At 54.7% G+C, this 144,179-nt stretch overlaps 4 protein-coding genes across 8 annotated transcripts in view; 1 reads left to right on the top strand and 3 right to left on the bottom strand.

Annotated features, from left to right (window-relative positions):
• LOC116956042 (uncharacterized) overlaps nucleotides 1-44,603 on the bottom strand; it is a 119,736-nt gene extending 75,133 nt beyond the window's left edge. Inside the window, exons 1-2 of one of the 2 annotated variants that reach the window (XM_076053940.1) lie at nucleotides 41,220-44,603; nucleotides 38,652-39,453 (exon numbers count right to left, since the gene is read on the bottom strand). In XM_076053940.1, the coding sequence (XP_075910055.1) occupies nucleotides 38,652-39,453; nucleotides 41,220-42,433 (2,016 nt within the window). In that variant the 5' untranslated portion in view covers nucleotides 42,434-44,603. Of the gene's footprint in view, nucleotides 1-2,099; nucleotides 2,616-38,651; nucleotides 39,454-41,219 lie in introns of those variants that run through there. The other variant, XM_076053942.1, reaches the window with a different exon arrangement.
• A 14,551-nt stretch (nucleotides 44,604-59,154) lies between these two features.
• Nucleotides 59,155-81,217, bottom strand: LOC116955977 (palmitoyltransferase ZDHHC7-like). 3 transcript variants are annotated; one of them, XM_032977363.2, is made up of 7 exons: nucleotides 80,406-81,217; nucleotides 70,357-71,902; nucleotides 68,499-68,623; nucleotides 64,550-64,646; nucleotides 63,436-63,517; nucleotides 61,883-62,013; nucleotides 59,155-59,477 (listed from the first exon to the last, which is right to left on the bottom strand). In XM_032977363.2, exons 2-7 carry the CDS (start codon nucleotides 70,564-70,566, stop codon nucleotides 59,247-59,249), a joined length of 876 nt encoding a protein of 291 aa, XP_032833254.2. In that variant the 5' UTR covers nucleotides 70,567-71,902; nucleotides 80,406-81,217; the 3' UTR covers nucleotides 59,155-59,246. The 3 variants fall into 3 exon arrangements, with proteins under 3 accessions (XP_032833254.2, XP_075910053.1, XP_075910054.1); XM_076053938.1 differs by having other exon boundaries at nucleotides 80,703-81,217; XM_076053939.1 differs by having other exon boundaries at nucleotides 80,846-81,217.
• A 14,820-nt stretch (nucleotides 81,218-96,037) lies between these two features.
• On the bottom strand, nucleotides 96,038-112,699 carry ASTE1 (asteroid structure-specific endonuclease 1). 2 transcript variants are annotated; one of them, XM_032977458.2, is made up of 11 exons: nucleotides 112,497-112,699; nucleotides 108,753-108,932; nucleotides 108,468-108,632; nucleotides 107,022-107,652; nucleotides 103,432-103,555; nucleotides 102,130-102,278; nucleotides 100,733-101,017; nucleotides 100,031-100,294; nucleotides 99,276-99,492; nucleotides 98,720-98,885; nucleotides 96,038-96,981 (listed from the first exon to the last, which is right to left on the bottom strand). In XM_032977458.2, exons 2-11 carry the CDS (start codon nucleotides 108,911-108,913, stop codon nucleotides 96,684-96,686), a joined length of 2,460 nt encoding a protein of 819 aa, XP_032833349.2. In that variant the 5' UTR covers nucleotides 108,914-108,932; nucleotides 112,497-112,699; the 3' UTR covers nucleotides 96,038-96,683. The 2 variants fall into 2 exon arrangements, with proteins under 2 accessions (XP_032833349.2, XP_075910052.1); XM_076053937.1 differs by having other exon boundaries at nucleotides 108,753-108,928.
• Nucleotides 112,700-113,684: 985 nt separating this feature from the next.
• On the top strand, nucleotides 113,685-133,084 carry MVD (mevalonate diphosphate decarboxylase). Its single transcript, XM_032977524.2, is given in 12 exon segments — nucleotides 113,685-114,137; nucleotides 114,445-114,569; nucleotides 118,416-118,486; nucleotides 119,502-119,616; nucleotides 120,081-120,308; nucleotides 120,892-121,109; nucleotides 122,011-122,085; nucleotides 123,548-123,677; nucleotides 123,680-123,765; nucleotides 125,492-125,616; nucleotides 126,819-126,927; nucleotides 129,014-133,084. Coding segments are annotated over 11 exon segments (1,326 nt in total). The 5' UTR covers nucleotides 113,685-114,137; nucleotides 114,445-114,478; the 3' UTR covers nucleotides 129,092-133,084.
• The last annotated feature ends 11,095 nt before the right edge of the window (nucleotides 133,085-144,179 follow it).

Raw genomic sequence — 144,179 nt, 5'->3', positions numbered from 1 at the left:
GTACCGCTCATCGGCAAGTCCACTCAGCTCAACATCCTCCACATCAGCTCCATCTCGTCTCTAGCCCGTGTCGTGCCCGTTTAGCATCGCCTCTATCCGGCCAAAAACAGAAGCTGATTGGGCAAACGGAGGCTGGGCACGCGAGCTACACAGCGCAGCCTCGCCTGCCCGAGGCGCTCACCGATGGGACCGTGTCCAGATCTTCCCAGGATCTCTGAGCTCCTCGCACAATCGAGCCTTGCTTAGATCGCCGGGACGAATCGTAGGCAGGCCAACCTGAATATTTGTCACCGACAAAAGATGTTTCAATTGGAGAGAGAGAGAGGGGGGTGTGTGGGGTGTGCCACGTTTCGCAAGCGTAGAGAAGGTGGATCAGGGCAGCTTCCACACACACACAGCAGCAGCAGCGTCCACGGCAGCTGATGAAAAGGCAGCGCCGCTTGACTGAGACCTCCGCTGCCAAACACCGCAGTCGGTGAGGAGCGCGCACGGCCCGGTACGGCAACGCCTCCACTCGCTACCAACAACAACTGCCCAGGGCTCTCGGTTCAGTGACAACGCGACACGCATGTACACCCCATGCCAAGGAGTTGAGGACAAAGATCCCCCGTGTAGCCTTCACAGACTGTAGGGGCAAGTGCTGTTGGCGAGCAGCACCTATGAAGGCCGGCACGGCGCACGAGGGGGTGGGTGGCCGGCACCACGCCCGGCCGCCTTTGTCTCCCCGGTGGCGATGTTTACTACGCACCGCACCAGGTACTCAGTTGTGGCTGAGTCAACCCAGGGGGAGGTCCGGGACGGGTTCAGATAATCGTCACTGGCGGTGTTGGCCGTGAGTGGGAATCGAACCCGGCTTGCCGGGTTCGTAGCGCAGCGTGGCGCTAACCGCTGCACCACCGCTCCCCATTACGCACACGCGCATACACAAGATTGTGACGCATGATACTGCACAACAACAGGCTGTCGGGGCAAGTGCTGTTAACGAGCAGTGGCAGCTATGAAGGGCGGCACGGCACACGAGGGGGTGGGTGGCCAACACCACGCCCGGCCGCCTTTGTCTCCCTAGTACTAGCGATGTTTACACCGACACCGAGGACTCAATCAAAGCTGCCAAGTCGACTCAGGAGAGAGCCGGGACCCTCTCTGATATCGCTCGCCACTGATCTCGATGCCGATGGCCGTGGTGAGGAGTAGAAACGCCTCCACGTGGAACTCAATAACGTACATGTGTCACGCGCGCCTCCTCGGTGCGCTAACCGCTGCGCCACCGCTCCCCGCCACACAGGCAAAGATCCCCCAGCATATCCTTTAACAGGCTGTTGGGGGGCAAGTGGTGTTAGCGAGAGACAGAGAGACTCACACACCACACACAAACTACACACACTATATACACACTATACACACACACTGCACACTACATACTATACACACACTACATACTATACACACAATACACACACACTACACACACTACATACTATACACACACACACTACACACACTATACACACACTATATACTATACACACACACTACACACACTACATACTATACACACACACTACACACACTACATACTATATACACACTACACACACACTACATACACTACATACTATACACACACACTACACACACAATACATACACACTATACACACACTACACACACACCACACACTATACACACACTACACACACACCACACACACACACTACATACACACACTACACACACAATACACACACACTACACACACACTACATACTATACACACACTATACACACTATACACTACATACACTATACACACACTACATAAGCACACTACACTACACACAATACACACACACAACACACAATACACACACACAATACACACACACAATACACATTATACACACACACTACACACACACTACACACAATACACATTATACACACACTACACACAATACACACACACTACACACACACACCACACACACACACCACACACACCACACACACAATACACACACACACTACACACACCACACACCACACACACTACACACACTACACACACCACACACTACACACACACCACACACACTTACCTAGTATTGAGTTGTGTTCATGAACTTTCTCATAAGTCCACCGAGAAACAGAGAGAGAGGATAGAAAGACAGAGGGACACGGAGGAGACAGCCGGAGACACAGGAAGACAGCGGAGACAGACAGACGGAGACACAGGAAGACAGACGGAGACAGGCGGAGACACAGGAAGACAGAGAGGAGAGAACCCAAGCGGGCGTGAGTGAAGGCTGTGAATGAATGAGAGATAGGCAGAACTACACACACGCACACACATACAGACACTCCCACACATACACAGAGACACTCCCACACACTCACAATTACACACACACAGTTACACCCCCACCCACACACACACACGTACTCTGGTATACCTCCCACCCATACACACACACAACAGAGATCCCCCGTGTAGCCTTAACAGACTGTAGGGGCAAGTGCTGTTAGCGAGCACCTATGAAGGCCGGAACGGTACACGAGGGGGTGGGTGGCCAGCACCACGCCCGACCGCCTTTGTCTCCCAGTGGCGATGTTTACACATCGCACCAGGTACTCATTTGAGGCTAAGTTGACCTCGGGGAGGCCCAGGACCGGTTCAGATAATCGTCACTGGTGTTGGTCGTGAGCGGGAATCGAACCCGGGTCACCAGATTCTTAGGGCAGCGTAGCGCTAACCACTACACTACCGCTCCCCAGACACACACAGACACACTCTCCCCCCCCCACACACCCCCACACACTCTCCCCACCCCCACCCCCCCCCCCACATCTCTCCCCCCACACCCCCCCACACTCCCCCCACACACTCTCCCCCCACACTCCCCCCACACCCCCCCACACACTCTCCCCACACACTCTCCCCCCACACTCCCCCCACACTCTCCCCCCACACACTCCCCCCACACACTCCCCCCACACTCCTCCACACTCTCCCCCACACACTCCCCCCACACACTCTCCCCCCACTCTCCCCCCACACTCCCCCCACACACTCCCCCACACACACCCCCCCCACACACTCCCCCCACACCACTCCCCCCACACACTCCCCCCCACACACCCCCCCACACTCTCCCCCCCCACACACTCTCCCCCACACCCTCCCCACACTCTCCCCCCCACACTCCCCCCACACTCTCCCCCCACACTCTCCCCCCACACACACCCCCCCACACACTTCCCCCACACACTCTCCCCCCACACACTCTCCCCCCACACACTCTCCCCCACACCCCCCCCCCTCCACACTCTCCCCCCCACACTCCCCACACGCTCTCCCCCCACACACACCCCCCACACACCCCCCCACACATCCCCCACACACACTCCCCCCCCACACACCCCCCCCCACACACTCTCCCCCCCCCACACACTCCCCCCCCACACACCCCCCCACACACTTCCCCCACACACTCCCCCCCCACACACCCCCACACACACTCCCCCCCCCACACACTCCCCCCCCACACACCCCCCCACACACTTCCCCCACACACACTCCCCCCCCCACACACTCCCCCCCCACACCCCCCCCCCCACACTCCCCCCCCACACACTCCCCCCACACACTCCCCCCACACACTCTCCCCCCACACACTCTCCCCCCACACACCCCCCCCCACACACACTCCCCCCACACACTCTCCCCCCCACACACTCCCCCCACACTCCCCCCCACACATACACAAAACAGACAAAGATGCACCGTATAGCCTTAACAGACTGTTGGGGGCAAGTGCTGTTAGCGAGTAGCAGCGCCTGTGAAGGCCGGCACGGCACACGAGGGGGTGGGTGACCAACACCACGCCCGGCCGCCTTTGTCTCTCCCCAGTTCTGCTGTTTTACCACCCACGTGAGGCTGAGTGGCCCGACGGGAGGCCCAATACCAGCGTTGGTGGCCGTGTGAGGTCAGCGCGCTAACCACTGCGCCACCGCTCCACACACACACACACACGTACACACACACGCACTTATACACACAGACTTACACGCACACGCGTACTGATCACCACATACACACTCCCATACACAGACACACACTCACACATACAGTACCAGACACACACACGTACACACAAACACACATACAGTACCAGCAACACACACACACACACATTCTGTAAACATACGCCCACAAAGGCACTTATCTATACAAACAAAGAGAAATATCCCCCGTATAGCCTCGAACAGACTATAGGGGCAAGTGCTGTTAGCGAGCACCTATGAAGGCCGGCACGGCACACGAGGGGGTGGGTGGTCAGCACCACGCCCGGCCGCCTTTGTCTCCCCGGTGACGATGTTTACTACACACCGCAACAGGTACTCATTTGAGGCTGAGCCGACCTAGGGGAGGCCCGGGACCGGCTCAGATAATCGTCACCGGTGGTGTTGGTGGCCGTGAGCGGGAATCGAACTCGGATCGCCGGGTTCGTTGCGCGACGTAGCGCTAACCGCTGCACCACCGCTCCCCCCACACACGCGCACACACACACACTCACACACTGATACACACACACTGACACACTCACACACACACTGACACACTCACACAGACGCGCACACACACTAACACACACACTGACACACACACGCACAAACACTGACACACTCACACAGACGCGCACACACACTGACACACACACTGACACACACACACTGACACACACACGCACAAACACTGACACACTCACACACACTCACACACACGTTGCCCCTGGGGCGAGAGGCGACAGACAGAAGGGAGGTGAATGGGAAGCCCTGTGGACAGGATGGGGAGGGTGTGTGAGTGTGTGGGTGTGTGAGTGTGTATGGGTGAGTGTGAGTGTGTGTGAGTGTGTGTGGGTGTGTGTGAGTGTGTGGGTGTGTGAGTGGATGTGTGTGGGTGTATGAGTGTGTGGGTGTGTGTGAGGGTGTGTGTGAGTGTGTGGGTGTGTGAGTGGGTGTATGTGGGTGTGTGAGTGTGTATGGGTGAGTGTGTGTGAGTCTGTATGGGTGAGTGTGTGTGAGTGTATGTGGGTGTTTGTGAGTGTGTGGATGTGTGTGGGTGTATGAGTGTGTGGGTGTGTGTGAGTGTGTGGGTGTGTGAGTGGGTGTGTGTGGGTGTGTGAGTGTGTGGGTGTATGAGTGTGTGGGTGTATGAGTGTGTGTGTGTGAGTGGGTGTGTGTGAGTGAGTGTGTGTGAGTGGGTGTGTGAGTGTTGTGGGTGTGTGTGGGTGTGTGAGTGTGTGAGTGTGTGTGTGGGTGGGTGTGTGTGTGGGTGTGTGAGTGTGTGTGGGTGTGTGAGTGTGTGTGGGTGTGTGAGTGTGTGTGGGTGTGTGTGTGTGTGTGTGAGTGGATGTGTGTGGGTGTATGAGTGTGTGGGTGTGTATGAGTGTGTGGGTGTGTGTGAGTGTGGGTGTATGAGTGTGTGGGGGTATGAGTGTGTGGGTGTATGAGTGTGTGGGTGTATGAGTGTGGGTGTATGAGTGTGTGGGTGTATGAGTGTGTGGGTGTATGAGTGTGTGGGTGTATGAGTGTGTGGGTGTATGAGTGTGTGGGCGTATGAGTGTGTGGGTGTATGAGTGTGTGGGTGTATGAGTGTGTGGGTGTATGAGTGTGTGGGTGTATGAGTGTGTGGGTGTATGAGTGTGTGGGTGTATGAGTGTGTGGGTGTATGAGTGCGTGGGTGTATGAGTGCGTGGGTGTGAGTGGGTGTGTGTGTGAGTGGGTGTGTGAGTGTTGTGGGTATGTGTGGGTGTGTGAGTGGGTGTGTGGGTGTGTGAGTGTGTGGGTGGTGGAGTGTGTGGGTGTGTGTGTGTGGGTGTGTCCGGCAAAACAACCCCCTACCTCCTCGCGGTGCCGGACGGGCAACTCTGTCGTGGACACTGCTGTGGGGGGAGGTCCAATTCCGATTGGCTCCTCCCCTCATGGCGTCTGTGTCCACCACAGTAGCTAAACGGGGGCTCTGGACGGGTGCGAGGGGCTGGTAACCCCTCCACCTTCAAAAAATTACCACTAAACTACGAATACAAAATTTAACCAATAAGCTTGTGCCGGAGGCCCCGGGGAGACAGGCGTCTATGACGTCTCCTGGCCAAACCCCAATTGGCGGAGCCAGGAGATTGAATCTCCACCCTCGGGGCTCCTCCTGAAACAACGAAAAGCCACTACGGATGGCCATGTGGAATGTTCGAACACTCACTGCGGAGGAGAGGCTGCCACTCTTCTGTCGGGAGCTGGACCGGTACCGCCTGGATCTCTGTAGCATTAAGGAGGTCCGGTGGACCGGTTCTGGCTCCTGCCACCATGAGGGGTGGACAGTCCTCTACTCGGGGCAGCAGACTGCCAAACAACAGGGTGTGGCTCTTCTTTTGAAGAAAAGAATGAAGGGGGCGTGGGAGCGTGGCGGTGAGGTGTGGGAAGCTGTAAGCCCCAGGCTACTTTGGGCTCGCCTTCCCATCACCCGGAAGCGAAGAGTGGTGGTCGTGGTTACTTATGCCCCCACCGAAGACGAACATCCGTGGAGGGATGCAGGCAAAGCCGATGAGTCAGATGCCTTCTATGACTTCCTGTCACAGGTGCTGGCTAAAGTGGCCCCTCGGGATAGAGTCATCTTGTTGGGTGACTTCAATGCCCGAGTTGGTCATGATGCTGGCATCTGGTCTGGAGTGATTGGAGGGCATGGGCCAGATCAGCTCAATAACAACGGTAGGAGGCTGCTAAATTTTTGTGCAGCCCATGGGCTTGTAATTACCAACACGCTGTTCCGGCATCGGCGCATCCACACAACATCATGGATGCATGCCGGGTCCAAGCAAGAGCGCCGGGTGACTAGGGCACAGCAAGTTGGCACAGTAGGGGGCACAGGTGGTGCATCAGCCAGTCATCTCAGTCAGTCGACCCGTGGCACCTGGGTCTGCCCCGTGACCTCCTGCCCGCGGGCGTTCGACACTTCACGTGGCCTCAAGGTGCACATGGCCCGGCACAAGCGTCGTGGTGACGTCACCGCCACTTAATGGCGAATGGCGGTTGTTGTTGTTGTGTGAGTGGGTGTATGTGGGTATGTGAATGTGTGGGTGTGTGAGTGTGTGTGAGAGTGTATGCCGGACGGGCAACTCTGTCGTGGACAGTGCTGTGGGGGGAGGGCCAATTCCGATTGGCTCCTCCCCTCATGGCGTCTGTGTCCACCACAGTGGCTAAACGGGGGCTCTGGACGAGTGCGAGGGGCTGGTAACCCCTCCACCTTCAATGAATTACCACTAAACGACGACTGAAATATGTAACTAATAAGCTTATGCCGGAGGCCCCGGGGGGACAGGCGTCTGTGACGTCTCCTGGCCAAACCCCAATTGGTGCAGCCAGGAGATTGAATCTCTACCTGTGGGGCTCCTCCAGGAACAACGAAAAGCCACTACAGATGGCCACGTGGAATGTTCGAACGTTCACTGCGGAGGAAAGGCTGCCACTCCTCTGTCTGGAGCTGGACCGGTACCGCCTGGATCTCTGTGGCATTCAGGAGGTCCGGTGGACCGGTTCTGGCTCCTGCCACCATGAGGGGTGGACAGTCCTCTACTCGGGGCAGCAGACTGCCAAATAACAGGGTGTGGCTCTTCTGAACAAAAGAATGAAGGGGGCGTTGGAGCGTGGCGGTGAGGTGTGGGAAGCTGTAAGCCCCAGGCTACTTTGGGCTCGCCTTCCCATCAACCGGAGGCGAGGAGTGGTGGTCGTGGTTACTTATGCCCCCACCGAAGACGAACATGCTTGGAGGGATGCAGGCAAAGCCGATGAGTCAGATGCCTTCTATGACCTCCTGTCACAGGTGCTGACTAAATGGCCCCTCGGGATAGATTCATCTTGTTGGGTGACTTCAATGGCCGAGTTGGTCATGATGCTGGCACCTGGTCTGGAGTGATTTGAGGGCATGGGCCAGATCAGCTCAATAACAACGGTAGGAGGCTGCTAGATTTTTGTGCAGCCCATGGGCTTGTAATTACCAACACGCTGTTCCGGCATCGATGCATCCACACAACATCATGGATGCATGCCGGGTCCAAGCAAGAACATCTGCTGGACTACATAGTGACGGACCAGCGGATGCAAGCCCATGTCCTTGACACCAGGATCTACCGTGGAGCTGATCTGCCCTCTGACCATCGACTAGTCATCTGTAAGATGCCCCTGCCATTCTTCCACTCCGGTGGTGGGTGTACACCCAGGACCCCATTCCAACCTAAAGTGGCCTGGTCTCAGTTATCTGATGAAAGTTGCAAGCGAGAATTTCATCATTGCTTGCGGCTGGGGTAGGCATCGTCCCCCACTCCTCCTGATGTCGAGGGTAAATGGGCGAGGTTTAGGACTGTCACTCATGCAGCTGCAATGGCTGCTTTGGGTACGTGGTCCAGACCTCCCCAGACACCCTGGATGACAGAGGAGTTGTTCAGGAAGGTTGAGAAAAAGCGACAGCCCCACTGTCATCGGCTACAGAATCCCACGTCAGAGAATGAGGAGGCTTACCGCAGCCTTCGCTCGGAGGTTCGGAGAGCCGTGAGGCGCTGCAAGGATGGGTGGTGGTCGTAGGTTGCTGAGGAGATGGAGTCTGCCTCAGTGACCCGCGATCCCAAATCTCTATTTAACTCCATCAAAAAAGTAACCTGCAGCGCCACACCTATTACCATCATTAGGGTAAAAAACGGTGATCCAATCTCCGACCCCCAGGAACAGGTTTGCAGATTTGCTGAGCATTTCTGTGAGGTCCTGGGGGAGGGAAAATCCCTCAGCCAGGAAAACATCGTGGCACAAAGTGAGGATGACCTTGCTGAGGCTGTGGTGCCTCAAATATTGGAATAAGTCACCCCCTGTGAGTGGCTGGTTGAAGTGCCATCTGTTGAGGAAGTACTGAAGGCGATCCGGAGTCTGAGACCAGGAAAAGCAGCGGGCAGAGATGATCTCCCAAGCGAAATGCGGTGGGAGGGTGGCGTTTGTGCACAGACTGCCCTATATGACATCATAGCAACAGTCTGGACCACTGGATGGGTTCCGCAGGATTGGAAGGATGTCCTGGTGGTCCCCCTCTTTAAGAAGGGGGACCGCACAGACTGTAACAACTACAGGGGCATCTCACTCCTCAGTGTGCCGGCAAAGGTCCTGGCAAGGATTATTCAACATCGCCTTGCCAGGCATGCTGAGGAGAGGCTTGCGGAGCCCCAATGCGGTTTCAGGAAAGGGCGGTCCTGCACAGATGCCATATTTTCTGTCCGTCTGCTACAGCAGAGGTATAGGGAATTCCAGCAAGACCTACATCTCTGCTTTATTGACCTGGTCAAGGCCTATGATACCATCAGTAGGCCTGGGCTCTGGGTTGTTCTTCATGCTTTTGGAGTACCTGACCCTCTGCTCATGATCATTAAGGACCTTCATGATGGTGAGCGGGCCCAGGTAAAACTACGTGGCCGGGAGTCAGAGCCATTCCCTGTACACCTTGGGGTACGACAGGGATGTCCTCTGGCTCCCACATTATTTAACATCTATTTTGACCACGTAGTTCGTGAAAACTTCAATAGCTCTACCGGGGGAATCTCCATATGGTACAGATATAATGGGAGGCTGATCGATGCCCGGGTGCGGTCAAGGGATGGTTCCCTATTGTTTTCCAGTGATTTGGTAATAGCTGCTCATTCAGAGGAGGAGTTGGAGACGTTGCTGCTGAGACTGGAGTGTGCCACTAAGAGATGGGGCCTTACCATCAGACCCACCAAAACTAAGCACCTGCCTAGGTATTTTGTACCATGGGACACTCGACCCTCTCCACAACTCCCAATCGGTGATGGGGCAGTTGTGGAGAGAGTGGAGAGTTTCTCATACCCATACCTGGGCAGTGTGCTTATGACCGGCTCCAGTTTAACAGCAGAGGTCTCACTCCGAATCAGTCGAGCGGCAATATCTTTTCATCGGTTGCGTAACGCTGTGTGGAAGCTACCTGGTCTGTCGCTCCGCACTAAGCTTCAGGTCTTCTCGGCCACAGTCATTCCCTCCCTTCTCTACGCTTGCGAAACGTGGACCCCCCTAATGGAACATCTTCGCCGGTTAGAAACATTTAGGCTGGCCTGCCTACGATCCATCCTGGGTTTAACCAGACTGCATTTTGTGAGGAGCTCAAAAATCCTTGAAAGATCTGGGCAAGGTCCCATCGGTGAGCTCCTCCGGCGGGGAAGGCTGCAATGGCTGGGTCATGTAGCCCGCATGCCCAGCCACCGCATCCCGAAACAGCCTTTGTTCGGCCAGATTGAGGGGGCTAAGCGGGCGCGGCACGGGCTAGAGAAGAGATGGAGTGATGTGGTACAGGAGGACGTGGAGCTGAGTGGACTTGCCGATGACTGGTACCAGCGGTGTCAAGATCGGCCTCTGTGGAGGAGGCTCGTGAAGGATGCTACTGGGCAGTTGGAGGTAGTCGCCCTCCAACAACAACGGAGGGCGGAGGAGCGACGCTCAGAACAACGAGCGGAGCGCCGGGTGGCTAAAGCACAGCAGGTTGGCACAGTAGGGGGCACAGGTGGTGCATCAGCCAGTCATCTCAGTCAGTCGACCCGTGGCACCTGGGTCTGCCCCGTGACCTCCTGCCAGCGGGCGTTCGACACTTCACGTAGCCTCAGGGTGCACATAGCCTGGCACAAGCTTCGTGGTGACGTCACCGCCACTTAGTGGCGAATGGCGGTTGTTGTTGTGTGTGGGTGTGTGAGTGGGTGTGTGAGTGAGTGTGTGGGTGTGTGGGTGTGTGGGTGTGTGTGTGAGTGAGTGTGTGAGTGTGTGGGTGTGTGAGTGTGTGGGTGTGTGAGTGAGTGTGTGGGTGTGTGTGGGTGTGTGAGTGAGTATGTGGATGTGTGTGAGTGTGTAGGTGAGTGTGCAGGGGAGCGGTGGTGCAGCAGTTAGCGCACTGCGCTACGAACCCGGCCCCTATGCGAGTTTGATTCCTGCTCACGTGACGATTATCTGAACCGGTCCCGGGCCTCCCCTAGGTTGACTCGGCCTCAAATGAGTACCTGGTTCGGCGTGGTTCTGGCCACGCCCCTGCCGTCCCGGCCTTCATATCGGTGCTAGATTTGCGCAGTGCGATAACCACTGCCCCACCGCTCCCCTACACAAAGACAAATGCCTCCCGCGTAGCCTTCAACAAACTGCGGGGGGCAAGTGCTGTTAGCGAGCAGCACCTATGAAGGCCGGAACGAGACACCAGGCCCGGACGCCTTTGTCTCCCCAGTGCACCAGGTAATCGTTTGAGGCTGAGTCGACCTAGGGGAGGACCGCGACCCGCTCCAATATTCTCTGTTCCCATTGTTGGTCGTGAGCAGGAATCGAACTCGGGCTGCCGGATTAGTAGCACGGTGCGCTAACCACTGCGCCACTGCTCCCCCATGCAAAAAATACACACACGGTGATTTAACCTCTGACCCTCCCCTCCAGTCACTGACACAGGTACAGATCACACTCCACACACCCCACACACCCCACACACGGACACACAATTACACAAAGACAAAGATCCCCTGGCTAGCCTTCAAGAGACTGTTGGGGCAAGTGCTGTTAGCGAGCAGCACCTATGAAGGCCGGCACGGCACACGAGGGGGTGGGTGGCCAACACCACGCACGGCCGCCTTTGTCTCCCCAGTGGCGATGTTTACACACTGCACCAGATACTACTAATTTGAGGCCGAGTCGACCTAGGGGAGGCCCAGGATTAGTTCATATCGTCGTTACAAGTGTTGGCCGTGAGCGGGAATCGAACCCGGGTCGCCGGGTTTGTGGCACAGCGTAGCGCTAAACGCTATCGCTGCTCACCCACCACCACATCACTCATCCACCACATCACTCACCTACCATCTCAATCATTCACTCACCCACCATCTCACCCACCCACCATCTCAATCATTCACTCATCGACCACATCACTCACCCACCATCTCAATCATTCACTCACCCACCATCTCACCCACCCACCATCTCAATCACTCATCCACCACATCACTCACCCACCATCTCAACCATTCACTCACCCACCATCTCACCCACCCACCATCTCAATCATTCACTCACCGACCATCTCACCCACCCACCATCTCAATCATTCACTCACTGACCATCTCACCCACCATCTCAATCATTCACTCACCCACCATCTCACCCACCATCTCAATCATTCACTCACTGACCATCTCACCCATCCACCATCTCAATCATTCACTCACCCGCCATCTCACCCACCCACCATCTCAATCATTCACTCACTGACCATCTCACCCACCCACCATCTCAATCATTCACTCACCCACCATCTCACCCACCCACCCACCCACCATCTCAATCATTCACTCACCCACCATATCACTCACCCACCATCTCAATCATTCACTCACCATCTCACCCACCCACCATCTCAATCATTCACCCACCATATCACTCACCCACCATCTCAATCATTCACTCACCCACTATCTCACCCACCCACCATCTCAAATATTCACTCACCCACCATCTCAATTATTCACTCACCCACCATCTCAATCATTCATTCACCCACCATCTCAATCATTCACCCACCATCTCACTCACCCACCATCTCAATCATTCACTCACCCACCATCTCATTCACACACCCACCATCTCACCCACCCACCATCTCAATCATTCACTCACCCACCATCTCACCCACCCACTATCTCAATCATTCACTCACACACCATCTCACCCACCCACCCACCATATCGCCCACCATCTCAATCATTCACTCACCATCTCACTCACCCATATCACTAAACCACCCACCCACTCAATCACTCTTCTCTTGTAACTGAAACTCATATCCAGATAAACTTGAATCTGATTTAGCAATGAGAGCCTAACCAGACACAAACCTCCAATCTCATTGTTCTGGTTAAACCCAGGATGGATCGTCGGCAGGCTATGACGGAATGATTCACGGGGTCAGGTTTCGCATGCAAAGGGAAGGGAGGGCATAACTGTGGCCGAGCGAGAGGCCAGGTAGCTTCCACGCGGCGTTTACGCAGCCGATGTAAAGATTACGCCGCTCGCCTGATCCGGAGTGAGACCTCTGCTGCCAAAACCGCGACCAATATCATCCATATCATGAGGCCTCCTTTGCCAGTACCAAAATAAACTAATAGGGACAATGCATACATTATCTGAGTATTGTTTTTTGTTTGCGTTCGACTGCAAGTATTGTGGGTAATGTTAACATGATTCCTTGCAAAAGGTGTCAGTTTTGTTGGCAGAAAAAAGGGGAAAACCCCTAATAGTATATCAATATCATCCATAAGAGAGGTTTTTATTGTTGGGTTAGATCACGTAACTATGTAAATGTGTCGTTAAAACCCGCCACCACCCGACACAGCGAACTAGTAAGGGTTGTCACGTGAACAGAACGTGGACAATTAGTCACTAGTACAACACACAAATCTGGCTGTCGCCTGATGAAGCTGGTTGTAATTACTGGCGAAACGTCGTACTTAGATTGTAAATGTTGTGGCTTGGCTCTCCAACACACACTAGTGCTGTACTAGTATACTACACTATACACTACACACTAGTGCTGTACTAGTATATTACACTATACACTACACACTAGTGCTGTACTAGTATACTACACTATACACTACACACTAGTGCTGTACTAGTATACTACACTAAACACTACACACTAGTGCTGTACTAGTATACTACACTATACACTACACACTAGTGCTGTACTAGTATACTACACTATACACTACACACTAGTGCTGTACTAGTATACTACACTATACACTACACACTAGTGCTGTACTAGTATACTACACTACACACTACACACTAGTGCTGTACTAGTATACTACACTATACACTACACTACTGTACACTACACTATACACTACACTACTATACACTACACACTAGTGCTGTACTAGTATACTACACTATACACTACACTATACACTACACTATACACTACTGCTGTACTAGTAACGAATTGTGCACGTTCTGTTTACGTGACAACCCTTACCTAGTTGTCTGTGTCGGGTGGTGGCGGGTTTTAACGACACAACATATAGACGTTTACGCGATCTAACAACCCCTCCCCACCCCAACACACAAAACAAACAAACCCCACCTCTGTAATGTTGGCGCTTCGGCGCCTTGTGGGGCCGATAGCCACGGCGCAACATCTCACCAAGAGTCGCCAACGCCCCGGGAGTGATTGACCATCACCAGACGATCAGGCACCCCCCAACACCACCACCACCTAGACCAGCCTCACATTGTGTCGGTGCCAGATGACAAACTCCACCGCAGCAGCAGCAGCAGCAGCCTGCGGAAGGCTTCTCGAACCGCGCGATCAACAGCGAGGTTGTCAGGACGGTGGAGGGTGACCCCTGGGGTACATCTACGTCGCACCACCGCGTAATGGGGCCGTACATAAATGACGTCACGTGATTTTTTTAACGATTTTTTGAACCCTTCCCCCCCCCCTCCCGTCGTCACACGGCGTCACAAAAAGTCAGACCCGCCCCCCCCTCAAATATGACGTCACAAAGCTCTGCCCCCCCCCCAAAAAAATATATAAAAATGCTTCAAATCGCTTTAAACTATTGACATTGTAGCGCGTATTTAATGTGGCGCTGCACTCTGATGTTGTAGGAGACAACATTAATTAAAAAGTCTATTTAATTAAGCAGAACGTGTCGTCTATATTTATTTTAAAAGTTGCGCATTTTGATGTGACGTCACATTTCTCAATCCCCCCCTCGTCACACGTCACAAATGTCAGACCCCCCCCCCCAGGTGCGTGACGTCATTTATGGACGGCCCCAATCACGAAGAGCAACCCAGAGCCCTGACCTCCAGATGGCACTGTGGCCGGGAATCTAAATCGTCGTGCAGCGCGCTAACCACCGCGCCACCACTCTCCAAAGACAAAGATCACCACCCACCCCGTGTAGCCTTGGCACACTGTTGGGGCAAGTGCTGTTAACGAGCAGCACGGCACACGAGGGGGTGGGTGGCCAGCACCACGCCCGGCGGCCTTTGTCTTCCCCAGTGGCGATGTTTACACATCGCACCGGGTAATCATTTGAGGCCGAGTCGACCTAGAGGGAGATGGTGTTGGCCGTGAGCGGGAATCGAACTCGGATCACCGGGGTTTGTAGTGCAGCGTAGCGCTAACCGCCGCACCACCGCTCCCCACAACACACGTACACACAACAACAACCGCCATTCGCCACTAAGTGGCGGTGACGTCACCACGACGCTTGTGCCAGGCTATGTGCACCCTGAGGCCACGTGAAGTGTCGAACGCCCGCTGGCAGGAGGTCACGGGGCAGACCCAGGTGCCACGGGTCGACTGACTGAGATGACTGGCTGATGCACCACCTGTGCCCCCTACTGTGCCAACCTGCTGTGCTTTAGCCACCCGGCGCTCCGCTCGTTGTTCTGAGCGTCGCTCCTCAGCCCTCCGTTGTTGTTGGAGGGCGACTACCTCCAACTGCCCAGTAGCGTCCTTCACGAGCCTCCTCCACAGAGGCCGATCTTTACACCGCTGGTACCAGTCATCGGCAAGTCCACTCAGCTCCACGTCCTCCTGTACCACATCACTCCATCTCTTCTCTAGCCCGTGCCGCGCCCGCTTAGCCCCCTCAATCCGGCCGAACAAAAGCTGTTTCGGCATGCGGTGGCTGGGCATGCGGGCTACATGACCCAGCCATCGCAGCCTTCCCCGCCGGAGGAGCTCACCGATGGGACCTTGCCCGGATCTTTCAAGGATTTGTGAGCTCCTCACACAATCCAGTCTGGTTAAACCCAGGATGGATCGTAGGCAGGCCAGCCTAAATGTTTATAACCGGCGAAGATGTTCCATTAGGGGGGTCCACGTTTCGCAAGCGTAGAGAAGGGAGGGAATGACCGTGGCCGAGAAGACCTGAAGCTTAGTGCGGAGCGACAGACCAGGTAGCTTCCACACAGCGTTACGCAACCGATGAAAAGATATTGCCGCTCGACTGATTCGGAGTGAGACCTCTGCAGTTAAACTGGAGCCAGTCATAAGTACACTGCCCAGGTATGGGAAACTCTCCACTCTCTCCACAACTGCCCCATCACCAATTGGGAGTTGTGGGGGTGGAGTGTCCGATGGTACAAAATACCCAGGCAGGTGCTTAGTTTTGGTGGGGCTGATGGTAAGGCCCCACCTCTTAGTGGCACGCTCCAGTCTCAGCAGCAGCGTCTCCAACTCCTCCTCTGAATGAGCAGCTATTACCAAATCATCAGCATACATAACGTGGTTGAGCAATAGGGAGCCATCCCTTGACCGCACCCGGGCATCGATCAGCCTCACATTATATCTGTACCATATGGAGATTCCCCCGGTACAGCTATTGAAGGCTTCACGAACTACGTGGTCAAAATAGATGTTACATAATGTGGGAGCCAGAGGACATCCCTGTCGCACCCCAAGGTGTACAGGGAATGGCTCTGATTCCCGGCCACGTAGTTTTACCGGGGCCCGCTCACCATCATGAAGGTCCTTAATGATCGTGAGCAGAGTATCAGGTACTCCAAAAGCACGAAGAACAATCCAGAGCCCAGGCCTACTGATGGTATCATAGGCCTTGACCAGGTCAATAAAGCAGAGATATAGGTCTTGTTGGAATTCCCTATACCTCTGCTGTAGCAGACGGACAGAAAATATGACATCTGTGCAGGACCGCCCTTTCCTGAAACTGCATTGGGGCTCCGCAAGCCTCTCCTCAGCGTGCCTGGCAAGGCGATGCTGAATAATCCTTGCCAGGACCTTTCCCGGCACACTGAGGAGTGAGATGCCCCTGTAGTTGTTACAGTCTGTGCGGTCCCCCTTCTTAAAAAGGGGGACCACCAGGGCATCCTTCCAATCCTGCGGAACCCGTCCAGTGGTCCAGACCGTTGTTATGATGTCATATATGGCAGTCTGTGCACAAACGCCACCCTCCTTCAGCATTTCGCTTGTGAGATCATCTCTGCCCGCTGCCTTTCCTGGTCTCAGACTCCGGATTGCCTTCAGAACTTCCTCAACAGATGGCACCTCAGCCAGCCACTCACAGGGGGTGACTTCTTCCAATATTTGAGGCACCGCAGCCTCAGCAGGGTCATCCTCACTTTGTGCCACGATGTTTTCCTGGCTGAGGGATTTTCCCTCCCCCAGGACCTCACAGAAATGCTCAGCAAATCTGCAAACCTGTTCCTGGGGGTCGGAGATTGGATCACCGTTTTTCCCCTAATGATGGTAATAGGTGTGGCGCTGCAGGTTACTTTTTTGATGGAGTTAAATGGAGATTTGTGATCACGGGCCACTGAGACAGACTCCATCTCCTCAGCAACCCGCGACCACCACCCATCCTTGCAGCGCCTCACGGCTCTCCGAACCTCCGAGCGAAGGCTGCGGTAAGCCTCCTCATTCTCTGACGTGGGATTCTGTAGCCGATGACAGTGGGCCTGTCGCTTTTTCTCAACCATCCTGAACACCTCCTCTGTCAGCCAGGGTCTCTGGGGAGGTCTGGACTGCGTACCCAAAGCAGCCATTGCAGCTGCATGAGTCACAGTCCTAAACCTCGCCAATTTACCCTCGACATCAGGACGAGTCGGGGACGATGCCAATCCCAGCCGCAAGGGATGATGAAATTCTCGCTTGCAACTTTCATCAGATAACTGAGACCAGGCCACTTTAGGTTGGAATGGGGTCCTGGGTGTACACCCACCACCGGAGTGGAAGAATGGCAGGCGCATCTTACAGATGACTAGTCGATGGTCAGAGGGCAGATCAGTTCCACGGAAGGTCCTGGTGTCAAGGACATGGGCTCGCATCCGCTGGTCCGTCACTATGTAGTCCAGCAGATGTTCTTGCTTGGACCCGGCATGCATCCATGATGTTGTGTGGATGTGCCGATGCCGGAACAGCGTGTTGGTAATTACAAGCCCATGGGCTGCACAAAAATCTAGCAGCCTCCTACCGTTGTTATTGAGCTGATCTGGCCCATGCCCTCCAATCACTCCAGACCAAGTGCCAGTATCAAGACCAACTCGGGCATTGAAGTCACCCAACACGATGACTCTATCCCGAGGGGCCACTTTAGCCAGCACCTGTGACAGGAGGTCATAAAAGGCATCTGACTCATCGGCTTTGCCTGCATCCCTCCACGGATGTTCATCTTCGGTGGGGGCATAAGTAACCACGACCACCATTCCTTGCCTCCGGTTGATGGGAAGGCGAGCCCAAAGTAGCCTGGGGCTTACAGCTTCCCACACCTCACCGCCACGCTCCCACACACACACGTGCACATATAAACACGTACTGTACGTGTGTGTAGTCGGACGCACACACACACGTGCACATACATACTCACACGTACACACATACACACATACACACACGCGTACACACACACGCGTACACACACACGTACACATACACACATACACACACGCGTACACACACGCGTACACACACACGTACACACTTACACACACACGCGTACACACACGCGTACACACACGAGTACACACACATACATGTACACACACACGTATATACACACACGCGTACACACACACACGTACACAACACACGCATACACAACAACAACCATCGACGTTCGCCACGAGGCGGCGGTGACGTCACCACGGCGCCTGTGCCAGGCTAGGTGCACTTGGAGGCCACGTGAAGTGTCGAAGGCTCGCTGCTGGCAGGTCACGGGACGTGACACACACACATGCACACACACACACATGCACACACACACACACATGAACACATGCACACACATACACATGCACGGACACACACAGACAAAATCTCACAGCTGCTGTTTGCTAATCATTAAATAGCTGGGCCTGACCATGTGTGTGAGAGGTTCGATATGTGTGTGTGTGAGCGTGTTAATGATCCAGTTATTGTGGGTGTGTGTGTGTGGCTTTACGTGTGTGTGCGTGTGTGTCTGTGTGAGTGTGTGTCTGTGTGTGTAGGGAGCGGTAGTGTAGCAGGTAGCGCTGCGCTATGAACCTGGCGACCCGAATTCGATTCCCGCTCACGGCCACCAACACCACCAGTGACGATTATCTGAACCGGTCCCGGGCCTCCCCTATGTCGACTCAGCCTCAAATGAGTACCTGGCGCGGTGTGTAGTAAACATCGCCACTGGGGAGACAAAGGCGGCCGGGAGTGGTGCTGGCCACCCACCCCCTCGTGTGCCGTGCCGGGCTTCATAGGTGCCGCTCGCTAACAGCACTTGCCCCTACAGTCTGTTAAGGCTACACGGGGGATATTTGTCTTTTGTTGTGTTTGTGTGGGTAGCGGTAGTGTCGTAGTTAGCGCACTGCACTCCGCTCACGGACAACACCAATGACGATCGTGTGAGCGGGTGCCAACAGCACTTGGTCTAAGAATCTGTTGGAGGCTATGTGGGGGACCTTTGTCTTTGTGTGTAGGGGCGCGTGAGTGTGTGTAGTATCGGTGTGTGTGTGGGGTGTGTGTGTGTGTGGGGGTGTGTGTGTGTGGGGGTGTGTGTGCGGGATGTGTGTGTGGGGTGTGTGTGTGTGTGTGGGGTGTGTGTGTGTGGGGTGTGTGTGTGTGGCGTGTGTGTGGGGTGTGTGCGTGGGGTGTGTGTGTGGGGGTGTGTGTGTTGGGTGTGTGTTTGTGGGGTGTGTGTGTGTGGCGTGTGTGTGGGGTGTGTGTGTGTGGGATGTGTGTGTGTGGCGTGTGTGTGGGGTGTGTGTGTGGGGTGTGTGCGTGGGGTGTGTGTGTGGGGGTGTGTGTGTTGGGTGTGTGTGTGGGGTGTGTGTGTGTGTGTGTGGGCGGTGTGTGTGGGGTGTGTGTGGGGTGTGTGTGGGGTGTGTGGGGTGTGTGTGGGGTGTGTGTGTGGGGTGTGTGGGTTGTGTGTGGGGTGTGTGTGTGTGGGGTGTGTGTGGCGTGTGTGTGTGTGGGGTGTGTGTGGGGTGTGTGCGTGGGGTGTGTGTGTGTGGGGTGTGTGTGTGGGGTGTGTGTGTGGGGTGTGTGGGTTGTGTGTGTCGTATCGGTGTTTGTGTGTGGGGTGTGTGGGGTGTGGGGTGTGTGGGGGGGGGGGGGTGTGTGGGGGGTGTATGTGTGTGTGTGGGGTGTGTGTGTCGGGGGGTGTGTGTGGGGGGTGTGTGGGGTGTGTGTGGGGTGTGTGTATGTGGGGTGTGTGTGGGGTGTGTATGTGTGGTGTGTGTGGGGGGTGTGTGTGTGTGTGGTGTGTGTGTGGGGTGTGTGTGTGGGGTGTGTGTGTGGGGTGTGTGTGTGGTGTGTGTGTGGACGGTGTGTGTGGGGTGTGTGTGGGGTGTGTGTGGGGTGTGTGTGGGGTGTGTGTGTGTGTGTGGGGGTGTGTGTGTGGGGGTGTGTGTGTGTGGGGTGTGTGTATGTGGGGTGTGTGTGTGGGGGTGTGTGTGTGTGGGGTGTGTGTGTGGGCGGTGTGTGTGGGGTGTGTGTGTGTGTGGGGTGTGTGTGTGGGGGTGTGTGTGTGTGGGGTGTGTGTGTGGGTGTGTGTGTGTGTGCGTGAGAATGGTCTTTACAATGACAGATGTTCAACTGCTTTGGCAAACAGACCCTACCCCCACCCACACAGACACGCACACAGATATATACACACACACAGATACACACGTAGATACACACACAGATACACAGACAAAGATACACACACAGATACACAGACAAAGATACACACAGATACACACGTAGATACGCACACAGATACACAGACAAAGATACACGCAGATACACACGTAGATACGCACAGATACACAGACAAAGATACACACAGATACACACGTAGATACACACACAGATACACAAAGATACACACACTGATACACAGACAAAGATACACACACTGATACACAGACAAAGATACACACACAGATACACACTTAGATACACACATATAGATACATACACATATAGATACATACAAAAACAAAGATACACACACATAGACACGTAGATACACACACAGATACACAGACAAAGATACACACACAGATACACACACAGATACACACTTAGAAACACACACAGATACACACATATAGATACATACACACATAGATACATACAAAAACAAAGATACACATACATAGATACATAAACATACAAAAATAATTACACACGAAGACAAAGATCCCCCGTATAGCCTGAACAAACTGTTGGGGCAAGTGCTGTTAGCGAGCACCTATGAAGGCCAGAACGGCACACGAGGGGGTGGGTGGCCAGCACCACGCCCGGCCGCCTTTGTATCCCCATGTGGCGATGCTTACACACCGCACCAGGTACTCATTTGAGGCTGAGTCGACCTAGGGGAGGCCGACGACCGGTTCAGATAATCGTCACCGGTGTTGGCCGTGAGAGGGAATCGAACTCGGGCGGGCAGGTTCGTAGCGCAGCGTAGCGCTAACCGCTTCCACCACCGCTCCCCAGACACTTCAACTAAAAAGACACACGCAGACATACACAGACACACACAGCTCATGGTGAGGACTGGCTCACTCGTAGGGTCAAGTAACCTGTGCCCTGACCTCCGTCTGAACCCTAACCCTGACCTCCGAGCCTGAACATTAACCCTCGCCTGAACTCTCACACCCTGAATCCCCTATCTGCCCCACCTTCACCCCAAACCGTGAACCCTATCACCCCTGCAAACACGCGTCTCGATTATATCCGAAGCTGTGGCTGCTGCTATAAATGACCGTGTTGACGATGATGGCGATGTTGATGATGATCCATTTCGTTGAGCAGCGGTCATTTTGTGATGGCCATGTCACTTCTGAAAATGAATCAAATTGCTCAGTTGGGGTTTCAGCTGGTAAAATGATCATCGTTGACTTCTTAACTTTCCTTATGATTCTTTGCACTCCTATCGTGTTTGTGTGCTGTGTTTGTTGGTGTCACGTTGGGCCCCCCCCCCCCCGTGCCCCCGACTGGGGAGATCTGTGAACAAAGAGCTTCATAGCTCATCGGATTCTCCCTCTGCATTGTGATGGTGAAACCTGCCAGCGTCTTGGCCTGAGCCCCGAGGCCGATCACTCACGGGGGGACTGAGCATGCCGATTATCAGCCGCGAGAGGGCGCTACAGACACACACAATCACACAATCACACCACAATCTCACACACACAATCAACAACAACTGCCGCCATTCGCCACTAAGTGGCGGTGACGCCACCACGACGCTTGTGCCAGGCCATGTGCACCTTGAGGCCACGTGAAGTGTCGAACGCCCGCGGGCAGGAGGTCACGGGGCAGACCCAGCAGGTGCCACGGGTCGACTGACTGAGATGACTGAGATGACTGGCTGATGCACCACCTGTGCCCCCTACTGTGCCAACCTGCTGTGCTTTAGCCACCCGGCGCTCCGCTCGTTGTTGTGAGCGTCGCTCCTCCGCCCTCCGTTGTTGTTGGAGGGCGACTGCCTCCAACTGCCCAGTAGCGTCCTTCACGAGCCTCCTCCACAGAGGCCGATCCTGACACCGCTGGTACCAATCATCGGCGAGTCCACTCAGCTCCACGTCCTCCTGTATCACATCACTCCATCTGTTCTCTAGCCCGTGCCGCGCCCGTTTAGCCCCCTCGATCCGGCCGAACAAAAGCTGTTTCGGCATGCGGTGGCTGGGCATGCGGGCTACATGACCCAGCCATCGCAGCCTTGCCTGCCGAAGGAGCTCACCGATGGGACCTTGCCCAGATCTTTCAAAGATGTGTGAGCTCCTCACACAATCCAGCCTGGTTAAACCCAGGATGGATCGTAGGCAGGCTAGCCTAAATGTTTCTAACCTGCGAAGATGTTCTATTAAGGGGGTCCACGTTTCCCAATCGTAAAGAAGGGAGGGAATGACCGTGGCCGAGATGACCTGAAGCTTAGTGCGGAGCGACAGACCAGTTAGCGTTACGCAACCGATGAAAAGATATTGCCGCTCGACTGATTCAGAGTGAGACCTCTGCTGTCAAACTGGAGCCGGTCATAAGCACACTGCCCAGGTATGGGAAACTCTCCACTCTCTCCACAACTGCCCCATCACCGATTGGGAGTTGTGGGGGTGGAGTGTCCGATGGTACAAAATACCCAGGCAGGTGCTTAGTTTTGGTGGGGCTGATGGTAAGGCCCCACCTATTAGTGGCACGCTCCAGTCTCAGCAGCAGCGTCTCCAACTCCTCCTCTGAATGAGCAGCTATTACCAAATGATCGGCATACATAACGTGGTTGAGCAATACACACACACACACAATCACACACACAATCACACACACAATCACACACTCAATACACACACACTCACACACAATCACACACACACAACACACATAAAATCACACACACTCAACACACATACAATCACACACAAAATCACACACACAATCAACACAATAATCAACGTAGTAATACAATAACACAACACTCAATCAACACTCAATGAACACATATCATCTACACACAATCGACACACAATGAACACACAATCGACACAACACCCAATAAGCAACAGAATCACTCAGCTGACAGGACGCCTCCTCCTCATCCTCCACATCAAAGTGAAGAGAAGTGCTTTCATACTCATCTCATCAGAGACACACGAGGCGTTCTGGGAGGGAGGGCATCTCATCAGCAGCGATGGCTCAACGCAATCAGAAACTCTGCACCGGTTTTGACTTTCAGTATCTCATCAGCAGCAATGACCCAACGCAATCAGAAACTCTGCACCGGTTTTGACTGTCAGTATCTCATCAGCAGCAATGGCCCAACGCAATCAGAAACTCTGCACCGGCTTTGACTTTCACTGTCTCATCAGCAGCAATGAACCAACGCAATCAGAAACTCTGCACCGGTTTTGACTTTCACTGTCTCATCAGCAGCAATGACCCAACGCAATCAGAAACTCTGCACCGGCTTTGACTTTCAGTATCTCATCAGCAGCAATGGCCCAACGCAATCAGAAACTCTGCACCGGCTTTGACTTTCAGTATCTCATCAGCAGCAATGGCTCAACGCAATCAGAAACTCTGCACCGGCTTTGACTTTCACTGTCTCATCAGCAGCAATGACCCAACGCAATCAGAAACTCTGCACCGGCTTTGACTTTCAGTATCTCATCAGCAGCAATGGCTGAACGCAATCAGAAACTCTGCACCGGTTTTGACTTTCAGTATCTCATCAGCAGCAATGGCTGAACGCAATCAGAAACTCTGCACCGGCTTTGACTTTCACTGTCTCATCAGCAGCAATGGCCCAACGCAATCAGAAACTCTGCACCGGCTTTGACTTTCAGTATCTCATCAGCAGCAATGGCTGAACGCAATCAGAAACTCTGCACCGGCTTTGACTTTCAGTATCTCATCAGCAGCGATGGCTCAACGCAATCAGAAACTCTGCACCGGCTTTGACTTTCAGTATCTCATCAGCAGCAATGGCTCAACGCAATCAGAAACTCTGCACCGGCTTTGACTTTCACTGTCTCATCAGCAGCGATGGCTCAATGCAATCAGAAACTCTGCACCGGCTTTGACTTTCACTCTCTCATCAGCAGCAATGGCCCAACGCAATCAGAAACTCTGCACCGGCTTTGACTTTCACTGTCTCATCAGCAGCAGTGAACCAACGCAATCAGAAACTCTGCACCGGCTTTGACTTTCACTCTCTCATCAGCAGCAATGGCCCAACGCAATCAGAAACTCTGCACTGGCTTTGACTTTCAGTATCTCATCAGCAGCGATGGCTCAACGCAATCAGAAACTCTGCACCGGCTTCAACATTCTGCGTCTCATCAGCAGCGTTGGTTTTCTACGCAAGCAAATCTATTAAGGCCACGCCAGTCTCAATAGGTGCTCGCTAACAGGGCAACCAAGGGCAATGAATGGGGGCTATTTGTCTATGCGTGTGCTGTGTGTGTGTGCTGTCTGTGTGCTGTGTGTGTCTGCTGTGTGTGTGTGTGGGGAGCGGTGGTGTAGCGGTTAGCGCTACGCTGCGCTACGAACCCGGCGACGCGGGTGATCCGGCACTGACTGGGATTGGTGGACGCCAGTGGGAATCGAACCCGAGTCTCTGCCCGGATCGTAGCCACCACTCCCCTCTCCCCACTCATCTCACTTCCCGTTCCCACTGTCTCTTAGCTCTCTCCTCCAACCCCTCCCTCCCACACAGCGATTCTCCTCTCTCTTACCCCTCTCCCTTCTCTCTCTCATATCTCTCCCTCCCTCCATCTCGGCTACATCTCCATCCTCCCCCTCTCTCCCCCCTTTCCCCCCCCTCCCCTCCCTCCCTCCCGCCCTCTCTCCCACATCTCCCTCCTCACCACCTCTCCACTTTCTCTCCCCTCCATCTCCCCCTCTGCCCTCTCTCTCTCTCGTGCCCATCTCCCTCCTCTCTCCCTCCTCTTCAATCTCCCTCCTCTCTCTCTCTCTCCCCTGCATCTGTCTCACCCCCCTCCCTCTCCCCTCCCTCTCCCCCGTCTCGTCAGCTGTTTCCCAGTCGGCGCCAGCTCAGAGAGACACCACTTCAAACACACACACACTCACTCCTACACACACACTCCTACACACACACACTCCTACACACACACACACTCCTACACACACACTCCTACACACACACTCCTACACACACACACTCCTACACACACTCTCCTACACACACACTCTCCTACACACACACTCCGACACACACACACACTCCTACACACACACACTCCTACAAACACACACTCCTACACACACACTCCGACACACACACACTCCTACACACACACACACTCCTACACACACACACTCCTACACACACACTCCTACACACACACACACACACTCCTACACACAACAACAACCGCCATTCGCCACTAAGTGGCGGTGACGTCACCACGACGCTTGTGCCAGGCTATGTGCACCCTGAGGCCACGTGAAGTGTCGAACGCCCGCTGGGAGGAGGTCACGGGGCAGACCCAGGTGCCACGGGTCGACTGACTGAGATGACTGGCTGATGCACCACCTGTGCTCCCTACTGTGCCAACCTGCTGTGCTTTAGCCACCCGGCGCTCCGCTCGTTGTTCTGAGCGTCGCTCCTCTGCCCTCCGTTGTTGTTGGAGGGCGACTGTCTCCAACTGCCCAGTAGCAGCAGCAGCGTCCTTCACGAGCCTCCTCCACAGAGGCCGATCTTGACACCGCTGGTACCAGTCATCGGCAGGTCCACTCAGCTCCACGTCCTCCTGTACCACACACTCCATCTCTTCTCTAGCCCGTGCCGCGCCCGCTTAGCCCCCTCAATCCGGCCAAACAAAAGCTGTTTCGGCATGCGGCGGCTGGGCATGCGGGCTACATGACCCAGCCATCGCAGCCTTGCCTGCCGGAGGAGCTCACCGATGGGACCCTGCCCAGATCTTTCAAGGATTTGTGAGCTCCTCACACAATCCAGTCTGGTTAAACCCAGGATGGATCGTAGGCAGGCCAGCCTAAATGTTTCTAACCGGCGAAGATGTTCCATTAGGGGGGTCCACGTTTCGCAAGCGTAGAGAAGGGAGGGAATGACCGTGGCCGAGAAGACCTGAAGCTTAGTGCGGAGCGACAGACCAGGTAGCTTCCACACAGCGTTACGCAACCGATGAAAAGATATTGCCGCTCGACTGATTCGGAGTGAGACCTCTGCTGTTAAACTGGAGCCATGCATAAGCACACTGTCCAGGTATGGGAAACTCTCCACTCTCTCCACAACTGCCCCATCACCGATTGGGAGTTGTGGGGGTGGAGTGTCCGATGGTACAAAATACCCAGGCAGGTGCTTAGTTTTGGTGGGGCTGATGGTAAGGCCCCACCCCTTAGTGGCACGCTCCAGTTTCAGCAGCAGCGCCTCCAACTCCTCCTCGGAGTGAGCAGCAATTACCAAATCATCGGCATGCATAACGTGGTTGAGCAATAGGGAGCCATCCCTCGATTGCACCCGGGCATCGACCAGCCTCCCAAGGCGTCCACACTAAATAAGAGATAATGCCGTTCCAACTGATTCGGGGTGAGACTCGGCCAACTCGCTCGCACTCCACACGTTGACGCATCGACTCGCTCTCTCGCCCTCTCCCTCTCTCGCGCACACTCGATGCGGCAGTCGTATTTGTGCGCGCACGTTGAACTTCTTTCGCACCGTACGGAGCGCGCGCGCCGGGAGTTTGGGGGTCGCGACAAAAAAACGAAACAACAAAGACCAGATGGAGAGAAGTGAGATCATCAATCTGGATGATTGATGATCTCACGAAAACGACGACGATGAGCGGCGCTTTCAGATGCGCAGCCGCTTCTGCGGCCGTCCGGAACGCTCTCCTCCCGACCGATATTTAGGACGTCACTGGGGAGCTGCGCCAGCCGGTGGCCCTTCAGTGGCCCCCCCCCCAGCCCCACCCCTCACCCGGCCGGACACAAAGAGCGAAAACACGAAAACACTCCACCCCCTGCACCACCACCATCACCACCACCACCATCACCACCATCACCACCATCACCACCACCATCACCACCATCACCACCATCACCACCACCATCACCATCACCACCACCACCATCACCACCACCATCACCACCATCACCACCATCACCACCACCATCACCACCACCACCATCACCACCACCATCACCACCACCACCACCATCACCACCATCACCATCACCACCACCATCACCACCATCACCACCATCACCACCACCATCACCACCATCACCACCACCACCACCATCACCATCACCACCCCCATCACCACCACCATCACCATCACCACCACCATCACCATCACCACCACCATCACCACCATCACCACCACCATCACCACCACCATCACCACCATCACCACCACCACCATCACCACCACCACCACCATCACCACCACCATCACCACCATCACCACCGCCACCACCACCATCACCACCATCACCACCACCATCACCACCACCATCACCACCATCACCACCACCATCACCATCACCACCACCATCACCATCACCACCACCATCACCACCATCACCACCACCATCACCATCACCACCACCATCACCACCACCATCACCACCACCATCACCACCATCACCACCACCACCACCATCACCACCACCACCATCACCACCACCACCACCACCATCACCACCATCACCATCACCACCACCATCACCACCATCACCACCCCCTGCACCATCACCACCACCATCACAACCACCATCACCACCACCATCACCACCACCATCACCACCACCATCACCATCATCACCACCACCACCATCACCACCACCATCATCACCATCACCACCACCACCATCACCACCATCACCACCACTATCACCACCACCATCACCACCACCACCACCATCACCGCCACCACCACCACCATCACCACCATCACCACCACCATCACCACCACTATCACCATCACCACCACCATCACCACCACCATCACTACCACCACCATCACCACCACCACCACCATCACCACCACCACCATCACCATCACCACCACCACCACCATCACCACCACCACCATCACCACCACCACCACCATCACCACCACCACCATCACCACCACCACCACCATCACCACCACCATCACCACCACCATCACCACCATCACCACCACCATCACCACCATCACCACCATCACCACCACCACCATCACCACCACCATCACCACCACCATCACCACCATCACCACCACCACCACCATCACCACCACCACCACCATCACCACCACCATCACCACCACCACCACCATCACCACCATCACCACCACCATCACCACCACTATCACCATCACCACCATCACCACCACCATCACCACCACCACCATCACCACCACCACCACCATCACCACCACCACCACCACCACCATCACCACCATCACCACCACCACCACCACCACTATCACCACCATCACCACCACCATCACCACCATCACCACCACCACCATCACCACCACCACCATCACCACCACCATCACCATCACCACCACCACCATCACCACCATCACCACCACCACCACTATCACCATCACCACCATCACCATCACCACCATCACCACCATCACCATCACCACCATCACCACCACCATCACCACTATCACCACCACCATCACCACCACCACCATCACCACCACTATCACCACTATCACCACCATCACCACCATCACCACCACTATCATCACCGCAGGTAGTGCAGCGTGCTAAGACGTTGCTGTACTGCGTCTGTGCCGTTGGCTGGCAGTGACTCGTGGGGGTGGTGCGTGGGGGTGGTGCGTGGGGGTGGTGCGTGGGGGTGGTGTGTGGGTGGTGCGTGGGTGGTGCGTGGGTGGGTGGGGGTGGTGCGTGGGTGGTGCGTGGGGGTGATGTGTGGGGGTGGTGGTGTGGGGGGTGGTGCGTGGGGGTGGTGCGTGGGGGTGGTGCGTGGGTGGTGCGTGGGTGGTGTGTGGGGGTGGTCCGTGGGGGTGGTGCGTGGGTGGTGTGGTGTGTGGGTGGTGCGTGGGGGTGGTGTGTGGGTGGTGCGTGGGGGTGGTGCGTGGGTGGTGTGTGGGGGTGGTGTGTGGGGGTGGTGCGTGGGGGTGGTGCGTGGGGGTGGTGGTGTGGGGGGTGGTGGTGTGGGGGGTGGTGGTGTGGGGGGTGGTGCGTTGGGGTGGTGCGTGGGGGTGGTGTGTGGGGGTGGTGCGTGGGGGTGGTGCGTGGGGGTGGTGGTGTGGGGGGTGGTGGTGTGGGGGGTGGTGGTGTGTGGGTGGTGCGTGGGGGTGGTGCGTGGGTGGTGTGTGGGGGTGGTGTGTGGGGGTGGTGCGTGGGGGTGGTGCGTGGGGGTGGTGGTGTGGGGGGTGGTGGTGTGGGGGGTGGTGGTGTGGGGGGTGGTGCGTGGGGGTGTTGCGTGGGGGTGGTGCGTGGGTGGTGTGTGGGGGTGGGGGTGCGTGGGGGTGGGGGTCCGTGGGGGTGGCGCGTGGGGTGTGTGGGGGTGCGTGGGGGTTGTGCGTGGGTGGGGTGTGGGGGTGCGTGGGGGTGCGTGGGGGTGTGTGGGGGTGGGGGTGTGTGGGGGTGCGTGGGGGTGTGTGGGGGTGGGGGTGTGTGGGGGTGGGGGTGCGTGGGGGGACCTCCCGCTGCGTTCGCGAGGAGAAATCTGCGCGGTCAGAGGCCTCGGCGCGGATCTCGTGACAAGCCACGTGACAAGCCACGTGGACTCGCGTCGAGTGTGAGAGAGTCTGTGAAAGAGTGTGAGAGAGTGTGAGAGAGTGTGTGAGAGAGTGTGTGAGAGAGTGTGAGAGTGTGAGTGAGTGTGAGAGTGTGAGAGTGTGTGAGAGAGTGTGAGAGAGTGTATGAGAGAGTGTGAGTGTGTGAGAGAGTGTGAGAGAGTGTGTGAGAGAGTGTGTGAGAGAGTGTGAGAGTGTGAGTGAGTGTGAGAGTGTGAGAGTGTGTGAGAGAGTGTGAGAGAGTGTATGAGAGAGTGTGAGTGTGTGAGAGAGTGTGAGAGAGTGTGTGAGAGAGTGTGAGAGTGTGAGAGAGAGCGTGTGAGAGTGTGTGAGAGAGTGTGAGTGTGAGAGAGAGTGTGTGAAAGAGTGTGTGAGAGCGTGTGAGAGAGTGTGTGAGAGAGTGTGTGAGTGAGTGTGAGAGTGTGAGTGAGTGTATGAGAGTGTGAGAGTGTGTGAGAGAGTGTGTGAAAGAGTGTGTGAGAGAGTGTGAGAGTGTGAGAGAGTGTGTGAGTGAGTGTGAGAGTGTGAGTGAGTGTATGAGAGTGTGAGAGTGTGTGAGAGAGAGTGTGAGAGAGAGTGAGAGAGTGTGAGAGTGTGTGAGAGAGAGTGAGGGAGTGAGTGTGAGAGTGTGTGAGAGTGTGTGTGAGTGTGAGAGAGTGTATGAGAGAGAGTGAGAGAGAGTGTGAGAGAGTGTGAGAGAGTGTGTGAGAGAGAGTGTGAGAGTGTGAGTGTGTGAGAGAGAGTGTGAGAGTGTGTGAGAGAGTGTGAGAGTGTGAGTGAGTGTATGAGAGAGAGAGTGTGAGAGTGTGTGAGAGAGTGTGTGAAAGAGTGTGTGAGAGAGTGTGAGAGTGTGTGAGTGTATGAGAGAGAGTGTGAGAGTGTGTGAGAGAGTGTGAGTGAGAGAGTGAGTGTGTGTGAGAGTGTGTGAGAGAGAGAGTGAGGGAGTGAGTGTGAGAGAGTGTGTGAGCGAGTGTGTGAGAGAGTGTGAGAGAGTGAGAGTGTGAGAGAGTGTGTGAGAGAGAGTGAGAGTGGGTGAGAGAGTGCGAGAGAGTGTGAGAGAGAGTGAGAGTGTGAGAGAGAGAGTGAGAGAGTGTGTGAGAGAGAGTGAGAGAGTGTGAGAGAGTGAGAGTGTGAGAGAGAGAGTGAGAGAGTGTGAGAGAGAGAGTGAGAGTGTGTGAGAGTGTGTGAGGGAGTGAATGTGAGAGTGTGTGAGAGAGTGTGAGAGTGTGAGTGAGTGTGAGAGTGTGAGAGTGTGTGAGAGTGTGTGAGAGAGAGTGAGAGAGTGAGTGTGTGTGAGAGTGTGAGAGAGAGTGAGGGAGTGAGTGTGTGTGAGAGTGTGAGAGAGAGAGAGTGAGGGAGTGAGTGTGAGAGTGTGAGAGAGAGTGAATGAGAGTGTGAGAGAGAGTGAATGTGAGAGTGTGAGAGAGAGTGAATGAGAGTGTGAGAGAGAGTGAGAGCGGGATGTGGGGGGTAAGGGTCAGGGTGTTAGGGGGTAAGGGTCAGGGTGTTAGGGGGTAAGGGTCAGGGGTAAGGGTGAGTGAGTGTGGCGACCCGAGTTCAATTCCCACTCACGACAAACCAACTTCAGTGACGATTATCTGATCCGTTCCTGGGTCACCCCTAGGTCGACTCAGCCTCAAATGAGTACCTGGGAGACCAAGGCGGCCGGGCATTGTTGCTACCCATGCCATCGCTGCCATCATCGGTGCTACTCACTAACAACACTTGCCCCAAAAGTCTGTTGAGGCTATACGGGGGATCTTTGCCTTTGCGTGCATGCGCACACACACACACTCACACACACACTCACACACGCACACACACGCACACACACTCACACACTCACGCACGCACACACGCACACACACGAACTCACTCACACACACGCACACACACATACACGCACACACACTCACATACACACACGCACACACACTCACGCACGCACACACGCACACACACACACGCACACACACACTCACACACTCACGCACGCACACACGCACACACACACGCACACACACGCACTCACTCACACACACGCACACACACATACACACACATACACGCACACACACTCACATACACACACACACGCACACACACACACGCACACACACGCACACACACTCACATCTGCTCTAACTGGAAACGGCTGTGCTGGGTCTGATTTCACCGAGGACAGAGTCTGGAGCCACGAGGTCTAGCAACACACACACTGACACACACACTGACATACACACACACTGATACACACACACTGACACACACACTGACATACACACTGACATACACACACACTGATACACACACACTGACATACACACACACTGACACACTGACATAAACACACACTGACATACACTGACATAAACACACACATACACTGACATAAACACACACATACACACACACTGACATACACACACACACGGACACACACACACTGACATAACTACTCACATACACACACTCACATACACACACTGCCACAGACACTGACATACACACTGCCACACACATACTCACATACACACTGACACACACTGACATACACACACTCACATACACACACTGCGACACACACTGACACACACTCACACTGCGACACACACTGACACACACTGTCACACACACTGACATACACACACTACCACACACTGACATACACACAGACACACAATTCCATCCACACACACTAACACAGACACACAAACACACATACAGTACACACAAGGATACAAAGATCCCCCGTGTAGCCTTAACACACTGTAGGGGCAAGTGCTGTTAGCGAGTAGCAAGCGCCTATGAAGGCCGGCACGGCACACGAGGGGGTGGGTGGCCAGCACCACGCCCGGCCGCCTTTGTCTCTCCAGTGGCGATGTTTACTACACACCGTCCCAGGTACTCATTTTAGGCTGAGTCGACCTAGGGAAGACCGGTTCAAACATTCGTAGGCAACGACACAAAGCTGCATCACACCGTGAAAGTTATACAGCTGCCCTTTAGGCACCGTGGATCAGATGGGGCTCTGTTAAATATAAACACTCACACACGTACACACACACTCATACACACACTCATACACACACTCACACACGTACACACACACTCACGTACACACACACTTATACACATACACACACACACTCATACACACACTCACACACGTACACACACACTCATACACATACACACTCACTCATACACACACTCACACACATACACACACTCACACACACACTCATACACACTCACATACATACACACTCACACACATACACACACTCATATACACGCACACACACTCATACACGTACACACTCACACACATACACACACACTCATACACACTCACACACTTACACACTCTCACACACACTCAGACATACACATACACACACACTCACACACATATACACACATACACACTCACACACGTTCACACACACACACTCACACACACTCACACACATACACACACATACATACACACAAACATACACACTCACGTACATACACACACACATACACACACACTCACACACACACTCACACACACATACTCATTCACACACATACACACACACTCATACACACATAATACACACTCACCTACATACACACACACTCACACACACACACTCATACACACATACATACACACATACACACACACTCACACACATACACACACACTCATACTCATTCACACACATACACAAAGACAAAGATTCCCCGTGTAGCCTTAACAGACTGTAGGGGCAAGTGCTGTTAGCGAGCACCTATGAAGGCCGGCACGGCGCACGAGGGGATGGGAGGCCAACACCATGCCCGGCCGCCTTTGTCTCCCCAGTGGCTCAGATAATCGTCACTGGTGTTGGCCGTGAGCGGGAATTGAACTCAGGTCGCCAGGTACACATACATACACACATGCATACTCACACTTACACACACTCACACCTACACTTACACACACTCACACCTACACACACTCACACTTACACACAGAGCTAAGTCACTACTGTCAAGCGTTTCCCCTCCCCCGATTGAATTCCAGTGAGAGGGGGTTAGGGGGTAGAGGGGTAGGGGGGGCGGGGGTAGGGAGAGGGGTGTTGGGTGTTTAGGGTGAATGAAGGGGCGTGTAGACACACACAGACACACGCAGACACACACACAGACACACACACAGACACGCGCAGACACGCACAGACACACATAGTCACAGACACACGTAGACACACACACACGCACAGACACACACACGCACAGACACACACAGACATACACACACAGACATGCACAGACACGCATACACAGACACACACACACAAATGCAGACACACACAGAAAGACACACAAAAAGACAAAGTTCCCCCGTGTAGCCTTAACAGACTGTTGGGGCAAGTGCTGTTAGCGAGCAGCGCCTATGAAGGCCGGCACGGCACACGAGGGGGTGGGTGGCCAGCACCACGCCCGGCCGCCTTTGTCTCCCCACTGGCGATGTGTCAGGGTTAGAGAAGTCTGCCGCTGACGTCACAGAGACGCAGTGGCTGGTTACAGAATACTTTGCTGGTCACCAAAATCATCGTAACGAACATTTCCATCACCACCATCATCATCGTCACCACCATCATCATCACCACCACCATCATCATCACCACCGCCATCATCATCATCATCACCACCAACATCATCATCACCGCCATCATCATCACCACCGATATCATCATCACCACCACCATCATCACCACCACCATCATCATCACCACCACCACCACCACCACCCATCATCATCACCACCGCCATCATCACCACCAACAACATCACCAATCACCACCACCAACAACATCACCAATCACCACCACCAACATCATCATCATCATCACCGCCATCACCACGACAATCATCATCATTATAAAGAGCGGTGGTGCAGCGGTTAGCGCTGCGAACCTGGCGACCCGAGTTCGATTCCCGCTCACGGCCCAACACCGCCAGTGACGATTATCTGAACCGGTACTGGGCCTCTCTTAGGTCGACTCAGCCTCAAATGAGAACGCGGTGCGAAAAAAACATCGCCACTGGGGAGACAAAGGCGGTCGGGCTCGGCATCCAGAGGCGCTGCTCTTGCCCCTACAGCACTGCTGTGGATACACGGGGGAACTTTGTCTTTGCGTTCCGAGTGTGACCTCGGTTCCCAGACGCGAGGATCAAACAATGAGCGGAAACACCACAGCATTCCAGCACAAAGACAAAGATGCCCCGTGTAGCCTGTAACAGACTGTCGGGGCAAGTGCTGTGAGCGAGCAGCACGACCTATGAAGGTGGGTGGCCGGCACCACGCCCGGCCGCCTTTGTCTCCACAGCGGCGATGTTTACTACACACCGCACCGGGTGCTCATTTGAGGCCGAGTCGACCTAGGGGAGGCCCAGGACCGGTTCAGAAAATCGTCACCGGCGTTGCTGGCCGTGAGCGGGAATCGAATTCGGGTCCGCCGGGGCAAGTGCTGTTAGCGAGCCCCTGCGAACAGACGGCAAGGCACACGAGGGAGGCCACACAGACACACGCACACAAAGACAAAGATCCCCCGTGCAGCCTGTAACAGGCTGTCGGGGCAAGTGCTGTTAGCGAGCAGCACCTATGAAGGCCGGCGCTCTGGCGCACGAGCGGGTGGGTGGCCAGCGCCACGCCCGGCCGCCTTTGTTTCCCGAGTGGACCAGGCAACTACTTATTTGAGGCGGAGTCGACCTAGGGGAGGCCCAGGACCGGTGCAGATAATCGTCACCGGTTGTTGGCCGTGAGCGGGAATCGAACTCGGGTCCGCCGGGTTCATAGCGCAGCGTAGCGCTAACCACTACACTACCGCTCCCCACTCACACACTCTCTCTCACACACACTCTCACACAGACACACACACAGACACACACACTGACACACGCACTCACTCACAACTTCACCAGCCACCACAGCAGTGCCGAGCTGGTCACTGCAGCATTAGAACCGGCCTGGTGGCGTTGACTCAGCCCATCACCCCCCCCACCCCTTCCTTGATGGTCTATAAAATGAACGGCACTTTGTGGGGAATTAAAAGTGATTTGTACGGTGGGATGACTCGGCCCCGCCATAGGAACGTGGGTATTTCCAAGCATTGGCTCGGGGCTCATTCCGACTCCGGAGTCTCAGAGCGGAGGACGTCTATGGCACGTGGGAGTGCTGCACGACGGGAGAGTGTCCCACGTGTGTCCCACGTGTTGGCCACGTGTGGTCACAAACCAGATTACAGTCACACACACACACACTCGTACGTACACACAAAGACAAAGATCCCCCTCCCCCCCCGTATAGCCTTAACAGACTGTTGGGGCAAGTGCTGTTAGCGGGCAGCACCTACGAAGGCCGGGGCAGCCCCACGCCCAGGCGCTTTTGTCTCTCCACTTGTGGATGTTTACACACTGCACCAGGTATGCATTTGAGGCTGAGTCTACCTAGTAGAGCCCAAGACCGGTTCAGATGAAGGTCACTGGTGTTTGTGTCCGCGAGCGGGAATCGAACTTGGGTCACCGGGTTCCTAGCGCAAGGCGCTAACCGCTACACTACCACTCCCCATCCACACTCACACATAGATATATACACACACACAGGTAGATATACACACACAGGCAGATATACACACACACGCACACTGACCCACACACCAACAGACTTACGAAGTCACCTACAGACTAACTCACTGGTGACTCACTCACCGACAGACTGACTCACCAATAATCTAACGAACTCACCGACAGACTGACTAACTCACCGACAGTGACTAACTCACCGACAGAGTGACTAACTCACCGACAGACTGACTCACCAATAATCTGACAAACTCACTGACAGGCTGATTCACCGACAGACTGACTAACTCACCAACAGAGTGACTAACTCATCGACAGAGTGACTAACTCACCGACAGACTGACTCACCAATAATCTAACAAACTCACCGACAGACTGACTAACTCACCGGCAGAGTGACTAACTCACCGACAGACTGACTCACCAATAATCTGACGAACTCACTGACAGGCTGATTCACCGACAGACTGAGTAACTCACCGACAGACTGACTAACTCACCGACAGAGTGACTAACTCACCGACAGACTGACTAACTCACCGACAGACTGACTAACTCACCGACAGACTGACTAACTCACCGACAGAGTGACTAACTCACCGACAGACTGACTAACTCACCGACAGACTGAGTAACTCACATGACAGAGTGACTAACTCACCGACAGACTGACTAACTCACCGACAGACTGACTCACCAATAATCTGACGAACTCACTGACAGGCTGATTCACCGACAGACTGAGTAACTCACCGACAGAGTGACTAACTCACCGACGGACTGACTAACTCACCGACAGAGTGACTAACTCACCGACAGACTGACTAACTCACCGACAGACTGACTAACTCACCGACAGAGTGACTAACTCACCAACAGACTGACTAACTCACCGACAGACTGAGTAACTCACATGACAGAGTGACTAACTCACCGACAGACTGACTAACTCACCGACAGACTGACTCACCAATAATCTGACGAACTCACTGACAGGCTGATTCACCGACAGACTGAGTAACTCACCGACAGACTAACTCACCGACAGTGACTAACTCACCGACAGTGACTAACTCACCGACAGACTGACTCATGGACAAATGGCATTTCCCCACGACTTAGCCAGGAGTGCTAGACGATGATGCGCTTCTGGCCTCTACAGAAGCAGCGAATACCGGACCCCGACGGGCTCATCCCTAGAAACCAAGTTTCACCGAAACTCACCAAAGAGTTCAACTGAAACTCACCAAAGAGTTCAACCGAAACTTATCCAAGAGTTCAACCGAAACTTATCCAAGAGTTCAACCGAAACTTATCCAAGAGTTCAACCGAAACTCGACAAACAGTTCAACGGAAACTGCACATCGAAGAGTTCAACCGAAACTCACCGAAGAGTTCAACCAAAACTTGCCGAGTTCAACCAAAACTCACCGAAGAGTTCAACTGAAACTTGCCGAGTTCAACCGAAACTCACCGAAGAGTTCAACCAAAACTTGCCGAGATCAACTGAAACTCACCGAAGAGTTCAACTGAAACTCACCGAAGAGTTCAACCAAAACTTGCCGAGTTCAACCAAAACTCACCGAAGAGTTCAACCGAAACTCACCCAAGAGTTCAACCGAAACTCACCGAAGAGTTCAACCGAAACTCACCGAAGAATTCAACCAAAACTCACTGAACAGTTCAACCGAAACTCGCCGAGTTCAACCGAAACTTACCGCAAACGCCTCCAGCCGCTGGCAAGCGGTGCACGTCGGTCGGGACACGAAGCCCGGCATATCTCTCTCGTCCTCTTCCATCCTCTCTTCCTCCTCCTCCTCCTCGTCCTCCTCCTCCTCCGGCACCTCGTCCTCCTCCGGCACCTCCTCGCCACGCATCGCCACCGAGGGCCCTCGCTCCGGCCTCCGCGCTCCGCCCCGGCGCGGTCTCCGGCGCCGCCCGGACCACCGCCCCGGCCACCGTGGGCCTTCCCGCGAGGCGGCCACGGCGGTGCCGCAGCGACGGCAAGGCGCCCCGCGGACCTCCGGCGCCGGTAAACCCGCCGGGCCGCTCGTGCCAAAAGGCCCAGCGACGGAGGGCGCAGTCGAGGCCCCGGCGGAGGTCCCGCCGGAGGCCCCCGGCGAGGGCCCGGTGACCTCGTCCCGACCCCGATCGCAGAGGCGGCACACCCACGGGCGATCCGGTGCCGGGCTCGGTTCCCCGCGGTCGCGCGGCCTCCGGCAGAGCTCGCAGCGGGTGACGACGGATGACGCCGAGGAGGAGGAGGAGGAGCCGCGGCGTCGGCCGTCTGCGGCCGGCAGCAGCAGCTGCTGCAGCTGTTGAGAAGGCGGCTCGGACTCCGACTCGGATTTGACGACGCGCGGGGACGCGGGAAGCCTCGGGGCGGCGGCGCCGGCGGTGGCGGCGGCGGCGGCGGCGTGAACCGCCGGCTCGTCCGGGAACTCGGTCTTGGGCAGTGGGCGGTGGACGGAGCCGTCGGGCCCGAACTCCACCACCTGGCCTCGCACCCGAGCGATGTACCTGCCACACACCGCCACTGTTGTTGCTGCTGCTGCTGCTGCTCTTGCATGTACGTAATGTGCTACGTACGTACGTTGAACTTCTCTCGCACCGTGCAGAGCCAACCGTGTTAATCGGAGGTGCAGTGGAAGGCCAATAAACTAGACGCAAAAAGCAGTTCGAAAGAAGTGAGTTTGTCAATCCATGTGAGTCTATGGGTGTCTGTGTGCGTATGGATCTCTGTACTATGGGTTTTCATAGGTCTGTTGGTGTCTGTGGGTGTCTGTGGGTCTCTATGAGTCTGTGGGTGTCTGTGTGAGTCTATGAGTCTCTATGCGAGTCTGGATGTCTGTGTGAGTCTGTGGGTCTATGTGAGTCTGTGGGTGTCAATTCATGTATGTAGAACTTCTTTTCCACCATACATATCCAACCGTGCTAATTGGAGATGCTGGGTTCACCCCCTGGTTCTGAGTGTCTCTTTCTGTCTCTCAGGGGGCTTATAATGGCAGCGTCAGAGACACTGGGCTAGACCAGCTGAGATGCTGGGTTGAAGGTTCGAGCCCTGGGTCTGGGTGTGTCTCTCTGTCTCTCAGGGGGTTCATAATGGCCGCGTCGGCGACACTGGGCTAGACCAGCTGAGATGCTGGGTTGAAGGTTCGAGCCCTGGGTCTGGGTGTCTCTCTCTGTCTCTCAGGGGGTTCATTATGACAGCGTCAGAGACACTGGGCCAGCACCACAGAGGTCCTGTGGTTGATTCCTTTTCATTTGTAAAATGGATAATCATCATCATCATCCATGATCAATCCACTGCTGGATGAAGGCCTCCCCAAGCCATCATGGGACGTGACGATCCAATCCATGCCCCGAGCATGCGGTCTGATTAAAACGTGGAGCCTGGCCAGCAAGGGTCGGTATTAGAATCAGCCGGGTGGGGTTGTTCATCTCGGCCCATCCATCACCCCTGTGGCGGAGGGTGTCGTGACGTCAACAGATGGTGCCCCACACGCCAGGCCACGCTGCCGTGGAATGACCGAGAGCATGCGGCACAATCTCCTAAACTCGTCACAACGACACCCCTCTGGACGAACGAGTCTCGAGGCTCGATATGCGGCAGCTCGGCATTTGTGCTATTCAAATGCCCTTAACACGACATTTCCATGGTGACATCGCCAGGTTTGCTCTGTGAGATGGTCACAACCCAATTGCATTGTGGGAAACTGGCGAACGATGACGCTGCTGCTGAATAGTACTCTGATGCTGATGATCTGCTGATGTTGATCATGATACACATGCTGCCGATGATGATGGCACTGATGCTGGCTCAATATTATAACTGCACTGCGACTGATGATGATGATGCCCTCACTTCACAATGAAACTACTGATGGCACTGCTGCTGATGATACTATTGCTACTGCTGCTGATGATAACACCGACGCTACTATAATAGTGATGACGCTGCTGCTGATGACGCTGCTGCTGCTGCTGATGATGCTGCTGATGACGCTGCTGCTGCTGATGACGCTGCTGCTGCTGATGATGTTGCTGCTGATGGCACTACTGGCACTGCCCAATTATACTGCTCATCGCGATGACACAACTGATCGCAATCTTATTGGTTACACAGCTGCTGATGACACTGCTGGTGCTGATCGTCATCATTATCAGCGTGACCCCCCCCACCTCCCCCCCACCTTCCCCCCACCCCCCGTACCTCCCCCCCCACCCCCCGTACCTCCCCCCCCACCCCCCGTACCCCCCCCCACCTCCCCCCCCACCCCCCGTACCTCCGCGCCTCCACGCTGACCCCGCCCCTCTCGTGCCTCCGCCACTGCTCGAGCAACGCCGCGCCGCAGGCCGCGCACGCCCGCACGGCGTGGGGGGCCCTCACGGCGTGGGGGGCCCTCACGGCGGGGGGCCCCAGGGCGAGGCTGACGACGGCGAGGAAGGGGAAGAATGGGAGACCTCTGGTGCCTCGACTCGCGTGCAGGAGCAGCGTGCGACTGTCCCACGTCTCGCACAAGACGCACGCTCCTCCACCACCTCCAACATCATCATCAGCAGCAGCAGCAGCTGATGATGATGATGATGTTGGTGGTGCTGCTGATGATGTTGGTGCTGCTTCGTGGCCAGCGGTGTCATCACGGTCGTCATCGGCGGCTCTTGTGGTGGTTGACTTCGCATGCCCACGTTGATTGAAAAGGGTTTGGCTGTCAATGTTGATGCGTCCACCACCACCACCACCATTATTATTATAATCACCATCACCACCGTCGTCGTTCTCACAGCGTCTTTGTCTTCCTCGTTGATGAAACATTTCGCCAACTCTGTCGTGAAATCCACCACCACCACCACCACCGTCTTCATCACCACCACCGCCATCATCATCATCATAATCATCGTCGTCATCGTCGTCATCTTCTGGATCAATGCTCACAGAGACATCGCTCTGAGAGCGCTGCTGCTGCTGTTGCTGCTGCTGCTGCTGATGATGTTGTTGTTGGATCCTCTGCTGATGCCGCTGATGCTGCTGCTGCTGCTGCTGAACTTGCGAAGGTGTCAGAGACCCCTTATCGATCACATCCCAGCTCCTGCCCACGTCGTGATGACCACCAGCACCACCAGCACCACCACCACCCAGATCGTGCGGTCTCTTCAGCCAGTATAGTCTCTTGTCCAGCGGAGTCCTTGACCTCTCGAACGACCGCCACTGCGCGTCGAGGAAGCTGTGGCACACTGCGCAGGAGACCACGGTGCCCGTGCGGAGGCACACGGAGCTGGCGCCGGGAGCTGCGTCTTGGAATTGTAGGAAGGGAAAGTGTGGAACTTTTGACGACGCCGCCGCCGATGATGATGATGATGTTGTTGTTGCTGCTGATGTTGCTGATGTTGTTGTTGACGTGACATTGAGGAAGGTCTCGCGCCCCAGAGGGACGGCGCTGCCGCACACGAAGCAGACCAACACCAGGGGCTTCGGTTCCACGGACGTCAAATCCCTCATGTCGCTACTCACGCTGCTGCTGCTGCTGCTACACCATGCCTCGCTCTCTCCTCTCTCTCTTCTCTGGGTGTCTCTCCTCTATCGCTCTCTCCTCTCTTCTCTGGGTGTCTATCCTCTCTCGCACTCTCCTCTCTCTCCTCTCTCTCTTCTCTGGGTGTCTCTCCTCTCTCTCTCTTCTCTGGGTGTCTCTCCTCTCTCTCCTCTCGCTCTCTACTCTGGGTGTCTCTCTATCGCTCTCTCTTCTCTCTCTGGGTGTCTCTCCTCTATCGCTCTCTCCTCTCTCTCTTCTCTCTCTTCTCTGGGTGTCTCTCCTCTCTCTCTCTTCTCTGGGTGTCTATCCTCTCTCTCTCCTCTCTCTTCTCTCTCTGGGTGTCTCTCCTCTATCGCTCTCTCCTCTCTCTCTCTCTCCTCTCTCTCTTCTCTGGGTGTCTCTCCTCTATCGCTCTCTCCTCTCTCTCTCTCTCCTCTCTCTCTTCTCTGGGTGTCTCTCCTCTATCGCTCTCTCCTCTCGCTCTCTACTCTGGGTGTCTCTCCTTTCTCTTCTCTGGACGTCTCTCCACCGCTCTCTCCTCTCTCTCTTCTCTCTCTGGGTGTCTCTCCTCTATCGCTCTCTCCTCTCTCTCTTCTCTCTCTGGGTGTCTCTCCTCTATCGCTCTCTCCTCTCTCTCTGCTCTCTGGGTGTCTCTCTCCGTCTGCCTCGGTCCGTGCGTCCGACTCTGCGCCCGTCTGACCGACCCTCTGTCCGACTCTGCGTCCGACTGTCTGTCAGACTGTGCCTCTGCCTGACTGACCGCCTGTCTGCCCGACTGTGTGTGTGACTGTCTGCCCGGCTGTGTGTGTGACTGTCCGACTGTGTGTGTGACTGTCTGTCTGACTGTGTGTGTGACTGTCTGCCCGACTGTGTGTGTGATTGTCTGTCCGACTGTGTGTCTGCCTGTCTGCCCGACTGTGTGTGTGACTGTCTGTCCGACTGTGTGTCTGCCTGTCTGCCCGACTGTGTGTGTGTGTGACTGTCTGTCTGACTGCGCGACTGTCTGAGTGGCTGTTGTGATACATTCACGCAACTCAGCTCCCGTGGGTCTGTGTTTGTGTGTGGCTGTGTGTGTTTGTGTGTGGCTGTGTAAGTGTGTGTTGTGCTGTGTGTGTTGTGCTGTGTGTAAGTGTGTTGTGCTGTGTGTGCGGCTGTGTGTATAAGTGTGTGTTGTGCTGTGTGTGTGTGGCTGTGTGTATAAGTGTTTGTTGTGTGTGTGTGTTGTGTGTGTGGCTGTGTGTGTGTGTGTTGTGCTGTGTGTTGTGCTGTGTGTGTGGCTGTGTGTGTAAGTGTGTGTTGTGCTGTGTGTGTGGCTGTGTGTGTAAGTGTGTGTTGTGCTGTGTGTGTGGCTGTGTGTGTGTGTCTACGTGTGTGTGTGTCTACGTGTGTGTCTACGTGTGTGTGTCTATGTGTGTGTGTCTATGTATGTGTGTGTCTATGTGTGTGTGTCTACGTGTGTGTGTGTCTACGTGTGTGTGTCTACGTGTGTGTGTGTGTTGTGCTGTGTGTGTCTATGTGTGTGTGTGTTGTGCTGTGTGTGTCTATGTGTGTGTGTGTTTATGTGTGTCTCACCCTCTCCCGTGCACCGCTCTTTTTCTTTCCTCTCTCTGTGTCTCTCCAAGTTCGAAATCTCTCTCTAAATCTCTCTCGAAATCTCACATCTTCACCGCACTTATCTCTCCTTGTCTCTCTCTCTCCACGTCTCTGTGTAAGAGAGTGCCTCTCTCCCCGTGTAGCGTCTCTCTTTCTCTCCCTGTGTGGGCTCCCTCTCTCCCACCTCTCTCTCTCTCACTCCCCTCTCTCTCGCTCCCCTCTCTCTCGCCCTCTCTCTCACACTCTCTCTCACACTCCACCGGCCCACGCTCTATCCTCCCACTCTCTCCTCTCTCTCTCTTCCCACTCTCTCCTCTCTCTCTTCCCACTCTCTCCTCACCTCACAGCCTCTCTCCTCCCACTCTCTCCACTCTCTCCTCCCACTCTCTCCACTCTCTCCTCCCACCATCTCCACTCTCTCCTCCCACTCTCTCCACTCTCTCCTCCCACTCTCTCCACTCTCTCCTCCCACCATCTCCACTCTCTCCTCCCACTTTCCACTCTCTCCTCCCACTTTAATTTCTCTCCTCCCACTCTCTCCTCCCACTCTCTCCACGCTCCCCTCCCACTCTCTCCTCCCACTCTCTCCTCCCACTCTTTCCTCCCACTTTCCTCTCTCTCTACCCACTCTCTCCACTCTCTCCTCCCACTCTCTCCACTCTCTCCTCCCACTCTCTCCACTCTCTCCTCCCACTCTCTCCTCCCACTTTCCTCTCTCTCCTCCTACGCTCTCCTCCCACCCTCTCCCCCATGCTCCCACTCTCTCCCCCCACCCTCTCCCCCCACCCTCTCCCCCCACCCTCTCCCCCCACCCTCTCCCCCCACTCTCTCCTCCCCGGGAAGAGATCTGCAGCGCTCTCATCAGCAGCTCAGCCGCAGTTCACCATCACCACACTGATGATCGTCATCACTGCCATCATCATCATCATCATCACTGCCATCATCATCACTGCCAACATCATCATCACTGCCATCATCATCATCACTGCCATCATCATCATCATCACTGCCATCATCATCACTGCCATCATCATCACTGGCATCATCATCATCACTGACATCATCATCATTGCCATCATCATCATCACTGCCATCATCATCATCACTGCCATCATCATCACTGCCATCATCATCATCATCACTGCCATCATCATCACTGCCATCATCATCATCATCACTGCCATCATCATCATCACTGCCATCATCATCATCATCACTGCCATCATCATCACTGCCATCATCATCACTCCCATCATCATCACTAACATCATCATCATCACTGACATCACCATCTTCATCACTGACATCATCATCACTGCCATCATCATCATCATCACTGCCATCATCATCACTGCCATCATCATCATCACTGCCATCATCATCATCACTGGCATCATCATCACTGACATCATCATCATCATCACTGCCATCATCATCACTGCCATCATCATCATCATCACTGCCATCATCATCACTGCCATCATCATCACTGCCATCATCATCATCATCATCACTGCCATCATCACCATCCTCATCACTGACATCATCATCATCATCACTGACATCATCCTTATCACTGACATCATCATCATCACTGGCATCATCATCATCATCACTGGCATCATCATCATTGGCATCATCATCACTGACATCATCATCATCATTGGCATCATCATCATTGGCATCATCATCATCACTGGTATCATCATCATTGGCATCATCATCACTGACATCATCATCACTAGCATTATCATCATCATTGGCATCATCATCATCACTGACATCATCGTCATCACTGGCATCATCATCACTGGTATCATCATCACTGACATCATCATCACTGCCATCATCATCATCACTGGTATCATCACTGACATCATCATCATCATCACTGGCATCATCATCATCATCACTGACATCATCATCACTGACATCATCATCACTGGCATCATCACTGGCATCATCACTGACATCATCATCATCACTGGAATCATCACTGACATCATCATCATCACTGACATCATCATCATCACTGGCATCATCATCACTAACATCATCATCATCACTGACATCATCATCACTCACATCATCACTGACATCCTCATCATTACTGGCATCATCATCATCACTGACATCATCATTACTGGCATCATCATAATCATCACTGGCATCATCATCACTGGCATCATCATCACTGACATCATCATCACTCACATCATCACTGACATCCTCATCATCACTGGCATCATCATCATCACTGGCATCATCATCACTGACATCATCATCATCACTGGCATCATCACTGGCAACATCATCATCACTGGCATCATCATTACTGGCATCATCATAATCATCACTGGCATCATCATCACTGGCATCATCATCACTGACATCATCATCACTCACATCATCACTGACATCCTCATCATCACTGGCATCATCATCATCACTGGCATCATCATCACTGACATCATCATCATCACTGGCATCATCACTGGCAACATCATCATCACTGGCATCATCATCACTGGCATCATCATCACTGACATCATCATCACTCACATCATCACTGACATCCTCATCATCACTGGCATCATCACTGGCATCATCATCACTGACATCATCATCATCACTGGCATCACCACTGGCATCATCATCATCACTGGCATCATCATCACTGACATCATCATCACTGGCATCATCATCACTGGCATCATCATCACTGACATCATCATCATCACTGGCATCATCATCACTGACATCATCATCACTGGCATCATCATCGCTGACATCATCATCACTGGCATCATCATCACTGACATCATCATCACTGACATCATCATCACTGGCATCATCATCACTGACATCATCATCACTGACATCATCATCATCACTGGCATCATCATCACTGACATCATCATCATCACTGGCATCATCATCACTGACATCATCATCATCACTGGCATAATTATCATCATTGGCATCATCACGAGGGAACATCGATCTCCCCACCAAAATGTGATGTTTTAACAAGTGCCTCTTCTCACGGATGATGATGATATGACTATTACCATAGTCATAATGATGATTTCAAAATGATCATCGCTTGATTATGATGATGACAGTGATTATTAATGAATGATGCTGATCATTATGATGATGACAATTTAATGGTGGCTTTCATAATAATGATATCGCTTGATCGTTGTGGATTTATTCAGTGCGATGCTGCTGCTGATGCTGCTGCTGATGCTGGTGCTGATGCTGCTGCTGATGCTGCTGATGCTGCTGATGCTGCTGCTGATGCTGCTGCTACTGATTGTGATGTTGATAATGCTGCTACTGATGATGTTGATATTGATCATGATGATGCTGCTACTAATGATGCTGCTACTAATGATTCTGCTACTAATGATGCTGTTGCTAAGGATTCTGCTAGTGATCATGATGATGCTGCTACTGATCATGATGATGCTACTACTGACCATGATGCTGCTGCTGATGATGATGCTGCTGCTACTGATGATGATGCTGCTACTGATCATGATGCTGATGCTACTGATCATGATGCTGCTACTGATCATGATGCTACTACTGATCATGATGCTGCTACTGATCATGATGCTGCTGCTGCTACTGATCATGATGCTGCTGCTGATGATCATGATGCTGCTGCTACTGATCATGATGATGCTGCTACTGATCGTGATGCTGCTGCTGATGATGATGCTGCTGCTACTGATCATGATGATGCTGCTACTGATCATGATGATGCTGCTACTGATCATAACGATGCTGCTACTGATCATGATGATGCTGCTACTGATCATGATGCTGCTGCTGATGATGATGCTGCTGCTACTGATCATGATGATGCTGCTGCTGATGATGCTGTTGCTACTGATCATGATGATGCTGCTACTGATCATGATGCTGATGCTACTGATCATGATGATGCTGCTACTGATCATGATGCTGATCATGATGATGCTGCTACTGATCATGATAATGCTGCTACTGATCATGATGATGCTGCTGCTGATGATGCTGCTGCTGATCATGATGCTGCTGCTACTGATCATGATGATGCTGCTACTGATCATGATGCTGCTGCTGATGATGATTCTGCTGCTACTGATCATGATGATGCTGCTACTGATCATGATGATGCTGCTACTGATCATAATGATGCTGCTACTGATCATGATGCTGCTGCTGCTGATGATGCTGCTACTGATCATGATGCTGATACTACTGATCATGATGATGCTGCTACTGATCATGATGATGCTGCTGATGATGATGCTGCTGCTACTGATCATGATGATGCTGCTACTGATCATGATGCTGCTACTGATCATGATGATGCTACTGATCATGATGCTGATGCTACTGATCATGATGCTGATGCTACTGATCATGATGCTGCTGCTACTGATCATGATGATGCTGCTACTGATCATGATGCTGCTGCTACTGATCATGATGATGCTGCTACTGATGATGATGCTGCTGCTGCTGCTGGGCATTAGGCTCCCTCTCCTGGCCATCGGGTGTCAGTGGTCTACAAGGACAAACCATCGCCTCGACATTCATCACGACACCAGTACCGTGTGCGTTTGTGAACAAGGGTCATTGCCCGAAACGTCACCTCTCGTACATTTCTCCTTTTGAGGCGACACACAAACGGTGCTATTGAAGGCGTTGAGTTTGTTGACATAACTTAGACTCGCGTTACCGGGAACCTCGCGTCTCGTGTGACCTGAGTTCAAGTCTCAAGGTGACCTCGTGTGACCAGGAGTCTCATTTATAAGAGTGGGTGAACGTGATGGTGGGTGAGTGGGGGAATGAGCGAGTGAATGAGTGGGTGAGCGAGTGGGTGGATGAGCGAGTGGGTGAACCAGTGAGTGGGTGAATGAGTGAGTGGGTGCGCGAGATGGTGGGTGAATGAGTGGGTGAACGAGTGAGTGGGTGAATGAGTGGGTGAATGAGATGGTGGGTGAATGAATAAGTGAGTGAATGAATAAGTGGGTGAATGAGTGGGTGAACAAGTGAGTGGGTGAATTAATAAGTGGGTGAATGAGTGGGTGAACGAGTGAGTGGGTGAACGAGTGAGTGGGTGATTCGGTGGGTGAACCAGTGAGTGGGTGAATGAATAAGTGGGTGAACGAGTGAGTGGGTGAATGAGTGAGTGGATGCGCGAGATGGTGATGTGAGATGAGCGAGAGGGGGAATAATGGTGTGAGTTGATGAGCGAGTGAGTTTGAGTGTCAAGGTGATCTTGTGTGGCCGGGTAAGCACTCAAAAAGACACCAGGATAGGAGGCGAATTAGCTCGAGTGAGTAACCTGAAGTTCACCATGATGACAAAATAATAGAAAATCGAGTGCAACATTGAAGAAAATATAGATCAGAGCAGAGACAGACAGATAGAGATCAAAGCAGAGACAAACAGATAGACATCAGAGCACAGACAGACAGATAGAGATCGGAGCAGAGACAGACAGATAGAGATCAGGGCAGAGACAGCCAGATAGAGATCAGGGCAGAGACAGATAGAGATCAAAGCAGAGATAGACAGATAGACATCAGAGCACAGACAGATAGATAGAGATCGGAGCAGAGACAGACAGATAGAGATCAGAGTAGAGACAGACAGATAGGGATCAGAGTAGAGACAGACAGAGATCAGAGTAGAGACAGACAGACAGAGATCAGAGTAGAGATAGACAGATCAAAGCAGACACAGACAGATAGAGATCAGCACAGAGACAGACAGAGATCAGAGCAGAGACAGACAGAGATCAGAGCAGAGACAGAAAGATAGAGATCAGAGCAGAGACAGACAGAGATCAGAGTAGAGACAGACAGAGATCAGAGTAGAGACAGACAGAGATCAGAGTAGAGACAGACAGATAGAGATCAGAGCAGAGCCAGACAGAGGTCAGGGCAGAGACAGACAGAGATCAGGGCAGAGACAGACAGATAGAGATCAGAGCAGAGACAGACAGAGATCAGAGACAGACAGATCGAGATCAAAGCAGAGACAGCCTGATAGAGATCAGAACAGAGACAGACAGATAGAGATTAGAGTAGAGACAGACAGAGATCAGAGCAGAGACAGAGATCAGAGCAGAGACAGACAGATAGAGATCAGGGTAGAGACAGTCAGATAGAGATCAGAGTAGAGACAGACAGATAGAGATGAGAGCAGAGACAGCCAGATAGAGATCAGAGCAGAGACAGACAGAGATCAGCACAGAGACAGACAGACAGAGATCAGAGCAGAGGCAGACAGATAGAGATCAGAGCAGAGACAGACAGACAGAGATCAGAGACAGACAGAGATCAGAGACAGATAGAGATCAGAGTAGAGACAGACAGAGATCAGAGACAGACAGATAGAGATCAGAGTAGAGACAGACAGATCAGAGACAGACAGATAGAGATCAGAATAGAGACAGACAGAGATCAGAGTAGAGACAGACAGACAGAGATCAGAGCAGAGACAGACAGATAGAGATCAGGGCAGAGACAGACAGACAGAGATCAGAGCAGAGACAGCCAGACAGAGATCAGAGCAGAGACAGCCAGACAGAGATCAGAGCAGAGACAGACAGATAGAGAGTAGAGACAGACAGATCGACAAACAACAATATTAAAGTCAACGCCGAGTCACAGGAGTCGTCTGGAACAGTCGACTTAAGTTTCAGACAACCACAGAGTCACACACACGAATACAAAAAAAGCATCTTAGCTTTAATGTCACAAACCTTTAATAATTCAGAACCTGTCATCAGTATAATACACATCGTCATCATCATCAACCTCATCATCACCACCAACGTCAGTCGTCATCATGGTGGAACGTCACAATGAGCGGCTGTGACGACCGAGGCTCCGACGCGTCGCGGGGCCAATCAGAAAAGAGAGCTCAGAGCCGTGACCTCGTGACCCCGAGATGAGCCCACGTGGCTTCCCGTCCCGGGACCCCTGCGAGACCCCGTGACCTCACTGCGACGGAACCACGTGCGACCATTCCCGCACAACAACGCAAAGAACTCCGCGGGCTCGGAACCCAGACTCCGATCCCGGGACCCGGTCTCAAGACTCCGAGCGAGTCCTGCCGGACAGGACTCGCTGGAACTCGCGAGTGGCACCGCGGGGAGTGGCACCGCGGGGAGTGGCACCGCGGGGAGTGGCACCACGGGGAGTGGCACCACAGTGAGTGACACCACAGTGACACCACAGAGAGTGGCACCGCGAGGAGTGGCACCACGGGGCAGAACGTTTCAGTGACTCTCCGACAGAATTCTGGCGACAGCAGCAGCAGCGGGGGCTTCCGCGTGCGTTTCTTTCATTTCGTTCCGCTTTTTTGGCATTTTGTAAAAGTGTCAATCTGCCTTGCGACTCGACGTCGAGACGCCTTTGCCAAGCAAACCCCAATAAATTAAAACCCAACCCCGAGCGAGAAAATTCGATCCGACCGCCGAGCGATCTGCGTTCGCGGCGACCATCACCAGGCGGCTGTAGCCCCGGGGAGGCCTCGGCCCTTTGGACCAGCGGGGAGATTCGGCGACTATCGGGGCCACTGCGACCTGGGGTCCACGCCGACGCGAGGCCCACGGCGACCCGTGGGTCACGGCGAGGCCCATGGCGAACCCGCGGGCCACGGGGAGGCCCACGGCGAACCCGTGGGTCACGGGGAGGCCCACGGCGAGGCGTGGGGCAACCGAAAGCTGACGGACGGCCCTGGAACCGCGATTCCGAGCGACGCGCGGTCCGCGTCCGTCACAGCGCCGGGGGCGGCGACGTCGCGGCCTTTACAGAGAGCGGCGTGGTTGGTGAATGTCGCCGGTGGCTGCTGGGGAAGTGGAGGGCGAGGGGAGGTGGGCCACACGGCCACTTGCAACTACATCGGTAGACACTGCCCTGGCAAACTATCCGCGAGTGCCTGAGAAGCAGTGCGTGCGTGTGCCTGATCGAGGTAGGGAAATTGTGCGCACACACACACAGACAAAATAGCTGCCATTTGCCACAGAGGGGCGCCGCGTCACCACGACGCTTGTGCCAGGCTATGTGCACCTCGAGGCTATCACGTGAAATGCGGAAGGCTCGCTGCTGGTAGGTCACGGGATCGAGCCGGATGCCATGGGTTGGCCGACTGAGACGACGAGCAGACGCACCAAATGTGCTCCCAACTGTGCCAACTCGCTTCCGTTTTATCCGCCCGGCGCTCCGCTCATTGTTGTGAGCGTCGCTCCTCCGCCCTCCGTTGTTGTTGGAGGGCGACTCCCTCCAACTGCCCAGCAGCGTCCTTCACGAGCCTCCTCCACAGAGGCCAATTTTAAAACCGCTGGTACCGCTCATCGGCAAGTCCACTCAGCTCCACATTCTCCTTCCGCTACCAAATTAGCTCCATCTCTTCTAGAACTCGTGCCGTGCCCGTTGAGGCCCTTCTATCCGGCCAAACAGAATCTGCTTGGGCAAAGTGGTGGCTGGGCATGCGGGCTACGTAACGCAGCTAATGCAGCCTCGCCTGCCAGATGAGTGCACTGATCATAGGACTGTGTCCAGATCTTTCAAAGATTCGTAAGCTCCTCATACAATCCAACCAGGTCAAATCAAGGATAGATCGTAGGCCAGCCTGAATGTTTTAAACCAGCGCAGATGTTCCTTAAGAGGGCTCCACGTTTAACAAGCAGAGATAAGGGAGGGCATGACTGTGGCCGAGAAGATTTCGGAGCTTCGCGTGGAGCCACAGGCCAGGTAACTTCCACACAGCGGCGTTTACGCAGCTGATGAAACGATAACGCCGCTCGACTGATCCGGAGTGAGACCTCCGCTGCCAAACCGGAGTCGGTCACGAGCGCAGTGCCCAGGTTGCTGGAACTCCTCCACTCTCTCCAGCAACTGGGAGTTGAAACGCCAGCTGCCAAACCATGCAAAGACAAAGATCCCCCGTATAGCCTGTAACAGACCGTTGGGGCAAGTGCTGTTAGCGAGCACCTACGAAGGCCGGCACGGCACACGAGGGGGTGGGTGGCCAGCACCACGCCCGACCGCCTTTGTCTCCCCAGTGGCGATGTTTACACACCGCACCAGGTACTCATTTTGAGGCTGAGTCGACCTAGGAGAGGCCCAGAGACCGGTTCAGATAATCATCACCGGTGTTGGTGGCCGTGAGTGGGAGTCGAACTCGGGTCGCCGGGTTTGTTGTGCACAGCGTAGCGCTAACCGCTGCGCCACCGCTCCCCGTGCACCCCGACGCGCACGCAATTCCCCCTCGCCCTGTGCAAGTCACAGAAAATGATGCTCCCCGTAGATAGTACAAACGAAATGAAACATCGCTCAAGAGTTTAGAAAACAGCTTCTCCAACGTATAAATACAGAAAACCCGTGCACACACAGCATGGAAATCATAGCCTCCGAAATTCGCACAGCGCGAGTATAAATATCTCCGTCACCTCGAGTGGCAGGGGGGGGGGGGTGGTGAGGGGGGGGGGCACCTGGTAGCCACGTGGTAGCCATGCGGTAGCCACGTGGTAGACACGTGGTAGCTGTGGCGTCTACACAGCGCTAGACAACACTGGGGGTGCCGGTGCGTACCGTGCAAACAGTCCCACATCCTCGACACCGACACGCGGCCTCAAATGCTGACCCACAGCCACGACGCTGACCCACAGCCTCAACGCTGAGCCAGTCTCAATACTGCCTGGTAGCCTCAACACTGACCCATAGTCTCAACACCGAGCCAGAGACTCAACGCTGCCCCCGCTGATAATTCAACAGTGCAAAGGCGCAGCCCTGCAACTGCTCGCTTGCTCCACTGCTGGCGGAAGAGACCTCTCCACTTAAGGGAGCCGGAGTGAGTGGACGCCCTCTAGTGGTATTGGGCCTACTCTTCCACGATGGATAAACATTTGAAGGGGGGGGGGGGGGGGTGTGCCCACACTACCCCACCACACGCGACCTGCAGCTCAACTCAGCTGTAGTGAACCCATCTATGCAGGGTGGTCCAAAAGTCAGGACACACAGGGGTACAATTATACAGGATGGTCCAAAAGTCAGGACACAGAGCTGTTATTACACAGGGTGATTATTATACAGGGTGGCCCAAAATGTCAGACACATAGGGGTATCATTATACAAGGTGGCCCAAAAGTCAGGACACATAGGGGTACAATTATACAGGGTGGCCCAAAAGTCAGGACACAGAGCTGTTATTATACAGGGTGGCCCAAAAGTCAGGACACACAGGGTTATTGTTATACAGGGTGGCCCAAAAGTCAGGACAAACAGGGTTATTGTTATACAGGGTGGCCCAAAAGTCAGGACACATAGGGTTATTGTTATACAGGGTGGCCCAAAAGGTCAGGACACACAGGGTTATTATTCAAGGTGGCCCAAAAGGTCAGGACACACAGGGTTATTATTATACAGGGTGGCTCAAAAGGTCAGGACACACAGGGTTATTATTATTATACATTGTGAGCCAAAAGTCAGGACACATAGGGGTATTATTATACAGGGTGGCCCAAAAGTCAGGACACACAGGGTTATTGTTATACAGGGTGAGCCAAAAGTCAGGACACATAGGGGTATTATTATACAGGGTTATTGTTATACAGGGTGGCCCAAAATTCAGGACACACAGGGTTATTGTTATATAGGGTGGCCCAAAAGTCAGGACACAGGGGTATTATTATACAGGGTGGCCCAAAAGTCAGGACACAAACGGTTTTCATTTATTTGAATACTGGCATTAAAACATGCTAATTTATCCTCGATAAAGTTAATACTTTACCATGTTATTATGTATTTGTCTTCCTCTCGACCGCAAGTGAATTGGAGACAAAGCGGAGAAACGAAGATCGTTCACCCACCACGTGATGACGGCGACGAGAAGAGTTTCTCCACAGTTCGCCAGTTAATTCACGCACCATGCACGAATGTTCACGGAAGTCCCTTTGAACATTTGTTAAAATACATTAAATAACGCTACGGCATTTGTTAAAATTCTGTAGGGTTCATAACCCGACGCGTCCTGACTTTTGGGTCACCCTGTATGACAATAACCCGACCGTGTTCTGACTTTCGGGCCATTCTATAAAACTCTACGTGTCCTGACTTTTGGGCCACCTTATGTAACAATAACCCCCTGTGTGTCGTGACTTTTAGGCCACCCTACATAACAATAACCCTGTGTGTCCTGACTTTTGGGCCACCCTATGTAACAATAACCCTGTGTGTTCTGACTTTTGGGCCACCCTATGTAACAATAACCCTGTGTGTTCTGACTTTTGGGCCACCCTATGTAACAATAACCCTGTCCTTACTTTTGGGCCACCCTATGTAACAATAACTCTACGTGTCCTGACGTTTGGGCCACCCGAAATAACAATAACCCGTGTGTCCTGACTTTTGGGCCACCCTATATAACAATAACCCCGTGTGTCCTGACTTTTGGGCCACCCTGGACAGCTGCCGCGCCGGGAGGTCGAACCGGCGACCTTTGTATTTGTGGGGGGCAGCGCGTTAAGGTGGGGGGGGGGGTGGTGGAGCACGAGTTGAACACCACAGTACAGACCCACGGCTGTGCTGTGTCACAGACACGTGGTGCACGTACACCATTGTGCGTGTTCACGCATGTGTGTGTGTGTGTGCGCGTGTTCACTCGTGCGTTTACTCGGCCTCACACGAGCGTCTGGTGTGGTGTGCACGTGTACAACATCGCCACTCGGGAGACAAAGGCGGCCGGGCGCGGTGCTGGCCACCCACCCCCTCTCTCCCGTTGCCGTGCCGGCCTTCACAGGTGCTACTCGCCAACGGCACTTGCCCCAACAGTCCGTGAAGGCCACACGGAGGGGTCTTCGCCTTTGTGTGTTGTGGGGAGCGGTGGCGCAGCGATTAGCGCGCTGCGCAACGAACCCGGCCAACGCGAGGCGCGCGAGAGATCCCAGACTGGTCCCGGGCCTCCCCCCCGAGGTCGACTCAAACCTAAAGGAAGTGAGTGCCCGGCGCCGTGTGTACTGACCATCGGCCGCTACTCGCTAACGGCACTCGCCCCCAGCAGCAGCCCCCGTGCGGGCTACGCGGGAGGGGGCACCCGCAGGCCCCGTCACGGCGACAGGCGCTGCCGTTGTTGGCGTTGTGGCGTTGGCGCCGATGACCCACGCGCTGGTGGTCATCACCCACGGCATCGCAGCCACGCCGCCACCGGTGACGAAGCTTTCGCTCCGCTGAATATCCTCCCGGCGGCTGCGTGTGCCGGAGTAGGTAGCACGTGATGAGCAGTGGCCAAGCCGGGCGCAGATACAGACTGGACTGGAAATGATCATCACCATCGCTACATAATTACGACATCAACACCGCAAACTTGGCCATCGCCACCACCCCACACGTCATCAGTACCATCGTCACCACCGCCAAAGGCTAAAAAAGGTATCCGAACCTGCTCTGCGACCTTCCCCGAGGTGGATTCGGCCTCGAATGGGAAAGCACCCTCCTCTCGTGGCGGGAGTCGTCCTGGCAATGGTCATCACCACAGTCCACGACAACAACAACAACAACCGCCACAATAACAACAACCGCCACAACCGTCACAACCAGCCAGTCGTTCATGATTGGTGGCAGCCCCACTGCGTCCCCCATGCCGGGCGGTCCTTAATAGGTGCTCGCAAACGGTACGCGCGCGTGCGCAGATACACAGAAAAGACAAAGATCCCCCGTGTAGCCTTAACAGACTGTTGGGGCAAGTGCTGTTAGCGAGCAGCACCTATGAAGGCCGGCACGGCACACGAGGGGGTGGGTGGCCGGCACCGCGCCCGGCCGCCTTTGTCTCCCCGGTGGCGATGTTTACTACACACCGCACCAGGTACTACTCATTTGAGGCCGAGTCGACCTAGGGGAGGCCCAGGAGCGCCTCAGATAATCGTCACTGGTGGTGTTGGCCGTGAGTGGGAATCGAACCCAGCTCGCCGGGTTCGTAGCGCAGCGTGGCGCTAACCGCTGCACCACCGCTCCCCCATTACGCACACGCGCATACACAAGATTGTGACGCATGATACTGCACAACAACAAGCTGTCGGGGCATAAATCGGCGTACTGACTGTTGCACCACCGCTCCTCACACACACACACACATACGCACACACATACGCACGCACGCACGTGCTCGTTCGTTTAAAAGTCTCAAAATGCAGGCCCGAGTTCGCCACAGGTTTGGCGAAGGCCGGGGGACGACTGACACCGCCGCCTCTCTTTCCACTGCGCGAGCCGAGCCGTGCCGTGCCGAGCCGTGCCGAGAGGCGCAGCGGGCGATGCGGTCAAGCCGCGTCCCGGCGGCGTCACCGACTGGCGCGGTTAGCCCCCCCCCGCCTCGCCCCCCCCTCCCTCCCGAGCCAGATTCGGACGTCTTCTTTGTGATGCCGGCAGAGTACAGCGCCGGTTTGGTTCCGGCTCGGGTCCAGTGCGCCAGTGGAAAAACCACCACCCCCCACCACCGCCGTCACCGCGCTGGCCCGGATGTAGCGGTGGAAAAACCACCACCACCCCCGTCACCGCGCTGGCCCGGATGTAGCGGTGGAAAAACCACCACCACCCCCGTCACCGTGCTGGCCCGGATGTAGCGGTGGAAAAACCACCACCACCGCCGTCACCGCGCTGGCCCGGATGTAGCGGTGGAAAAACCACGACCACCCCCGTCACCGTGCTGGCCCGGATGTAGCGGTGGAAAAACAACCACCACCCCCCGTCACCGCGCTGGCCCGGATGTCGCGGTGGAAAAACCACCACCACCCCCGTAACCGCGCTGGCCCGGATGTAGCGGTGGAAAAACCACCACCACCCCCGTCACTGCGCTGGCCCGGATGTAGCGGTGGAAAAACCACCACCACCCCCGTCACCGCGCTGGCCCGGATGTAGCGGTGGAAAAACCACCACCACCCCCGTCACCGCGCTGGCCCGGATGTAGCGGTGGAAAAACCACCACCACCCCCGTCACCGCGCTGGCCCGGATGTAGCGGTGGAAAAACCACCACCACCCCCGTAACCGCGCTGGCCCGGATGTAGCCGTGGAAAAACCACCACCACCCCCGTAACCGCGCTGGCCCGGATGTAGCCGTGGAAAAACCACCACCACCCCCGTCACCGCGCTGGCCCGGATGTAGCGGTGGAAAAACCACCACCACCCCCCGTCACCGCGCTGGCCCGGATGTAGCGGTGGAAAAACCACCACCACCCCCTGTCACCGCGCTGGCCCGGATGTAGCGGTGGAAAAACCACCACCACCCCCGTCACCGTGCTGGCCTGGATGTAGCCGTGGAAAAACCACCACCACCCCCGTAACCGCGCTGGCCCGGATGTAGCGGTGGAAAAACCACCACCACCCCCGTCACCGCGCTGGCCTGGATGTAGCGGTGGAAAAACCACCACCACCCCCGTAACCGCGCTGGCCCGGATGTAGCCGTGGAAAAACCACCACCACCCCCGTCACCGCGCTGGCCCGGATGTAGCGGTGGAAAAACCACCACCACCCCCGTCACCGCGCTGGCCCGGATGTAGCCGTGGAAAAACCACCACCACCCCCGTCACCGCGCTGGCCCGGATGTAGCCGTGGAAAAACCACCACCACCCCCTGTCACCGTGCTGGCCCGGATGTAGCGGTGGAAAAACCACCACCACCCCCGTCACCGCCCTGGCCCGGATGTAGCGGTGGAAAAACCACCACCACCCCCGTCACCGTGCTGGCCCGGATGTAGCGGTGGAAAAACCACGACCACCCCCGTCACCGCGCTGGCCCGGATGTAGCCGTGGAAAAACCACCACCACCCCCGTCACCGCGCTGGCCCGGATGTAGCGGTGGAAAAACCACCACCACCCCCGTCACAGCGCTGGCCCGGATGTAGCGGTGGAAAAACCACCACCACCCCCGTCACCGCGCTGGCCCGGATGTAGCGGTGGAAAAACCACCACCACCCCCGTCACAGCGCTGGCCCGGATGTAGCGGTGGAAAAACCACCACCACCGCCACCACCGCCACCACCGCCCGTTCCCCCGCCAGCCTCCCCCCACCCCCTCCACCCCACCCACCCCCCTCCCCGCCGCCCGCCACCGACGCGTGGGCACGGTTCGGTGGTTGCCGGCGGGGGACAAACGCGGCGCTACACACCGAGGATGGAAGGCGGCGCTACACACTGAGGATGGAAGGCGGCGGAGGCAGGAGGGGCTCGCGATGGCCGACCCGGGGGGGCGAGGGGCGGTGGGCGCCGGGGCCCCCCCCCCACCTGCTGTAGAGGAGCCCTTCGAAGGGGTTGAGCCAGCCGAGCGAGGGGGGACCCCCCCCGAAGACGGAGCGCATGCCCTCCCAGCGCACGCGCCGCTCCCAGCTGGGGTGCTCCCCCTTCAGCCTCTCGATCTCCTGGGGGGGGGCGGGGGTCGAGGGGGAAAAGCGGCCGGGGGGAGCATGGGGGAGAGGGGGTGGTTAACGAGAGGGGAACTAGGGGGTAAAGAGTGCGATTGTGTATGTATTTGTGTGTATGTTTGTGTATTTGTGTGTGTATTTGTGTATGTATTTGTGTATGTATTTGTGTGTATATTTGTGTGTGTATGTATTTGTGTGTGTATTTGTGTGTATGCTTGTGTGTGTATTTGTGTGTGTATGTATTTGTGTGTATGTTTGTGTGTGTATTTGTGTGTATGTGTGTGTATGTATTTGTAACAACTACAGGGGCATCTCACTCCTCAGTGTGCCGGGAAAGGTCCTGGCAAGGATTATTCAGCATCGTCTTGCCAGGCACGCTGAGGAGAGGCTTGCGGAGCCCCAATGCGGTTTCAGGATAGGGCGGTCCTGCACAGATGCTATATTTTCTGTCCGTCTGCTACAGCAGAGGTGTAGGGAATTCCAACAAGACCTACATCTCTGCTTTATTGACCTGGTCAAGGCCTATGATACCATCAGTAGGCCTGGGCTCTGGGTCGTTCTTCGTGCTTTTGGAGTACCTGACCCTATGCTCACGATCATTAAGGACCTTCATGATGGTGAGCGGGCCCGGGTAAAACTACGTGGCCGGGAGTCAGAGCCATTCCCTGTACACCTTGGGGTGCGACAGGGATGTCCTCTGGCTCCCACATTATTTAACATCTATTTTGACCACGTAGTTCGTGAAGCCTTCAATAGCTGTACCGGGGGAATCTCCATATGGTACAGATATAATGGGAGGCTGATCGATGCCCGGGTGCGGTCAAGGGATGGCTCCCTATTGCTCAACCACGTTATGTATGCTGATGATTTGGTAATAGCTGCTCAGTCAGAGGAGGAGTTGGAGACGCTGCTGCTGAGACTGGAGCGTGCCACTAAGAGGTGGGGCCTTACCATCAGCCCCACCAAAACTAAGCACCTGCCTGAGTATTTTGTACCATCGGACACTCCACCCCCACAACTCCCGATCGGTGATGGGGCAGTTGTGGAGAGAGTGAAGAGTTTCCCGTACCTGGGCAGTGTGCTTATGACTGGCTCCAGTTTAACAGCAGAGGTCTCACTCCGAATCAGTTGAGCGGCAATATCTTTTCATCGGTTGCGTAACGCTGTGTGGTAGCTACCTGGTCTGTCGCTCCGCACTAAGCTTCAGGTCTTCTCGGCCACGGTCATTCCCTCCCTTCTCTACGCTTGCGAAACGTGGACCCCCCTAATGGAACATCTTCGCCGGTTAGAAACAATTAGGTTGGCCTGCCTACGATCCATCCTGGGTTTAACCAGACTGGATTGTGTGAGGAGCTCACAAATCCTTGAAAGATCTGGGCAAGGTCCCATTGGTGAGCTCCTCCGGCGGCAAAGGCTGCGATGGCTGGGTCATGTAGCCCGCATGCCCAGCCACCGCATGCCGAAACAGCTTTTGTTCGGCCGGATTGAGGGGGCAAAGCGGGCGCGGCACGGGCTAGAGAAGAGATGGAGTGATGTGGTACAGGAGGACGTGGAGCTGAGTGGACTTGCCGATGACTGGTACCAGCGGTGTCAAGATCGGCCTCTGTGGAGGAGGCTCGTGAAGGATGCTACTGGGCAGTTGGAGGTAGTCGCCCTCCAACAACAACGGAGGGCGGAGGAGCGACGCTCACAACAACGAGCGGAGCGCCGGGTGGCTAAAGCACAGCGGGTTGGCACAGTAGGGGGCACAGGTGGTGCATCAGCCAGTCATCTCAGTCAGTCGACCCGTGGCACCTGGGTCTGCCCCGTGACCTCCTGCCAGCGGGCGTTCGACACTTCACGTGGCCTCAGGGTGCACATAGCCTGGCACAAGCGTCGTGGTGACGTCACCGCCACTTAGTGGCGAATGGCGGTTGTTGTTGTTGTATGTATTTGTGTGTATGTGTGTGTATTTGTGTGTATGTTTGTGTGTGTATGTATTTGTGTGTATATTTGTTTGTATGGTAGGAGCGGTGGTAGGAGCGGTGGTGTAGCGGTTAGCGCTACGCTGCACTACGAACCCGGTGACCCGAGTTGGATTCCCGCTCACGACCAACACCGGTGACGATTATCTGAAGCGGTCCTGGGCCTCCCCTAGGTCGACTCAGCCTCTAATGAGTACCTGGTGCGATGTGTAAACATCGCCACTGGGGAGACAAAGGCGGCCGGGCGTGGTGCTGGCCACCCACCCCCTCGTGTGCCGTGCCGGCCTTCATAGGTGCTGCTCGCTGACAGCACTTGCCCCAACAGTCCAACAGTCTGTTCATGCTTTCCGTAGAATCTTTATCTTTGTACGTATGTGTACGTGTGTGTACACGTGTGTGTACACGTGCGTGTGCGTGGGTGTACAGGCGTGTCCCCACCGTCTCGTCGGTGCAGATGGCGTGCACCTGGGTGCCGAACATGACGGCCGTGAAGAGGAGGAAGAGGAGCCCCTCGAAGCAGAGCAGAATGAGCACCAGCACCGTGACCGGGGGGGAGAAGCGGCTACAGTCTGGGACACGCGGGGAGACATGCGGGGAGACACGGGGGGAGACATGGGAGGAGACACGGGGGGAGACAAGGGGGGAGACAAGGGGGGAGACACGAGGGGAGACACGCGGGGAGACACGGGGGGAGACACGGGGGGAGACCCGGGGGGAGACATGGGGGGAGACACGGGGGGAGACACGCGGGGAGACACACACGGGGAGACACGGGGGGAGACACACGGGGGGAGACGCGGGGGGAGACACGGGGGGAGACACGGGGGGAGACACGGGGGGAGACACGGGGGGAGACACGGGGGGAGACAAGGGGGGAGACAAGGGGGGAGACACGAGGGGAGACACGCGGGGAGACGCGGGGGGAGACACGGGGGGAGACACGGGGGGAGACACGGGGGGAGACAAGGGGGGAGACACGAGGGGAGACACGCGGGGAGACACGGGGGGAGACACGCGGGGAGACACGCGGGGAGACACGCGGGGAGACACGCGGGGAGACACGGGGGGAGACACGGGGGGAGACACGGGGGGAGACACGGGGGTGAGATACAGGAAGACACACGGGGGAGAGAGAGATATGTAAAGACAGAGACACGGGGACATGGTAGAATGTTGTGGTTGTAGCGATTGTGGCTATAGCAGTGCTAGTGCTTGTGATGGTTATTGTGGTTGTGGTGGTTATTGTGGTAGTGGTCGTTGTTATGGTGGTTGTTGTGGTCGTTGTTGTGGTCGGTGTTGTGGTGGTTATGGTGGTTGTTGTGGTCATTGTGGTCGTTGTGGTCATTGTAGTTGTGGTGGTGGATGTGGTGGTTGTTGTGGTTGTGGTGGATATGGTGGTTGTGGTGGATGTGGTTGTTGTGGTGGTTATTGTGGTGGTTATTGCGGTTATTGTGGTTGTGCTGGATGAGGTGGTGATTGTTGCGGTTGTGGTGGTTGTGGTTGTTGTGGTGGTTATTGTGGTGGTTATTGCGGTTATTGTGGTTGTTGCAGTTGTTGTAGTTGTTGTAGTTGTTGTGGTGGTTGTGGTGGTTGTAGTTGTTGTAGTTGTAGTTGTGGTGGTTGTGGTTGTTGTGGTTGTTGTAGTTGTGGTGGTTGTGGTTGTTGTGGTTGTTGTAGTTGTGGTTGTTGTAGTTGTTGTAGTTGTTATAGTTGTTGTAGTTGTTGTTGTAGTTGTTGTAGTTGTTGTGGTGGTTGTGGTGGTTGTTGTGGTTGTTGTGGTTGTTGTAGTTGTTGTAGTTGTTATAGTTGTTGTAGTTGTTGTTGTAGTTGTTGTAGTTGTTGTAGTTGTTGTAGTTGTTGTGGTGGTTGTGGTGGTTGTGGTGGTTGTTGTTGTAGTTGTAGTTGTTGTGGTTGTTGTGGTTGTTGTGGTTGTTGTAGTTGTGGTGGTTGTTCTAGTTGTTGTGGTTGTTGTAGTTGTTGTTGCCACCCACTGGTCCACTGCCGGTCAAAGCAGAACATGAACTGCCCAGCTGCCATGATGAGCGCGTGCAGGGAGATGATGCAGATATACAGCTGTATACACACGCACACGCGTACACAACACGCGTACACAACACGCGTACACAACACGCGTACACAGCATGCACACACACAACACATGTACACAACACATGCACACGCGTACACAACACGCGTACACAACACACGTACACAGCATGCACACACATAACACACATACACAACACACGTACACACACGACACCGCACATATACAAAACACACACGCACACAACACACGTACACACCGCACGCATACACAACACACGTACACAGCACACGTACATGGCACGCGTACACAACACGCATATATACACAACACACATATATACACAACACACAGCATGCGCACAATTACACATATACACAATACATTCACACAGCACATACACAACACGCACACAATTTCGATTTAAAGCTTTCGTGACTGCAATGATTCATCTTCTTTGGTTCTTTCGGTAAAGTCACGTAGAATGAGAATAAAATAATAAATTAATAAAATAACACAATAAAATTCTCACGACGTTTTGGCAGCGCTGTCCTGGAGGACAGCACTGTCCTCCAGGACAGTCTCGTCCCTTCACCTGATGAAGGCCACTTGTGTTGTGGCCGAAACGTCGTGAGAATTTTATTGTGTTATTTTATTCTCATTCTACGTGGTGACTTTACCGAAAGAACCAAAGAAGATGAACACCCACACACACAATTACACACAAAGACAAAGATCCCCCGTATAGCCTTAACAGACTGTAGGGGAAAGTGCTCTTAGCGAGCAGCACCCATGAAGGCCAGAACGGCACACGAGGGGGTGGGTGGCCACAGCACCACGCCCGGCCGCCTTTGTCTCCCCACAGTGGCGATGTTTGAGGCCGACCTAAGGGGAGGCCCAGGACCGGTTCAGACAATCGTCACCGGTGTTGGCCGTGAGCGGGAATCGAACTCGAGTCGCCGGGTTCGTAGCGCGGCGTAGCGCTAACCGCTGCACCACCGCTCACGCCTCCACAACCCCCCTCCCCTTCCCTGCTCAACCCATCCTCCCCCGCTCACCGTGAAGAGCACAAAGTACTTCTGGTTGCGCTCCCCCACGCAGTTGTTCACCCACGGGCAGTGGTGGTCCATCTTGCGGATGCATCGCTTGCACACACTGCATGGGCGGACCGGGGGGAGAGCGGGGGGAGAGAGCGGGGGGGGGGGGGAGTGGGGGGAGAGAGTGGGGGGGGGGGGCACGTGGATGTCAACGGCGGTGTCGACATCGGTCTCTGTGGTGGAGGAGGAGGCCCGTGGAGCATGCTGCTCGGAATCAGAATGTTTATTTATCTTGGAGAAATCCGATGAGCTACAAAGCTCTTTTTTTCTCTCTCTTGCAAAAATAGATGGTGTATATACACTCCAGTTGCATAAACACGCCCATTCCCAAGGCAGTAAAACAACAGCAAGAACAGTCCCAGACCACACCAAGACAACAACAACAACAAGAACAGTCCCAGACCACACCAAGATAACAACAACAGTCCCAGACCACACCAAGACAACAACAACAACAACAACAGTCCCAGACCACACCAAGACAACAACAACAACAGTCCCAGACCACACCAAGACAACAACAACAACAGTCCCAGACAACACCAAGACAACAACAACAACAGTCCCAGACCACACCAAGACAACAACAACAGTCCCAGACCACACCAAGACAACACCAACAGTCCCAGACCACACCAAGACAACAACAACGAACCCAGACCACATCAAGACAACAACAACAACAGACCCAGACCACACCAAGACAACAACAACAACAGTCCCAGACCACACCAAGACAACAACAACAACAACAGTCCCAAACAACACCAAGACAACAACAACAGTCCCAGACCACACCAAGACAACAACAACAACAACGAACCCAGACCACATCAAGACAACAACAACAACAACAGACCCAGACCACACCAAGACAACAACAACAACAGTCCCAGACCACACCAAGACAACAACAACAGTCCCAGACCACACCAAGACAACAACAACAACAGTCCCAGCCCACACCAAGACAACAACAACAACAACAGTCCCAGCCCACACCAAGACAACAACAGTCCCAGACCACACCAAGACAACAACAACAGTCCCAGACCACACCAAGACAACAACAACAACAATAGTCCCCACGACTGTGAATACATCTGCGCCGGTTTGAAACATCCAGGGATGGCCCTGCCTGCGATCCATCCTGGCTCTAACGAGGCCGATCACAGTGTGAGGCTCGCACAGCTCCTTGAGAGATCCGGACACGGTTCTCATCACCTTGCGAGCTCCTCCGGCAAGCGAGGGGGAGGCTGCATTGGCCGGGTCATGTAGCCCCACATCCCTAGCCACCGCATCCCCAGCCACCACTTGGCTGGCTCACGTAACCCCACATGCCGAGCCACCACATCCCCAGCCACCACTTGGCTGGCTCACGTAGCCCCACATGCCTAGCCACCGCTTGCCTGGGTCAAGTAGCCCCACATGCCTAGCCACCGCATCCCCAGCCACCGCTTGCCTGGGTCAAGTAACCCCACATGCCCAGCCACCGCTTGCCTGGCCACCGCTTGCCTGGGTCACGTAACCCCACATGCCTAGCCACCGCATCCCCAGCCACCGCTTTCCCAAGAAGCTTGTTTGGACGGATAGAGGAGGCTAAACAGGCAACATCGGCTTGAGAAGAAGTGGACTGACACGGTACAGGAGGACGTGGAGCTGAGTGTACTTGCCGTACACCGGTACCAGCGGCACCTGCAGTGGTGAGCGCGCTCAGGGTTGATGCTGTGTGTGGATTAGTCGGCGAGCGGGTGGGCGAGTGAGTGAGCGAGTGGGTGTACGCGTGAGTGGGTGTACGCGTGAGTGGGTGAGCGAGTGAGCCAGTGAGTGGGTGAGCGAGTGGGTGTACGCGTGAGTGGGTGAGCGAGTGAGCCAGTGAGCGGGTGAGTGAGTGGGCGAGCGAGTGGGTGTACGCGTGAGTGGGTGAGCGAGTGAGCCAGTGAACGGGTGAGTGAGTGGGCGAGCGAGTGGGTGTACGCGTGAGTGGGTGAGCGAGTGAGCCAGTGAGCGGGTGAGTGAGTGGGTGAGCGAGTGGGTGTACGCGTGAGTGGGTGAGCGAGTGAGCCAGTGAGCGGGTGAGTGAGTGGGTGAGCGAGTGGGTGTACGCTGTGAGTGGGTGAGTGAGTGGGTGAGCGAGTGGGTGTACGCGTGAGTGGGTGAGCGAGTGAGCCAGTGAGCGGGTGAGTGAGTGAGCGGGCGAGTGGGTGTATGCGTGAGTGGGTGAGCGAGTGAGCCAGTGAGCGGGTGAGTGAGTGGGCGAGCGAGTGGGTGTACGCGTGAGTGGGTGAGCGAGTGTGCCAGTGAGCGGGTGGGTGAGTGGGCGAGCGAGTGGGTGTACGCTGTGAGTGGGTGAGCGAGTGGGTGAGCGAGTGGGTGTACGCGTGAGTGGGTGAGCGAGTGAGCCAGTGAGCGGGTGAGTGAGTGGGCGAGCGAGTGGGTGTACGCTGTGAGTGGGTGAGCGAGTGTGCCAGTGAGCGGGTGGGTGAGTGGGCGAGCGAGTGGGTGTACGCTGTGAGTGGGTGAGTGAGTGGGTGAGCGAGTGGGTGTACGCGTGAGTGGGTGAGCGAGTGAGCCAGTGAGCGGGTGAGTGAGTGGGCGAGCGAGTGGGTGTACGCTGTGAGTGGGTGAGCGAGTGAGCCAGTGAGCGGGTGGGTGAGTGGGCGAGCGAGTGGGTGTACGCTGTGAGTGGGTGAGTGAGTGGGTGAGCGAGTGGGTGTACGCGTGAGTGGGTGAGCGAATGAGCCAGTGAGCGGGTGAGTGAGTGGGCGAGCGAGTGGGTGTACGCTGTGAGTGGGTGAGCGAGTGAGCCAGTGAGCGGGTGGGTGAGCGAGTGAGCCAGTGAGCGGGTGGGTGAGTGGGTGAGCCAGTGAGCGGGTGAGCGGGTGAGTGAGCGAGTGAGCGGGTGAGCGAGTGAGCGGGTGAGCGAGTGAGCCAGTGAGCGGGTGAGTGAGTGGGTGTACGCGTGAGTGGGTGAGCGAGTGAGCCAGTGAGCGAGTGAGCGAGCGGGTGGGTGAGTGAGTGAGCGAGTGAGCGAGTGAGCGGGTGAGTGAGCGAGTGAGCGAGTGAGCGAGTGAGCGGGTGAGTGAGCGAGTGAGTGGGTGAGCCAGTGAGCGGGTGAGTGAGCCAGTGAGCGGGTGAGTGAGTGGGTGAGCGAGTGAGCGAGTGAGCGGGTGAGTGAGTGGGTGAGCGAGTGAGCGAGCGGGTGAGTGAGCGAGTGGGTGTACGCGTGAGTGGGTGAGTGAGCGGGTGAGCGGGTGAGTGAGCGAGTGGGTGTACGCGTGAGTGGGTGAGTGAGCGGGTGAGTGAGTGAGCGAGTGAGCGGGTGAGTGAGTGGGTGAGCGAGTGTGCCAGTGAGCGGGTGGGTGAGTGGGTGAGCGAGTGAGCCAGTGAGCGGGTGAGTGAGTGGGTGAGCGAGTGGATGTACGCGTGAGTGGGTGAGCGAGTGAGCCAGTGAGCGGGTGAGTGAGTGGGTGAGCGGGTGAGTGAGCGGGTGAGCGAGTGAGTGGGTGAGCGAGTGAGCCAGTGAGCGGGTGAGTGAGTGGGTGAGCGAGTGGATGTACGCGTGAGTGGGTGAGCGAGTGAGCCAGTGAGCGGGTGAGTGAGTGGGTGAGCGGGTGAGTGAGCGGGTGAGCGAGTGAGTGGGTGAGCGAGTGAGCGGGTGAGCAGGTGAGTGAGCGGGTGAGTGAGCGGGTGAGCCAGTGAGTGGGTGAGCGGGTGAGCGGGTGAGCGAGTGAGCGGGTGAGTGAGTGGGTGAGCGAGTGAGCGAGTGAGCGGGTGAGTGAGTGAGCGGGTGAGCGAGTGAGCGAGTGAGCGAGTGAGCGAGTGAGCGGGTGAGTGAGCGGGTGAGTGAGCGGGTGAGCGGGTGAGTGAGCGAGTGAGCGGGTGAGTGAGCAGGTGAGTGAGCCGGCACCTGCAGTGGTGAGCTCGCTCCGGCTTGATGCTGCAGCACTTGGGGCACTTGTAGACCACCTGGCCGGGCAGCAGCGCCAACGACTCGATGAACTCCGGGGTCGCGTTGCCCAGAGGCACAGCGCCCTGCACACACAACAACAACAACACACAACAACAACAACACACAACAACACACACAACAACAACAACAACACGCAAACCTTTACCTTGCTGATCTCGTCAAGGAAGGTAAACCATGCAGCACACAAACTCCGGTGATCCTCGCAGCAGCGGATTTTTGGTTAACCGTCGGAGTGAGCCAACGGTCAGCGCTGCATCGCGCGGCGCTTTCAGGTGCGCTTCCGTGGCCGTCTGGAACGCTCTTCCCTGCTGGTATTAGGAAGCCACTGGAGCCCATGGCCTTTAGAATCATCTCGACGGAACCCTCATTTCTTTAAAACTGCTTTTTGCGTTTCGTTTGTTTGGAACTGCTTTGTGTTTCGTTTGTGGTGCTGTTAAGCTTTGCTCGCAACTGCTTTTCTTCGTGATTGTTTTTGCGTTTAGTTTACCGGTTTGGCTGCGAACGGTGCGAAAGAAGCTCAACACGCACGTACAACAACAACAACACCAACAACAAACAGACAACAACAGCTGCACAACACACGATACACCCTTCGCTATTTTAATTTGTATCAGGTAAAGGCCCGCTGAGCTCTCCTTTCAGAAGCGACCTGCCTGTCTCAAACGATAGTAGCTCAACATATTCTTTGGGTCTTTCGGTAAAGTCACGGAGGTAGGTTCAGAGAAAATAACAAACCGATCGACGTTTTCTTTCAAGCTATCTACGTGACTTTAACGAAATACCCCAAATATAAAAAAGTGGCTGATCACGTTGAAATGTAGAGCGGCCAAATACTCCAAACCAGGGGTCCCCAACCCCCGGGCCCGCGGACCGGTACCGGTCCGTGGCCTGTGAGGAACCGGGCCGCACATCAGCAGGAGGTGAGTGCGGTGAGTCTGCACGTGGCCCCCCCGCCGCCCCATTATTTTATTATTTACCACTTCCGTCCGCGCCTCTTTCCCGCACTGCGCACTTGTCTCAGGTCACAGTTTTGGTATAAAGCCCACAAGCTCTAACCCCCTAGTAGCCACAATGAGTAACAAAAAACAAACGTCGCTGGAGAGCTTCTAAGAAAAAGGGGGAAAGACCCCAACGATGAACCCCCCCCCGTGAAAAAAATTGCCTTCCACGATACCGGTCCCTGGTGCCAAAAAGATTTGGGACTGCTGCTCTAAAGCAGCGGTTCTTGTTAAGCTGGGGTGCATCACGCACCGCCTGGGGGTGCGCGATGCCCTTCCTGGGCGGTGCGAGACGCGGCAAGATTTGTTTTTAAAGGTAAACCATCGAAAACACAAATTAAGCACGGGCACGTTAAGCAACAACTTACTTTGTTTCATCAAACCCGGCGTGTTTGTTAATATTGTTATCATTTTTTCACCGTTGAGAACCGAAGGGGTCCAAGGCTGCAGGAAAGGTTAAGAATCGCTGCTCTAGATGCACGGTGACGTTGATTCTACATGTGGAGGGAAAAACCGGAAGACCCGGAGAGAAATTCACGCGACCACGGGGAGAGAGACGCAAACTCCAAATATACAGCAGCAGCAGGCGTCAGGGTATTGATCGAACCCAAGACATCCTGCGTACCAGGCGAGGTGGTTAACATCTCCTAGCCACTGTGATGATGAGATAGAGACACGCAAACTCCAAATACACAGCAGGTGTCAGGGTCTGGATCGAACCGAAGACTTCCTGCGTACCAGGCGAGGTAGTCAACATCCCCTGGCCACAGCAGCGGCCCAAGCACACCGGGACTCACGGGATCGGTGAGCATGGCACGCAGGTGAGCGCCCAGCGCCAGCGCGCAGGTGCCCAGGAAGGCCGCGTTGTTGAGCAGGCCGGCCCAGGTCCCCGAGAGCGGCCAGGCCGCCACGGCCGCCACGGCCACGGCGGCGTAGAGCACCAGGGCCCAGGTGAGCGCCGCGCAGGCCAGGCCGCAAGCGTCCTTCACCAGCCAGAGGCCCGCCATCGTGGCGCGGGGGGAGGGCGGTGAGAGCCGGTCGCGGCTCGGGGAGGGAGCGGCGGCACCGCCCGCTCGCCCGCCCGCTCGCCCGCTCGATAATCGCTCGCTCGCTCGCTCGCCCACTGACTCGCTCGCTCACGGGGGAGTTGGCCTGCTCGGTCAATCGCTCATCCGCTCACTCGCACGCGCGCGCGCTAGCTCGACCACTCACGCACGGCAAACACGCCTGTGCTCGAATGCTTGATCGCTCGCTCGCTCACCCGCTGGGTCATCTACTCACTCACCCACCGAATCGCTCATCCACCTACTCGCATGCCCGTTCGCTCACCTACCTACCGTATCAATTACCCACCCACTCACTCAGTGACCAATCGACTAATTTACTCACCCACCCACCCACCAACGTGCCAGCTGACTAGCACAGCTGTGAGCTAAGTGACATGCTCAGCAGCCGATTGGCGCGCTCACTATTCACTCGCTACTCACTCGGACCAGCTGGCACACCGCGCAAACTACTCAACGCACTCGATAACTCTCTCACGAATCGCCTGGCTAGCTCCCTCATTCAATCGCCCACCCACCCACAGACTCACTAACGAACTCAAATGTCAACCGATCAGTGCAATAAAGCACTCGCCAAATTCAGTCGCTCGATAATTGTCACCCACTCGCACGCTAAAGAATGAATTCCCGTTCAGAAAGGCACACACACACACCATACACACTTGCACACACGAGCACACACACCATCCACACTTACACACACAAGTAAAACTCTCCCACCCCCCACACACACACACGAAGAAAAATACCCAATAACACGCACACGTACACGCACCAAAATACTGTATAATCTTAAAAAGACAAAGATCCCCCCGTGTAGCCTTAACAGACTGTTTGGGCAAGTGCTGTTAGCGAGCACCTATTAAGGCCGGCCCGGCACACAAGGGGGTGGGTGGCCAACACCACACACACAACTCTGTCACATACACACACAATAAAAGCACTCTCAATCACACACTCCCCCCCCCCCCCCGTGCTCACCCACACGCACGGCACGCTCACCCACACGCACGCTCACCCACACGCACGCTAACCCACACACACGCTCACCCACACACCCCACACGCTCACACACCCCACACGCTCACCCACACACACGCTCACCCACACACACGCTCACACACCCCACACGCTCACACACCCCACACGCTCACCCACACACACGCTCACCCACACACACGCTCACCCACACACACGCTCACCCACACACACGCTCACCCACACGCACCCAGCAAGCGCGTTCAACACGCTGGACGCTGGCGAGCACAGAAAGCTGAACCTGTGAACAGAGAGAGACAAAAACAGGTGTTAGAGAGTTACGGCACATTCCATCATCACCGTGGTATATCCACTGCAGGATGAAGATGAATGTGATGGTGGTGGTGATGTCTCTACCCCTGCGTGTGTCCCTCCACTCCACGTGCTCCTCAGTGCAATCATCATCACCGTGGTCAATGCACTGCTGGATGATTATCAATGTGATGTTGGCGATGTCTCTACTAGACATCTGTGAAAGTGCTTTATAGCTCATCGGATTCCTCCAGTATCAATACATATTCTGATCCTGATGCAATGCGGCGGTACGTCTCAACGTCTCCATTCCCTGATTTGGCTGTTGCTACATCACCACCACCCACACTCCATCACCACCACCCACACGCCACCACCACCACCCACACTCCATCACCACCACCCACACTCCATCACCACCACCCACACTCCATCACCAGCACCCACACTCCACCACCACCACCCACACTCCATCACCACCACCCACACTCCATCATCAGTACCCACACTCCATCACCACCACCCACACTTTATCACCACCATCCACACTCCATTACCACCACCTACACTCCATCACCACCACCCACACTCCATCACCACCACCCACACTCAATCACCACCACCCACACTTCATCACCACCATCCATACTCCATCACCACCCTCCACACTCCATCACCACCACCCACACTCCATCACCACCACCCACACTTCACCAGCACCCACACTCCATCACCACCACCCACACTCCATCACCACCACCCACACTCCATCACCACCACCCACACTCCACCACCACCACCCACACTCCATCCCCACCACCCACACTCCATCACCACCACCCACACTCCATCACCACCACCCACACTCAATCACCACCACCCACACTTCATCACCACCATCCATACTCCATCACCACCCTCCACACTCCATCACCACCACCCACACTCCATCACCACCACCCACACTTCACCACCACCCACACTCCATCACCAGCACCCACACTCCATCACCACCACCCACACTCCATCACCACCACCCACACTCCATCACCACCACCCACACTCCACCACCCACACTCCATCCCCACCACCCACACTCCATCACCACCACCCACACTCCATCACCACCACCACCCACACTCCATCACCACCACCACCACCCACACTCCATCACCACCACCCACACTCCATCACCACCACCCACACTCCATCACCACCACCCACACTCCATCACCACCACCCACACTCCATCACCAGCACCCACACTCCATCACCAGCACCCACACTCCATCACCAGCACCCACACTCCATCACCACCACCCACACTCCATCACCACCACCCACACTCCACCACCACCACCACCCACACTCCATCACCACCACCCACACTCCATCACCACCACCCACACTCCATCACCACCACCCACACTCCACCACCACCACCCACACTCCATCACCACCACCCACACTCCATCACCACCCACACTCCATCACCACCACCCACACTTCATCACCACCACCCACACTCCATCACCACCACCCACACTCCATCACCACCACCCACACTCCATCACCACCACCCACATTCCATCACCAGCACCCACACTCCACCACCACCCACACTCCATCACCACCACCCACACTCCATCACCACCACCACACTCCATCACCACCACCCACACTCCATCACCACCACCCACACTCCATCACCACCACCCACACTCCATCACCACCACCCACACTCCATCACCACCACCCACACTCCATCACCACCACCCACACTCCATCACCACCACCCACACTCCATCACCACCACCCACACTCCATCACCACCACCCACACTCCATCACCAGAACCCACACTCCACCACCACCACCCACACTCCATCACCACCACCCACACTCCATCACCACCCACACTCCATCACCACCACCCACACTCCACCACCACCACCCACACTCCATCACCACCACCCACACTCCATCACCAGCACCCACACTCCACCACCAGCACCCACACTCCACCACCACCACCACCCACACTCCACCACCACCCACACTCCATCACCACCACCCACACTCCATCACCACCACCCACACTCCATCACCACCACCCACACTCCATCACCACCACCCACACTCCACCACCACCACCCACACTCCACCACCACCACCCACACTCCATCACCACCACCCACACTCCATCACCACCACCCACACTCCATCACCAGCACCCACACTCCATCACCACCACCCACACTCCATCACCACCACCCACACTCCATCACCACCACCCACACTCCATCACCACCATCCACACTCCATCACGACCACCCACACTCCATCACCACCATCCACACTCCATCACCACCACCCACACTCCATCACCACCACCCACACTCCATCACCACCACCCACACTCCATCACCACCATCCACACTCCATCACGACCACCCACACTCCATCACCACCATCCACACTCCATCACGACCACCCACACTCCATCACCACCATCCACCTTCCATCACCACCACCCACACTCCATCACCACCACCCACACTCCACCACCACCACCCACACTCCATCACCACCACCCACACTCCATCACCACCACCCACACTCCACCATCACCACCCACACTCCATCACCACCACCCACACTCCATCACCACCACCCACACTCCACCAGGACCACCCACACTCCACCACCACCACCCACACTCCATCACCACCACCCACACTCCACCACCACCACCACCCACACTCCATCACCACCACCCACACTCCATCACCAGCACCCACACTCCACCACCACCACCCACACTCCATCACCACCACCCACACTCCATCACCACCACCCACACTCCATCACCACCACCCACACTCCATCACAACCACCCACACTCCACCACCACCATCCACACTCCATCACCACCACCCACACTCCACCACCACCACCCACACTCCACCACCACCACCCACACTCCATCACCACCACCCACACTCCATCACCACCACCCACACTCCATCACCACCACCCACACTCCATCACCACCACCCACACTCCACCAGGACGCGTCATCACGTCCAGGAGGGGACGATGATCACGACGATGACAATGATCATGTCGACGATGATCATGTCGACGATGACCATGACGACGACCATGATCAGGATGATCACGACGATGACGATGATCATGACGACGATGATCACGACGACGACAACTATCACGATGATGATCACAATGACGACGACGATCACGACGACGACGATCACGACGACGACGATCACGACGACAACGATCACGACCACGATGACGATCACGACGACGAGGATCACGACGATGACGATCACGACAACGACGATCACGAAGACGATGATGATCACGACGACGAGGATCACGAAGACGATGACGACCACGATGACGATCACGACCACGATGACGATCACGACGACGAGGATCACGACGACCACGATGACGATCACGACCACGATGACGATCATGACGAGGATCACGACGACGGCACACGATGGTCGAGGCTCATCGCGGAGCGGCAGCCGAGGGACGAGACGCGTCTAAAAAGAGGACGTCGCACCGCGGAGACGGAGCCGCCTGGGGGTGGGCGGGGGGGTTGGTGGCTCTGCAAAGTCGATGGGATCGCCGAGCAGCGCCGCCGCTGTGACTGTGCCGGAAGTCACTGCACCGTCGACCGACGTTACAGCGACAGTGGCGGGTGAATCGATGGTCTGTCTGCAAGAGGAGGTCTCTGTGATCTAAATATATCCGCGGCTGATGGGCAGCCCACGGTCACGCGCTCCCAATGGCACACGCGCGCGAGCCACGTGGCTAGAGTGCGCGCACACAGAGGGACAGAGGCGCAGAGGGACAGACGGGCCGAGGGACAGACACTAAGAGGGACAGACACTAAGAGGGACCGACACTAAGAGGGACAGACGGGCAGAGGGACAGACACGCAGAGGGACAGACGGGCAGAGGAACAGACGCACAGAGGGACAGACACACAGAGGGACAGACATGCAGAGGGACAGACGCGCAGAGGGACAGAGGCGCAGAGGGACAGACGGGCAGAGGGACAGACGAGCAGAGGGACAGACGGGCAGAGGGACAGACAAGCAGAGGGACAGGCGGGCAGAGGGACAGACACACAGAGGGACAGACACACAGAAGGACAGACACACAGAGGGACAGACGCGCAGAGGGACAGAGGCGCAGAGGGACAGACGGGCAGAGGGACAGACACGCAGAGGGACAGACACGCAGGGGGACAGACGGGCAGAGGGACAGACACGCAGAGGGACAGACGGGCAGAGGGACAGACACGCAGAGGGACAGACACGCAGAGGGACAGACGGGCAGAGGAACAGACACATAGAGGGACAGACACACAGAGGGACAGACACGCAGAGGGACAGACGGGCAGAGGGACAGACACGCAGAAGGACAGACACACAGAGGGACAGACGGGCAGAGGGACAGACGGGCAGAGGGACAGACACACAGAAGGACAGACACACAGAGGGACAGACACGCAGAGGGACAGACGGGCAGAGGAACAAACACACAGAGGGACAGACACACAGAGGGACAGACACGCAGAGGGACAGACGCGCAGAGGGACAGACACACAGGACAGACACACAGAGGGACAGACGAACAGAGGGACATACGGGCAGAGGGACAGACGGGCAGAGGGACAGACGGGCAGAGGACGCGCGCGGAGCAGAGAAAGACAGAGGCACGGACACACACACATACATACTTGGGACGGGTAGCCAACAGACACGTGTATAGATGAGACAGACAGACACACGGGTACACATGGCAGAGAGACACACACAGAGACACACACACAGAGACACACACACACAGAGACACACAGAGACACACACACACAGACACACACAGAGACACACACACACACAGAGACACACACACACACAGAGACACACACACAGAGACACAGACAGAGGCAAACAGTACATACGTACAAGACAAAGATCCCCCGTGTAGCCTTAACAGACTGTAGGGGCAAGTGCTGTTAGCGAGCACCTATTAAGGCCGGCACGGCACACGAGGGGGTGGGTGGCCAGGACCACGCCCGGCCGCCTTTGTCTCCCAAGTGGCGATTGTGACAGCACCAGGTAGTCATTTGAGGCCGCGTCGACCGAGGGGAGGCCCAAGACCGGTTAAAATAATCGCCACTGGTGTTGGCCGCGAGCGGGAATCGAACTCGGGTGGTTGGGTTCATAGATAAGCGCGCTAACCGCTGCGCCACCGCTCCCCACACATACAAAGCACAGACAATCTAAAAAAATTCCCTCCCCCCCCCATGTAGCCTGAACAGATTGTGCAGGCAAGTGGTGTTAGCTAAGAGCACTTACAAAGGCCGGCAGGGCACACGATGGGGTGGTGTGCTCTACACCACGCCCGGCCGCCTTTGTCTCCCTAGTGGCAACGCTTTTACACATTGAGGCCGAGTCGACCTAGGGGAGGCCCAGGACCGGTTCAGATAATCGTCACCGGCGGTGTTGGCCGTGAGCAGGAATTGAATTGTGGTCGTCGGGTTCGCATAGCAGCGCTAACCGCTACACCACCGCTCCCCACCAAAGATCCCCCGTGTAGCCTTAACAGACTGTAGGGGCAAGTGCTGTTAGCGAGTAGCAGCACCTATGAAGGCCGGAACGGTACACGAGGGGGGTGGGTGGCCAGCACCACGCCCGGCCGCCTTTGTCTCCCCAGTGGCGATATTGTACTACACACCGCATCGGGGGTAATCATTTGAGGCTGAGTCGACCTCTCGCACACAACAGACACGCGAACAGACACACACAGAGACACACACAGACAGACACATACAGAGACACACAGAGACACACAGACAGACCCACAGAGAGACACACACAGACAGACACACACAGAGACACACACAGACAGCACACAGAGACACAGACAGCACACACAGAGACACACACAGACACACAGAGGCACACACAGACACACACACACAGAGACACACAGACAGACACACAGACACACACACACAGACAGACACACACAACAGACACAGACACACAGACACACACACACAGACACACACACAGACACACACACACAGACACACACACAGACACACACAGACACACACAGAGACACACACAGACAGACACACACAGAGACACACACAGAGACACACAGACAGACCCACACAGACAGACACACACAGAAACACACACAGACAGACACACACAGAGACACACAGACAGACCCACAGAGAGGCACACACAGAGACACACAGACAGACATACACAGAGACACACAGACAAACCCTCAGAGAGGCATACACAGAGACACACACAGACAGACACACACAAAGACACAGACAGACACACACAGAGACACACAGACAGACACACACAGAGACACACACACAGAGCACACACAGAGACACACAGACAGACACACAGAGAGGCACACACAGACAGACACACACACAGAGACACACAAACAGACACACACAGACAGCACACACAGAGACACACACAGAGAGACACAAGACACACACAAACACACAGAAACACACACACAGACAGACACACACAGAGACACACACAGACAGCACACAGAGACACACACAGACAGCACACACAGACAGACACACACAGAGACACACACAGAGACACACACAGACAGCACACACAGACAGACACACACAGACAGACACACACAGAGACACAGACAGACACACACACCCCCAACGCGACGATACAGACGGAGGACACACCCCAGGGCAGACACAGAGACACACACAGACACACACAGAGACACACACAGACAGCACACACACAGAGACACACACAGACAGCACACACAGAGACACACACAGAGAGACACAGACAGACACACACACCCCCAACGCGACGATACAGACGGAGGACACACCCCAGGGCACACACAGAGACGTACAGCACACAGACACGTACAGCACACACAGACACGTACAGCACACAGACACGTACAGCACACAGAGACACGTACAGCACACAGAGACACGTACAGCACACACAGAGACGTACAGCACACAGACACGTATAGCACACACAGACACGTACAGCACACACAGACACGTACAGCACACAGAGACACGTACAGCACACAGAGACGTACAGCACACAGAGACACGTACAGCACACAGAGACAGGTACAGCACACACAGACACGTACAGCACACACAGAGACGTACAGCACACACAGACACGTACAGCACACACAGACACGTACAGCACACAGAGACACGTACAGCACACAGAGACGTACAGCACACAGAGACACGTACAACACACAGAGACACGTACAGCACACACAGACACGTACAGCACACACAGAGACGTACAGCACACACAGACACGTACAGCACACAGAGACACGTACAGCACACAGACACGTACAGCACACAGAGACACGTACAGCACACAGACACGTACAGCACACACAGAGACGTACAGCACACACAGAGACGTACAGTACACAGACACGTACGGCACACAGACACGTACAGCACACAGAGACACGTACAGCACACAGAGACACGTACAGCACACAGACACGTACAGCACACACAGACACGTACAGCACACAGAGACACGTACAGCACACAGACACGTACAGCACACAGAGACACGTACAGCACACAGAGACACGTACAGCACACAGACACGTACAGCACACACAGAGACGTACGGCACACAGACACGTACAGCACACACAGACACGTACAGCACACAGAGACACGTACAGCACACAGAGACACGTACAGCACACAGAGACACGTACAGCACACACAGACACGTACAGCACACAGAGACACGTACAGCACACAGACACGTACAGCACACACAGACACGTACAGCACACAGAGACGTACAGCACACACAGACACACAGCACACACAGACACACAGACACGTACAGCACACAGACACGTACAGCACACAGACACGTACAGCACACACAGACACGTACAGCACACACAGACACGTACAGCACACAGAGACGTACAGCACACACAGACACGTACAGCACACAGAGACGTACATCACACACAGACACGTACAGCACACAGACACGTACAGCACAAAGACACAGCACACAGACACAGCACACAGACACGTACAGCACACACAGACACAGCACACAGCACACAGACACGTACAGCACACAGAGACGTACAGCACACACAGAGACGTACAGCACACACAGGCACGTACAGCACAGACACGTACAGCACACACAGAGACACGTACAGCACACAGACACGTACAGCACTGCAAGACAAAAAGGCGTGGGATCACTCGCCACTGACGTTAGCCGTGTTCAGGAATCGAACTCGGCTCGCACGCAACCTTCAAGACTGCTTGCAGTTGGAACATTTTAAAGACTTAATAGCAGCAACACCTTTCGTCATTTTACCCACCCTCAAACGAGCGTGGGCGCCGACTGCTTCTGAAGCCGCTGATGATTTTTTTTCCCCCCCCACACCGCTCCCGAAAATCTTGCCGATGACGACGGTAGTACAGTACTAGAAGAGGACGATCAATGTCGCCGGCGATGCTTTTGACGCCGATAGGACTGTGCTAAGGGGCTGCCGATGGTGACAATATTACCGGCGACAACATTACTGCCGAGTGATGACATCGTCCGCTGTTACATCAACTTCCCGCAACGACCGGGGCGATCACAACGCGCGCCCTGAACCTCGCCGCGAGCTCACCTCGCGCAGCTAATTCGGGATGTCCATTCAATTCAAACAGAGCGCGAAAACCTCGTTCCGATGCAATCGCGCGCGCCACGATTTTAAGCAGGTGCGGGCCTACTCTCGTGGGGTGAAGCCACGGTGTCGCCTAGCCGGCCTACCGTAAAAGGCGCACGCTACCCGGCGGGAGGCTCAACGTGCACCGGTGCCATCGGTCCGAGTCCGTAAAAACCAAAACAACTTTGGTTCTGTATTTTTAAAACCAACCAAAGCGGAGGTTATGAATTGAACACGGGCAGCTTTAATAAACAGTAGTAATTCAATAATATTTTTTTTTATAAAAGCAAGCGGGCCAACCCCCTCTACGGTCACCGTTAAATAAAAGAAATCAGCGCCGCGCTGCTTTGCACAGATGTTAGCACACTGTGCGGCAGTGCTGGCAACTTCCGGGGGTGGAGGGAAGGAGTGAATTTTAATTAGCATGACGCGGGCTGCATATAAATTAACATATAATTAACATAGCATTAACGTGTTGCGCCAATGCAATTGCCATGCTATTGCTGTTGCCACAGCATTAACATTATGGTTGGCATTACATTAGCATATTATTTAAAGTGTATTGGCATACATAACAAACCATTAACATAAAACAGTATATTGCATTTAAACATGTTTTTGACAGCACATTAACATACTTTTTTTACATTGCATTTCATTACGTTTTTATTCGATTAAAGTTTTTTTTATACATTTCATTAACGTTTTTTATACATTGCATAAACGTTTTTGTTACATTGCATTAACGTTTTTATACATTGCATAATTTTTTTAAAATACATTGCATTAATTTTTTTATACATTGCAGTAACGTGAATTTTTACGTTGCATTAACGTTTTTTTATACATTGCATTAACGTTTTTTTTACATTGCATTAACGTTTTTATACATTGCATTCACGTTTTTTATACATTGCATCAACGTTTTTTTAATACATTGCAGTAACGTTATTTTTTACGTTGCATTAACGTTTTTTTATACATTGCATTCACGTTTTTTACATTGCATTAACGTTTTTTTTATACAATGCATGAACGTTTTTAATACATTGCATTAACGTTTTTTAATACATTGTATTAACGTTTTTATACATTGCATCAACGTTTTTTTATTACATTGCATTAACGTTTTTTATACATTGCATCAACGTTTTTTATACATTGCATCAACGTTTTTTTTACATTGCATTCACGTTTTATACATTGCATCAACGTTTTTTTAATACATTGCAGTAACGTTATTTTTTACATTGCATTCACGTTTTATACATTGCATTAACGTTTTTTACATTACATTAACGTTTTTTTATACATTACATCAACGTTTTCAATACATTGCATTAACGTTTTTTTATACATTGCATCAACGTTTTTTAATACATTGCATCAACGTTTTTTTATACATTGCATTAACGTTTTTTTATACATTGCAGTAACGTTATTTTTTACGTTGCATTAACGTTTTTTAATAAATTGCATTCACGTTTTTTACATTGCATTAACGTTTTTTTATACAATGCATGAACGGTTTTTTTTAATACATTGCATTAACGTTTTTTAGTACATTGTATTAACGTTTTTTATACATTGCATCAACGTTTTTTATTACATTGCATTAACGGGTTTTTATACATTGCATCAACGTTTTTGTTATACATTGCATTAATGTTTTTTTTTACATTGCATTAACGTTTTTGATATTGCATTAACATTTTTTATACATTGCATTAACGTTTTTTTACATTGCATCAATGTTTTTTTATACATTGCATTAACGTTTTTTATACATTGCATTAACGTTTTTTTATACATTGCATTAACTTTTTTTCACATTGCATTAAAGTATATTTTTTTATATCGCATTAACACAGCATTAACGTGTTATCATTCAAATGTATATAGCATCATCATTTCATTAACATACCATTTACATTGCATTAGCATACACTTAGCAGAGCGTTTCGGCGCTCCTGTATTGTGTGTAATGCAAGCCTACGTGTTAAACAGTACAGTACTGTATTTAAATACAATACTGTGTTGTATATCAAAAGCTAACACATTAGTATCATTTGTCATCTAATAATAAATAATACTGTATTGTGCTATGTAGCCGGTCTGAGCTCACCTGTGATTAATCACACGTATAATTGTGCCCTCTGTAGCATACGGGAACCTAACAAACCATTCAGCACAGCTGCAGGTAGCCAGGTGGGGTTTATTATTATCCATAAGAGGTGTTTTTTGTCACGTAACAAACCTTATCAATTGTGTGTCGGATGGTGGTGGGTTTAATGACACATTTCTATTTAAAGCTTTCGTGACTGCAGGGATTCATATTCTTGGTTCTTTCGGTAAAGTCACGTAGAAGGAAATAGATTTGAAGCTTTCATGACTGCAAGGATCCATACTCTTTGGTTCTATTCGGTAAAGTCACGTAGGTAAAAAATAGAACAAAAATCACGACGTTTCGGCCACAACACAAGCGGCCTTCATCAGGTGAAGGGATCAGGCTGTCTCGAGGACAGCGCTGGAGTGAAACAGAGCCAAGCTCAGACTACTAGTTATTTGCATGTACGTTTTTCGCTGGACAAAACAAATTTGCAAGCTAAATAATAGGCTCTGCTTTGACATGCTAATTTATATGCTAATTCCTTTGTCAAGGCGCTCTGTTTCCTCTCACACAGCTTAAAGGTCGCGGTCTGAGCTTGGCTGTGTTTCACTCCAGCGCTGTCCTCTAGACAGTCTGGTCCCTTCACCTGATGAAGGCCGCTTGTGTTGTGGCCGAAACGTCGTGATTTTTGTTGTTTTATTTTTTTACCTACGTGACTTTACCGAATAGAACCAAAGAGTATGTGCCCTAGGCAAGGCAATAATAAAATATTTTTTTTTTAAATTAAAAAAACACGCTTTAATGAAATGTACTGTCCGATCTGCCTCTCCCACTGCCACCTTCCCCCTGCCCCTCTCCTCCTTCCACATCCCCCGCTCCTCGGCGTGGCTCCCGGACGCTTGCCGTGACGTCAGCGGGACCGTGGTGATTTTCAGGCAACGTGAGTTGAGCGTGGACAATTAGAGCCGTAAAAAAAAAAGATCGTTTAAAAAGAAACATTTTAAATTTCCAATGATCGCATATAGTATTGTCATCAGTATGCCACACCTATACGAAGTTTTCAGTCGATACGACATTGGGAAGACGGTTGAAATTGAGTTACAAGATTTTAGGATACATCAACACACAAAGTTAAATAAAAGCGTGCAAAATGTTTGAAAATATAAGTTTTGGATTTTTTTACCATAGAATATAGTCTTGTCATCGGTATGACACAGATAGTTAAAGTTTAACAGTCGATAGCACATTGGAAAGTGGGTAAAAATAGAGTTCCAAGATTTATTTTTGAGGATGCAACGGATGGAGTGAGTTAAATAAAAGCGTGTAATAATAATAAAAAGGCTGCCTCTGGTGGAGGCCAATCGGTTTCAAAGACAATGCAAGTATATTATGAGAGCTTGTTTGCATGTTTTGCGACAAGTACGTGTGGTTAATGCGAGCTGGATGATGCCTAGCAATAAAGTATCTGCAGCAGATTATCCGCGTGCGGTTTATCCGATTTGTGGACTAGATTTTGACGTAAATTAATAACTCGTGGATTTTTACCCTTAAGCCCAAGTTAATAATCGAAAGACGTCGTTATTCTTTTGGAAATGTTCATTACAAGTAACACGGTGTTTAAACACGAACAAATATGTTGCTCCGGTTAATCCGAAATTCACGCGGCCGCCTCTACAGTACAGTAGTTGCCATATATTTACAACAGTGGGCGGAGTTTGATTGACGTTGATTGGCGTGGCTCTGCTGCTGTAATCCGCGCATCATCAGTTAGAACAGTTTATTTAGAATTGCCCTGTGATCTAAGAAGCTCTTGAATCGGGTTTCATCAACAAAATATCGATCTTAGAGATTGGCATAGAGATCCGCGGAAATTAGTCGTGGTTTTAAAAATTTCGCGATTATTGAATTATCCGCGGCCATCCCCATCATGAGCGCGGATAATCGAGATTCGAACGTATTCGGCGTTTGAACATATTAACACCTCTTGTGTTATTACCATAAATACATAATTTTGATACTGGCTAAAAAAATGGTCCCATAGATCGGGCTGATGGGATTCGACGCAACCGAGACAGAGAGAGGTGGCAAGAGACCCGTGGGAATTCCTCTGCTCAGTGTCAGGAGGAATGCATCGACTCCGTGCCACATTCCACACTCCCTGCCAACGACCCAACTCGCGCCATAGCGCACACCTCTCTGGCTCTGCGATGCACGCCGATGGCTCAGTCGCGTGAGTCCTACGGAGTGTGTGTGGATCTACACGTGAGTCTGTGTGTCTCTAAGGGAGTGTGTGTGGATCTACACGTGAGTCTATGTGTCTCTAAGGGAGTGTGTGTGTGGATCTACATGTGAGTCTATGTGTCTCTAAGGGAGTGTGTGTGTGGATCTACATGTGAGTCTATGTGTCTCTAAGGGAGTGTTTGTGGATCTACATGTGAGTCTATGTGTCTCTAAGGGAGTGTGTGTGGATCTACATGTGAGTCTATGTGTTTCTAAGGGAGTGTTTGTGGATCTACATGTGAGTCTATGTGTCTCTAAGGGAGTGTGTGTGGATCTACATGTGAGTCTGTGTGTCTCTAAGGGAGTGTGTGTGGATCTACATGTGAGTCTGTGTGTCTCTAAGGGAGTGTGTGTGGATCTACATGTGAGTCTGTGTGTCTCTAAGGGAGTGTGGATCTACACGTGAGTCTGTGTGTCTCTAAGGGAGTGTGTGTGTGGATCTACATGTGAGTCTGTGTGTCTCTAAGGGAGTGTGTGTGGATCTACATGTGAGTCTGTGTGTCTCTAAGGGAGTGTGGATCTACATGTGAGTCTGTGTGTCTCTAAGGGAGTGTGTGTGGATCTACATGTGAGTCGTCTCTAAGGGAGTGTGTGTGGATCTACATGTGAGTCTAAGTGTCTCTAAGGGAGTGTGTGTGGATCTACATGTGAGTCTGTGTGTCTCTAAGGGAGTGTGTGTGGATCTACATGTGAGTCTGTGTGTCTCTAAGGGAGTGTGTGTGGATCTACATGTGAGTCTGTGTGTCTCTAAGGGAGTGTGTGTGGATCTACATGTGAGTCTGTGTGTCTCTAAGGGAGTGTGTGTGCATCTACATGTGAGTCTATGTGTCTATAAGGGAGTGCGTGTGGTGCTCGCTAACAGCACTTGCCCCAACAACCTGTTCAGGTTATAGGGGGGGGCGGGAATCTTCGTTTTTGTATGGGTCGATGGTATCCGTGCAGGTCTATGGGTCTCTATGTACATCTATGGCTCTCTATGTGGGTGGACCGTATCAATGTAGACCTATATGTTAGTCGATGGGGTTGTAAGTCTATGGGTGAGCAATTTGGGTCTGAGTCTCTCTCTCAGTCTATGCATCTCAGTGCATATCTGTGGGTCTCTATGCAAGTATATTGATCTCTATGTACGTCTATGAGTCTCTATGTCTGTCTACGGGAGCTATGCAGGTCTATGGGTGTCTATGTAAGTCTGGGGGGGGGGTCTGTAAGTCTACGGGAGTGGATATGGGTCTATATCTGAGTTTATAGATCTCTGTGTAAGTCTGTGGATGTCTATGCAGCTATATGCGTCTCTATTTCAGTCTATGAGTCTGTATGCACGCCTATGACACACACACACTCAATCATCCTCTGTAAAGTCTGAACAGACTTTTGGGGGCAAGTGCTGTTAGAAAGCACCGATGAAGGTTGGCAAGGTGCACGCCAGGGTTGGTGGTGAGCATCACGCCCGGCCGCCTTTGTCTCCCCCCACCCCCCACCCCCCCCCCCGGCGATGTTTACTACACAACACCAGGCACCTAGGGGAGATCCCCGGACCTATTTTTGGTGACCGTGAGCGGGGATCGAACTAGAGTCGCTGGGTTCCAAGCGCGGCGTGGCGCTCCACCGCCCCGCGTTCACACGCGGGCATCGAATGGCCTCGACCCATGAACCCCCGCGCGTGAGCGGGCACACACCGGAGCACATGGAGGGCTCTTCGGCTGTCTCTGTCAGACTCCTTCACTCTCATGTCAACAACCTCCACGGGGACATGTGTCCGGTAAGAGCAGCGACATCGACATCGGCATTAACAACACCAACATCATCATCATCGGCATTAACAACACCAACATCATCATCATCGGCATTAACAACACCAACATCATCATCATCGACATTAACAACACCAACATCAACATCATCATCGACATTAACAACACCAACATCATCATCATCATCGGCATTAACAACACCAACATCATCATCATCATCGGCATTAACAACACCAACATCATCATCATCATCGGCATTAACAACACCAACATCATCATCATCATCGGCATTAACAACACCAACACCAACATCATCATCATCGGCATTAACAACACCAACATCATCATCATCGGCATTAACATCATCATCATCATCGGCATTAACAACACCAACATCATCGACATTAACAACACCAACATCAACATCATCGGCATTAACAACACCAACATCATCATCATCATCGGCATTAACAACACCAACATCATCGACATTAACAACACCAACATCAACATCATCATCATCGGCATTAACAACACCAACATCATCGACATTAACAACACCAACATCAACATCATCGGCATTAACAACACCAACATCATCATCGACATTAACAACACCAACATCAACATCGGCATTAACAACACCAACATCAACATAATCGACATCGGCATTAACAACACCAACATCATCGACATTAACAACACCAACATCAACATCATCATAGACATTAACAACACCAACATCATCATCATCAACATTAACAACACCAACATCATCATCGGCATTAACAACACCAACATCATCATCATCATCGGCATTAACAACACCAACATCATCATCATCATCGGCATTAACAACACCAACATCATCATCATCGGCATTAACAACACCAACATCATCATCATCATCATCGACATTAACAACACCAACATCAACATCATCATCGACATTAACAACACCAACATCATCATCATCATCGGCATTAACAACACCAACATCATCATCATCATCGGCATTAACAACACCAACATCATCATCATCATCGGCATTAACAACACCAACATCATCATCATCATCGGCATTAACAACACCAACACCAACATCATCATCATCGGCATTAACAACACCAACATCATCATCATCGGCATTAACATCATCATCATCATCGGCATTAACAACACCAACATCATCGACATTAACAACACCAACATCAACATCATCGGCATTAACAACACCAACATCATCATCATCATCGGCATTAACAACACCAACATCATCGACATTAACAACACCAACATCAACATCATCATCATCGGCATTAACAACACCAACATCATCGACATTAACAACACCAACATCAACATCATCGGCATTAACAACACCAACATCATCATCGACATTAACAACACCAACATCAACATCGGCATTAACAACACCAACATCAACATAATCGACATCGGCATTAACAACACCAACATCATCGACATTAACAACACCAACATCAACATCATCATAGACATTAACAACACCAACATCATCATCATCAACATTAACAACACCAACATCATCGACATTAACAACACCAACATCAACATCATCATAGACATTAACAACATCATCAACATTAACAACACCAACATCATCGACATTAACAACACCAACATCAACATCATCGACATTAACAACACCAACATCATCGACATTAACAACACCAACATCAACATCATCGACATCGGCATTAACAACATCAACATCATCGATATTAACAACACCAACATCAACATCATCGCCATCGACATTAACAACACCAACATCATCGACATCGGCATTAACAACACCAACATCAACATCATCGACATCGGCATTAACAACACTAACATCATCGACATCGGCATTAACAACACCAACATCAACATCATCGGCATTAACAACACCAACATAATCGACATCGACATTAACAATACCAACATCATCGACATCGACATTAACAATACCAAAAACATCAGCATCGTGTGTTGGCATCACCATCAGCAGCAGCGAAGTTATCATAAGAAACATCATCAGTAGAATCATCATATTCGGCCGCATTGCCATTATGATTATCATCATCATCAATAGCAGCTTCATCTTATCACAATTGAACACGTAGTAGACTTTCGCAACCAATATTATTAATAATGTGTTTTTGGGTTAGATCGCGTGGATATAAATGTGTCGTAACCCTCCACCACGTTAACAAAACGCGCCAATTAGTTCACTACTTCAGCCCACCGGTGTGTTGGAGAGAAAAATCCACAACATTTACAACCTCAGTAGTACGACGTTTCGCTGGTAATTACATCCGGCATCATCGGGCGATTTGCCAGAATAGTGAAGCCATCTACCTGCTTACGATCTTAAATAGTGTAGCAGAACGACGTCATCGCTGAACTCCAAAAACCTTTATTACGAATCTCATTCCATATCAGCAGAAGTATAATCATCATCAATATCATCATCAGCACGAATTGAACCATCGTAATCATCATCAGCGGTTGTCCTATGGATAGACACGCCCCTGCCACGAGAATGTGGAATGCCCACTATTGTCTTCGACATCATCATGGGGGAGGGTCGTAATTACCGCGATAGCTGGCGGCGATGATGACGATGATGTGCACGTGGATTTGTCGATCACTCGTGAATCGCCGCAGCCTTTACTGACCCACCTGAGAACCCTCTGCGATTCCCCTAAGTGTCTCTGCAGGTGACACACGTGTGTCGCGTGGTGGTCAAAAAAGTTCTGCGATCGATTGCGATTTTTTACAGGAGTAGATAGTGTGTGGCCCAAAAGTCGGGACACATAGGGATACTCTTTGGTTCAATTCGGTAAAGTCACGTAGGTAAAAAAAATAAAACAACAAAAATCACGACGTTTCGGCCGCAACACAAGCGGCCTTCATCAGGTGAAGGGACCAGCCTGTCCAGGTGAAGGGACCAACCTGTCCAGTGGACAGCGTTGGTCCCTTCGCCTGATGAAGGCCGCTTGTATTGTGGCTGAAACGTCGTGATTTTTTGTTGTTTTATTTTACCTACGTGACTTTACCGAATAGAACCAAAGAGTATGGATCCTTGCAGTCACGAAAGCTTCAAATCTAGAACACATAGGGATATTGTAAGGGTGGCCTAAACGTCAGGACACATAGGGTTATTATACTGGGTGGCCTAAACGTCAGGACACATAGGGTTATTGTACAGGGTGGCCTAAAAGTCAGGATACAAAGGGATATTGTACATGATGGCCTAAAAGTCAGGACACTTGATGCATTATAATACGTGTGCCTATTTGGTGTTTAAACATCTTTTCATTTCCTGTGTTTATGCCGTATCGTTCAGTATACGCGGTATGGTTAATTCGAGTAATTTTTCTCGATGTCCTCACGCTAGATGGCACGTCGATTCGTGGCCCACTGGCTGCAGGATGTCACGCTATGAGGCTGACAAGTCGGGCTCAGGGTCAACGCGAGCACGTGGTGCGGCCTGAAGTCCAGAAATATTAATTTTACCAGGTAAAGGCCCACTGAGCTATGGAGGGCTCTTTCAGAAGCGACCTGGCCACAACTGATAGCCGAACGAAGTGGCTCATCACGTGGACATGTAGAGCAGCAGCCGAATCCGCCGAACGCGCGATGTTGATTGTAAATGTGGTGGGGGGGGGGACGGTAGACTCGGAGAAAAATCCACGCGACCACGGGGAGAGAGACACGCAAACTCCAAATATACAGCAGCAGGTGTCAGTTTCAGGATCGAACACACGACCTCCTGTATACCAGGCGAAGTAGTTAACATCTCCTAGCCACCGTGATGATGATGATGAGAGAAAGAGAGACACAGATTCCAAATATACAGCAGGCGTCAGGGTCGGGATCGAACACACGACCTCCTGTATACTTGGCGAAGTAGTTAACATCTCATAGCCACCGTGATAATGATGAGAGACGCAAATTCCAAATATACAGCAGGTGTCAGGGTCGGGATCGAACACACGACCTCCTGTATACTGGGCGAGGTAGTTCACATCTCCTAGCCACTATGATGATGATGATGAGAGAGAGAGACGCAGATTCCAAATATACAGCAGGCGTCAGGGTCGGGATCAAACCCACGACCTCCTGTACACCAGGCGAGGTAGTTCACATCTTATAGCTCCTGTAGGGCCCTCAGTGTATGCAAGTTGAACTTCGTTTGCACCGTACGTAGCCAACCGTGCTAATCGGAGGTGCTTCCACTCTGTGGTAGCAGTGGTTAGGGTTGGTGGATCGCACACACGGATGTTTGTGGAACTCCCTTTTCCGTGGGCGTCGACGAGGCGTACCCTGGGGCTTGCCAGGAAAAGGCGTGACAGACAAAAAGTGCGTGGACTAATCTCCATCTGTTCCTGCATGCTTCCCGTGGGCGCTGGAATGCGCAAAGAATCGTGGAGATGAACGCTGCGAGTCACACTGAGAGGCAGAGAGAGGAGCACGTGGTGTAGAGGACACATGCAGGATAGACATCACCACCACCACATTGATCTTCATCCAGCAGTGGATAGACCGTGGTGATGGTGGTGATTACACTGATGAGCACGTGGAGTAGAGACATCACCACCACCATCCACAGCGCTAAGAGGAGTGGGGCCTGGGCAGGACGCGTCGGCACGGCTCGGGGGAACGACGACGATGATGACGATGATGATGACGACGATGATGACGGCGATGATGACGTTGATGATGACGATGATGGCGATGATGACGATGATGATGACGATAATGGCGATGATGACGACTATGATGGCGATCATGGTGACGATGATGATGGCGATGATGATGACCATGATGATGACGATGATGATGACGATGGCCCACGACGGTCGAGACTCATCGCGGAGCGGCAGCCGAGGGACGGAGCGTGGCCGAGAGGACGCCCGCCGCTGGGGAGATGGAGCGACTGCGAACTTGGCTCTGCGTGGCACGTGATGGGTGGATCGGTACATCATTGGATCGCTACATCATCGCAGCAGCAGCAGCATCGTGATGAGACGTGATAGCATATTGAGGAGCAGGCCTTAATCCAGCAGTGGATTGACCGTGGCTCATGATGTGCTTGGAGAGGCTTTCATCTAACAGTAGATTGACCATGGCTGCTGCTGCTGATGATGCTCATGAGCCAGCCGGATAATTTCACCAACTTTTCTTTGGAGGTCAATTTCGCTCTGAGCGGGGCCCTCCCTAGAGGGGCCTCTCTCTCTCTCTCTGGCAAAAGTCCCATTCCGTCAGCAGGGGGCCGCGAGCGAGCCGTTGCAGGGCTGCGCCTCTGTCTCCATTTCCTCCACGAGGTGGTGATGATGCATGTGCCACGCCTGGCCAGATTCTCCTCCTGGCTCTGCGCGTCTCTGCACGCTTGCGAGCGGCACATCTGCGGGGTGGAACGGTGGCGCAGCGGTTAGCGCAGCCGCGCCACAAACCTGGTAGGACCTGGGTTCAATTCCCGCTCATGGTGATCTGAACTTGTGATGGCCGGGCGTGGTGCTGGCCACCCACCCTCTCGCGCTGCGACTCTAAACTTAACTTTTTACTTTACCAGGTGAGGCTGACTACTACACTTGCCCGAACAGTCTGTTCAAAGGCTACCTACACGAGGCATCTTTGCCTTTGTGTTAAAACAACGCCGTCCTGCATACGAGTCTCGCGAATGCCTGGATAAATCGTCAAGGGGAGTAATAATGTTAATAACACATTCTCCTGCGGAGGGAGCTGGTAGGAACGTTGGGTTGCTCGGTCAATGGCCAGGGTCAACGGCACCACGTGGTGTATTCCGCAAATGTGCCCGACTGTGAGGGCGGGCACAAGCCGGCGTGAGTAGGTTAAACGTTGAGTTTTATAAGGGCACCACGGGGTGACCAGCCCCTCCCCACCCAGCCACACCCCTCCCACCCAGCCCCACCCCTCCCACCCAGCCCCTCCCCACCCTCCACCACCCTCCCCACCCTCCCCACCCAGCCCCTCCCCACCCCTCCCCACCCAGCCCCTCCCTCCCCACCCAGCCCCTCCCTCCCCACCCAGCCCCTCCCCACCCTCCCCTCCCTACCCAGCCCCACCCCTCCCATTTTTGGATGCACGACGGACGGACGGACACAATAATCCCCTGTGGGCTGGTGATGTAGTAACCAGGAGGTTCCTACCAGTCACATGTTCACTGTGGGACCCTTTCTTTGCCGGTATGATGAAGAGAAAAATAATAAATCGACTTTTAGCCTTCCCGACCAATAATACAGGAGAGTGGGACCTCCCTTGCCAGTATATCAAAATATAAGAATAGTTTTTACCCTTTCTGGCCGTAATAACACAGCTACGTTCAGATGTTAAAACACGAAAAAGACAATGCATTAATATTTTTGTTTGTTTGATTGCATGTTCCAAAGTACGTGTGGTTAACGCAGACGTGAATCCTTGCAAAAGGTTTGAGACTCTGCCAAGTCAAGTCAAGCAAGCTACAACGACAACCCCCCCGTCTCGACCGCTCAGTGGTTTTACCCTATGGTAGCTTTGAATGGCAGACTCTACCACAGGGTAGAACCACGGACCGGTGACGGGGGGGGGGACGATGCGTCTCAGCCAACAGCACGGAGGCGCCGCCACTTGGGGGGGTACAGCAAGTGGGACGGGGCACAACGCGGCCCGGACGCTCGTCGCCGCACAGGTTAGCGGTCGGCATTCCAGCGGCCGCCCCGGTAAACACCCGCGGGTGTAAATATTTAGGGGCACCGCGCTGTCGTCTGCCGCCTGCCGCTCACGGCGGACGACGTCGTTGGCGGGAGAGTTCGGGCCGTCGTGGTGCACCACGGACGAATTTTCCAAAACGCACACCCAAAAAAATATACCACTAGACCGCCACGATCACAGCCCGCACCGCGGCAATCATCGCCCGCCGCCCAGGGTCGTCTGTAGTGGGGTGGAGGTGCGGAGGCCCGGGGAAAATTCCACTGTGTGGGAGCCCCCCCCCCCCCCAAAGCGCGGGGCCCAGGTCGGTCACCACCAATTCGCCGTGTCACCCTAGGGGCGGCTCTGCACCCATCACCCACCATCACCCACTCTCTCTCTCACTCATACTCGCTCACTCTCGAGTCCTCACCTGGTCTCTTGTAGGCCTCACCTGGTCTCTTGTAGGCCTCACCTGGTCTCTTGTAGTGCTCACCTGCTCTCTTGTAGGCCTCACCTGCTCTCTTGTAGGCCTCACCTGCTCTCTTGTAGGCCTCACCTGCTCTCTTGTAGGCCTCACCTGCTCTCTTGTAGGCCTCACCTGGTTACGCAATAATAAACTTGAGCTCCGCGTGAGTCACGTGACAGCGAGCGGTGTGGAGCGACTGTTGGTGGTGGCCGCGCCTGTCTGGGGACGCTCGTCCGGTCCCCGCCAGCGGAGTGACCAAGTCGGTCATCCTGACTGGCGGTGGTGGTGCAGCGGGGACCTGGATTCGATTCCTGACTCGGGCGCCTTGTAGCATGGAGTTTGTGTGTTCTCCCTCCCCCTGCTATGCAGTGTGAGTGAGTGGAGTTTGTATGATCTCCCCCTGTTCTACAGAGTGAGTGAGTGGAGTTTGTATGATCTCTCACTGTTCTACAGAGTGAGTGAGTGGAGTTTGTATGATCTCCCCCTGTTCTACAGAGTGAGAGTGGAGTTTGTATGATCCCCCCCCTGTTCTACAGTGAGTGAGTGGAGTTTGTATGATCTCCCCCTGTTCTACAGAGTGAGTGAGTGGAGTTTGTATGATCTCCCCCTGTTCTACAGAGTGAGTGAGTGGATAATATTGGTCGCGAAAGCCTACGTGTTAAACTGAGTGAGTGGAGTTTGTATGATCTCCCCCTGTTCTACACAGTGAGTGAGTAGAGTTTGTATGATCTCTCCCTGTTCTACAGAGTAAGTGAGTGGAGTTTGTATGATCTCTCCCTGTTCGATACAGTGAGTGAGTGGAGTTTGTATGATCTCCCCCTGTTCTATACAGTGAGTGGAGTTTGTATGATCTCCCCCTGTTCTACACAGTGAGTAGAGTTTGTATGATCTCTCCCTGTTCTACAAAGTAAGTGAGTGGAGTTTGTATGATCTCCCCCTGTTCTATACAGTGAGTGAGTGAGTGGAGTTTGTATGATCTCCCCCTGTTCTACACAGAGTGAGTGGAGTTTGTATGATCTCCCCCTGTTCTACAGAATGAGTGGAGTTTGTATGATCTCCCCTTGTTCTACAGAGTGAGTGGAGTTTGTCTGATCTCCCACTGTTCCACACAGTGAGTGGAGTTTGTATGATCTTCCCCTGTTCTACAGAGTGAGTGAGTGGAGTTTGCGTGTTCTCCCTCCCCCTCTTATGCAGAGTGTGAGTGAGTGGAGTTTTTATGATCTCTCCCTGTTCTACAGAGTAAGTGAGTGGAGTTTGTATCATCTCCCCCTGTTCTAAAGTGCGAGTGAGTGGAGTTTGTATGATCTCCCCCTGTTCTATACAGTGAGTGAGTGGAGTTTGTATGATCTCCCCCTGTTCTACACAGTGAGTGAGTAGAGTTTGTATGATCTCTCCCTGTTCTACAAAGTAAGTGAGTGGAGTTTGTATGATCTCCCCCTGTTCTATACAGTGAGTGAGTGAGTGGAGTTTGTATGATCTCCCCTTGTTCTACACAGAGTGAGTGGAGTTTGTATGATCTCCCCCTGTTCTACAGAGTGAGTGGAGTTTGTATGATCTCCCCTTGTTCTACAGAGTGAGTGGAGTTTGTCTGATCTCCCACTGTTCCACACAGTGAGTGGAGTTTGTATGATCTTCCCCTGTTATACAGAGTGAGTGAGTGGAGTTTGCGTGTTCTCCCTCCCCCTCTTATGCAGAGTGTGAGTGGAGTTTTTATGATCTCTCCCTGTTCTACAGAGTAAGTGAGTGGAGTTTGTATCATCTCCCCCTGTTCTAAAGTGCGAGTGAGTGGAGTTTGTATGATCTCCTCCTGTTGTACAGAGTGAGTGGAGTTTGTATGATCTCCCCCTGTTCTACAGAGTGAGTGAGTGGAGTTTTCGTGATCTCCCCCTGCTCTGCAAAGAGTGGTCTCCAGGTTTTGCCAATTTCCTCCCACAACGAAAAAAAAAAATCACAAACATCATCAATCTCGGTTCGAAGTTGCAAAAATATAATTTTAAAAAATTACCCACAAATCACTTCGCATAGCAATCACCGGCCACGACTGGCTGCAAGTGAACGTCGGAGCCAGGTGCAAGATCACCTTGGGCTGCACAGGGACAGCTGCCTATAGGGAGCCTGTTGTTACACCCACTCATTCAATCACTCACCCACCAACCCACCCACTCATTCATTGACTCACCCACCCACACATTGATCCACCCACAAATTAATTATTTCACTCACCCACACATTCAATAGCTCACCCACCAACCCACCCACACATTCCATGAATTCCCCCACCCACAAATTCGACCACTCAACCACCAACGAACCAACCCACCGACACATACATTTACTCACCCACACATTAATACACTTACACATTCACTCACCCACACAACCACTCACCCACCAACCCACACATTCATTCCTCCACCCACACAATCACACACTCACCCACCCACACAATCACGCACTCACTAACCCACACATTCATTCCCCCACCCACACAATCACGCACTCACCCACCCACACATTCGTTCCATCACTCAACAACCACAACAACTACCGGTTCACCCCTAAGTGGCGGTAACGTCACCACGGCGCTTGTGCCAGGCTACGTGCACTTCCAATCACTCGCCCACACCCACACATCCCAGCGCCGCAAATCGATTTCCGTTCATCCGAGCGTCCGTCTCTTTAACCGCCCGCGGCGCCGGGCGTCTCTTCGGACGCCCCCCTTTCTGCTGCCGCCCCTGAGCGGGGGGCCCCGGTGCGGAGGGCTCCGGTGCGAGGACCCCTGCGAGGGCCCCCGTGAGGACACCGTGGAGGGCTAGGGCGTCCTCGGAGCCCGCGAGGATGCCCGTCGGGGTGAGGGTGCCGGAGCTGAGCAAGTCGGAGACGGCGTGGACGAGCGGGCCGTGATAGAGCCTGCGGACCGCACACGGCACACGCGGCAGCCAGGCTCTGTCTACTGCTGGGGTACTTAGGCTCACACAGAGACCCATAGACTCACACAGAGACCCATAGACTCACACAGAGACCCATAGACTCACCACAAAGAAACCCATAGACTCACCACACAGAGACCTATAGACTCACACAGAGACCCATAGGCTCACACAGAGACCCATAGACTCAAACAGAGACCCATAGACTCACACAGACCCATAGACTCACTCACACAGAGAGCCATAGACTCATCAGACAAAGACCCATAGACTCACCATACAGAGACCCATAGGCTCACACAGACCCATAGACTCACAAAGAGACCCATAGACTCACTCACACAGAGACCCATAGACTCACATAGACCCATAGACTCACACAGAGACCCATAGACTCACTCACACAGAGACCCACAGACTCATACTCTTTGGTTATTTCGGTAAAGTCACGTAGTTAGAAATAAAATAAAATTAACCACGACTTTTTTTTCCTGATTACGACCGCTTGTCTTGCGATTGAAACGTCGTGATTTGTTTTATTTTATTTTTCTACCCACGTGATAACTTTACCAAAAGAAACAAAGAGTGTGGATTCCTGCAGTTACGAAAACTTTAAATCAAGATTGACCCACAGACTCATCACACAGAGATCCATAGACTCACCACACAGAAACCAATAGGCTCATAGAATCACACAGATACCTATAGACTTACCACACAGTGACCCATAGACTCACTACACAGAGATCCATAGACTCACACAGAGACCCATAGACTTACCACACAGTGACCCATAGACTCACTACACAGAGACCCATAGACTCACTACACAGACACCCATAGACTCACTACACAGAGACCCATAGACTCACCACACAGTGACCCATAGACTCACTACACAGAGACCCATAGACTCACTACACAGACACCCATAGACTCAGCACACAGACACCCATAGACTCACCACACACATACACCGAAAGACTCACCACACACAGAGACACCCATAGACTCAGCACACACAGTCACCCATAAACTCACCACACAAACACCCATAGACTCACCACACACAGACACCCATAGACTCACCACACACAGACACCCATAGACTCACCACACACACAGACACCCGTAGACTCACCACACACAGACACCCATAGACTCACCACACACACAGACACCCATAGACTCACCACACACACAGACACCCATAGACTCACCACACACACAGACACCCATAGACTCACCACACACACAGACACCCATAGACTCACTACACAGAGACCCATAGACTCACCACACAGTGACCCATAGACTCACTACACAGACACCCATAGACTCAGCACACAGACACCCATAGACTCACCACACACAGACACCCAAAGACTCAGCACACACAGACACCCATAGACTCACCACACACAGACACCCATAGACTCACCACACCCAGACACCCGTAGACTCAGCACACACAGACACCCATAGACTCACCACACACAGACACCCATAGACTCACCACACACACAGACACCCATAGACTCACCACACACACAGAGACACCCATAGACTCACCACACACACAGAGACACCCATAGAACTCAGCACACACACAGAGACACCCATAGACTCACCACACGGGGGTGTGGGTGGTGTCGGTAGGGGTGGGACAACTCTACAACGACCACGAGTAATCCAACGTGCAAGGGGCGGGCACCAACCTGCTGAGCTCCGGCTCGGGCAGGGGAAGCATGAGGGCCTGGTTGAGGCAGAGCGCGGCGTGCAGACAGCTCTGCCAGCACGCCAGCGCGTGGGCCGTGCGCAGGGCGACGCGCGCCAGCGGGCAGGGCAGGCTCACCGTGGCCAGCACGGCCCGCGTCGCCTCGCCTGCTCAGCAGCGACACCAGGGGGGAGGGGGGCTCGTCACGACATTCACTCGCAAGCTCAGGAACTCGCTTACCCACCCGCTCGGCCACTCACCCACGCACTCATCCACTCACCCACTCGCGCATCTACCCACCCAACTTACCTAGCCACCTACTCACCAACCCATCAACCCATGCACTCACCCACCCGATCACCCGCTCACCAACCCATCCACCGACCCACTCACCCACCCACCCGCCCATCCACCCGCTCGCCCGCTCGCCCACTCACCCACCCACTCACCCGCTCGCCCACCCGCCCGCCCGCCCACCCGCCCGCCCACCCGCCCGCCCGCCCACCCGCCCGCCCGCCCGCCCGCTCGCCCGCCCACCCATCCACCCATCCACCCACCGCCGAGGTGCCCACACACGAGGTGTATGAGCAGCGCCTGAGCGACGTGTTTGGCCGCCCGCCCGTGCCCTCGTGCAGCGCTGTCCTCGGGGTCGGGCTCCATCCACTGCTGGATGGACGCGACGGCGAGCCGCAGAGTGGGGGGCACGCGCTCCAGGGCCCCCCGCTCCACACCCAGAGCCCTCAGCAGGAAGGAGAGACGCTCCGAGTGGGGGGTCTGAAGGCGAAAAACAAAGACAAAGGTCCCCCGTGTAGCCCCCACGTGGCCTGTGGGGCAAGTGCCGTTAGCGAGCGGCAACGCGAGGCGCGGTGAGGCCAGCGCCACGGCACCCGGCCGCCTTTGTCTCCCCAGCACTCGTGTCTACATGCTGCATGAGATGCTTCTTTTATGGCTGAGTCGACCTAGGGGTGGCCCAGGTCCGGTTCAGGTATTCATCACTCGTGCTCGTTGTGAGAGCGGGAATCGAACTCGGGGTCACTCGGTTCATGGGGGTGGAAGGGGGGGTCTCAAGTGGGGGGGGGTCTCACGTGGGGGGGGGGTCTCACGTGGGGGGGGTCTCACGTGGTGGGGGGGGGGTTTCACGTGGTGGGGGGGGGTTTCACGTGGTGGGGGGGGGTCTCACGTGGGGTGGAGGGGGGGGTCTCAAGTGGGAGGGGGTCACGTGGGGTGGAGGGGGGGGTCTCACGTGGGGTGGAGGGGGGGGGGGTCTCAAGTGGGGGGAGGGTCACGTGGTGTGGAGGAGGGGGGGTCTCACGTGGGGCACGGTGTGAATGGAGAGCCGCGGTGCCCCCAGGCGGCGAGGGGGCAGCGTTTCCACGGCGAAGCGGCGCAGCGAGCGCCCGTCCCGGTCGAACTCCGTGACCTGGACGGGAGTCGAACTCGGCTTCGGTTCCTCCTCCTCCTCCTCCTCGTCCCCCTCCTCGCCGCCGGGGGCCGGGGCCAGCAGCAGGCCGTACGTCACGCGACGCACGCGCAGGGAGGCGCCGCGGTGTGCGCTTGCCAGCGACTCATCCTCCACCTGTGGTGGCGGTGGTGGCGAGGGTCTTAACCGCATTGTATACGGACCAACCAGGGTTGGTTAACCCGCTCAAGCATTCATCCACTCGCACTCACTCCACTCACCCACCTACCTACCCACCCAACCAACCACTCGCTTCCTTACTCACTCACTCACTCACCCACCCGCTCACTTGCTCACTCACCCACCCACCCGCTCGCTCGCTGGCTCGCCCACCCGCCCACTCACCCACTTACCTACCCATCAACTCGCACGCCCGGTCCGTCGCTCACTCGCTCACTCACCCACCTACCCATCCACCCAACCCTCACAAACCTCTCGCTCACCCACCCACCCACCTACCCACTTACCCACCTGCTCATTCACTCATTCAGTGACTCACCCACCTATCAACTCACAAACCCGCACACCCGCTCACCCGCTCACCCGCCTGCTCACCTGCACGCGCATGAACACGCATCTCTGGGTGTAGGCGTCCACGATGGCCGGGCAGAGACGGCCATTCTGCAACGCTGCGTCCACCCAGGCCGGCAGGGACGGAGCCGCACCGTCACTCGCCGGCCACCGCGGCCGTGGTGGTGGTGGTGCCGCTGGTGGGGTTGGTTGTTGTGGTTGCAGTGGTAGTGTTGGTGGTTGTGGTGGCGGTTCTGCTGGGAGGTTGTGTTCGGGTCCTGACAGCAATTCCTCAAATCGCTGGAGATCAACGTCACCGTCGGAATAGTCCTGTGACAGGAGAGAGTCCGCGTCGCCAAAACACACCGTCGTGAGCAACACTCGATCCACTGCTGGACCAAGGCCTCTCCCGGCCGTCGCCAATCTCTCAGGGCGAACCCCGCGACGACGTGACGATCCACCCAGCACCGGCCTCCCCTACTCCACCCCGCGCGCTCATTCAACCGTCGCTCCATCTCCCCCCGGGAGGACGTCCTCCCTCTCGGCACGCGTTCCGCTCCTTGGCTTTCGCTCCGTTTATCATTCCTGACCGTCAAAGCCATCACCGTGCCACCATCGGTAACGCACTGTCCCCCCCCCGCCCGCCCGCCCATCCACTGGTGGATGAAGGAGGCCTCCCCAATTGCCGTGTTGATCACGGTAGTTGCTTGACCGTACTTCATCAGGCTGGTCAGCGCGGGCCATTGACTGCGGTGGGTGGAGAGGGCCTTCGACCGGGTTCAGGTATCACCCGCCACCGATGTTAGCCGTGGCCGGGAATCGAACTCAGGTCGCCGGGTTCGTAGCGCGGTGTGACTGACCGAAGGCGCCACACGTTGGCGAGATGTTAATTACCTCGCCTGATATACAGGAGGTTGTGGGCTCGATCCTGACCCTGACGCCTGCTGCTGCTGTATATTTGGGAGTTTGCGTGTCTCTCTCATCATCATCATCACGGTGGCTAGGAGATGTTAACTACCTCACCTGGTACACAGGAGGTCGTGAGTTCGATCCCGACCCTGACGACCCCTGCTGCTGCTGTATATTTGGGAGTTTGCGTGTCTCTCTCGCCGTGGTCGCGTGGATTTTTCTCCGGGTCCTCCGGTTTTCCCTCCACGTTTAGAATCGACGTCACCGCGCGTTTAGAGTATTTGGCTGCTGCTGCTGTACATTTCCACGTGACGACGATGATGATGATGATAAGCCACTTCGTTGAGGTATCATTTGTGGCCAGGTCACTTTTGAAAACGAGCTACATAGCTCAGCGGGCACTTACCTGTTCAAATAAAAAAACTGTTTAGTTTTAGTTTAAGGCGAATATGGCGGGCGGAGGGAGAAGTTCACGGTTGACAGCAACCGCGGTAGTAGCTACAGAAGAGTGACAAGGAGGTGGGGGCCGTCACCTGCGCGAGGAGCTCGTAGTTGCGCTTGACCGCCGCTCGGTCGCCCGCCTTGGCGCCGGCGACGATCGTCGCCAGCGCCTCCTCCGCGCTCGCAAACTCCGCCAGCCAATCGAGCGCGGCCGCCACCCTCCCTGCCGCCACGCCCCTTCCTGTAGAGACCACGCCCACTTCCGGTTAGAGCCACGACCCCCTGCCACCCCCCCCACACCCCATTGCACGGGTCAGGTTATGCGATTGGCAAAAAGCCGCGATCCGCAAACTCAAGAGGAAGGTAGGGCTCAAGGTTGAGCAGCAGGAAGGAGAAGCGCCGGGGAGGAAGGGGAGGAGGAGGGTGAGGAGTGAAAGGGGCACCACGGTCACGTGATGTCAACTACCTCGCCTGGTACGCAGGAGGTCGTGGGTTGGATCGCGACCCGTACGCCTGCTGCTGCTGCTGCTGTATATTTGGAGTTTGCGGGTCTCTCACCCCGCGTTTTTCGTCCTCCACGTTTTTCGTCCTCCACGTTTAGAATCGACGAGTGTTTGGAGTATTTGGCTGCTCTAAAATGTCCACGTGATCATAAGCCACTTCGTTGAACTTTCATTTGTGATGGCCAGGTCGCTTCTCAAAAGAGAGCTATAACTCAGCGGATCTTTGCTGATAAGTTTTTTTTTTTAAATAGTTTTAATAGTTTGATGTCGGGGGATGAGTGGAGTGGGTGATGAGAGCTGGTGGGGAGGGGAAGTAGGGAAGGAGCGAGGCAGAGCGGCGTCTGCTTTCACAGTGGGTGGCGACGGGGAGAGGGGAGGGGTTTATAGTGGGGGTGGTCACACACAGAAGCCACGTGGTTTACTGAAGGCTTGAGCTGGTTTAGAGATCTATAGATGAGAGGGGAAGGGTTCAGAGTGAGGGTGGTCACACACAGAAGCCACGTGGTTTACTGGAGGCTTTAGCTGATTTAGAGAGAGATCTAGAAATGAGAGGGGAGGGGTTTATAGTGGGGGTGGTCACACACAGAAGCCACGTGGTTTACTGAAGGCTTGAGCTGGTTTAGAGATCTCAAGATGAGAGGGGAGGGGTTCAGAGTGAGGGTGGACACACAAAGAAGCCACGTGATTTACTGAACGCTTGAGCTGGTTTAGAGAGATCTCAAGATGAGAGGAGAGGGGTTCAGAGTGAGGGTGGACACACAAAGAAGCCACGTGATTTACTGAACGCTTGAGCTGGTTTAGAGAGATCTCAAGATGAGAGGGGAGGGGTTCAGAGTGAGGGTGGACACACAAAGAAGCCACGTGATTTGAGGTCGAGAGAGTGGGGGGCACCTGTGCAGGCTTTGCTCTTGAGGCCCCGGACGGACACTGGGTCTGTGTGGTCGTTCCCCGCCAGCAGTGGCACCAGCGGCAGCAGCGACGGGTGGAGATCGGAGAACGCGGCACGGAGACGCTCCTGCGGATCACGTGCCGCGTGCACACGCACGTCACACACACACACGAACGTCACATACACACACACACGTCACATACACACACGAACGTCACACACACACACGCACGTCACATACACACACGCACGTCACATACACACACGCACGTCACATACACACACGAACGTCACATACACACACGAACGTCACATACACACACACACGTCACATACACACACGAACGTCACATACACACACACACGTCACATACACACACACACGCACGTCACATACACACACGCACGTCACATACACACACACACGCACGTCACATACACACACGCACGTCACATACACACACACACGTCACATACACACACACACGCACGTCACATACACACACACACGTCACATACACACACACACACACGTCACATACACACACACACGCACGTCACATACACACACGCACGTCACATACACACACACACGCACGTCACATACACACACGCACGTCACATACACACACGCACGTCACATACACACACACACGTCACATACACACACACACGCACGTCACATACACACACGCACGTCACATACACACGCACGTCACATACACACACGCACGTCACATACACACACGAACGTCACATACACACACGAACGTCACATACACACACGAACGTCACATACACACACGAACGTCACATACACACACACACGCACGTCACATACACACACGCACGTCACATACACACACGAACGTCACATACACACACGAACGTCACATACACACACGAACGTCACATGCACACACGAACGTCACATACACACACGCACGTCACATACACACACGCACGTCACATACACACACGCACGTCACATACACACACGCACGTCACATACACACACACACGAACGTCACATACACACACGCACGTCACATACACACACGAACGTCACATACACACACGAACGTCACATACACACACGCACGTCACACACACACACGAACGTCACATACACACACGCACGTCACATACACACACGCACGTCACATACACACACGAACGTCACATACACACACGAACGTCACATACACACACGCACGTCACATACACACACACACGCACGTCACATACACACACGCACGTCACATACACACACGAACGTCACATACACACACGCACGTCACATACACACACGCACGTCACATACACACACGCACGTCACATACACACACACACGAACGTCACATACACACACGCACGTCACATACACACACGCACGTCACATACACACACGCACGTCACATACACACACGAACGTCACATACACACACGCACGTCACATACACACACACACGAACGTCACATACACACACGCACGTCACATACACACACGCACGTCACATACACACACACACGTCACATACACACACGCACGTCACATACACACACGAACGTCACATACACACACGAACGTCACATACACACACGAACGTCACATACACACACGCACGTCACATACACACACGCACGTCACATACACACACGAACGTCACATACACACACGCACGTCACATACACACACGAACGTCACATACACACACGCACGTCACATACACACACGCACGTCACATACACACACGAACGTCACATACACACACGAACGTCACATACACACACGAACGTCACACACACACACGAACGTCACACACACACACGAACGTCACACACACACACGAACGTCACACACACACACGCACGTCACATACACACACGAACGTCACATACACACACGAACGTCACATACACACACACACGCACGTCACATACACACACGAACGTCACGTACACACACGAACGTCACATACACACACGCACGTCACATACACACACGAACGTCACATACACACACGAACGTCACACACACACACGAACGTCACATACACACACGAACGTCACATACACACACGCACGTCACATACACACACGCACGTCACATACACACACGAACGTCACATACACACACGCACGTCACATACACACACGCACGTCACATACACACACGAACGTCACATACACACACGCACGTCACATACACACACGAACGTCACATACACACACGCACGTCACATACACACATGAACGTCACATACACACACGCACGTCACATACACACACGCACGTCACATACACACACGCACGTCACATACACACACGAACGTCACATACACACACGCACGTCACATACACACACGCACGTCACATACACACACGAACGTCACATACACACACGAACGTCACATACACACACGCACGTCACATACACACACGCACGTCACATACACACACGAACGTCACATACACACACGCACATCCGCCCTGGCCACGTAACGGCCCGCACACCGCTGCAGTGTTTGTGTTTACTCTTGATAATTATTGTTCTGTTTGGTTACACAGGAAAGATTTTTTCTTTCTCAGGAGGGTCCTGACAAATTTGCGCATTAGGGGGGGGGGCGAGGGCGATGTTCCTGCTGCTGTTCAAATAAACCCACCATTAAAATTATAGACTGATCATTTCTTTGTCAGTGGGCAAACGTACACAATCAGCAGGGGATCAAATACTTTTTTTTCCCTCACTGTAATATGTTTGGAGTTTGTGGTGTCTCTCTCCACGCGATGGCATGGATTTTTCTCCGGGTCCTCCGGTTTTTGCCCACCACATTTAGAATCAGCATCACGCGTTTAGGGTATTTGGCTGCGATTAATTTCCACGTGATAAGTCACGTGATAAGCCACGTGATAAGCCACTTTGTTGCGCTGTCATTTGTGGCCAGGCCGCTTCTGACAAAAAGAGCTCTACAGCTAAGTGGGCCTTACCTGGTAGAATAAATGTAGAATAAATGTAGAATAAAAGTAGTTCAATAGTTTTATAGACAGCAGGAGTGAGCCTATCGCTCTCTCAGCTCGCCGGAATACCTCGTCTGTCAGCCAGGGTTTCTGGGGAGGTCCGGACTGCGTACCCAATGCAGCCAGTCCTCAACCTCGCCCATTTCCCCTCGGCATCAGGAGGGGAGCACGATGCTAACCCCATATGCAAGCGATGATTCAATTCTCGCTTGCAGCTTTGATCGGCTAGCTGAGACCAGGCCACTGTGGGTTCGAATGGGGTCCTAGGTGGACGCCCACCTAGGACCCCCACCACCGCAGTGGAAGAATGGCAGGCGCATCTTACAGATGGCAAGCCGATGGTCAGTGGCCAGATCAGGCACCACGGTAGGTCCTGGTGTCAAGGACACGGGCCCGCAACCGCTGTTCAGCCACCGTATAGTCCAGCAGATCTTATTGCCTGCACCCAGCATGTGCCACAAACAATGAGAGCCACACACACCGTACACGCAACTCAAGTTGCGTCTCCACTTCTCACTGGGCCCATCAGCACAGGCACAACCGATCATCTCCACGCCGCGTAGATCCACACCTGTCGGAACAAACGAACGGGCAGGAATGCACGGCACGGCTGCTCTTGCTGCTGCTGTTGCTGCTGCTGCTCCTGATGCTGCTGCTGCTCCTGATGCTGCTGCTGCTCCTGATGCTGCTGCTGCTCCTGATGCTGCTGCTGTTGCTGCTGCTGCTCCTGATGCTGCTGCTGTTGCTGCTCCGCCTGCTGCTGTTGTTGCTGCAGCAGCTGCTCTGCCTGCTTTTGTTGCTCCACCTGCTGCAGCTGCAGCTGCTGCTGCTGCTGCCTTGTCCGCTGATGCTTCTGGCGCTTCTGGTGCTTTTGCTTCTTCCCTTGTCGTTCCTGCTGCTTCCCTTGCTGCCTCTCCTCCTCCTTCTCATCGTCCGCCGCCCTCTCCTCCTTCTTCTCCCCCTCCTCCTCCTCCTCCAAGGGCAGCGGCTGGCGCCAGTCCAGGTGCTGCAGGTGCAGGAAGCCCGAGGGCAGCGGCGCCAGGTAGAAGTCGCTGTCGGCGCTGAGCAGGGGGCAGCACAGGCGGCGGGCGAGGGCGCCGGCGGGCCGGTCGGCCTCGGCAAGGCACACGACGCAGGGCACCGCGCACGCGCGCACGGCTTGCTCAAACACCTCCCTCAGCAGCAGCGGCACCGCCTCGCCACTGGGGACCACCACGGGGAGTGGGCCGGAGAAGGAGGGGTGGGGGGAGCAGGAGGGGAGGGGGGAAGAGGAGAAAAGGCGAGAGGGGGTAAATGGCTATGGCACGGGCGAGAGAAGAGATGGGCTGATGTGTGAGTGGGTGGGTGAGTGGCACGCGCGATGGGCTGATGTGTGAGTGGGTGGGTGAGTGGGTGGGTGAGTGGCACGGGCGAGAGAAGAGATGGACTGATGTTTGAGTGGGTGGGTGAGTGGGTGGGTGAGTGGCACGCGCGATGGGCTGATGTGTGAGTGGGTGGGTGAGTGGCACGGGCGAGAGAAGAGATGGGCTGATGTGTGAGTGGGTGGGTGAGTGGCACGGGCGAGAGAAGAGATGGGTTGATGTGCGAGTGTTTGGGTGAGTGGCACGGGCTAGCGAAGAGATGGGCTAATGTGGTACAAGAGGATCTGGAGCTGAGTGGACCTCTGTGGAGGAGGCTCGCGAAGGAAGCTACTGGGTAGTTGGAGGCGGTCGCCCTCCAGTAACAACGAGCGGAGCGCCGGGTAGCTAAAATGCAGCGAGTTGGCACGGTGGGGGGGAGGGCACAGCTGGTGCATGTACCAGTCATCTCAGTCAACCAATGGCACCTGGGCCTGTTCCGTGACCTCCTGTCAGCGAGCCCTCGACACTCCGTGTGGCCTCAAAGTGCACCTGGCCTGGCACGGGCTCCGTGGTGACGTCACCGCCACTTAGTGCTGAATGGCGCCTGTTGTTGTTGTTGTTGTTGTGTGTAAGCGTGCGTGTACGTGCGTGCAGTGTGTGAATGCGCCCGCAGGTACCGGCTCGCCCCTCTCGCTAGGGACAGGGCGTTGGCGATGCGTTCGTGTGCCCGCGTCACGTGGGTCGCCCTCTTCCTGGGCGCCGAGGCCCCGTCCAGCACCATCAGCGGCTCCACGCGGCAGGCGCGCAGCGCGCGCGCCCACGCACGCACCTCCGCCGCCAGCCTGCCGCGGAGACGGGGACAACGTGGCCGCGCCGCTAAGGAGACGCACGGCCCCAGTTTGAACGCGAGTGGCCGACGGCAGTCGGGGCGACCCGGCGCGTGTCCCCCGTGTCTCCCTCACCCCGCGTAGTCGCCCCCGTGTTTCTGGTCGAGCCTCGCTGCGCGGTACAGGTGGTGGCAGAGCGCGTCCCCGTCCACCAGGAGCTGCACGCCGCGGAGCCTCGTGTCCTCGTGGAGATCGGGGCGAGAGTGGATCCACGCGGTGAGGCCTGGCACACCCATCTCACTCCCCCCTCTCTCACTTCCGGAGAGACACGGGGGGGGGGGCAGGGGGGGGAGACACGGGGGGGGGGCACGGGGGGAGGAGACATGGGGAGAGACCGGGGGACACAGGGAGACAAACAGAGGGTGAGACCGTGGGGACATGAGGAGCCGGAGGAGAGACACGGGGAGACAGGGGGACAGGGGGAGAGACACAGGGAGAGACCAGGGGACACGGGGAGACAGGGGGACAGGGGGAGAGACACAGGGAGAGACCAGGGGACACGGGGAGACAGGGGGAGACACAGGGAGACACCAGGGGACATGGGGAGACAGGGGGAGACACAGGGAGAGACCAGGGGACATGGGGAGACAAGGGGAGACACAGGGAGAGACCAGGGGAAATGTGGAGACAGGGGGAGACACAGGGAGAGACCAGGGGACATGGGGAGACAGGGGAAGACACAGGGAGAGACCAGGGGACATGGGGAGACAGGGGGGGACACAGGGAGAGACCAGGGGACATGGGGAGACAGGGGGAGACACAGGGAGAGACCAGGGGACATGGGGAGACAGGGGGAGACACAGGGAGCGACCAGGGGACATGGGGAGACAGGGGCATCTGATAGCTTGAAGGTGAATGCACTACCATACCACCAGCTACCTATTTCCGTAGTATTTGAGTTATAGTGGCACCTGCCCTGCAACATGCACAACTTGTTGCTATAATCTGTAAAGGCTGCGTTCTCCAGCTTCGGCGTGTCTTGAATGCAGCAGCCAGATCACTCGCTGGCACAAGACGATCCGATCCTGGATTCCGGAAGCTCACGCGTGAAGACAACCAATGACCTCCGGTTCCGCAGCATGTGAAGTAACACATTCTCCTGCGGAGGGAGCTGGTAGGAACGTTGGCTTGCTCGGTCAATGGCCAGGGTCAACGGCACCACGTGGTGTATTCCGCAAATGTGCCCCACTGTGAGGGCGGGCACAAGCCGGCATGAGTAGGTGAAACGTTGAGTTTTATAAGGGCACCACGGGGTGACCAGCCCCTCCTCACCCAGCCCCATCCCTCCCACACCCCACCCAGCCCCTCTCCACCCAGCCCCACCCCTCCCATTTTTGAATGCACGACGGACGGACAGACACAATAATCCCGTGTGGGCTGCTGGTTTAGTAACCAGGAGGTTCCTACCAGTAGTATCACCTCTGGCCTGACTGCGCCCACACGGTGTGGCACCGCCGCCGCTCGTCCGATTTATGCACGGCCCGTAGCCAATGATCGGAAACGACAACGCCTCAGGTCTGCTGCTCCTCGTGGTGATCTCGCTGGCGTCGTTCAACCATACCCCTACCCCCCCGCCTAAAGAACGTACGGCGACGGCGATTTTCAGAAGGAGTGGGCCGCTCCGCCCCCCCCCCCCCGCCACATGGAATTCTCAACCCGACTCGCCGCGAGAACGGCAAGAAATTCGTTGAACCACTTCGAGAGATTGCCTTACGATTTATTGGATGCGACACAGCGTGACGAAGCAGCAATGCGCATCAGATATGCTGCTGCGAGCACGATTTTGCGTTTCTTAAATGACTATTTGCATCTCTTAAATGACGATTTGCATCACGCTACATCCCGGGAGAAGCGGAGTTGCCTGCGTGTGTGCGCTTGAGGCCTTGGCAGATCTCATTTGTAAACACCTCGCGCAGATTTTCAACCTCCCACTCCGACGAAGGTGGATTTCCCCACGAGGGTGGCTGCGTGCGGTGCGAAATGAGTTCAACATGCCCCGATGTTTTCCAGCGTCTGTTTATCATTACCAGATAGATCTATTATTGTAGATTTGAAGTTTTCGTGACTGCAATGATCCATGCTCTTTGGTTCTTTCGGTAAAGTCACGTAGGTAAAAATAACAAAAAATATAACCTATCAAATCACGACGTTTCGCAAGCAACACAATCTTCCGTTTGTCCCGCGTGATGACGGAAGCTTGTGTTGCTTCCGAAACGTCGTGATTTGATTAATTTCATCTTTTATTTTTACCTACGTGACTTTACCGAAAGAACCAAAGGGTACGGATCTATTATGTTTGTTTGTTTTCCATCCAGGTGTCCCCCATGTCCATTTTCTGGAGTATTTTTTTTGTTTGAAATTAGTATGGCATATGAGCATGTCATGTTTTGAAGCTAATCCTAGCAGTTCCTTGCCTCGTTCATTCCTTTCTCTGCATCCGTATCTTTGCATGACGTGTTCCCATCTGGTAGTATCCTTCCCAATTATTGCATTCCAGTCTCCCGCAATTACTTCAATATCTTTCCTAGGCAGATCCTTCCATGCGCTTTCCAGCAATTCTTCAATGTCCTCTTCTGCGCGATCTGATGTTGGTGCGTACATTTGGATGACAGACATAGTTAGGGATTGCCCATTAAATCTCGCGACAATTACCCTTGGGCTAACCGAGCTGTATCCCAATAATGCTGCTTTGGCTTTTGTGTTTAACAGGAACCCTATTCCTCTGGTGTGCACTTGATCTTCACCTGACCAGATCAAGGAAGTGATTACCTGGCCAGGTCGTTTTAGAACAATAAGTTAATACCTCAGTGGGCTTTGCCTGGTAGGATATTGATGGTTTAGTGTTGTATTTGTATGCGTTTGGGTAATTTGTTTATTTTTGTTGTACTTTGCACTCCTATCGTGTTTTTGTATTGTTGTTTGCTGTTGTAGACCCAACACTGCCCAAAGACTCAACACTGCCCATAGACCCAACACTGCCCATAGACTCAACACTGCCCATAGACTCAACACTGCCCATAGACTCAACACTGCCCATAGACTCAACACTGCCCATAGACTCAACACTGCTCATAGACTCAACACTGCCCATAGACTCAACACTGCCCATAGACTCAACACTGCCCATAGACTCAACACTACCCATAGACCCAACACTACCCATAGACTCAATAACACTACCCATAGACTCAACACTACCCATAGACCCAACACTACCCATAGACTCAACACTACCTATAGACTCAACACTACCCATAGACTCAACACTACCCATAGACTAACACTGCCCATAAACTAACACTACCCATAGACTCAACCCTGCCCATAGACTAACACTGCCCATAGACTAACACTACCCATAGACTCAACACTGCCCTTAGACTCAACACTGCCCATAGACTCAACACTACCCATAGACTAACACTGCCCATAGACGAAACACTGCCCATAGACTCAACACTGCTCATGGACTCAACACTGCCCATAGACTCAACACTGCCCATAGACTCAACACTGCCCATAGACTAACACTACCCATAGACTCAACACTACCCATAGACCCAACACTACCCATAGACTCAATAACACTACCCATAGACTCAACACTACCCATAGACCCAACACTACCCATAGACTCAACACTACCCATAGACTAACACTGCACATAGACTAACACTACCCATAGACTCAACCCTGCCCATAGACTCAACGCTGCACCTAAGATGAGCACGGTCGGCCACGTACGGTGCGAAAGAAATTCAACGTACGGTACACACACACACTACTGTATACGGTACATACTTCTTCAAGGCAACTTACCTCTCGTTCGCGTTGTTAGGCCAAACGCGCCACTCGCGCCGTGAACGCCGAAAGCTTTAAATAAAAAAATGTCCTTAAAGTTGAAAGTTTATGTGGTTATAGCTCCCGTAAGCTCTTTGAGGGCCGTGCGTGATGACGTCACTTCGTCGGACGCGCCGTGACGTCCCGTCGACAGACGTCACTTCGTCGGACGCGACGTCACTTTGCCGTACTTGACATCGCCGCGTGCGCCGGCGCGCGCGCGGTGACGTCACCGCGCCGACATTTGTAACTTGCGCGGTGACATCACCGCGCCGGTGTTTTACTGTACGCGTCCGTACTGTATTTGTGGGAGCGATGGTGCAGCGGTTAGCGCGCTGCGCTGCGCTACGAAGCCGGCGAACCGAGTTCGATTCCCGCTCACGGCCACCACCGACACCACCAGTGACCATTACCTGAACCGACCCTGGGGCCTCCCCTACTGTCATATCTTGTATTTTGATTTAAAGCTTTCGTGACTGCAGGGATTCATATTCTTGGTTCTTTCGGTAAAGTTTCATCAGGTGTGAAAACCACAACAAGAATATTTTATTGTTTTTTTGTTATTTTATTTCTTGTTGTTGTTTTCACACCTGATGATGATTGCTTGTGTTGCAGTCGAAACGTCGTGAGAATTTTATTGTTTTATATTTTTATTATTTTATTGTTTCCCTTCTACGTGACTTTACCGAAAGAACTAAGAATATGAATTACTGCAGTCACGAAAGCTTTAAATCAAAATATTTTGTATTTGTTGTTGTAACGTTCTTACCCCGTGCACCCTTACTGGACATGTGAACAAAAAAAATAGCTTTATAGCTCATCGGATTCCCCCTGCAGTGGCAATAGTATTTCTGATATTGGGTGGTGCTACTAGCTCACAGCACTTGCCCCGACAAGTGTGCCAAGGCTATATGGGGGATCTTTACCTTTGGTGTGTCTATTTGAGTAGTGACGTCACGCCTCGCGCGAGCGGGAGGGGGAGTGTTCATAAAGTGGGCGGATCCAACCTCGATTCGGTCAGGCGTCCGCGATTGGCTCAGGCGGTTGGCGCGAGACGTCGGCGGCGTGCGCCGATTGGCCGAGGGCCCGGTGGCGAGATGACGCGCGGGTTGAAGTTGGACAGTTGGGGGACGGCGCGCGCACAGTGGACAACACGTGAGTCTCAGTCTCTGTCTATCTGTCTCACTGTCTATCTGTCTGTCTCCCTCTGTCTCGCTCTGTCTATCTGTCTCACTGTCTATCTGTCTGTCTATCTGTCTGTCTGTCTATCTGGCTGTCTCAGTCTGTCTCACTGTCTGTCTCATTGTCTCTCTATCTATCTGTCTCACGCCTCTATATCTCACTCCAGTCTCTCTGTCTCCCGTGTCTCACTGTCAGTGATCTCTGTCTCCCCGTGTCTCACTCCAGTCTCTCTGTCTCCCCGTGTCTCACTTCAGTCTTTCTCTCCCCGTGTCTGACTTAGTCTGTCTCCTTCTGTGTCTCTGTCTCCCTCTGTATCTCTGTATCTCCGTCTCCCTCTGTCTATATATCTGTCTCTCTGTCTCCCCGTGCCTCACTTCAAGTCTCCCTATCTCGGCGTCTCCACGTGTCTGAGTGACTTCCCTGTGGAGTTGCCTCGCAGTGAGTGATTCCCTGTCTCGCTGTGTCGCTGTGTTTACACTTTGTGTGTCCCTCTCTTGTACTCGCCGCGTCTCTCTGCAATTCCGAGTCCCCCCCCACCCTCTCCCCGCATGCCAGTCTCCGTGTTTCCCTGCGAGAAAAAAGAGCTTTATAGCTCATCGGATTCCTCCAGTACAGATACAGCGTTCTGATTCCGTCTCCTCCGTGTCCCCCTCTCCCCACCCCCGGTGTCCCCCTCTCTCTCCCCCCCTCTCCCCACCCCCCCTCTTCCCACCCCCGGTGTCCCCCTCTCCCCACCCACCCCCAGGGCTCTCTCCGTGCCGCCCTCTGAACTCCTCGCCATGACCTCTCCGGCCGGGCAGCAGGAGGCCTCCTCGCCCGTGCGGACCCTCACGTGCACGGCGCCCGTCAACATCGCCGTCGTCAAGTACTGTGCGTGTACTGCCACATTGTGTACTGTGCGTGTACTGTGCGTGCCACATTGTGTACTGTGCGTGTACTGTGCGTGTACTGTGCGTGTACTGTGCGTGTACTGTGCGTGTACTGTGCGTGTACTGTGCGTGTACTGTGCGTGTACTGTGCGTGTACTGTGCGTGTACTGTGCGTGTACTGTGCGTGTACTGTGCGTGTACTGTGCGTGTACTGCCACGTGTACTGCCGCGTGTACTGCCGCGTGTACTGCCGCGTGTACTGCCACATTTTGTACTGCCGCGTGTACTGTGCGTGTACTGTGCGTGTACTGTGCGTGTACTGTGCGTGTACTGTGCGTGTACTGTGCGTGTACTGTGCGTGTACTGTGCGTGTACTGTGCGTGTACTGCCACATTGTGTACTGTGCGTGTACTGTGCGTGTACTGCCACGTGTACTGTGCGTGTACTGCCACATTGTGTACTGCCACGTGTACTGTGCGTGTACTGCCACGTGTACTGTGCGTGTACTGCCACGTGTACTGTGCGTGTACTGCCACGTGTACTGTGCGTGTACTGCCACGTGTACTGTGCGTGTACTGCCACATTGTGTACTGTGCGTGTACTGCCACATTGTGTACTGTGCGTGTACTGTGCGTGTACTGTGCGTGTACTGCCACGTGTACTGTGCGTGTACTGCCACGTGTACTGTGCGTGTACTGCCACATTGTGTACTGTGCGTGTACTGCCACATTGTGTACTGTGCGTGTACTGCCACATTGTGTACTGCCACGTGTACTGTGCGTGTACTGTGCGTGTACTGCCACGTGTACTGTGCGTGTACTGCCACGTGTACTGTGCGTGTACTGCCACGTGTACTGTGCGTGTACTGCCACGTGTACTGTGCGTGTACTGCCACGTGTAATGTGCGTGTACTGTGCGTGTACTGCCACATTGTGTACTGCCACGTGTACTGTGCGTGTACTGCCACATTGTGTACTGTGTGTGTGTCACGTGGACTGTGTGCACGCTACTGTATTTTACGTGCACCGTCTACTGTATTGTGTGTACTGTGCACACTGTGCACTGAATGTGACAGTCTACTGTGCTGTGTACTGTATGTGACACGTGTACAGTATTGTGTACTGTCACGTGTGACGTGTGCTGTGTGTACTATGTGTCCTATATGTGACACGTGTACTGTATTGTGTACTGCCACGTGAACTATGTAAACTATGTAACGCGGGTATTGTTGTGTACTGGCACATGTACTGTGTGTACTATGAACTGTATATGACACGTGTACTGTATTGTGTACTGTCACGTGTGACGTGTACTGTGTGTACTGTATGTGACACGTGTACTGTATTGTGTACTGCCACGTGAACTATGCCTACTATATGTGACGCGGGTACTGTTGTGTACTGTCACATGTACTGTGTGTTCTATGTGAACTGTATATGACACGTGCACTGTATTGTGTACTGTCACGTGTAGCGTGTGTTGTGTGTACTATATTTACTGTATGTGACACGTGTACAGTATTGTGTGCTGTCACGCGTACTATGTGTACTGTATGTATGTGGCATTATTTACAACAGTATAGCCTATTGTTTCTTTGTGCAAGGGTCCACATTTTTCCAATTCGGAGAAATTACAATCACAAGTCACTCAAATTGGATCACACAAAGACAAAGACCTCCCGTGTAGCCTATAACAGACTGTAGGGGCAAGTGCTGTTAGCGAGCAGCACCTATGAAGGCCGACACGGCACACGAGGGGGTGGGTGGCCAGCAACCACGCCCGACCGCCTTTGTCTCCCCAGTGGCGATGTTTACTACACACCGCACCAGGTACTCATTTGAGGCTGAGTCGACCTAAGGGAGGCCCAGGACCGGTTCGGATAATCGTCACTCGGTGTTGGCCGTGAGCGGGAATCGAACTCGGGTCGCCGGTTTCGTAGCGCAGTCCACTAACCGCTACACCACCGCTCCCCATGTATTTCTCACACACACACACGCGCTTACACACAGTAGCAATCATCACCCCCTACTGGCAGACCAATGCCCCACATCGCTCTTGCAACAGTGGCGAAGATGTTAACAACCTCGCCTGGTATGCAGGAGGTCGTAGGCTTGATCCCGACCGTGACGCCCGCTGCTGCTGCTGTATATTTGGAGTCTGTGCTTCTCTCTCTCCCCATGGTCGCGTGGAGATTTCCTCCAGGTCCACCGGTTTTTACCCTCCACATTTAGAATGGACATCACGACACGTTTAGAGAATTTGGCTGCTTTGAAGTTCCACTTGGTTGAGCTTTCATTTGTGGCCAGGTCGCTTCTGGAAAATAATCTAAATGCTCGGTGAGCTTTACCTTGGTGAGATAAAAGAAAAGTTTAGTTTTATTTTTATATATTTTTTCAAGTTATTTGTATACTTTTCCTATCCTTTGTTGTTGTATTGTGTTTGTAACGTTCTGACACCGTGCCTCTACTGAACATGAAAAAGAGCTTCATAGCTCATCGGATTCCTCCGGCAGTACATCTAAATATTCTGATTCTGATACCCCAACTCATTGATCTACCCCTCTAACGACCCCTATCACTACCCCTATCACTATCACTACTCCAACCACTATCACTACACCTACCACTATGACTACCCCTACCCCTATCACTACTCCAACCCGTATCACTACCCCTACCACTCCCCTATCACTACCCCTACCACTATCACTACCCCTATCACTACTCCAACCCCTATCACTACACCTACCACTCGCCTATCACTACCCCTACCACTATCACTACCCGTACCACTATCACTACTCCAACCACTATCACTACCCCTATCACTATCACTACCCCTACCCCTATCACTACTCCAACCCCTATCACTACCTCTACCACTATCACTACTCCAACCACTATCACTACACCTACCACTATCACTACCACTATCACTACCACTACCCCTATCACTACACCAGCCACTATCACTACTCCAACCCCTATCACTACCCCTACCACTATCACTACTCCAACCACTATCACTACACCTACCACTATCACTACTCCAACCACTATCACTACACCTACCACTACCCCTATCACTACCCCTACCACTATCACTACTCCAACCACTATCACTACTCCAACCCCTATCACTACACCTACCACTACCCCTATCACTACCCCTACCACTATCACTACCCCAACCCCTATCACTACTCCAACCCCTATCACTACCCCTACCACTATCACTACTCCAACCACTATCACTACACCTACCACTATCACTACCACTACCCCTATCACTACACCAACCACTATCACTACCCCTATCACTTCCACTGCCCCTATCACTACTCCAACCCCTATCACTATACCTACCACTATCACTACTCCAACCACTATCACTACCCCTACCACTACCCCTATCACTACACCAACCACTATCACTACTACTATCACTATCACTACCCCTACCACTATCACTACCACAACGCCTATCATAACTCCTACCACTATCACTACACCAACCCCTATCACTACACCTACCCCTATCACTACACCAACCACTATCACTACTACTACTACCACTATTACTACTCCAACCACTATCACTACCACAACGCCTCCACCAACCCTGGAAAGTCTCCTGTCACCACAACTACACCACCAATTTTAATAACAACAACAACCCCACCACTTTTGTATTATCTCAACCGCTACCATCTTGCGTATAATTTCATGATTGTTGTAAAGCACCTTGGAATAAGGCGTCGCTACACGTAAATATAAATCTACATGAGGCGACAAGATGAGATTTGAGGCAACGTGATGGCTAATTGTGCCCGCTGTGTCTCCCGCAGGGGGCAAACGCGATGAGCAACTTGTCCTGCCCATCAACTCGTCCCTGAGCGTGACGCTGCACCAGGACCAGGTGAGCAGGAGGTGGAGGAGGAGAGGGGAGGAGGAGGAAGAGGAGGAGGAGGGAGGAGGGGAGAAGGGAGGAGTAGGAGGGAGGAGGAGGTAGGAGGAGAGAGGAAAGTGAGGAGGTGACGCAAATTCGTGAAGCGTTCCATATTTTGAGAGTTGGTTATGGCGGACTTAGCTGGGCCTCCTCCTGGCAGAAGCTCGCTACTTACGCGTATACCGCAAAATTCTTCTCTTAACGGGCACATTCATTTCATTTGGTGCACTCACGTCCAAGGTTATGGGCACTATATTCTTTGGGTATTTCGCTAAAGTCACGTAGAACAAAAACATTAACAAAAACTCCGACGTTTCCATCGCAACACAAGCAATCGTCCTCCTGATGACGACTGCGTGTGTTCTCCGTGACTTTACCGAAAGACACAAAGAATATGAATTCCTGCAGTCACGAAAGCTTTAAGCCAAGTTATGGACACTCACAAGCAAATTAAATAACAAACAAAAGAGGAGGAGGGAGGAGGTGGGAGGAGGAGGGAGGAAGAGTCCGGTACGTGTCTCTGCGAACCCCCTCTGAAGGGACGTCTGCGCCAGTTTTTTTAAAACATTCGGGCTGGCCCTGCCTACTCTCCGTCCTGGGTCTAACCAGGCCCCTTGAGAGATCTGGACACAGACCCTCCCACAATCGTTGAGCTCATGTAGTTCGCATGGCCCGGGTGCCCAAGCGCCTGGTTGAACTGCTCGCCTGGTTACAAAAAAAAAAACATCACCTTGATGCTGGGAAATGTCATCTCCCTCAATCAGTTACTAACTCACCCACCCACACATTAATCCACTCACGCACTCATTCACACACTCGCCCACTTGCGCACATATTCACCCACCCACTCGCCGACCCACTCGCACAATCTTACAAACGAGACTGTCCCGGTCGCTCGAGTCTTCTCGCGGTTAGACAACTCGAGACTCTCCCCGCGTGCGTGCGTGCGTGTGTGCGTCTCCTCCGTCTCCGTGCGAGCGCGCAGCTCAAGAGCACGACGACCGTGGCGTCGAGTCCGCGGTTCCCGCGCGACCGCGTGTGGCTCAACGGGAAGGAGGAGGACGCGCAGCACCCCCGGCTGCAAGCCTGCCTGCGCGAGAGTGAGATGCACGCACGCACGCACGCACACGTGCGGACGTGGACGCACGCAGACAAAGGCCCCCCGTGTAGCCTTAGCAGGATGTTGGGGCAAGTGCTGTTAGCGAGCAGCACCTGTGAAGGCCGGCACGGCACACGAGGGGGTGGGTGGCCAGCAACCACGCCCGGCCGCCTTTGTCTCCCCGTTGGCGATGTTTACTCCACACCGCACCAGGTACTACTCATTCAGTCTACCTGAGGAAGGCCCAGGACCGGTTCAGATAGCTGATATTGTTGGCCATGACATCGTGACCGTTCACCAGCAATCGGAGTGCTCGGTCGCCGGGCGCGCGTTGCCGGGGCGGCGTTGCCGGGGCGGCGTTGCCGGGCGCGCGTTGCCGGGGCGGCGTTGCCGGGGCGGCGTTGCCGGGGTGCACGGTGCCGCGCTCCCATTGGTCGGTTCCTCCGTGCTGCGACGGCTCCGCAGTTCGTCGCCTCGCGGGGAAGCGGCGGCACGAGGAGGTGGACGCGGAGAGCGACGAGGACGACAACGGCAACCCCAGCGGCGGTGATGGCGGCGGCGGCGGTGATGGCGGCGGCGGCGGCGGTGATGGGCGCCCTCCCCCTCCTCACCATCACCTGCACGTCTGCTCCATCAACAACTTCCCGACGGCCGCAGGACTCGCGTCGTCCGCGTCCGGATACGCCTGCCTGGGTGGGTGGGGTAGTGGGTGGGTGGGTGGGGTAGTGGGTGGGTGGGTGGGGTAGTGGGTGGGTGGGGTAGTGTAATAGTTTACCCTAACCCATTGACTCATCCACCCACCAACTCACCCACTCATTCACCCACCCACTCACCCACCCGCTCATTCACTCACCCACCCACTCATTCACTCACCCACCCACACATTCACCCACCACCCACTCATTCACCCACCACCCACTCATTCACCCACCCACTCACCCACCCATTCATTCACTCACCCACCCACCCACCCACTCATTCACTCACCCACCCACCCACCCACTCATTCACTCACCCACCCACACATTCACCCACCACCCACTCATTCACTCACCCACCACCCACTCATTCACCCACCACCCACTCATTCACCCACCATCCACACATTCACTCACCCCCCCACTCATTCACCCCACCCACTCATTCACCCACCCACTCACCCACCCACTCATTCACCCACCCACTCATTCACCCACCACCCACTCATTCACCCACCCACCCACCCACTTGAGTTCTCACCTGGCCGTCGCAATCCTCATTCCCGCCCCACCCCCAGCGTACTGTGCGGGGCGCCTGCTGGGCGTGGTGAGCGGCGAGGTGGCGAGGAGCGAGGTGAGCGTGGCCGCGCGTCTCGGCTCGGGCTCGGCGTGCCGCAGCGTCCTGGGCGGCTTCGTGGCGTGGGAGCGCGGCACGCTGCCCGACGGCACCGACAGCGTGGCCCGCTCCGTGCGGCCCCACGGACACTGGCCCCAGCTGAGGGCCCTCGTGCTCGTGGTGAGTCGGCACGCTCGGATCAACTCGGATCACCGGTTCACCGGATCACTCGGCTCACCGGATCACTCGGCTCACCGGATCACTCGGATCACCGGTTCACTCGGTTCACCGTTTCACCGGCTCGACAAGTAGAGGGATAAGTCGGTGAGTGAATCGGTGGTTGGGTGGGTGATTGATTGGGTAGATAGGTGAGTAGTTGACTAGGTGGGTGTGTGGGTGGGTGTGTGGGTGGGTGGTTGTGTGGGTGGATAGGTGGGTGTGTGGGTGGGTGTTTGTTTGGGTGGGTGTGTGGGTGGATAGGTGGGTAGGTGAGTGGGTGGGTTGGTGAGTGGTTGACTAGGTGGGTGTGTGGGTGGGTGTGTGGGTGGGTGGGTGGGTGTGTGGGTGGATAGGTGGGTGTGTGGGTGGGTGTTTGTTTGGGTGGGTGTGTGGGTGGATAGGTGGGTAGGTGAGTGGGTGGGTTGGTGAGTGGTTGACTAGGTGGGTGTGTGGGTGGGTGGGTGAGTGGGTGGGTGTGTGGGTGGATAGGTGGGTAGGTGAGTGGGTGGGTTGGTGAGTGGTTGACTAGGTGGGTGTTTGTTTGGGTGGGTGAGTGGGTGGGATGGTGAGTAGTTGACTAGGTGGGTTGGTGAGTAGTTGACTACCTGGGTGTGTGTGTGTTTGTTTGGGTGGGTGTGTGGGTGGATAGGTGGGTAGGTGAGTGGGTGGGTTGGTGAGTGGTTGACTAGGTGGGTGTGTGGGGGTGGGTGTTTGTTTGTTTGGGTGGGTGTGTGGGTGGGTGGGTGGCTGTGTGGGTGGGTGGGTGAGTAGTTGACTAGGTGGGTTGGTGAGTAGTTGACTACCTGGGTGTGTGGGTGGGTGAGTAGGTGAGTGGTTGTATCTCTGGCCCTGTCTCGCCCAGGTGAGCGCTGACCGGAAGCTCGTGGGCAGTACGGCCGGCATGCAGACCAGCGTCCAGACATCGGAGCTTTTGCGGGTGAGTGAGCGAGTGGGTTGGTAAATAAGTGGGTGAGTAGGTACGTGAGTGAGAGAGTGAGTGAGCGGGTGAGTAGGTACGTGAGTGAGTGCGAGCGGGTGAGTAGGTACGTGAGTGAGTGAGTGAGCGGGTGAGTAGGTACGTGAGTGAGAGTGAGCGGGTGAGTAGGTACGTGAGTGAGTGAGTGAGCGAGTGAGTAGGTACGTGAGTGAGTGTGAGCGGAGTGAGTAGGTACGTGAGTGAGAGTGAGCGGGTGAGTAGGTACGTGAGTGAGTGAGTGAGCGAGTGAGTAGGTACGTGAGGGAGTGTGAGCGGGGGTAGGTACGTGAGTGGGTGAGTGAGCGAGTGAGTAGGTACGTGAGTGAGTGTGAGCGGGTGAGTAGGTACGTGAGTGGGTGAGTGAGCGGGTGAGTAGGTACGTGAGTGAGTGTGAGCAGGGTTAGTAGGTACGTGAGTGAGTATGAGTAGGTATGTGAGTGAGTGTGAGCAAGTGGGTGAAGGAATGGTGGGAGGCTGGGGTGAGTCTGTATATGGGAGGGTGAGTGGGTGAGTGATTTAGTGGTGGGTAAATTGGTGAGTGAGTGTAGGTGAGTTAGGGAGTCCATATCAACGTCACGTCTCCCCCAGGTCTCCCCCAGGTCTCCCTCTGTCTCCCTCTGTCTCCCTCTGTCTTCTACAGGTCTCCCTCAGGTCTCCCTCTGTCTCCCTTTGTCTTCCTCTGTCTCACGCAGATCTCCCTGTCTCTCTGTCTCCCCCAGGTCTCCCCTCTGTCTCCTCCAGGTCTCCCTCTGTCTTCTACAGGTCTCCCTCTGTCTCCTCCAGGTCTCCCTCTGTCTTCTACAGGTCTCCCCCAGGTCTCCCTCTGTCTCCCCCAGGTCTCCCTCTGTCTCCCCCAGGTCTCCCTCTGTCTCCCCAGGTCTCCCTCCGTCTCCCTCTGTCTCCCTTCGTCTCCCTTCGTCTCCCTTCGTCTCCTTCTGTCTCCCTCTGTCTCCCCTCTGTCTCCCTCTGTCTCCCTCTGTCTCCCCCAGGTCTCCCTCTGTCTCCCTCCATCTCCCTCTGTCTCCCTCCATCTCCCTCTGTCTCCCCCAGGTCTCCCTCTGTCTTTCCCAGGTCTCCTTCTGTCTCCCTCTGTCTCCCTCTGTCTCCCTTCGTCTCCCTTCGTCTCCCTCTGTCTCCCTCCATCTCCCTCTGTCTCCCCCAGATCTCCCTCTGTCTCCCTCTGTCTCCCTCTGTCTCCCCCGCGTCTCCCTCCGTCTCCCTCTGTCTCCCTCTGTCTCCCCCAGGTCTCCCTCTGTCTCCCTCCATCTCCCTCTGTCTCCCCCAGGTCTCCCTCCGTCTCCCTGCACCTCTTCCCGCGTCTCGCTTGCACCGTACGTAGCCCCGACCGTGTGCCTCGTGTCTCCCCGCGTGTCTCCCCGCGTGTCTCCCCGCCGTGTCTCCCCCCCCCGCCGTGCCGCCCCAGCTGCGAGCCGAGCTGGTGGTGCCGCAGCGCATGGCGGCGGTGTCTGCGGCGGTGGCGGCGCGCGACTTCCCGGCTTTCGCCGAGCTCTGCATGCGCGACAGCAACCAGTTCCACGCGACGTGCCTGGACACGTTCCCCCGCTCGCCTACCTCACGGACGCCTCGCGCGCCATCGTGGCGTTCGTCCACGCGCTCAACCGCGCCAGCTCACGCACCGTGGTGAGCTGCGGTGGCGGTGAGAGTCGGGGGCCCACCTTGGGGGGGGGGGGGGGAGGGGGTGAGGGGGGGTGGTCCGGTGTGCGAGCGTGTCGGCGGCTGTGTGTGTGTGTGTGTACTAGGGGAGAGGTAGTGTAGCGGGTAGTGCTACGAACCCGGCGACCCGGGTTCGATTCCCGCTCGCGGCCGACAACACCGATGACGATTGTCTGAACCGGTGCTGGGCGTCCCCTAGGTTGACTCGGCCTCAAATGAGTACCTGGTGTGTAGTAAACATCGCCACTGGGGAGACAAAGGCGTGCTGGGCGTGGTGCTGGCCGCCCACCCCCCCTCGTGTACAGTTCCGGCCTTCATAGGTGCTGCTGCTCGCTAACAGCACTTGCCCCTACAGTTCTGGTACAGGCTATATGGGGGATCTTTGTCTTAGTTATTTTTGTCTGTGTGTCTGCGTGTCTGTGCCGCGCGTGTCTGCGTGTCTGTGCGCGCGTGTCTGCGTGTCTGTGCCGCGCGTCTGCGTGTCTGTGCGTGTGTCGGCGTGTCTGTGCCGCGCGTGTCTGTGGGCGCGTCTGCGTGTCTGTGCGTGTGTCTGTGTGTCTGCGCGTGTGTCTGCGTGTCTGTGTTGCGCGTCTGCGTGTCTGTGCCGCGCGTGTCTGTGGGCGTGTCTGCGCGCATCTGCGCTACAAGTCCGGCTTGTCGTCCGAGTTGGCTTCCCCACTCACTCAAACAATAAAAACCCGCTCAATGTCGACAAAGGCGGCCGGGGCGCACGTGCGTGCCACACCGCCCCCCCCCGAAGGTGACACGTGCGTGCCACACCGCCCCCCCCCGAAGGTGACACGTGCGTGCCACACCGCCCCCCCCCGAAGGTGACACGTGCGTGCCACACCGCCCCCCCCGAAGGTGACACGTGCGTGCCACACCGCCCCCCCCGAAGGTGACACGTGCGTGCCACACCGCCCCCCCCCGAAGGTGACACGTGCGTGCCACACCGCCCCCCCTCCCCCCCCCGAAGGTGACACGTGCGTGCCACACCGCCCCCCCTCCCCCCCCCGAAGGTGACACGTGCGTGCCACACCGCTCCCCCCGAAGGTGACACGTGCGTGCCACACCGCCCCCCCCCCCCGAAGGTGACACGTGCGTGCCACACCGCCCCCCCACCCCGAAGGTGACACGTGCATGCCACACCGCCCCCCCCCCGAAGGTGACACGTGCATGCCACACCGCCCCCCCCCCGAAGGTGACACGTGCGTGCCACACCGCCCCCCCCCGAAGGTGACACGTGCGTGCCACACCGCCCCCCCACCCCGAAGGTGACACGTGCGTGCCACACCGCCCCCCACCCCGAAGGTGACACGTGCATGCCACACCGCCCCCCCCCCCGAAGGTGACACGTGCATGCCACACCGCCCCCCCCCCGAAGGTGACACGTGCGTGCCACACCGCCCCCCCACCCCGAAGGTGACACGTGCATGCCACACCGCCCCCCCCCCCGAAGGTGACACGTGCGTGCCACACCGCCCCCCCCCCCCCCGAAGGTGACACGTGCGTGCCCACACCGCCCCCCCCCCCGAAGGTGACACGTGCGTGCCACACCGCCCCCCCCCCCCCCCGAAGGTGACACGTGCGTGCCACACCGCCCCCCCCCCCCGAAGGTGACACGTGCGTGCCACACCGCCCCCCCTCCCCCCCGAAGGTGACACGTGCGTGCCGCGGTGCGTTGTCCGTGCAGGCCGCGTACACGTTTGACGCTGGCCCCAACGCGGTTTTGTTCGTGCTCGAGGGAGACGCCGGGGCCCTGCTGGGACTGCTGCGGCGCTGCTTCCCTCCCGCCGACCGCCACGACAACGGAGAATCGTGAGGGCCCCCCCCCCTCCCCCCCCCCCTCCCCACTGCCAGTGACGAGTTTACGCTCCGCTGCACCAGGGTACTCGGTTAAGGCTGAGACGACCTAGGGGAGGCCCAGGAGCTGTTTGTCGGGGAGCACGCTAACCGCCGTGTCACCGCTCGCCACGCACGCACGCTTATAGTCGCATACAAAGACAAAGGTCCCCCGTGTAGGCTTTCACAGAGGGTTGGGACAAGTGCTGTTAGCGAGCACCTATTGAGTGCAGCGGTTTGCCGCAGGTGGTGCATCTGCCGGTCATTTTAGTCGGTCAACCCATGGCACCTGGGTCTGTCCCGTGACCTCCTACTGCACCTAGCCTGGCACAGCAGTCAACCCATGGCACCTGCTGGGTCTGTCCCGTGACCTCCTGCTGCACTTAGCCTGGCACAGCAGTCAACCCATGGCACCTGGGTCTGTCCCGTGACCTCCTACTGCACCTAGCCTGGCACAGCAGTCAACCCATGGCACCTGGGTCTGTCCCGTGACCTCCTACTGCACCTAGCCTGGCACAGCAGTCAACCCAAGGCACCTGGGTCTGTCCCGTGACCTCCTACTGCACCTAGCCTGGCACAGCAGTCAACCCAAGGCACCTGGGTCTGTCCCGTGACCTACTGCACCTAGCCTGGCACAGCAGTCAACCCAAGGCACCTGCTGGGTCTGTCCCGTGACCTCCTACTGCACCTAGCCTGGCACAGCAGTCAACCCAAGGCACCTGCAGGGTCTGTCCCGTGACCTCCTGCACCTAGCCTGGCACAGCAGTCAACCCAAGGCACCTGCTGGGTCTTGCATTGCTCTGCGAGTCACTGAGATTGGCGTTGAGGAACACGTGGATTAGAGAACACACCCAGGGTAGAGACATCATCATCATCATATTGATCTTCATCCAGCAGTGTGTAGACGATGATGATGACGACGACGACGCTGTGTGTGTGTGCGCGTACGTACGCATGCGTGTCCGTGTGTGTGCTTACGTACATATGTGCGTGTGTGCGCGCGTATGTGCGTGTGTGTGCGTTCATATGTACGCGTGTGGGTGCGCGTGTGTGTACGTGTGTGTACGTGTGTGGGTGCGTGTGTGGGTGCGTGTGTGGGTGCGTGTGTGGGTGCGTGTGTGGGTGCGTGTGTGTGTGCGTGTATGTACGTGTATGTACGTGTGTGTGTGTGTGTGTAGGTTTATCCGAGGCCTCCCTGTCGAGGCTGTGAAACCCAGCGCTGAGCTGGAACAAAAACTGAAGTTTGACCCCTGCCCTGGCATCATCCGCTACATCATCAGCACCCAGGTGCAGACGCTCACTCGCTCCCTCACTCACTCAGTCGCTCACTCAATCACTCGGTCGCTCACTCAATCACTCAGTCGTTCACTCGCTCACTCAGTCGCTTACTCAATTACTCAGTCGCTCACTCAGTCGTTCACTCGCTCGCTTCCTCACTCAGTCGCTCACTCAATCACTCAGTCGCTCACTCACTCAATGAATCAGTCGTTCACTCGCTCACTCAATCACTCAGTCGTTCACTCGCTCACTCCCTCACTCAGTCCCTCACTCAATCACTCAGTCGCTCACTCAGTCGTTCACTCGCTCGCTTCCTCACTCAGTCGCTCACTCAAATACTCAGTCGCTCACTCAATCACTCAGTCGTTCAGTTGCTCCCTCACTCAGTCGCTCACTCAATCACTCAGTCGCTCACTCCTTCACTCAGTCGCTCACTCCCTCACTCAGTCGCTCACTCAATCACTCACTCGCTCACTCAATCACTCAGTCGCTCACTCAATCACTCAGTCGTTCACTTGCTCACTCCCTCACTCAGTCGTTCACTCAATCACTCAGTCGTTCACTCGCTCACTCAGTCGCTCAACTCAATCACTCAGTCGCTCACTCCCTCACGCAAGTCGCTCACTTAATCACTCAGTCGCTCAACTCAATCACTCAGTCGCTCACTCGCTCACTCAGTCGCTCACTCGCTCACTCAATCACTCAGTCGCTCACTCAATTAATCAGTCGCTCACTCAATCATTCTGTCGCTCACTCAAGCACTCAGTCCTTCACTCACTCAATCACTCAGTGGTTCACTCAATCACTCATTCGTTCACTCACTCACTCTCTCACTCAGTCGCTCAACTCAATCACTCAATCGTTCACTCGCTCCCTCACTCCCTCACTCAGTCGTTTACTCAATCACTCAGTCGTTCACTCGCTCCCTCACTCAGTCGCTCACTTAATCACTCAGTCGCTCACTCAATCACTCAGTCGCTCACTCCCTCACTCAGTCGCTCACTCAATCACTCAGTCGCTCACTCAATCACTCAGTCGTTCACTCGCTCACTCCTTCACTCACTCACTCACTCCCTCACTCAGTCGCTCACTCGCTACCTCACTCAGTCGCTCAACTCAATCACTCAGTCGCTCACTCAGTCACTTCCTCACTCAGTCGCTCACTCCTTCACTCAGTCGCTCACTCCCTCACTCAGTCGCTCACTCAATCACTCAGTCGCTCACTCAATCACTCAGTTGCTCACTTAATGAATCAGTCGTTCACTCGCTCACTCAATCACTCAGTCGTTCACTCGCTCCCTCATTCATTCGCTCAATCAGTCGCTCAACTCAATCACTCAGTCGCTCACTCAAGGAATCAGTCGTTCACTCGCTCACTCCCTCACTCAGTCGCTCACTCCCTCACTCAGTCGCTCACTCAATCACTCAGTCGCTCACTCAATCACTCAGTTGTTCACTCGCTCGCTCCCTCACTCAATCACTCAGTCGCTCACTCAATCACTCAGCCGCTCACTCAATCAATCAGTCGCTCACTCGCTCACTCCCTCACTCACTCGCTCACTCCCTCACTCAGTCGCTCACTCAATCACTCAGTCGTTCACTCGCTCACTCCCTCCCTCACTCGCTCACTCACACGCTCACTCACTCACACACTTTCTCACTGGTACACTAAGACAAAAGATATCCAGTTTAGCCTTAACAGATGTTTGGGGCAAGTGTTGTTAGCGAGTAGCACCTATGAAGGCCGGCACGGCACACGAGGGGGTGGGTGGCCAACACCACGCCCGGCTGCCTTTGTCTCCCCAGTAGCGATGTTTACTACACACCGCTACACCAGGTACTCATTTGAGGCCGAGTCTCGGGTCGCCGGATTCGTAGCACAGCGTAGCACTAACCGCTACACCACCGCTCCCCACTACACACACACGCACACAGTCGCTCACACACCCGCTCACACACTCGCATCACTTGCACAGTCGTACACTCGCTCGCACACCCGCCCACTCGCTCACCCGCCCACTCACACCGCCCGCTCACACCGCCCGCTCACCCACTCGCTCACCCGCTCACCCTCCCTCCCCTCCGCTCCCCCTAGGTGGGCCCGGGACCCCAGGTGTTGTCGGACCCCGACTCTCACCTCTTGGGCCCTGACGGCCTCCCCAAGGCTCCGTGACCACGGCCCCAGCTCAAACCTAGAGGCACGGACGTCTGGGGCTAGCGGCTTCTGTGCGTGCGTGCGTGCCAGGGAGTGTGTGTGTGTGTGTGTCCACGCGAGTGTCTGAGATGGTGTGGGTGTGTCCGCACGTGAGTCTGCCGGATGTTACGCACGTTGAACTTCGTTCGCACCGTACGTAGCCAACCGTGCTAATCGAAGGTGCGGAGGAATGAGAACAAACTACTAGACAACAACAACAACAAGAAGCAGTTTTAAAGAAACGAGTTTTAAATCTAGACGATGATTTGTAATTGCACAGCTCAAGTGGCTTCCTAACATCGGAAGGCAGAGGCATTCCAGACGGCCGCAGAAGCCGCCACTGCAGCCGCTGCGAGGATGACCGGAGTCCGCGTGATGACGGTTCACGCTCCTTGGATTTTGCGGTTAATTTGTGGCCAGCGCTTTGTGCGCGGCGAGTGGATATTTGCCCCATCGGTCAGTCACGGGCAAGGTGGGCAATCTTTGTGTCGTGCGGTTGACGCTGCGCGTGATGCCGTGTGATGTCGACGCAGCCGTGTGAAAAGTCAGCGTTAGCGCGGGCCTGTCCTGTGTGCTTGTGTAACAGGGCGAGTGGGTGGGTGAGCGAATGCGTGGGCGAGCGAATGAGTGAGTGAGCGAGCGAGCGAGCAGATGTCTGTGGGTAAACTTAGCGGGGGTGAGCGAGTGGGTGGGTGGGTGGGTGAGGATGGGTACCTGAGCGCCACGGTGTGACCACGCAGATTCCTTGTCAATCCACAATTGGAAAACTTTGATCAGACGATGTAGACTGGAGGAATCCGACGAGCTGCGAAGCTCTTTTAAAAAAAAAAACATTTTTGAAGACGTCCGGTAAAGTTTCCCACCGCTGAAGGTCGTGGCCCCCCACTACCTTTGTAAAGTTGCCCGTCGGGCGGGCAACTTTGATTCGCTCGGCGCGGACGCTGGGTGGTGGAGGGTTCTGGCGTGAGCGGTGGCCAGGCCGGCCACCTCTGCCACTGCTGTGACTCAGCACTGTGGAGGCAGCAGCAGCAGCAGCAGCAGCGAGGATTGGTGGATCACGCACAGATGGGTCGTGAAACTGCCTTCCCCTAACCGTGGTGGGGGGGGGGGTGTCAAGGGGGGGCCAGGTAGAAGCAGAGTGTGTGGCCTAATCTCCATCTGTTTATTCCATCTGTACGGGGGGGGGGGGGGGTGGGGGGTGGGGTGAGGGGATAGAGCGTTGCCCCCTCGCGCAAGGTGCGCGTGTGGTGGTTTTCTCCCGCGGGCTCCGGTTTTCTCCTCCCCGCGTGAATAATAAACGCCGCTCGCCGTTAACTCGCCGTGGATATTCTGAACCTCGTCTCTCGCAGTGAAGGGCCTCTCGCCTGTTGAGTACCCGGGGGGGAGGAGGTGAGGCGTGGGGGTTGTGTTCGATGCGGCTGCCCTACGCGTTACAAAGTGGCACCCCCCCCCAGCGGCAGCCGCCCCCCTGTGCAGCGCGAGGTGACTGCTGCACCCGGCCTGCGAGCTGGCGGCGTTTGTCGGAAGCCAGTAGGTGGGGCGGTGGCGATAGCAGCAGCTGCTGCTGCTGCTGGTGCGATCCCGACCGAGGAAACTCGCGGTTGTTGCTCCCTCTCAACGTTTGTCCGCGAAGCGTTTTGAACGGCGACGCCGCCGGCACGCCGCGCCCTCGCTCCTGCAACGCCCCAAGTGACCTTGACTTAAAGCGTTCGTGACTGCGGGAATTCATATGTTCTTTGGGTCGTGGGGTAAAGTCGCGAATGTAGGTTCAAAGAAAATAACAGACGACACATTTTGTTCATTTTTTGTTGTTGTTTTCTTCGAAACCCCTCCGCGTGACTTTACCCAAAGACCCAGGGATGTGAAGTCCTAAGTGACGTCGCGGGATGCTTTGACGTCCTAAGTGACGTCGCGGGATGCTTTGACGTCCTAAGTGACGTGACGGGAACCTTTGACGTCCCAAGTGACGTCGCGGGATGCTTTGACGTCCTCAGTGACGTGACGGGAACCTTTGACGTCCCAAGTGACGTCGCGGATCCTTTGGACGTCCCAAGTGACGTCACGGGATCCTTTGACGTCCCAAGTGACGTCACGGGATCCTTTGACGTCCGCCGAGAGTGAAGAGTCTGCTGGCGCGTTGGAAGGTTCTGTTACCGTCAACTCACCGCCATGGTGGGTAGTTACCCCCCGGTGGTGGTTACCCCCCCCGGTGGTTACCCCCCGGTGGTGGTTACCCCCCCCGGTGGTTACCCCCCGGTGGTTACCCCCCGGTGGTGGTTACCCCCCCCGGTGGTGGTTACCCCCCCCGGTGGTTACCCCCCGGTGGTGGTTACCCCCCCCGGTGGTTACCCCCCGGTGGTTACCCCCCCCGGTGGTTACCCCACGGTGGTGGTTACCCCCCAGTGGTTACTCCCCAGTGGTGGTTACCCCGGTGGGTGGTTACCCCCCGGTGGTGGTTACCCCACGGTGGTGGTTACCCCACGGTGGTGGTTACCCCCCAGTGGTTACCCCCCGGTGGTGGTTACCCCGGTGGTAGTTACCCCCCGGTGGTGGTTACCCCCCGGTGGTGGTTACCCCACGGTGGTGGTTACCCCACGGTGGTGGTTACCCCCCAGTGGTTACCCCCCGGTGGTGGTTACCCCCCGGTGGTTACCCCACGGTGGTGGTTACCCCGGTGGTGGTTACCCCCCGGTGGTTACCCCCCGGTGGTGGTTACCCCCCGGTGGTTACCCGGCGGTGGTTACCCGGCGGTGGTTACCCCGGTGGTGGTTACCCCCCGGTGGTTACCCCCCGGTGGTTACCCCCCGGTGGTTTTCCCACGGTGGTTACCCCGGTGGCGGTTACCCGGCCTGCTGCTGCTGCCGCTGCTGCTGCCGGATTCGAGCCACGGGAATCTCCGCAAGCAACGGGCGGCGCTAGCGGCTGGGCCGCGTCGCCGACTTGCTCCGTCCACTGCTGGATGGCTTGCCGAGCCCTATAGAGGCTGGGTGCCACGGCGGTGGGGATATTGACTCCATCGCCTGGTACTCAGGAGATCGTGGGTTCGATGCCGGCCCTGACGCCTGCTGCTGCTGCTGTATATTTGGAGCCTGCGTGTCTCTCCATCATCATCACGGTGGCTGGGAGATGTTGACTACCTCGCCGGGTACACAGGAGGTCGTTGGCTCTATTCTGACTCTGACGCCTGCTGTATATCTGGAGTTTGTGTGTGTCTCTCTCTCTCCCCGTGGTCACTGCGTGGGTTTTACCCCGGGTCCTCCGGTTTTTCCCTTCCACATTTAGTATCACCACGCGTTTAGAGTCTTTGGCTGCTGCTATAGATGAATCGAATGGCGGTGACCCGGGGGGCTGCCAAAACCTCCATAACTCCGAGACCAGAAGGCCTACGAAGACGGGAGATGTCACTGAGCCCGATGCGCACGCCAAATATGGAAATAAAAAACAAACGCAAACCACCCGTAAACAAGGGGGGCTGCTGGGGTATTTGTGCGTGGCAACGGCTGTTTATCGCTTGTTGTGAAAGTACATCACAATGCTGGTCTGGTCATTCCCCGGCACGTTCTGCTTCTTACGGTGGGCGGTCCACCCCCCTTGTCTTTGCGAGCGAGACCACTTGGAGGCAATGGCGCACCAGGCGCTCGCTTGCTACGGCCGGCGGTAACGGTCGTGCTGGCGGGATGGACATCGTCGTCGTCATCATCGCTCCCAGCGTCGCCCTCCGGCAGGACAGGGTGGTGGTACCAGCGATGCTCCCAGAAAAAAAAAACCTTCAACTATGCCCGGCCCACCAATATTTTGCGGTGACCCGGGCTACCGCCAATCGATTCAAATGTCCACGTGATGACGATGATGAGCTATCATTCGTGCGGTCGCTTCTGATCAAGAGCTACGTTGTAGCTCCGTGGGGCCTTGGTAAAATGAAATAAAACGTAGTTTGGTCTGGTTAAATAAAAAAACATGGATAGAGGAAAACAGGGAACAGCTTTTTGAGAGGTGAGAGGCGTCACTCCGGTCGAGTGGAGAGAGTGGTGGGAGAGAGCGGTGGGAGAGAGCGGGTGAGAGGGCAGCACCAATGAAGCGACGTCACAGAGTTCGGAGGTCACTGCTGGACACAAGGCAGCTGGAGAGAGGGAGGGGGGTGGGATGGATGGGGGACGCCTGTGGCCAGCAGTGGGGAGTTACATAGAGACCCATAGACTCACCACACAGAGACCCATAGACTCACCACACAGAGACCCATAGACTCACCACACAGAGACCCATAGACTCACCACACAGAGACCCATAGACTCACCACACAGAGACCCATAGACTCACCACACACAGAGACCCATAGACTCACACATAGACTCACTCACACAGAGACCCACAGACTCACCACGCAGAGACCCATCGACTCGCCACACAGAATCATAGACTCACCACACAGAATCATTAACTCGCCACACACAGACCCATAGACTCGCCACACAGACCCATAGAACTACGCACACGTGAACTCTAAGACAAATATTTTTTGTATCGCCTTTAACAGACTTTAACAGACTTTTTAGTGCAAGTGCTGTTAGCAAGTAGCACCTCTGAAGGCCGGAACGGCACACGAGGGGGTGGGTGGCCAGCACCACGCCCGGCCGCCTTTGTCTCCCCAGTGGCGATGGTTACTACACACCACACCAGGTGCTCAGTTGTGGCTGAGTTGACTTAGGGGAGCTCCAGGACCGGTTCAGATAATGGTCACTGGTGGTGTTGGCCGTGAACGGGAATCGAACTCGGGTCAGCAGGTTCGTAGCGCAGTGCGCTAACCGCTACACTATCACACCCCACACCCAACCACGCACACACACCGACACACACACCGACACACACGCACACACACACACCGACACGCCGACACGCCCCCTCCCGTGTTAAATGGCTCTCTCTGTGTTGGGCGCCTACACTTCAGTCTAAATTAGCGGTCGTTAGGCGTGGAGACGGGGGGGGGGGGGTGGAGGGGAGGGTGGTGGCTGTCGTGGTGGAGGAGGTGGTGGGGGTGGTGGTGCAGGGGGAGGAGGTGGTGGAGGAGGTGGTGGGGGTGGTGGAGGAGGTGGCGGTGGAGGAGGTGGTGAGGGTGGAGGAGGTGGTGGGGGTGGTGGTGGTGATGGAGGAGGTGGTGGTGGTGGAGGTGGAGGTGGTGGTGGAGGAGGTGGTGGTGGAGGAGGTGGTGGAGGAGGTGGTGGAGGAAGAGGTGGAGGAGGAGGTGGAGGAGGAGGAGGTGGAGGAGGAGGAGGTGGTGGAGGAGGTGGAGGAGGTGGAGGAGGAGGTGGAGGAGGTGGAGGAGGTGGAGGAGGAGGTGGAGGAGAAGGTGGTGGAGGAGGTGGTGGAGGAGGTGGTGGAGGAGGTGGTGGAGGAGGTGGTGGAGGAAGAGGTGGAGGTGGAGGAGGTGGTGGAGGAGGTGGTGGAGGAGGAGGTGGAGGAGGAGGTGGTGTTGTAGCGCACCGCGCTACGAACCCGGCGACCCGAGTTCGATTCCCGCTCACGGCCACCAACACCGAGTGACGATTATCCGAACCGGTCCTTGGCCTCCCCTAGGTCGACTCAGCCTCAAATGAGTACCTGGTGCGGTGTGTAGTAAACATCGCCACTGGGGAGACAAAGGCGGCCGGGCGTGGTGCTGGCCACCCACCCCCTCGTGCGCCGTGCCGGCCTTCAAAAGTGCTGCTCGCTAACAGCCCTTGCCCCTACAGGCTGTGAAGGCTACACGGGGGATCTTTGTCTTTGGAGGAGGAGGAGGAGGAGGGGGGATGGTGTAGATCCCAGTGGGGGGTGTGAGGGAGGGGGCGAGGGGGCAGGTTGCTGAAGGATTGAGGGGGTCTGTGCCGGTGGCAATTGGCGTCTGAAAGTCTAGATAAGTTACACACTCACACGTACACACACACTCACACACACTCACACACATATACACACACACATACACTTATACATACATATACACATAATACTTACACACTCATACACACACATATATACACATATACTCACATACACTCACACACATATACACACGTACATACACACATACACTCACACATTACACACACTCATATATATACACTTATACACATACACACGTACACACATATTCACACACTCGTATATACATACACACATATATACACACGTGCTCACACATATACACACACTCATATATACACAACAAAGACAAATATCCTCTCTAGCCTCTTAGCAGCCTGTAGGGGCAAGTGCTGTTAGCGAGCACCTATGAAGGCCGGCACGGCACACGAGGGGGTGGGTGGCCAGCACCACGCCCGGCCGCCTTTGTCTCCCCAGTGGCGATGTTTACTACACACCGCACCAGGTACTCATTTGAGGCTGAGTCGACCAAGGGGAGGTCGAGGACCGGTTCAGATAATACACAGACTCACACACATATACACAATCACGCATACAAAAACAAAGATCCCCCGTATAGCCTTTAACAGACTTGGGGCAAGTGCCGCTAGTGAGTAGTAGCGCCTATGAAGGCCGGCACGGTGCACACAGAAAAAGGTCCCCTGTGTAGCCTGTAGCAGACTGTTGGGGCAAGTGCAGCACCTATGAAGGCCACCGGCACTTGTGGCACACGAGGGGGTGGGTGGCACACGAGGGGGTGATGGGTGGCATACGAGGGGGTGGTGGGTGGCACACGAGGGGGTGGTGGGTGGCACACGAGGGGGTGGCACACGAGGGGATGATGGGTGGCACACGAGGGGGTGGGTGGCACACGAGGGGATGATGGGTGGCACACGAGGGGTTAATGGGTGGCACACGAGGGGATGATGGGTGGCACACGAGGGGTTGATGGGTGGCACACGAGGGGGTGGTGGGTGGCACACGAGGGGGTGGCACACGAGGTGGTGGTGGGTGGTACACGAGGGGGTGGTGGGTGACACACGAAGGGGTGATGGGTGACACACGAAGGGGTGATGGGTGGCACACGAGGTGGTGATGGGTGGCCGTGAGTGCAGCCGGTCGCCAGATTCGTGTTGCAGCGCGCTAACCGCTGCGCCACCGCTCCCGCTCACCTACACCGGTGACGATCATCTGAACCGGTCCTGGGGCCTCCCCTAGGTAGACTCGGCCTCAAACGAGTACCCGGTGCTGTGTGCAAACATCGCCACCGGGGAGACAAAGGCGGCCGGGCGCGGTGCTGACCACCCACCCCCTCGTGTGCCACAGCGCTGACAGCCTTCAAAGGTGCTGCTACTCGCTAACAGCACTTGCCCCAGCAGTCTGTTACAGGCTACGTGGGGGACCTTTGCCTTTGTGTTGTGGCCCTTGTTGTGACAAGTCCCGAGTTTAACTGCCGCTGAGTGTGAATTGAGAAGCAGTGAGTGTGGGTACGTGAGTGTGTGTACGTGTGTGTATGTGAGTGTGTGCGTGTGCGTGTACGTGAGCGTATGTGTGCGTGTGTGTGTCCGTGTGTGTGGGTGCGTGCGTGAGTGTGTACGCGTGAGTGTGTGTGTCCGTGAGTGAGTGTGTGTGTGAGTGGGGAGCGGTAGTGTAGCGGTTAGCGCGCTGCGCTGTGAACCTGGCGACCCGGGTTCGATTCCCGCTCACGGCCAACACCAGTGACGATTATCTGAACCGGTCCCGGGCCTCCCCTAGGTCGACTCAGCCTCAAATGAGTACCTGGTGCGGTGTGTAAACATTGCCACTGGGGAGACAAAGGCGGTCGGGCGTGGTGCTGGCCACCCACCCCCTCGTGTACCGTTCCGGCCTTCATAGGTGCTCGCTAACAGCACTTGCCCCTACAGTCTGTTGAGGCTATACGGGGGATCTTTGTATCTTTGTGTGTGTGTGTGAGTGTGTGTGTGCGTGTGTGTGTGTGTCTGTGAGTGTGCGTGTGTGAGTGTGCGTGTGTGAGTGTGCGTGTGTGAGTGTGCGTGTGTGAGTGTGCGTGTGTGAGTGTGCGTGTGTGAGTGTGCGTGTGTGAGTGTGCGTGTGTGTGCGCGTGTGTGTGCGCGTGTGTGTGCGCGTGCGCGTGTGTGTGCGCGTGTGTGTGCGCGTGAGTGTGTGCGCGTGAGTGTGTGTGCGTGAGTGTGTGTGTGCGTGAGTGTGTGTGTGCGTGAGTGAGTGTGTGTGTGAGTGTGTATGTGTGCGTGAGTGTGAGTGTGTGAGTGTGTGTGTGCGTGTGAGTGTGTGCGTGTGCTTGAGTGAGTGTACGTGTGTATGTGTGCGTGAGTGAGTGTGCGTGTGTGCGTGAGTGTGTGAGTGTGTGTGTGCGTGAGTGTGTGCTTGAGTGTGTGTGTGCGTGAGTGTGTGTGCGTGAGTGTGTATGTGTGCGTGAGTGTGTGCGTGAGTGTGTGTGTGAGTGTGTATGTGTGCGTGAGTGTGTGTGTGAGTGTGTGTGTGCGTGTGAGTGTGTGCGTGTGCTTGAGTGAGTGTACGTGTGTATGCGTGAGTGTGTGAGTGTGTGTGTGCGTGAGTGTGTGTGTGCGTGAGTGTGTGTGCGTGAGTGTGTGTGCGTGAGTGTGTGTGTGCGTGAGTGTGTGTGTAAGTGTGTGTGTGCGTGAGTGTGTGTGTGCGTGTGAGTGTGTGCGTGTGTGCGTGAGTGAGTGTACGTGTGTATGTGTGCGTGAGTGAGTGTGCGTGCGTGTGTGTGTGTGTGCGTGAGTGAGTGTGCGTGTGTGTGTGTGCGTGTGTGTGCGTGAGTGAGTATGCAGCACTTGCCCCTACAGTCTGTTAAGGCTATACGGGGGATCTTTTATCTTTGTGCGTGAGTGTGTGTGTGTGCGTGTGTGTGTGCGTGAGTGAGCACCCCCACCCCCCTACTCACCCCCCACCTCACCCCCACCTCATCAAGCAGGGCGGCGTGGCGAGGTGGTGATGGTGGTGATGGTGATGATGATGGTGGTGGGGCTTTGCGGGTGTTTCACTCCGCACTCTCAACTTTGGCCGCCAGATGGAAGCAGGCAAATACCAGATGGAGCCTCGACTCCCTGTTACTGTGGCAGTGGTGGTGGTGATGGTGGTGATGATGATGGCGATGATAATGATGGCGATGATGATGGTGAGGGGTGGTGATGGTGATGAGCGATTATGAACGTGGTACTGCTGCTGATGATGATAATAACGGTGGTGACAGTGGTGATGATGATGATGGTGATGATGATAACGGTGGTGACATTGGTGATGATGCTGCTGCTGCTGATGATGATTGTGGTGGTGGTGACGGTGATGATGATGGTGATGATGATAACGGTGGTGACATTGGTGATGATGCTGCTGCTGCTGCTGATGATTGTGGTGATGGTGGTGGTGACGGTGATGATGATGATAATGGTGATGATGATAACGGTGGTGACATTGGTGATGATGCTGCTGCTGCTGATGATGATGATGATTCTGACGGTGCAGACGAGAGTGAATCGGTTATCCATGGACGCTTCCAATGGTCCCGTGGATGACTTCCTCGTTCGTTCACGGCACCGTGGCCTGGCACTCCCCCCTTCGGCTCGACCCTTCGGGGTCAAGGGGTCGAGTCTGCCGGCGGTCGGGTCAATGGCTCTTCGCGAGAGGCCGCTGTGCGCCAGTGCTGCTTTGGCCTACTCTTCCACGACCACTGCGGGAGAGTTGCCGTGACCCACCACACGTGGACTTGGCCGCCGTGCGGTGTCTCCGTTCAACGCGACGTCTGTCGTGACCAATGTCATTCATAATCGGGGTTACTATTCGTTTTAAAAAAAAAATTAGAGGTTAGTATCATTATTATTATTATTTATCATCGAGGTTACTATTGGTTTTAAAAAAATAGAAGGTACCATCTGTATTCAAAATTGAGATTGTTAATTAATAATCGAGGTTACGATTCATGATCGAGGTCACCTTTAGTATTCATGATGAGCAGTTGTGGCAAATGGCCTGATGAAGCTGTTGTAATCACCAGTGAAACGTCAGAGTGATCACAACGTCAACGCTGTTGTGGGTTCACCGGCCCAGCAACACGACCCGGTGTGTCGAAGCCGAAACGAATTGGCACGTTTTGGTTCACGTGACGGCACCGCGGACTTCATTGGCTGTTTTGTCGAGTGGTGGTGGTTGGTTTGTGGTGGCGCCGGGCTAAACGGGCACGACACGGGCTAGAGAAGAGATGGAGTGATGTGGTACGGGAGGACGTTGAGCTGAGTGGACTTGCCGATGAGCGGTACCAGCGGTGTCAAGATCGGCCTCTGTGGAGGAGGAGGCTCGTGAAGGACGCTGCTGCTGCTGGGCAGTTGGAGGCAGTCGCCCTCCAGCAACAACGGAGGGCGGAGGAACGATGCTCACAACAACGAGCGGAGCGCCGGGTGGATAAAACGCAGCAAGTTGGTACAGTAGTGGGTGCACAGCTGATGGTGCATCTACCGGTCATCTCAGTCGGTCAACCCATGGCACCTGTTGGGTCTGTCCAGAGACTTTCTCCTGCACCTAGCCTGGCACAGTAGGGGGTACAACAGCTGGTGGTGCATCTACCGATCATCTCAGTCGGCCAAGCCATGGCACCTGCTGGGTCTGTCCAGAGACCTCCTCCTGCACCTAGCCTGGCACAGTAGGGGGTACAACAGCTGGTGGTGCATCTACTGGTCATCTCAGTCGGTCAACCCATGGCACCTGCTGGGTCTGTCTAGAGACCTCCTCCTGCCAGCAGCGAGCCTTCCGACACTTCACGCGATGGCCTCAAAGTGCACCTAGCCTGGCACAGGCGCCGTGGGTGTTGGTGCTGGTGGCGCGTTAACGAGACGCTTTGATATTAACGCGATCTCACCCAACAACGCCCCCCCCCCCATTTTATATCACGGGAGGGGGGGGGGTGAGGTTTTCGACTGCCGCGCCGCGAGGTTGGATCCTGGCGACCTGCGTTGCCAGCCAACGACCGTCGCGATCGGGCCGCCAGTTTTGGCGACTCCTCGTCAGCCCCACCTCGTCGCTGAGGAGGTGGGGGAAGGTTCCATCCGTTCACCAAATGAGCTTTGCCGTAACACCGTCGCACGCAATCTCAAACGCGCACACACACACACGTACACACCATCACTCGCAATCTCACACACGCACCATCTCACACACTCTCACTCCGTCTGAAACACAACAACCGCCATTCGCCACTAAGTGGAGATGACGTCACCACGACGCTTGTGCCAGGCCATGTGCACGTTGAGGCCACGTGAAGTGTCGAACGCCCGCTGGCAGGAGGTCACAGGGCAGACCCAGGTGCCACGGGTCGACTGACTGAGATGACTGAGATGACTGGCTGATGCACCACCTGTGCCCCCTACTCTGCCAACTTGCTGTGCTTTAGCCACCCGGCGCTCCGCTCGTTGTTGTGAGCGTCGCTCCTCCGCCCTCCCTTGTTGTTGGAGGGCGACTGCCTCCAATTGCCCAGTAGCGTCCTTCACGAGCCTCCTCCACAGAGGCCGAGATTGACACCGCTGGTACCAGTCATCGGCAAGTCCACTCAGCTCCACATCCTCCTGTACCACATCACTCCATCTCTTCTCTAGCCCATGCCGCGCCCGTTTAGCCCCCTCTATCCGGCCGAACAAAAGCTGTTTCGGCATGTGGTGGCTGGGCATGCGGGCAACATGATCCAGCCAACGTAGCCTTGCCTGCCGGAGGAAGCCACCGATGGGACCTTGCCCAGATCTTTCAAGGTTTTGTGAGTTCCTCACAATCCAGCCTGGTTAAACCCAGGATGGATCGTGGGCAGGCCAGCGTAGAGAAGGGAGGGAATGACCGTGGCCGAGAAGACCTGACGCTTCATGCGGAGCGACAGACCAGGTAGCTTCCACACAGCATTACGCAACCGATGAAAAGATATTGCCGCTCGACTAATTCGGAGTGAGACCTCTGCTGTCAAACCGGAGCCGGTCATGAGCACACTGCCCAGGTATGAGAAACTCTCCACTCTCTCCACAACTGCCCCATCACCAATTGGGAGTTGTGGGGGTGGAGTGTCCGATGGTACAAAATACCCAGGCAGGTGCTTAGTTTTGGTGGGGCTGATGGTAAGGCCCCACCTCTTAGTGGCAAGCTCCAGGTTCAGCAGCAGCGCCTCCATCTCCTCCTCTGAGTGAGCAGCAATTACCAGATCATCGGCATACATAATGTGGTTGACCAATAGGGAGCCATCCCTTGACCGCACCCGGGCATCGATCAGCCTCCCATTGTATCTATTCCATATGTAAATTCCTCCTGGTACAGCTGTTGAAGACTTCACAAACTACGTGGTCGAAATATGTGTTAAATAATGTGGGAGCCAGATGACATCCCTGTTGCACCCCAAAGTGAACAGGGAATGGCTCCGACTCCCGGCCACGTAGTTTTACCTGGGCCCGCTCACCATCATGAAGGTCCTTAATGATCGTGAGCAGAGGGTCAGGGACTCAGAAAGCACGAAGAACAACCCACAACCCAGGCCTACTGATGGTATCATAGGCCTTGACCAGGTCAATAAGGCAGAGATGTAGGTGTTGTCGGAATTCCCGACACCTCTGCTGTCGCTGACTGACTGAAAATATGGCATCTGTGCAGGACCGCCCTTTCCTGAAACCACATTGGGGCTCCGCAAGCCTCTCCTCAGCGTGCCTGGCAAGGCGATGTTGAATAATCCTTGCCAGGACCTTTCCCGACACACTGAGGAGTGAGATACCCCTGTAGTTGTTGCAGTCTGTGCGGTCCCCATTCTTAAAGAGGGGGACCACCAGGGTATCCTTCCAATCCTGCGGAACCCATCCAGTGGTCCAGACTCTTGTTATGATGTCATGTAGGGCAGTCTGTGCACAAACGCCACCCTCCCTCAGCATTTCGCTTGGGAGATAATCTCTGCCCGGTGCCTATCCTAGTCTTAGGCTCTGGATCACCTTCAGTACTTCCTCAACAGATGGCACCTCAGCCAGCCACTCACAGGGGGTGACATCTTCCAATATTTGAGACACCGCAGCCTCATTAGGGTCATCCTCACTTTGTGCCACGATGTTTTCCAGGCTGAGAGTTTCCCCTCTCCCAGGACCTCACAGAAAAGCTCAGCAAATCTGCGAACCTGTTCCTGGGGGTCGGAGATTGGATCACCGTTCTTTCCCCTAATGATGGTAATAGGTGTGGCGCTGCAGGTTACTTTTTTGATGGAGTTAAATAGAGATTTGTGATCGCGGGCCATTGGGGCAGACTCCATCTCCTCAGCAAACCGCGACCACCACCCATCCTTGCAGCGCCTCACGGCTCTCCGAACCTCCAAGCGAAGGCTGCAGGAAGCCTCCTCTTTCTCTGATGGGGAATGCTGTAGACGATGAAAGTGGGCCTGCTGCTTTTTCTCAGCCATCCTGAACACCTCCTCTGTCAGCCAGGGTGTCTGGGGAGGTCTGGACCATGTAACCAAAGCAGCCATTGCAGCTGCATGAGTCACAGTCCTAAACCTCGCCCATTTACCCTCGACATCAGGAGGAGTCGGGGACGATGCCAACCCCAGCCGCAAGCGATGATGAAATTCTCGCTTGCAACTTTCATCAGATAACTGAGACCAAGCCACTTTAGGTTGGAATGGGGTCCTGGGTGTACACCCACCACCGGAGTGGAAGAATGGCAGGTGCTTCTTACAGATGACAAGTCGATGGTCCGTGGGCACGTCAGCTCCACGGTAGGTCCTGGTGTCAAGGACATGGGGTCGCATCTGCTGGTCCGTCACTATGTAGTCCAGCAGATGTTCTTGCCTGGACCCGGCATGCATCCATGATGCTGTGTGGATGCGCCATTGCCGGAACAGCGTGTTGGTAATTACAAGCCTATGCGTTGCACAAAACCTAGCAGCCTCCTACCGTTATTATTGAGCTGATCCGGCCCATGCCTTACAATCACTCCAGACCAGGTGCCAGCATCATGACCAACTCGGGCATTGAAGTCACCCAACAAAATGACTCTATCCCGAGGGGCCACTTTAGCTAGCACCTGTGACAGGAGGTCACAGAAGGCATCTGACTCATCGGCCTTGCCTGCATCTTCCATTGATGTTCGTCTTCGGTGGGGGCATAAGTAACCACGACCACCACTCCTCGCCTCCGGTTGATTGAAAGGCGAGCCCAAAGTAGCCTGGAGCTAACCACTTTCCACACCTCACCGCTACACTCCCACGCCCCCAATCCCTGTTGTTTGGCAGTCTCCTGCCCCGAGTAGAGGACTGTCCCACCCCTCATGGTTGCAGGAGCCAGAGCCAGTCCACCGGACCTCCTGAATACCACAGAGATCCAGGCGGTACCGGTCCAGCTCCCAGCAGAGGAGTGGCAGCCTCTCCTCTGCAGTGAGCGTTTGAACATTCCACGTGGCCACACGAAGTGGCTTTTCGTTGTTTCTGGAGGAGCCCCGAGGGTAGAGATTCAGTCTCCTGGCTCCGCCAAATGGGGTTTGGCCAGGAGATGTCATAGACGCCTGTCCCCCCGGGGCCTCCGGCACAAGCTTAATTTGATATTTTAGACGTGGTTTTGTGGTAATTAATTGAAGGTGGAGGCGTTACCAGCCCCTCGCACCCGTCTTGAGCCCCCATTTGGCCGCTGTGGTGGCTACAGACGCCATGAGGGGAATGGCCAATCTAAGTTGGCCCTCCACCCACGGCACTACCCACCACAGCGTTGCCGTCTGGCACCAACGAGGAGGTAGGGGGCTGTTTTTGCAGGACACACACAGACACACACATACATACACACATACATACACATACACACACATACACACACCATCTCTCACAATCTCACACACACACACCATCTCTCACAATCTCACACACACCATCTCTCACAATCACACACACACAGACACACACATACATACACACATACATACACACATACATATACATACACACACATCATCTCTCACAATCTCACACACACACATACACACCATCTCTCACAATCACACACCATCTCTCACAATCTCACACACACCATCTCTCACAATCTCACACACACCATCTCTCACAATCACACACACACACCCCATCACTCACAATCACACACACACCATCTCTCACAATCACACACACCATCACTCACAATTACAC

Source organism: Petromyzon marinus, chromosome 63 (assembly GCF_048934315.1).
Source record: "Petromyzon marinus isolate PM22_M1 ecotype Great Lakes invasive population chromosome 63, UKy_Petmar_22M1.pri1.0, whole genome shotgun sequence".
Classification (NCBI taxonomy): Eukaryota; Metazoa; Chordata; class Hyperoartia; order Petromyzontiformes; family Petromyzontidae; genus Petromyzon; species Petromyzon marinus.
Note: the sequence above shows the minus strand (reverse complement) of the source record. Positions and strands in the feature narration are given on the sequence as shown.

What these genes read in the sequence shown, in the direction of transcription:
- LOC116955977 (XM_032977363.2), bottom strand. Translation starts at nt 70,566, where the DNA reads ATGGCGGGCCTCTGGCTGGTGAAGGACGCTTGCGGCCTGGCCTGCGCG. An exon ending in GTGCCATGCTCACCGATCCC is followed by an intron (nt 68,624 to 70,356) that starts GTGAGTCCCGGT and finishes TTGTGTGTGCAG; the next exon opens with GGCGCTGTGCCTCTGGGCAA. An exon ending in AGTACTTTGTGCTCTTCACG is followed by an intron (nt 63,518 to 64,549) that starts GTGAGCGGGGGA and finishes GTGTGTATACAG; the next exon opens with CTGTATATCTGCATCATCTC.
- ASTE1 (XM_032977458.2), bottom strand. Translation starts at nt 108,913, where the DNA reads ATGGGTGTGCCAGGCCTCACCGCGTGGATCCACTCTCGCCCCGATCTC. An exon ending in ACTACGAGCTCCTCGCGCAG is followed by an intron (nt 101,018 to 102,129) that starts GTGACGGCCCCC and finishes CTCCTGTCACAG; the next exon opens with GACTATTCCGACGGTGACGT. An exon ending in CCCGAGCCGGAGCTCAGCAG is followed by an intron (nt 96,982 to 98,719) that starts GTTGGTGCCCGC and finishes TGCGGTCCGCAG; the next exon opens with GCTCTATCACGGCCCGCTCG.